The sequence below is a fragment of the Trichogramma pretiosum genome, unplaced genomic scaffold, assembly GCF_000599845.2.
Source record: "Trichogramma pretiosum strain Unisexual culture from Peru unplaced genomic scaffold, Tpre_2.0 scaffold15, whole genome shotgun sequence".
Classification (NCBI taxonomy): Eukaryota; Metazoa; Arthropoda; class Insecta; order Hymenoptera; family Trichogrammatidae; genus Trichogramma; species Trichogramma pretiosum.
In genome coordinates, this window is record NW_019641686.1 from 1,353,214 (window position 1) to 1,471,469 (window position 118,256).

Genomic DNA, 118,256 nt, shown 5'->3' on the forward strand with positions numbered 1-118,256 from the left:
AAGACGCCAAAGATATCAGAGCTGTTGTTCAATCCAGTTGCACCACCCACGACACTTGAACATAATCGAGAGCCCTTGTACTTTTCACTCGGTTATTATAAATGCGATCGCTCAGAGCTACGCTTATGACAATAGTTGGAAGTCTGATGATTCCCAGGCATAGCTCCGTCGTACTCAACTGTAATATCCGATCTGCCTCGAGCTTAGTTGTTGCTCAGCTTATATACTTTCAGTTTCAATCTTATGCGTCAACATCTTTCACCCTTGTTTACTGAAAAGCAGAGGAAAGCGCATGTCGCTATTTTCGTGGATTCGCCGAATTATGATGCACATTTTTGGGTTTAAGATTATTGTTGTTTATTTTCAATGTCGTTTGACGCATGTTTATGCCTTTGAATATTTTTTCTTTGCAGTCATTCATTTACCCGGACTCTTGCACATAATGCTCATATTCATTTCATTACGTACATTATCAATTCAACATACTTGTGCATATACTTATACCAAGCTGCGCTCGCTTATGCGTGCGAGCAGTCATACAGAGTCACCCTTGATAATAGTGTGCCCATTCATGCTGCTTCGTTCTTATATGAGCGTATGAGATGTACAATTCTGTACGCTACCTGCGACGCGTATTTCTTGCTAGGGTGTTTATGATGTATAGATCACAGTATCAATTAAGGTCAGCAGATTTCAACTTGAATTTTGATTTAATTTATTCAAAATAATTAAAATGAAATTTGTCAAAAGTAGATAAATTCTGTTTCCTTTTTACATTTTTGAATTGTCAATGAAGAGACTGTCGACTGATTTGATCCAGGTGAAAAATTTTTCTTACATCTTGGTGTTGAAGAAATGAAGAAATATCAACAACATGACAGAAAATTGCATAATGTTCTCGTCGTGCTAACTTCTGCCTAAAATTATAGGAAAATATATTATTGGTTAGCTGACTTATTTGTTTTAATTTTTTGCTTTACACTACTTGTAAATTTAATGGATCGCAAAAACATACGAATTTATTGAAAAAAAGATTAAATCTGTAAATAATGATGTTTGAATGAATATCGCATTTATTTTTACTATTTATACTATTACAGTCTTTTATTACAAGACTTTCAGTTTGATTTCCATCTACATATGTTTCGATCAATCTCAAGCTGTCATTGTGATAATAATGTGTTGTGGTCATAGCTGACAATTCAAATTCAATTTATTAGATATTAAAGCCAACTAGTGTTGAGTATAATATTTGTTGAATGTTACATAATTTATTAGTAATGATATGAATTTTCGTGCTTATATTCACGTTATATATTGAGTTATATATCAATATCACGTAATAAAAAATATTAAAATAAATATAATAATTATGTTGTTCTATGCTTACCCTCGTCTTTTCTTTTTTTATTCTTATCATCAAAATACCATTCAACTCAATAAGCTCGTGCTCAATTTTTATTACGGGCGATAATGATCATTGCGGTCGCACAGGTTCAACTTACAGAATTTTGTATACCTCATGTAGATTTACAGAATGGGTTTATTCATATAAGTAACTTATTCTACATGTGTAATGTTTTACATTTTTTAAACTCAGCTGTATTTCGCTTTAAATTTGAATCAGTCAGGTACTAAAATGGTAACAATTACCTATTTTATATAAAAATCGTGACAGAGAATTGTTACAATAATCAATGTTAACAGCAGTTTTTATAAATTTTAAATTCTAAGATATAACTCAGATTAATATAAATTTACTATTTACACCTAAACGCTGTACAACGATGTACAAATTTCAACGTACAAAATGCAATTTTTAGAAAATTCCTCGTTACAAACACATGGTGTCCCATTAATTATAGAGTTGGAAAATTTCAGATAATTTGTCAAATAAGAGGACTAAACTAAATCTTCAATTAAGAAAAAATTAATTTAAGAATAATTCGATTTGGCACATTCAGTTATGCGTGACACAACTATGCGCACACCAAAAAATTAAGCGGGAAAATTGTATTTTCCTTAAAACAGATGTTTTAAACCAATCCCCTAGTTTTAAGTATTGTAAAAATAAATTAACAATTAAGAACGACGCGAATTAGCACGGTTGACGCAACGACAAGTGCATGATCTCGCGAGAGAAAGGCGGGACAGCTCGAGATGTACAGTTGTATGTAAACTCGTGTATATGTGCAAAGCGCATTAGGAGAAAGCGTGACACGCGCGCACGAGATGAAACCCGCGGCGGATGACGCAAATTCGGCGAATATGAGGAAGAAACATAGTCGCACACGCGCTCGCAAGTTCCCTTATCACCGGGAGATTGACCTGTGTGTCACTAGGGTCCCAGCCCGACCCGAGCTCCGAAAAGAACTTGCCCAAATACGGGTAAATAGAACGGCACATGCTTGACCCGCGGACGCGGATCAACAAGCGACGAAAAAACAAGTAGTTTATCTATTAAGGAAAAAACCACCAAGATGTGCTCCCGCCGAGAAGATGCATGAATAAATTAGTATAAAACCGGCGTAAAAATCGGGCCTCTGGGCAGATCAGTTACTGTTATTGAGTAGAGCGAAGCTCTGGGCAGATAATTCCATACCGTCGAGTAAGGCGAAGCTCTGTGCGCGAACGATTGAAATATTATAATAGAGACTCCGAGATTCATTGAACATCGAATAAAATATACTTGTATTTTGCGGGAAGTAGTAAAGAATTGTTAACAACGCACTGGCTCAATTGTAACCGTAATTATACGGCGGCGAGTATCGAAGCGACTTATTGTTTAACGCGAACGGTAAAGCTCGTGAGGGTGCATTCGAGCTTGCACCAGCCAAGCCGCCATGACCATCGGCCAAGCAGCAACCTAGCCGCAGCTAAGCAGCAGCCAAGCAGCAGACTCCACCAGCCGTTTGACTCAACAGACCGACAGACACCTCCAGCATCAAGATCGACGATCATCTGCCGACGTAGCTTGTAAGCCTTGTTGAAATAGTATTAAGTTATTATATTTGTAATAAAGTCTTGTGTGTGAACCACATTCGAGCATTATACATTTATTTCATGTTCCTCCCCTCAGACAGCAACGCGAGCATAAAAATTAGGCCTCTGGGCAGATCATTATATACAGTCGAGTAAGGCGAAGCTCTGTGCGCGCGACTAATCGAATCATTGTAATAGCGACTCCGCGATATTTAACAGACTTGTAATAGAACACGCATAACGAGTAACTACGAATTGCATGTATTGTATTTATCGAGAAGCAATAACAAGCTATTAACAGCGACTAGCTTTGTAATTGTAATTATATACGGCGCGAGCGTCGAAGTGCCATGGTCACGTGGGCACACTCGCACCCCCCGAGGAAACTAATGGGGTAGAACAACATCAAGAAAGCAGCGACAGTGAATCAGACTCAGACGAATCTATAGAGGTCCAGGTTGTACAAACACCGAGAAACTATTTTTATTTTGAAAATAATGAATGGATGTCGGTGACAATGAACAATGGGCGAGTGATCGTGACAGCCGATGGTGTATTGAAGGCAAATTACGACCGAAATATAACAATTGAGCAATAATTCGACGAATTACTGATATGCGCTTTCCTCTGCTTTTCAGTAAACAAGGGGGCGAGAGCATATTGAAAACATGTTGACGAAAGTATGAAAAATTGGAGAGTATATAAAGAAGCTACTGAGCTACAATAGGGAGTGTAATGACCCAGTCACAAGGGTCATAGCATCCCTACGGCCACGAGTAGATAAAACACCGGGGCGGCAAATCAGCCCGGTGCAACACCAAGTCCCGAACGGGCATGCTAGTGTACGGCCGCACATGTACACCGCGGCACGTAATTGTGTGAGTGCGCATACAGATAAGAGCCGTGAACGTTAGTGTGCGACTGCACACGTACACCGCAGCGCGCACTGGTGTGAGTGCGCACACGGACAGAGCCGTGAACGTTAGTGTGCGCCTACTCACGTACGCCGCGGTACGCACTGGTGTGAGTGCGCACACGGATAGAGCAGCAAACGTTAGTGTGCGCCCACTCACGTACGCCGCGGTACGCACTGGTGTGAGTGCGCACACGCATGGAGCAGCGCGCGCTTGCAAGCTACAAGTCGAAATTTATGATGCTTCCGTTACCGGGAATGCGATAGGGTAACCGGCTCGGGCAATTCGCAGAAAATCGGATGTTGGCAAAAATCAGGTCACAACTTGCGAGCGAAGAAACTAAGGGAACGGCTCAAGCATTCGCTAAGATTCCCAGAAACGACCGATGGGAAAAAACGCGCAGCCCGCAAGCTCTAGAGGACACATAAAGTTCACGGCGACCCTCGCTCAGACAAAGAGGGTACGGCAGCAACAAACAGTATATAAACCGAGACTCAGAGAGTCTCGGGGCCAGTGTTCATTCTCGATTCGAGGCGTATACATCGACGCTCGTCGGTTCGGTATTCGCGTACATCTTTACTTCTCGAGTCAAAGTTCGCAGTTTACTTGAAAGCCAGCCTGTTGCTCGGCTCCGACCAGATAAAATCAGTGCGAGTTAGTTATTCGAAAAGTACGCGAGCCCGTCCAGCTGCAACCACCGACGCTGCCCAGCACGCTGACGCCGTGCCGGCTTCATCGACACCGAGAACACCCTCATCGACACCGAGGACACCCTCGTCGACGCCGATCTCCTCGACGCCGATCTCGCCGACGCCGCACCAGCCAAGGCCAGACCGTCACGGGCCCGCCCTACAACAGCCACCACACCGACGCCTTCAGTCGCCGCACCGAACGTCGCCGCCGAAGATAAGAACACCGGTACATAGTAAGCAACATTTATGTAACTAGGATTAAGGTTAAATAAACAGTCTTGTGTGTATGAATCCAAGTCCCTGTGTTATTCATTTCTCCACCACGCCCCACCCAAGAGACATAGAGTCGAGTCATTAGCTTTCAGTCAGCTGGCATATTTTATTAATAATAAATAGATGGTCAAACTAGCCATCACAGGAGAATCAGAATCAAACCGAAAAAATTGTAACGGCGAAGCTCTGCAAGAAAGTGGCTTATATATATATATCGAATTAAAAGTTCAAGTGAAGAAGAGTGCAGTGAAAAGAATTTATAGCTGGTGAAGTTAAAAACAACAAATTGAGAAAACACTGCCGAGCAGCAGGCTTTGGGGCCTTCACATCCGTGGCAGCACAGTCTTCAACTCAACAGCAGCCGCTTCCACGAAAGAAAATAACAACACCGTTAAAAATCTAGCGATCTCCATAAGCAGTAAGCAAGAAATATTTGTTAAACCGTTAAATTCATTCGTTGTTCAAATTCGTAAATAAATCAGAGTATGCATTTTAACTTCAATGAATGTAATAATTATTTGTAAACCCTCTCCCTATGCACTACGCTGAACATTAAGAGACAACGGTAGGTTCATTATTTAACAAGGTAATTGGGCCAGAAAAGGGCTCATTACACTATTGAAGCTAGAGTGTCAAAAAAAGTATTACCGGTCAGCAGGCCTTATGGGCCTACCAATTCAGCGAACGACAACCCTCAACTCTGCAACAGCAAGAGCGCCTTCAACTCTACAGTCACAGCCTACATACAACGAGATACCAACGCCGTAAAAAAACTCAGTGTCACTATAAGCAGTAAGCCACGACCTATTGTTAAACAAAGACTTAAACCGTAATAAATTAAAGGGTGCATTTAAGAAGTAATGAATGTTATAATATTATTTGTAAACCCCTCCCTATACACTACGCTGAGATAAGGAGACAACAGCAAGTTCATATAAATATTTAAATTGGGTCAGGAAAAGGGCTCATTACAACACATACACGCACATCGACTCATGTACACGAAACACCACATCTAAGACGACAAAACTTACACGCTCAAAACCTCGATCGACTACGAAAGGAAGATAGAAAAGCAATAAAAACTCAAGAGGCACATCTACGCCAGCCTAGACTCCAAACTAAAAAATCGCAATCTTCAGATTCACTTGAACATTCAAGCGAGCATCATACACAAAAAAACACACAGTTATAAAAAATGGAGAAAAATACAAGTGCCGTGCAGTTGGTGACCAAGGCAGCAGAGAAACGGGAGATCAACCCGTTCGGAGTGCCGGGGGCGGAGCCGCGCCCCAACCTCTACGAGGAGAACGATAAGCCCAGAGAGGAGCCAGAGGAAGACGTAACGCGGAGTGGCGAACGGGAGCTACGTCACCTATATCATGTGATCCTTGAAAAGGATCCCAGAGTAACCATCGAGATGCGGGGCGACGAAGTGAAACTCGTCATCACCGCCGACCGTAACGAGAGGTGCCACGAGGAAAGCTGGGAGCCGGACGCGCCGACTTGTAGCAAGTGCGGAAAGAAGCCGGACACACCCGGCTCACGGATCTACGCTGCCTTTGATTAAAAAAAGGTACCAACGCATAGCAACATTAAAATTCTACAATGTACACACAATACTTTAAACCAAAAATAGACACAATTAATAACGTGCTTGCCTGCAAAAGAAAAGGTACAGCACGTACTGCAAAGGCAATATTATATACGAAGGTCAAAAATGATTGTACGAATGATGATAAAACTAGAAAGACTCGCCTACCATTAAGAGTCATGAAGGCGTGATATATTTTTATCATTATATATTTTATTATTATAAAAATATATCCCCATGAGCGGTAGCTCACGAGTTCTTATAGGCTTGGAGGTGTTATAAACCAATAACTATAGTATTAAGCATAATAAAATTAAAATAATATTTAAGAACGGTGCAATCTAGCAAGGCGAGCGGACACACATGACGCAAAAACAAGCGCATGATATCGCGAGAGAAAAGGCGGTACAGCCAAGATGTACATTATGTTACGCGAGGCTGGTAGGCATACGTTGGCGCAAGTAAGCCCAACTGTCGCTTGAATGTATGTGTGAGTAAGTATGTGCGGCTAACATACGCCGACGCATTAGATCGGACCCGCACATGTATGTCTACTCGCATATGTATGCAAGCCGAATACAGAGAAAGCATGACACACGCGCGGGAGATGAAACCCGTGGCCTATTTCGAAATGGCACGGAGGAAAAAAAACATAGTTGCAGGCGCGCTCGCAAGTTCCCTTATCACCGGGAGATTGACCTGTGCGTCACTAGGGTTACAGCGCGACCCGAGCTCCGAGAAGAACTCGCCCAAATATGGGTAAATAGAACGGCACTTGTTTGACCCGCGGACACGGATCAACAAGCGACGAAAAAACAAGTAGTTTATCTATTGAGGGAAAAAACACCAAGATATGCCCCCGCCGAGAAGATGCATGAATAAATTAGTATATAACCGGCGTAAAAATTAGGCCTCGGGGCAGATCATCAAGTATCGTTGAGTAGAGCAAAGGTTCAGACTGATCGATTTAATTACACGGTAAAGCAAATTTCTGTTGCACTCCGGTTGATTCTTTACGTGAGATATACTTTGTACGAAGAACACTAATTAACATCACCGAGTGCAAGTGCAATTGATATTCCGCGACAAGTCGAGACTGTGCGTGCAACGAATTATTGATATAAAGTCTTGAGTGTGAACCTCACTAGTGCACTATACACTCATTTCATGTTCCTCCTTCTGAGACATCAACAGTAAGGATTAAATTGAAAATAATAAAGTTATTATTACCCATGCAAAAAAGATATATAACACGGGGTAAAAATTAGGCCTTGGGGCAGATCATAAAAAATCGTTGAGTAGAGCGAGACTCAGGCAGATCAATCTGTAACGTTTAGTAGGGCGAAGCTCTGTGTTAAATGATTGAATTACAATAGTAAAAGCTCCGGTCAATCAATATATTAAACATCGATTAAAGCATAGGTCAGTGTCGAGCAGCATCACCGAGTACAAGTGTAATTGTTATTTCACGACAAGTAAATACAATTGTAACAGCGCAATAGTTTGATTGTAATTGTAATTATACAGCCACGAGTGTATAAGCGATTTGTTGTTTGTGTGAACTGTAAAACTCGTGAGGGTGCATCTGTATTTGCACCAGCCAAACAGCCGCCACCACCAGCCGTTCAACTCGGCCGACCAACAGCGAGCCAGCATCAAGATCACCGATATTCTGCCGAAGTAGTTTGTAAGCTTTGTTCGAATAATATTAAGTTTTATGTTTATATAATAAAGTCTTGTGTGTAAACCTCACTACGGCATCATATACTCATTTCAACGCTCCTCCTTTTCAGACAACAGCAGTAAGAATTAAAGTAAAATATCAAAGTTATTAGCTACATAAAAGGCTACATAACAGTGCTACGGAAATAGAGGGTAAATTTTCGTGCCTGAAGCTTATTGTTCACACAGTTTTCAGATGGCGAAGTTTTATTCGTTTGATTCACGTATCAGTTTTATTAAAACTCGGACTCAGACTCGAGAATCATTGTCGTACTAACACGACACTAATTCTTGTGAGTAAGTAAGTAAGTAAGTAAATCTTGACTTGTAAGTCACGATTCAACCAATTTCCGCGCCTCCTCCTAAGCCGGAATTATGAAGGAAGCAAAAGAATCTTAGTACGAAAAATTTATCATGTTTTTGTAAAAAATGCATTGTGTTCTTAAACAATTTTGTATACTGGCATGGATATGAAGATAAATTGCAATTTGCAGACTTGATGCTTATAAAAATTGAAAATTGAAAAATCTAGAAAATTTTTAATTAGTTAACCGTTTTTTCGGTAGATCAAACCAATTGGTTTGTAAAAAAGAGAATTAAGTTATCCTGATAAGTTAAACTAGATATTTCGCTTATAAAATGTATATAAAGTTTTTATTTTTCTTTTCTGACTGATTCTTATTTAATCGAGATGTTCAATAAGCTGAGTTAAAAATCACATGTTTTTATAAGTTACTTACGTTTGGTTCTGCCTTTCTTCAAAGAGGTTTAAAATTATGATATCATTGAACACTGTGAGCGCGCATGACACTACCGAACCAAAGGCAAGCACGAGACTGAACGAGATCGATGCAGCATTGAAGCTAACTGGCTAAAAAATCAGTGATGATGAATTTATATCAACAAGAGGGGAATCATTCAGTACCAAAGCTAATGTGTTGTTTTCGACTCAAATTCGAAATATGAGATTAGTTATTTCTGTAGAACTTGCTACCAAGATATGAATAAAAATGATAAGTACATACATGTAACGAGACTCCGCACCGCAGCTGCTGTATCTCGAGATTTGAGTTTCGAGTATTCGTTCGAGCGGATTTACGAGAGTAGATAAAAACTTCGGCTATCATCTTGGCACTCATATAAAATTCGAAATTATTTAAAAAAACAGTATAAATAATTAGTAAAAGTATAAATATATATAATTAATAATAATGATCAAAATCAGTGTATCAATGTAATTCGGTAGATGATGATTTTGAAATTTCAAGTCATAAAATTGGCTTTGATACTTAGTATTTATGTAGCAATTCAAAAACGTAATAATAAAGATGTGTAGTCAACGAACATTTTTCCATTGCTAAGAGTGGTTCTTCAATTTTAAGGAAGCCCTTTTACTATTTCTACAGAGAGATGCGTTTACATTAGCAGCGCCCTGTATACCTCCTTGCTAATGAAATATCCATGATTCAAACTTTCAACGTAAAGAATGCTTAAAAAAAATTGAAACCTGTCAATTAATTGATATAAATCGAACAATTATAACTTTTTCTTTTCTCAAGTGTATTATTAAGATGCTCCATTTTAGTCAATCAATATAAAATTGCATTTTCAATCTCACTTTTTCCAGAAATTTCTACTTTCGATATTTTTTTGTAATGAAATTTGAGGTATTCACATATTGTTTTGTATAACATTTATAACCATTTACCATTTTTTTAATTTTCTAAAGAGACTCATGAGTCGATATTTTTATCGTTCGGCAGTTTGGACGATATATTTGTATTTATTCGAATTATTTATTTACATATAACCTTTAGATTTTATTATTAATTGTATAAGTAATTGAATTAAAAAAACTATAATTGTATAGATTATGTAGATTTTTCAGTAAATAAATGTTACACATATGTAACTTAATACATTACTTTTATCCCAAAATATTAGAAATTTTATAACAGAAGAAAAATATGATCCGCAAAATTTTATTCAAATAGAACGCATCATAAGTGAAAAGTGAAATGATATGTACCATTCCAAATGTATCATGGGGTCATATATTACAAGATACGCGACACGACGATGCTACATCTGTACCACGCGATACTTCTCGAATAATACCGGCGCGCACTGATAATACGGTTCGGGTTAAAATTAAAACAACGATTTTTTTAGCTAATAGTAACTACAGATGTCTGCATTCAAACTCTCTACATTATGAAAAAAGTGTCGAGAAATAAGTATACATATGAAATGCTTATTAATTTGAGAAACGAATATAAATGGGTTAGATCTAAAATATGATACAATAACAAGAATGAGTCTTAGTGACGCTAAGAAGTTTTTAAAATGAGAAAACAGATATGTACTGTTTGAGCAGTAAGTGAAAAATATGTACTAAAATATTAAGATATTATATATTCATTTTAGCGATTGATACCTTTCAAGTAACAATTAATTCGATTATTTTTGAAATTATTTAATAAATCTTTTATAAGCAAATCAAAAAATATTGTAAGAAATTATCAGTGGACTTACATATTTACTAATCATTTTAGTCATTGTAAATGACCTTTTTTTGATTTTGATTATAGGATTGATATTTATTTCTATGTAAATTAACGTAGTATGATTTGTTACTTTTATTTTCTCTAATATAATATAATATCTCTATTCTTTGTAACATGCAAAGCTTTAAAACTTTATATTTTATTTCTTAAGTGTCTCAATTAATATTCTCAGAAGTTTTTCATGTATTTAAATGAAAAAAACAGTATTTGAATCAGTAGTTCTATCAGAAAAAAGGTAACAAAATATTGAAACATTTATCAGACCACAGAACCAAAACTTTACTTTAAACAGCTATGAAAACTTACAATGTTTGGCTCAAATCTTTGGCAATGCTAATAATTTTAGTAAATTAAACATAATTGAAGTTAGAGAATGCTTATTTGCAAGATATTGCTTATAATTACAAAAAGAAAAGTTTTTGTTTAAACTAGGCTGCACATGCAATTTCAGCAGTAAAAATCATAAAATCATAAAACTTATTATTCATGCATTATTTGGAAAATATTTTATTTTTCTTACGCATGTCGTAATGAAAGTACTCTGATGAAAGTTTTTGTTTATAGTTTTTTTATTAAACTTAACTTAATGAACAGCACTGTGCTTAAGGTAGTCCATAAGAACATCTTTAGCTGGAGTATCTTCACAGAAGTCCTAAAAAAAGTTTTAAACTTAATGAACAGCACTTTGTTTAAGGTAGTCCATAAGAACATCTTTAGCTGGAGTATCTTCACCAAAGTCCTAAAAAAAAGTTCTATTAAATATCAATTCATAATTTCAATAAACACTACATAAAATCAAGACTGTGTCAGAAATGGCTATTTTCAGCAAAAAATTAAAATTTTTTGGGTTCATCTCAGTAGAGGGAGCCCAAATATCATCATAATCAAGTTTTTATGCTTGTTGAAATTCTTAAATAAAAAACCAATTAAATAAAAAAAATTTGATTAAAAAGAATTGTACCTTAATGACTACGCAGGAGCATCCAACAACTTTCCTAGCTTTACCGTCTTTATCAACCTTGCATAAGCCAGCCCATTCGCCAAGCTTTTTGTTATTGTCTACTTTGATAAGAGGTATTTGATGTTCATTGCACAAAGCTGAGATCACTTTTTTGTAGTCAGCTTCTTCACAGTTCTCAGCAAGAATGCAAAGAACAGCCTGTCGCCTATTGATGAAATTATTATAAGTAAAATGAAAATAAAGTATAGAAGAATGATAATATCATAAAATTAATAGATTTTATTGATTGCAGAATTTTTAACGTACTTGTCTAATACTTTTGTGGTCTCATGAAGGCCTCGTACAACTCCATCGTGGATGAGGGCTGTTTTAAGGACTTCTTGGAGTGCTGTGTTCACATCCATAGGGCCACCAACTGCCGAGGGCACATCATCGCTAGAAAATGATATTATAGTTGTCATTCACATAATATAATAATAATACTACAAGCATTTAATTATTGCAATTTTAGGTTATATTTTTTTAGTAAATAACTGATTGCACAATTAATTTGATTATTGGAAATAAATGTAACATGAAATTGTTGTATTTTGTTGACAACAAATTTTTGAATCATCATAGAACTTTCGGCGCATTCTACTGTCTATGAAAAAAAATATAAACACGAGTAGTCAAGATTAGTACTTACGTCTCAACGTCAGACATTTTTAAAATTGTAGTAGTTGTTAACACTGAAAAAAAATTAATATTCAATTAAAGTTGGAAAATTTACAGTTTCACATACAATGTAAGTAACAATTATTGAAAAAAGATAATAACATTTAAATAAAAACTAAACGAATATTGAATGCCATGTGTCTTTTACCTTGTTGTAATCAAAAAAGAAGACGGCAAAAGATGCAGTGAAGCGCCAATTCGGCATCCACATGGGTGTTCAAAATTGTAAACTGTTTAAATCTGGAGACCCTAGAAGAAGTTTCGCGTCAGAAAATTAGAACGACTAGAATATTTTTTGGTATAAAGTTCAAAACTCAATGGTTGATCGATGCAAACTAAAAAAGTTTTTCCTAAAATTATCATTTTTATAATACTAATTAAAGATGTTCTTTTAACATTCACTCCGTTATTTCGTAGTTGGTGCCCGAGCGTTATTTCTATTTTTTTATAACATTAATTAATTAATTAAATTACAATTCAGCCGTGACACGAAAAAAAATTAATTATTTATTTTAACATATAATATAATTATTTTATCAAAGCAACAAATCCATTTCATAAGACTGAGTAAATACTTTAAACTAAGTTACTAAGTTAAAATTTCCTCAAATGTCACTGGTCGCAACTTATCAAGCTGCCCAAGTTGTGCATACTCTTCTGTTGGGGCATATAATGACATGAAGACGTGAAGTGACGAGACTCAACAAATAAAACTACAGGAAAATATATATTAACTAAAACATCTTCAGAGAAATATGGTTTTAGTAGCTAAACAAGAGAAAAGGGTTATTCATGCAATTTAAGTTATGATTAAAAACATATTAATTCGTAATTTTTATTCAATAAAATGATAAAATAATATGTTGACAAAATATTTTTCATGTGTTAAGATATTATTATACAAAGGAATATCTGGCATAAGTTTTGACGATTACTACAGCAATAACATCATAGACCGAATAATTAATTGAACTATATACATACATAATTTTTGATAATTCGACAAACTTGAATTTTGTTGCAGTATTTTACAATATAGGAGCCATCATAAATAATTCATGTAGTAAGCATATACAACGACAAACTGCTTTGTTGTTCGAAGTGGTTAAAAATGTTTTTGACCTAATTCTTTTTCTATTTCATGTTTTTTATTTTGTAAAAAGTACGTGAACGTTTTTATTTTGTTGTTCAGAGTTGAAAAATTTGTGGATGAAACCGTATTCTTACTCAGCCCTTTCGCTCACGCGTCTACTCTCGGTATGCGGCTAACAATAGGTAAAACTGAACAACTGAATAGATTAATAAAAGAAAAGAAAAAAGAAGAAAGCCGTGCAAAAGGAGTCGCTAAACGAGCGTAATCGTGGGATGGAAGCCGTCCTTGTCGGCCTTGTAATCGACTCGGTAGGTCTTGCCGTCGGGCGTCTGGTACTGGAAGCTGCCGGTGACCTCGAGGGCCTCGTCCTCGGTGCCCTGGTTCACGATGACCGCCGTCTCCTCCTTGCGATGGCCGTCGCTCTGCTCGTAGCTGTAGTGGTAGCCGTCCACGCCGATGTTGTTGTTCTCCTCCTGCTTGACTATCGTGATTCCGGCGTAGGGGTTGTTGCCGGCTGCCTGAGGCGCGGCCCTGCACGAATGCTGCAGCAGCAGCAACGTCGCGACGCTCAACAAAAACACCTGCAACGGTTCGTACTGACTTTTGGCATTTAAACAGAGACAAAGATATATATTTGCTTGTATCACGCGGGGTACTTTTGATAGGAGCTATACAGCGTACGTGCCGTAATGATTGCTGGATGAACTTTGGCTTTCTCCTCTCAAAACGTCACGCGCGAATACATTGGGAAGACGCGTTCGGTGCGATTTTACGTAAGCGCGAATACGATTCGACGCGAAAATCGGCTGCTATTTGCAATACATATACAATAGCGATTACGAGTGCTAGTAACGATTTCGCGAACAAGAAGCCACGAGTTTATAGACGCTGCTACATTGCATTGCACTCAAAGACGCGCCGTTACACTTTGTGTGTTACAGTTGTACGCGATGCGCACGCGAGGCCCTATATAATACTCGGCCCTACTTTTCGTACATAAACGCCATATACACCTTACTTTATTTCTGACACTAGGCCGCAGCTATGGCTTTTGATTTCTTTTGGAATTCGTTCCCAAATTATGAGCTTGGTAATTCTATCGTGGCTAGATTACGAGACATGTAATTTAATGACTCGAGTTTAGCGATCGTGCTAGCTTAATTAAGAGCTCAGATGCATCTCGGAGACGCGAGCTGACTATGTCGCAGCTATTCGGGGCCCTTTGCACTCGCGACTTAGAAAATTGTCACGAGTCGTGACAGTCGTTTAATGAACCGTTACAAAGTAACGCAATTTACAAAGCGCTACAAAGCGAATAACGAATAAATATTTTATTCGACAGCATCAACATATTCCATACTGACTTAGCTGCAGAACTACTTTTTGTGGCGATTAGTCAATTGCATTATGAATAACATATTCACAGTTAAAAAAACAAAGAAAGAATTTAGACTCGAACGCGTTGATTTTATTACAAATTCCATGATTGATTGCGTTGCACTTTTCGCAAGAACAAAAATAGATCGGAAGGATCAATTTTGTTTTATAAATCTATTTTTAAATCAAGTTATTCAATAGATCGGCAAACGGATGATTTCATCCTTTCGCCTAATTTCTTTTCTGTTCAGTTTTTTATCAAAGCGGTTCTCGGGACAAACTTCTGAATAATACATAATCTTTCGATATAGAAATCTCTGGAAGGAGATTAATATAGAGGAAAGAAAAGCATGACACATTTGCTCGACTATCAAGCGTTTGGATTGATTTTTTTTTGAGAAAAAAAGATAAAAACAACAAGAGAAAATGAAAAGTTTTGCACGAGTTGAAAAAGCCATTTACATTCGAAATAGAAGCTGGGTAAATAAAACTAAAAATTTCCTAATTTTAAAATTCTTCCGTGTATCAGGACACGTGCGAAACATCGTCCGATTCAAATGTATCCTCATAAAATACCGCAGTAAGATTAGAACAAAAGTAAATGTATATGCTACGCAAAACATAATCAATTATCGAAGATTGATTGAATTATTTTCAACATTGTTCCGTTTAATCCAAAACATGCTGTTACATAAACGATAATTACTTCTGATTTCATCTCGTTATAGAAAGTAATTTAAATTACATCGTTACAGACTTTATTAGCATAATTTCACTTCTCGAGTCGAAATGTAAAAACAACCAGTGCAAACTTTATCGGCAATTAATAATTCAAGTCAGGGTTTGCTTCCCAAAATAAAATAATTCATAAGCTGCTATGAGGGTGCAATAATTGATAAAAGTAGTATCATAGGCACAGCACATGAAAACACAATAGTACATCTAAATGATTGTTAAAGTAGCTACAAGAACAAGCGTAAATGACAACTCGCACTAAAAAGTAGTAACGGCTAAACTCAAAACTCGACACTTTATCTTTCAATTACACTTTCACTGCGCGCATAATAAATGTGGACCTAAAATTTCATTCGAACTATTATTGCGCAATACTAATCACGCAGATAAGTACTTGAAAATTTTTTTTTATTTTCACCCACCGTCGTAATATTCATTTTGGCGTAGATTAAAAAAGTAAGTACAGTAAAATCCTAATCGTGGCACTGCGTATGTATAAATACAATGTCTATGAGCTATAAAAACGACACGCCGATTTGAGCAAGGATGCGCCGATGCACTTGGCTTTATATAGTCTCAAGAAGTGCATGCATAAAATACCCAAAGCCCATAAGTCACCTATGTTAGAAGACGCGTTCGAAGCCCCACCATGATGCCGCCGCTTAGATATTATATGCATGCAGCACATAGACTTTGGAACGACAGCGTAAGAAGCGCAATAGTCTTGCCTGTACACAAGACTCGCCCCTGCAGCGTAAGTACGTATGCTCACGTAGCTCGAGATGTTAGCTAAAGAGAGAGAAAAGACTCGGAGGATCGGTCGAACGACAATCGCGAAGCCGCACGCTTCTATATTCTACACTGCATTATACAGACGAATCATTTTAGCGCTGATTTTACGTGTGTATATGCAGGCCTTGCTCGGGGTCGGCGATGTTTAATTGCACCATTAGGCCGCGCTCGCGTGCCACAGATGATTTGCATGTGGGATACATATTGTTGTTTATACCGGGTGAGCTCTATTGACCTTTTTTCCATCTCTCCCTCTCTCTCTCTCTCTCTTTGCGGTTTGCCTTTGTAATGTCTATGCTAACCAATTTCGTTTAGCCGGTAATACGTAAATTACGGTGTTAAAAATTGAAAAATACGCTTTTTTTGCCTTATTGAGACGGATGATTATTATTCGTTCGTCATTGTGTCCTACTGTGTGAGTGACGAGACGATGATACGAAGATGATTCGACCTATGCGGAATAGATTAATTCGAAAAATATTCTAATTCACCTTGCGGCTTTTTTCTCTTCGGCTTCTTCGTCTTCTTTCGACGTACGGCTGATAAAAGGGATGCAATTAGCGTCGATGCTCGAGTGTTGCGCAAACGCCGACGAAGCTGACTCTCTGATATTAATGATGATTTTCCATTGTAGCATACAGAGTTTTTCGAAGGTGATCATCTTCGCCTCGAAATAATTGCCGATCGTTTGAATTTTGCATTCGTTCGAGCTTCGAGATTATTATTTTTCTTTTTATATAATATTTTCCAATATCTGCGCGAAGCTGATCGTTGTTAAGTATAACAAGCCTATTTGTTCAAACGTGCGCAAGGATGTTTTGAAGCAATTCGCACTATAAAAATGATATTTTTTGCGCTATTACTCACAATCAAGTCAGAAAACAAGTAACTATTCATCAAACAAGAGGAGTTCCGAGAAGTAATTTATAATTATTGAAACAAATTAATAAAACCAAATCAATATTTCATGCAATCTTATTTTGATATAGTAAAATGCCTGATTTTACAAATATCGAATAATCTACGACACGAAAAATGGAATGATAAAGCTACGATTATAGTTGATTTACAGAGTGATAATCTCGCATTTAGGCCTTAAACATTCAATTTTCGAGAAAAAAAAATAATAATCAGATTTTATTTACGCATGCATAAAATTATTCGTAAATCATATAACGTGCATTATTGGCCGATTGGCAAAGTCGTCGTGCATGCACATTAACGCGTAATACACACACATGTATGAGTGTATGCATATATAAAATATATCCCCCCAGGCGGGATGTGTCTCAACGAGCCGCGGAGAATATTTTTCGTCGATGGTCTCGTACACGAATAGTCGGTCTATAGCCTAAAGGACGGCACGCACATACTACGTATGACGCGATAGAGTGACGAACGAGACTCGCGTAATGTTCGATTATGACAAGACTTATTATGTGTATGTTTGGGAGCCAAGTGTACGCTTGAAAATTAATCTAACATTATGTAAAAGCTCAAAGATCGTGATTAAGTGTATGTATAATCGCATACGCATGTAGCATCTAGTTTTGCGCCGAAAGAAAAGTCGCGCGCCAGAATCTTGCCTCTGTACAGTACGTTCGGCTGAATTTGCAGCGCTTGTCAATGCGCCGTAAAGATGTTACGCGAGAAAGATCAAATAATCGAGGATGATACCGTGAGATGTTTGGAGTTTACACAGCACTACCACTTGTATGCGCTATCACTTGTAAGCAAGCTACGTCATGTGTAATGTAGGCTGCGTTGCCGACTACACGTGTGCCCAGGCGCGTCGCAATTTCCTTTCGAATTATTATACATGTATGCAAGTGAAACGTCGATCGGAAAGCTTATACCGTGGCTTTTTCGAATATTTCGTGATTATAATATCCGCTGAATATTTAGCGCTTGTTTAATTTTGAATATTTATTAAAAGATTTGAGCGCGCCCGCGTAGGCGTCTCATCCCATTGTATTCGTAGCCCGTGCCCGGAAGCAGACCCAGTAGCAGCTTTATTATTGCGATCTACTTATAGTGTTGTTCCGTTGCGCGATAATTACTATGTCGCACCGAAAAATTGACATTACTCAATATGTTTTGTTCGTCAAAAAGGCATGAGATCAATTGTAGGTGTGATTTCCGCTCGTTAATGCGAGACGCTCCGTCGCGCCGATTTTTTTTCTTCTCTTGGAATTTCATCTTGGTCAATCGTGCATTTTATCATTACTTTTTCTTAATTTAAATCAAAGCTCGAAAGTAACTCGATTGTCCGTGGCAAATTTAAGTTGTGAAAAATCAATAACACAAGACCCGATGATTTCCCAATCCTAAAGACCCTAAAAGCATCTGCATGTATAAAATGCAAGTTTGCGCGAATGCCAACACGTTTTGAGAGTATATTTCGTTTGCATAATCGAGGAGTACATAAAATCAAATTCTTCTTTTACATAATAGTTTTATGAATTGTTTGATGAATGCAAATACGGTATATTCACGAAAAAAAAGTATAAGAAGATCATTGTTGTCAAAAGTTTGATGAAAAATTTGTTCAAATCAATTTTTAAATCAAAAGTAATGGAATCGATAATCAATGCTACATGAAGTTACGTCTTGTTAATTGGGTATTTGAAAAACTTTGGATACTTCAAGGAAGAATATTTAAAAGATTGAAATCGAAATTTTAACGCGAGAATGAATAACCTAAGCTATTTTTAACACAGGAATGTTTGTAGATCGAGACTTCATATTATACAATCGATGGCATTGGGCGGAAGCATTGCCTATTTAGCGCGCAAAAGGATTTAGAATTTTTTTAGCTAGTGTCACTTTATTTTTCCATAATAAAAAAACTGTCAAACGACGATCTTCGGTAATCCCATGGTTTTTTCTACTCTGGAGTTTTAAAATTTGAAGATTATTTTCGTTAAATTTGCGATAGGTGCTATGTAGGTATGGGTCTTGACTGGTGGCGCGCGCACAGGTGATGCAATCCTTGCGGAATGACCTTGCCATTTAAAGATGCTTCGAGCATGCACGATATGACGTGCCGCCGTGCTGTGAGCCCGCTGCCTCTCACATGTGCGCACGATGAGCGTCGAGTCGCCGACTTTTACGCGGATATGCGTGATATTATTCGCATGCAAAGCTTCCAGAATCATCAATATGAACATTATTTATGGTAACAAAATTGTTCAACACCACGGAATGCTCACTCTGAGAATATTTAGATTATTAGTATTTCTGAATGACACTTTTATTTGTGCATTAGAGTATAGTGCTAGTGGTTTAAAATCGATTCAGCAAACACATCGAAGAAATTTAATCAGATTGAACTAATGTACATAACACCCTTTTTCAATCGATTAAAACAATATCCAGTATGATTAAATGTATACAAATTAAAATTTTAATATTCAAGCCACAGTGATTCAAAAGATGAAAAATTGTCATCCTTTGAACGTTTTTCTACATTACTCAGAATCATTAAAACGAGTCGAATCCTCGAATGACAAGCATACACACGCGTTTGATATTTCGTCATGCAATTTTTCTTTAATAATAATAAAAAAAGCCCGCAGCATAATTCTGACAAATCAAAAATACCCACTGCACGTGTATTGCATCAACTTGTAAATAAATTTAACGCGCGCTGCTGCAGTGCATTCGCGCAATATATGACACTTTGACCGGCCTGCGCGAAGATCGCTTTTACACATTCGTCGAGAGCTTTCTAATGCATTTTCGATACGACGACGAACCTTGCCTTTTTATTTATTCATTCATTTTTATTCCCATTTTGTAACAGCTTGCAGATTATTACAGTGTCCGACTATGTGTTAGACAAATAATGAAATCATCTGCAATTGACTGTATGAAATAGCTGCATCAATGCTCCTGCCCAGTCTTACTTGGATGAATTTCGTTTCGACGATGAATTATAGTAAATTTATCTGAGCAGTCATAATTTTTAATAGCCAAATTCAAAATATTCTGTTTACCTATAGCAATAAAAACATAGATAAAAAAGGCGTCGGTTTTGAAACTTAGCATCTTTAAACAATTCAGAGAGCAAACGATGCCGTTACAAATGTCGTAGCAGCTCGTTCCGATGCTCGCGAAGATCTTAATTACACAGGTGCGCTCCTGTGTGCGAGAACGAGGAGCTTATAAATTGGAATTAGACAATGAGAGCTACAATACATACAATGTGTCTTTTAATTCTTTAGCCATTTAATCCGATCACGATCGGGTCGCAGCTATTGAGAAAAAGTCTTGTTCATAAGTGTGCATACCGCCCAAGGTACTTATAAGCTATGCAGAAAAAAAACAGTCGAGGGCGTACGGTGCATCATGCGATGGCTTTCACCGCGTAGAAAGAGAGAGGATTATCGCATCTACGAACTAGTCTTTGCGCAGCATTCGTACTCGTGCATATAAGTACGTATAACTCACTAGTGTCACGTACGGTCAAGACGTTCCCTCCGGCAAAAAATAAAATAAAAACGTCGTTAGTGTACATTACGGCATTATAAGGAATTATTCAAATATATCAATGATTTTTATTACCAAAAAATTCTCTTTTTTAGATAAAATTTCGACTCGATTAGATTTTTTCCCTACTCTTGAAATTGTATATGAAACGTCTTTTGATTTAAAGGAAGAAAAAAAGTGAATTACTATTCCAAAGTTTGAACGATAAGTTCTTCAATCATCTTAATGCACTTTCCTGTAAGAACTCGAAAAACAAGTTAAAAGACAATGTGCCCATTTCCTCAAATTCTTATAGAAAAATAGATTGAAAACTTAGAGGCATTCGAGTAGTCAACTAAGAAGTCAACCCAACATTTTTAAAAAATGTCATAAAAATTAAATAAAAAGTTGTAAAAGTTAAAAAATTACTTAATTTATTCATTGATTCATTGATTTGCCTGCATTACATTCAGCGGTGTTGAGTACGAGCATCGATCAAAATCTTGTTGCATTTATAAGCAGGAAAATTGCACTCCGGATAATAATCGATCCATCATTTGCCTCTCATTGTGCGGAACTGATTGTGATCCTATAAATTGACAAGTACTTATGCACGTAACATCTATCGATCTTTCACAGAGAATTTTGAACTTTAAATAATGGTCGGGCAGAGTCTACATAAGCACTTGTAATAGGCTAGTATTAGCCTAAACCAACATCATAATACTCGAGTCAAGACTTACTGTGAATGGCGATCGCGAGAGACATGTATACAATTAATCGTCTATCGAGATTATGTACCTATTCGTGTACTTGCAAGCCGAGTACAACATCTGCAGTCAAGCGTCATTCTCACTGTTTCGTCGCCTTATTCGCAGTGTATCGACGTGTACTTCAATTACGAATTTAAAAGTGTAAACGCAACTGCGGTTGACCTTTTCAAAAATCGTGCATCCGTATAGAAGGGCTGATTTCACAGTCTATTTAAAAAGTGATCTAATTTACTGCGGTAATCCAAGATCAATCATTATCTATTAAATTTCGGAGCGCGTAACTTTACAATTTTTCTATATTCAAATAGGCATGGTCTTTGAAATTAATTTGCGACTTCGAGATAGCCATGTATCCAATTACAGTATTTATTTAGGGTTATTTTTTAAACAAAAATACCTTGGAGTATTGATTGATTAGCAAAGTATCGTTATGTGCATTTTATCAAGACGCATCTCGTCCTTAAATACATTTTTAAAGTTAATTTATTTGCATCCATTCGTACCGTGGCGGTGCACTTTAAGCCGCGTAATATCGAATAAAGTCGTTCGTGGTCAAAACTTACACAGGCCGCGCGATGGTAAGAATCAGGTACTCGACAATAACGCCGTGCCACGATCTCTCGACACTTTCAAGGATCCATTTCGAGCGTAGCCAGATAAAAGCAAGCCTTGTTGGTCGTCGCTCGTCGCCACCACCGTCGTCGCTGTCGCGCGTATGCCTCGGGCGGAAATATATTCGTTAATACGTTCCGAGAAGTTTTTTTACTTATTCTTTTTTAGAAAATAATTCGCTCGCGATGCGATGCGTATTTTTTTTCAAGACCAGTATTAATCGTGTACGCTAAAAATAAATTAACTGATGGGCTTGCCGTAAGAATTTATTTACACCGTGCATCGTGCGGTCATTTTTGAAAATGAAAACCTTCGTAAGGAGTGCAATACAAGTTATTTTATTTATACCAACCTAAAAGGCTGAGATTTATGGATTTTGTTTATTTGCTTATTGGTCACTTTACTCATTTACAGCTGATGATTAAAAAATATGCACATCAGCCGCGAACAAGACGCGACAAAAAGTCAATCCAATCGTGCATCCCAAAGATAATTATCTGCCCGTAATGATTTTTTATATTCGAATCAGTCATTGCGAGCGATAAAGAAAATTGTAAAAAATTTCACAAGATGCGCCCAATCCAATAAATCGCTTGCAATTCGCAAGGGTAAAACGAAAAATCAGGGCTCATATACTCGTTGCGAAATAAGCCGCACCGCATGAAGGTGAGATTTTGCCGACGTACATGCTACATCTCTCGTCCCATGCCTCATTACACGTTTATGTATGTTTTATTAAAGTACGTGCCATATGTACATATACAGCGCTGAGGTAAAAGAGAGGCGCGAGCTGCGATGCATCGATCATCTTTCCGCGCGCGCGGGTGACTGTATATACTATGCAGTACTTATTTTATTACGTGTGCGCGTAACCGTTGCAAGATTAAATATACGATCGCGCGCGAGACGTCGAACGCCTCGCTCTGAAACTCGACGAAATGTACCTACGTTTAAAAAATCATTAAGGTATCCTCGTAAATACACAATTTTTTGAGTTTTATTTAAAAAAAAAAACAGCAACGTATTGCATATGTATTATTGATTGTTGTTATTGAGTTTACAAGTTAAAGCTACATTCATCTCCAAGTGACACATAAAGTTCTCCTTTTTTTAATTCCATCTTTTAATCGAAAATTACGCAAGCCTACAAACTTCATTTTATTATCATCGCACGAAAATTCCTTTGCCTTAATTAACCCACGAGACATTTTAAAAATAAACTCAGAAAGAAATTGAAAATAATTAAATACATTTTTCTTCTTTATTACGATGCACACTCGAGCATAGAACTACAACTGAATACCTTGATTTAATTTGTCAAGGTCGTCGGAGGAGAGAAAAGAAATGCTAAAACTTTCAGCCGTTTCATCAGTGCTGAAGTGTATAATTGTATTGTATAGTAGACCGAATTAAATTACAAGGCACATCTTTTAATCCTCGATCGATCTTTCGAACGGATTGTATAATGGGCCTCTCTCTTCGCAACTGGCATCTCGCGCGCGCGCGCGAGCAGCTATAAAAAAAATCGCGCGACACAAAAAAATCCCCATCGTTCAAATCCCATGCCGATATACAGTACACATAAAGTACAGCGATCGTTGATCGATTAATAGAAAAACAAGAGGACGACGACAATGTGAAACAAAGCGAATGATACATTGTAAGCGATCGGCGAACGCGATAGAACATTTTTTGCTTGACGTTTCTTTTTTTTTTCAATGTATTCGCAGATACTTAATATCTTTAACATCGATTGAGATAATCTTCTATAAACTACACATAAATCGATCAATAGGGTATGAAAAAATTGAGTGCAGGTATGATCGCGCTCATTATCTCGAAACTTTTCTTTTGTCTTGCGTTAATGTATCCACTGCGTCTTACTTTAACTTTGGCACGTGTTCGCTGCTATTGGCATTCATTTTTAATTAGCTCGGAAATATATGGGCATCGTATATAAAATAAAATCGTATACAAAATTTGCAGCGCGCAGACAGCTGGGTAACACGTGCCGGTCAAACAACTTTTTTCAATATCGTCTTGTACGACAAAATACTATCAGATGGCTTTGAAAATTATTTGGCATTTCATTTTGTTAGATTGCGAAACTTTTCCGTAATGCTAATTTCTATGTTACTTTCCGTACCGTTTGAAGTTACGATCGTCGCTATATTTGGCGATCCTCTATTTTCAAATTAATTTCTCGGTAACCGATCATCAAGTTTTATATGCCAAAAAATTTGCGCATATTCTATGCGTCTCGTGGTATCGTTTCAGAAAGCAACGACCTTTTAATTAACTTCGATTGTTTAACCGAACGATATAGTATTTCGTAAGCGACATAACTGAATGAACTATTCTTAAGATTGTGAAATTTTTATTCATAATTTCGCACGCTACTCGATGCTGACTTACAAAAACTGTTAAAGTAAATAAAGAATCTACAAATATCGTTCATCCATGGGGTGTCAGCGAATATTTTCGATACAACAATGTGTGCATTCATAAAATAGTCAAGCCGACTCATCGTCGCATTTGTCGCAATAGGGCCCAATCAACTTTTTTGTTGATAATCAAGATTCTTATCGCCCGTATGAGCAGTCATATTATTTTTCGCTAATCATATAATAATGATTTAACGCTTTATGTGCGAGCTCGCCACAGGCATCCATCCATCCGAGCTGCTTCTTCTTCTTCCTACGTACTCATTGTGTATTAGAAATCATTTTTTTGTTCATTGCAAGCGTATCTGTATTGTACCGACTTACGTCAGATAAAATTGGTTTATAAAGACGCGAGCGCAAGGCATCATTCATTACGCAAAGAAACTGCTGCTGCTTTCTTTTCGATTGATTGAGATGCTGCGCGCTCATAATGTATGTGTGTGTGTGTGCCATGGGTCGCGAGCACGTGAATACCTCATTACCACTTGTTGAATAATTTTCGGCTTGTATGCGATAAAAACTTTAACAAGTGCGAGAGTGTTAAAATTTACTTCAAATAAAAATTCGCCTACACGTAGCTGACCGAATGCCCCGCAACAACTCGACCTACAAAAACTCTTGTATTATAATGTTCTCGTTGAAAAATGACAACTTAATTGTCGTTATAGAGATGTCACCTTTTTAGAACGACTAGTGAATTTTGCATCAATCGATGTATACGATTGATTACCGAATCTATGCTCGAGTTAATAATACTCAATTTTGACACTCACTGACTGATTATCAATTATATTAGAAAATTTATTTAGTTGCGATATGTACTGTTTCACAAAGCTTAACTTTACATAATAGTTTCATCGAGTTATCATTAGAATTATATTTTTAATTGATGTATCATATGGATAATTAAATTGAACAGAAGATGATTAAAATTTTAGAATAGGAGATTCGTGAGAAAAAACGTATTCATATAGTATTAAATCGTAAATATTAATTTTTATCGGACAATGGACAGAAATCGTCACAAACTCACTTTTTCTGTTCTATTTTCTCCGTCAGTATAAACAGAACAATAAAATTCAACTATTGATTTTTAAACTTGCTAATAATCAAAAAATTGTATGATTATTTTAACGGTAGGAAAATCTTTAGTACGAATAAATCAACACATTCTTCGGAAAATTCTCAAAAATCATGTTTTTTACTCTGAGTTAATATTAGTGTTTTTTATATGATCAACGAGTGATCACTTGGGTCACTATCAAATACCAAAAAACTACTATCATTTTATGTCTGATTCATGCATTAGAAATTTATAGCGATATCATGTATAAAATTTCAATTCTAATCTTTTAGATTATTTTCAAGATGAATCATTCTCGGGTAATGGATAAATCTTTGGATAAAGATATCACAAGGGCTCAGTGCAATTTTACGAGAAATTTTTTATGGAATCCTTTTACAATTGTCACCGCTTATTGAGTAAAACGAGACCTTGAAATACACTATTAGTCGTAGTATTAATCAATCAACCTCTAATGGCAGGAAAGTGTACTCCCAATAATTATTTAGTGAAAATTGGATCGAAGTCGTTAATTTTATTGAACTATGAATAAATCTTGTAACATTTTTCTTAAAGTCCAAGTTTTTACAGTTTTATAATTGACAAGACAATTTAAATATTTAAGAAAATTTAGTTTTTTCAAATTACTATAAAAAGTGCTTTAAATTGTGTTTTTCTTTTTGCTCTAGTATTCATAGTAAATTTTTCTGATGTGTTAGCGAAAAACTTTTTAGTTTCAGTTAGCCAATTATATTATAAGAGATAATTTTTACACTTCTAAATTCTTTATGAGTTCATATAAGTTGAGTCCTTGAGAAGTAGATTAATTCACTTCATATAGTCGAGCATTCATCGAGTATCATTTTAATATACTAAAATTCTTTTATCTCCAGTCATATACTTTCACTCGTATATTTGCTCTATTTACACATCCTTACAATTCATCCAAAAATGCAATCAGCTGAAAGGGGTAAAGATTTCGTCAACTAAGCTAATTTTTATTTTAAAACAAGTAATTTTTAATTGTTTAGTATCTTTCATTTATGACAATTTATAATACCATAGGCCAAATATTATACATAAAATAGTTTTATGTAATATATGATTAATACTGCTTAGATGGTTTTATTAGGCACCTTTTGGATATTTTATTACTACGGCATATATTTTTTGTTCTCGGGCCATAGTAATGCAGTATGGACATTAAAAAATATAAATTAATTTTTGTTTCTAGTAGAAGTCACTAAAACTAGTTTTCATACCTCATTCACAGTTTTAAATATTAACTTGTATAATATAAAATATATAAATATAAAATATAAAATTAAGTTGAATGTTCGAAAAATTCTTTTTTTCTGAAAAATCTTGAATTTAATCGTAACCTCGCTGAAAAAAACATCGATCGAGATTACGATACCTTCTCTTCAAGGTTTTGGAATAAAATCTTCAAGTCAAAAGTTTAAACGTACGTTGGTCGGAGTATGCCCACTGTCTGTAGAATAAATAAAAATCACACGGTTGATATAAGATTTACTTTTTATAATATATTCAGAAATAAACATCTTCGCTTGGACAACTCGTAGGCATATTTTACGCCCAATCAATAAAGCCAGGTCAACTTAATTTTTGTACCATCAAGTCTTAGGTTGCTACATTTTTATTCAAGATGATCGTATTATTTGCATTTACACACATTGAAAAGTGATATTATGGCCCTAAAAAGTTATCGATCGCCAGACTACAAAAGCTAAGACTACTGATGTTTATATAAATATAAAGAAACAATAATTATTTTTTATTTTCCACTGCATAAGGCACAAGACAAAAATACTTGTCATGATGTGAAATAGAAGCTTTACCGACGAACAAATAATTTTTTGGTGGAACAGAAAAATCTATTGAAAACATCAATTTAATTACCCTTTTATGGTAGTTATAAACATATTTTATGTATCAATTAATAATTATTTGAACCGATTTTGGTGATTTTATATTTTTTTTAATGAAAACAATTTTTTAAATTTATATAAGTTAATCTTAGAATATTACATTTAATTCATTTAAAACTCATTGAACTTATAAAAAATAGAAAAAAAAGTTGTGAAGGGTATTTGCTATAGTGTATAATGTCCTAGGTTCAAGATATTTTATTTCCAAAACTTGTATTGTAACATGAACAACCCGATACATCTTCGTGAATTTCATCATCAAGAACCATATATTCGCTTTATCGGAATTCTGCACGAGCGCTTGAATATGTAAAAGTTAAATTAAAAGACATTGGATTTTAACGTTTTATTTTTTTTATACTTTTTCGACAGATTCTCACGGACACCTATACCTAGTGGGGGGAAGATGAGCAAAAATTTGAGGATATATCGAGATTTTTGCAGTATAAAAGGACCGTGAATTCACCGAGTAAATCAGTAGCAAGCTTGCTTGTGTATCATCTAGTTCTCTTGAGTTACCAAGGAAATCTCCAACAACCTTCTCCACCATGAAATCGGTGCGTAATAACAAAGTGTTTTTTTAAACTATACGATTCAATTTTTTTATTAACTGGTAACCCGCTGATAGTTATATTGTATTCGAGGCACTTTGATTTGTGCGGACTAAAATTAAACTAATTTAATCCAATTTTTAAACAGTGCATTTATTCTATTATTCTTTTTTAAATCTGAATGCTAAAAAATATATTATCATTATATGTCGGACACATTTAATACTATTCTTATTTGTTATAATTTTCGATTTCCTTTAAATTATTTAAAAAATAGAATCTGGAGAGTTTGATCAAATTTCTTAAGAATATCTGAATAAACTCTAGTAGTCACACTTGTTTTATGAATCCATACCTATCATTCATATCAATCTATACCTAAGCAAAGTTTTCGTTGCTACTTTACAATTGGAAGTCTTGTTTTTTATTGAACAAAATAAAAGCGCGTAATTTTTTACTCACCGTCACTACGCAAATTTCATGCAACCTTCGATGCGTATTCCAAATACTCTGGATCATCAAGTAAAAAGTACAAAAAAAAAACGAAGGTGAACAGGTGCATCACGAGCTCGTCGAATGCGCTTGCCAAAAAAATTCGATCATTGCGCAAAACTAAAATAAATATCATATAAAATTCTTTCATAATCGTCGCAAAAGTTCTTCACTCACCAGACAATTGCTTTTTACCAGTTGATTATTAATATCCTAAGTAAATCGTGGAAAAATTCCTTTTAATTTTGTGACGATTTTTTATTTTCTATACGAATATCTCTGAGCTTAAACTTTCAATAATAATACGGAAAACTACAAGGTAGTAAATCTAGACAAGTATCGTGCATAACATCTCAATTACATCCATACAATTCACATAGTTTTTAATGAATTTACGCGCCTCTCATTCATGGGCGAAGTATCTCCTAGACAAACAGCCACGGAATACCTCATTATATTTTGGTCGGATTTTCAAGCATAGCTAAGTCCATAAAATTGCAATAAAATCAGCTTTTGCAATGGATCGCACGGGCATTAAAAGTGAAATAAGCCATAAAGTACAATGATTCACGAGATAGTCAAGAGTTGACGTTTCAGTCGTACGACTATACGTGCCAATCCCCGAAAGCATCATCAATTTTTCATCAATTATCTTAAATTACAACATCACAGCGTTACATAGAGAAATAATAATTTTGTTTTTGTCGTGTCAACAGGTCGCAGTATTCGTCGCCCTCTTCGCCGTGGCTTTGGCCGCACCCCAATTGAACAACCAATACCAATCCAATGTCCACCCAAGCGACAAAGACGCCGTCGTCGTGAAGGAAAACCACCACGAAAACATCGGTGTCGGCAACTACGGATACTCGTTCGAGCTTAGCAACGGACACGGACGCCAAGAACAAGCTGAATTCGTCGCCCCACGCAGCGCCGACGAGGAAGGTTTCTACCGCGTCACCGGCTCCTTCAGCTATGTCGACCCAGCCACCGGCCAGAGCTACACCGTCAACTACGTCGCTGACGAGAACGGTTTCCAGCCCACCGGCGCTCACTTGCCACAATAATTATGAGCAATCTCCCAGCTCTCAGTCCAATTTCATCCAAGTGTTTCGAAAAATTATAGTTTTTAGAAAACTAGATGTACTTTTTTTAAGAAATATATTTTTTATATAGACAATTTGCATAAAAAATAATGACTCGTTATTTCGGCAAAATATACCCTACATTGCTTACACATAATGAGACTTCACTATTCAAACGAGTACTTAAAAAGTCTAATGATTTAACGTGATTATTTAGGTAATACAATTTTTATTGATCAAAAATTGAATGTGAAGTATAATAGCTAAAGCAGCATTTAATAATGACAATAATTCTATTCTTTAACATATTTAACAAAAAAAATACATTTTTGGTACTTTAAACTGATGATGAAATAAATGTTTGATAATTTATTTTATACAATTGAATGTTTACGACAAAAAGGATAGTGAGTGTGATAGTAAGTTATAATGGGCTGATAATCTTAAAGCAGTAAATGAGAAAGATAAAGTGGGAATCTGCGGTAGAAATGGACATAGTAAGTATTTACAGAACGTGTCAACGATCTCTACATGGCTGCGGAACATAATTGAATGATAATAATATGCACACACGTGTACTCTAATTCTATGTAAAATCACGTAAATTCAACCTGATTATGAATTTCATCTCTAAGATTTATCTAAAGGTGCCTAAGATGAAAAAGATAATAGTTTTCATCCATAATAAATATTTTAGTTGTGAAACTCAAATTGCAAATATTATTTAAATTTTCATCATAATTTATAATAGCACACATTCGTACTCATCAATCACATCGTGATACGTTACATCATCAGCCATTCATAATTCTGATACGAAAACATATTTTTTAACTAAATAGTAAAATAGTTTGTTATGTTAGATACAATTAAATATCATCAAATTATTTGTAAAACTAATTTCGCAAAATTTAAAACTCTCCCTCAATACTTCGTCAGCATAAATAACATAAAATAATCAGGGTCTATAACTAGATCGACTGATTATCACGCACGATAATCAACGTAACGCCTTGGACTAGGCCTTGTTATGTAAGGGCAAAAGCTATCCGAGCTTCTTATTGCCATTCTCGAGAGAGTAAAAGTTTTTTTAGAAATCCTATTAATCAATTATGATTATCGATTTTCGCTTAAACGGAGCATAACAGGCTCATTTACGAAATATCAGTTTTATCCAATTGATATTTCAAGGCGTGTAAATTGTGTACCATACAATTTGTACTTACGAAAATAATCTCAATTTTTCACGTATAATATCAGGCACATTTACCCAGCTAATGCATGCAATATTATATCAGAGCACGTGGTTTGCAAAAAAAATTACTCATACAGCCCTTTATTACCCAGAGGTTACCGATTTTTTTGTAATGTCTCACGCTTCGAGCGCGCCATTCTTCACGCGATTAAATATTATGTCAAAGTATCAAAGTAAGTGTCGGAAAAATGCGATTTTATGAGCAATTACGCTCAAGAATCATTTCTTTTTTGTTGATAATTCTGCAATCATAATTTTGCGATAATTTCTTGCGCACGGTCTATCAGCCGAAAACCGGTTATCAAAAAATTATATATATACATTCGATGCGATGAACAGCGGTCACCACGGCTCCTCGAGAGTCTCTGTACATCGTGAGCATTGGCCGCGATGTTAAAAATAATGTTTTATGTAATGTTTATTTCATTGAGAATTTGTGAATTTTAAAACGTATTTATGCTATGTAATACTACTTTTTTCGCTTTCATAACAGAAAAAATTTACGGAAAAAAATTTGCTATTAATTCGTGTGTGAACGCCTAAGATACTTATCGAATTACTTGAATTATTTGATGGTGTGTTACAACTAGATTATGATAGTTCACTAGATATGTTACGTGGACGATTTTTACTCTCGTGTCCACAGCTCATATGCGGTGTAAACTTTTCGAGTGCATTTATAAACTGATACCCATCGGTGAGGCTTTAAAAGCCCGAAGATGAAAAATTGACCTCGAAAGTTCGAGTATCATTGCGGCACATATAATATGCATGTATGTGTGTGTGCAATTTAAACAGGTGATTCCTTCGATTATACAAATGTGAGGAAGGTACAGGTTTTTTAATTCACCGAGCAATTTATTTATGATCATCTCTGCGGGTTATAAAGGATGTATATTGTTTCAACGGATATCATATGTGCATGTGTGTATAATACATACTTTTACTCTCGTATCTCGCTTCGATGCTTTAAGTGAACTACGTTCCGATTTTTTTTACCAAAAAAAACTTTCATGCAATGTTGAATTTGTGAAGGTTGCGCGTTTGGGGTATTTGATATTTTTAAAAATGTCTCGCAGCGTATTTGCAAAGAGACGCATCGAGCGATTTATCAACGTTTGTTACAGTCCAGCGGCAAACAAACATGTATTTATTCTTGTATGATTATTGCGGCCTCAAGTTATACTTTGGAGCGACAGAAAGTGTGTAATTTATTCATTACAATTTTTCTGAGTCTATTATTACTTCTTCTTCTTTTTTTTTTTTTTTTTTTTTTTGAATACATGAGCAAAAAATAACTCGTTTCCAAAAAGTCATCGCGATGTCAATGAACGCGGATGGTAATGTTGACAAGGCCGAAAGGACGATCTATAATAGACTATAGCTATGAAAAAATCTTCCTGCTTAAAATAGTAGTAAATAGCTTCGATTTATATTTTTTTCAAGAAGTGAGACACCTTGCGTATGAAAAGTAGCCTAGACTTCTTTTTATACACCTACCGTGCGGCTATATAACCTTTATGTATTAAATCAAAGTTGATTACAATAAATTCATAAATATATATGGCTTTGATATTTGAATTGACCACAGATACTTTTGGGATTTCCAAATTTTGAGAATGTCCACTTTTCAACCAAACAATAGGGGATCACCTAGGCTCGAGGGTTAAATTACACAGAATGCCATGTTACAATTATTGCACCAAGTAAATTACAAATGCGGACTATTACGGCCAAGATTCTTTGATTGATGGATTTCAAGTTCAGGCGATTAAATATAATTTTTTTGCCGAGAAAAAGTTATTAAAATTCCTCGACCAGAACGAAATCGAATTATTTCAATTCGTTTAAACTTTTTTAATTGACGCAGACTAGCTTAATACCTAGCTGCTATATACCGAGGTCATTCGGGTTTTCACATGGAAAATATCTAAATCCGTACCTAGAGTGTGTGAGAGCGAATTAATCATAAGAATTGTTAAATTTAAAAAAAATGAAAAATCTATCTCGACAAAGGATCCAGAGGCTCGTTTAAATATATATGTGAATAAATAAGTAATTATCACGAAAGAGCATAAAGTCGAGCGCCAGCGTATTATGATACAAATTTTATGTGAAAAATTCGAACACCATCTATTCATAAAGAGAGTAAGAAAGAGAGAGAAAAAAATGATTCGCGCAAAAGCCTGCAAATTATGAGGCATTCCTTAACTTTAACCTCTGCGTAAGAGCATCTCTTTTGAGCGCGTCACATTGAGTAATTTAACATTAAACTTCTGCCGCGCGCGCAAAAGAGAGAGAGAGCGTGTAGTGCTTGCGAAACGAAATGTTATATTATGCTCTCTTGCAACAGAATAAAAAAAGAAGTATAAATTATGATAAAGGTCAAATTGGCGACTTCGCGAGCTTTCGGATCATCCTCGATTATATTTGCGTTTGAAATATGAATTTTCCATATGTTTCATCGTCGATAATGTATGAGGGAAAAGATGTCGAGAAAAGCCATGTGGAGGTCATGACTGTACACTGTAATGACAACTCAATTGGAGCTGCCGAGTTGTGCAGTTGCGCCGTGATATTTCTCTGCCTCTCTAAGTAAGTGCAACTTTCTCAATTAGCTCCGCGTGCGCCGATTAATGTAATTGCGCCGCGCGTGATAAAATCTCTAAATGCAGGGAGGACAGGTATTACAATGAACTTGTGCACGACTGACGCAGCTAGTAGATACCCAAGCTACCAAGTGTTTAGAAAACTAAAATAAAGACAATTAAGGAGCTTTTTAGAAGAAAATTTAGTGGAAATGTCCCAAAATTTGCGATGAAAATTTTCAATTTTACTTTAGTATCTTCTTAATGATGCGCCAATTTTTCGACGAAACATTATATCATAGCAAAGGAGCTCGAAGCGAATATTTTCTATCAGATTATAAAAGGAAATTGGCGCGGAACCGGTCAAACGACCAAAATTTGTTCGCACACTAATTTCTCAAAAAGTCTAATTAAGTATTTACCAAAAGTCTTATTAGAGTCTGGCGCGCGGGAGTCAGCACTGTTCTCCAGAGACAGCGAGAGAGTAACAGGCGTACAATTTGTCCCCAAGGTCAAGGCAAATAATCGCGTCTGGCTGTATAATGTGTATCGCGCGGTAGCTATACATTATGCCGCAGGCGTGAGAGTTATACAGCGTCCGAATGATGAGTGCCTACTCCCGCTTTTTTCCTCATTTTTTTTCCTTTTTTAGCTTAAATGAAGAGTAGGTACGCGCGCGCGAAATGATCTTCTTGCGCTTTTTTGGCAACGCTGAGTAGGGAGGTCGTTTTTGACACCTGCGAATTTTGCGAGAGTATAAAAAGCGCGGCTTCTGCCAGATTCGACACATTCAGCTCATCGGTGCTTTCTCGCAGATATCGAGCCAATTCTCTAGTGTCACCTCTCCGTACACACTCCAAAAATCGCCAAAATGAAAACCGTGAGTATAAAATTGTTTAAATATAAAAAAAAAAGAAATAAAAAACTTGTGTAACTCTACGGCTCTCCTTTCATCGAGCATGACACGAGTGGCTTTTGTCTTTTTTCTTTCTCTCGTTCTCTTTTTCTTCCGCAAACACTGTATCATTTTTTTTTCGGGCACATAGTTGACCGAGCGCCTCTTTGACTTTGAAAGTGCGTATTACTCCTTGTCCTTTTTGTATTGTACACTTTGATTTAAAGATTAAGTAATATCCGGTGCGGTGTATTCTTTGTCATCTCTCGTATAATGTATGCACAAAAGCTCGCGCGCAAATATTTTCATTGTAAAATGCCGTCTATTAAGCCATGATACTTATTTACAGCTCAGAGCACACAGCGTTTAACATTTTTTAAATAATTGAACGTCGCTCCGTACATGAAGTTTCAAGTATACTACAAGTGTACATCTCGCGTGTATACGAGTAATTTTGCTCGTTAACTTGTTCTTTTTTTCTCTCGCTATTCGAAGCTGATTTGCGCACAGGCCATGCGTACAATGTATACACTTGTTTGCTTCCGCCTAGCGCCGTCAAAACGTCGGCAAAACTACTTTGTTTATTCGACTCGTTCGCGCCGATCATTAGCAGTGACTAATTCTCCGATTGATTTCTAATCCGGCAGGTCGCACTTTTCGTCGCCCTCTTCGCCGTGGCCATGGCTGCACCCCAATACCGCCAACAAGACGTGATCGTGACCAAGGAGAACCTCCACAACAACATCGGCGTCGAGGGATACAACTACGGCTACGAGCTGAGCGACGGCCAGACTCGCCAGGAGCAAGCCGAATTCATCGCCCCACGCAGCGCCAACGAGGAAGGCACCATGCGCGTCACCGGATCCTACAGCTGGGTTGACCCAGCCGACGGTCGCACCTACCTCGTCCGTTACGTCGCCGACGAGAACGGTTTCCGCGCCGAAGGAGATCATTTGCCAGTGGCTCCAGTAGCTTAAGCGACTATTATTATCTAGTTGAATTGATGTTGGAGTAGACAAATTGTCTTCTAGATACTTAAGTAGCTAGATTTTTATTTTTTTTAAAAGAATTTTTATAATAAAATGATGAAGCAAAATTTTGCCAAAGAAATCACACGCCTTTGATCATTTCTCTCAATTATGAATGTATGAGATAATCATTCATCCTTCAAGTTCATTAATTATATAAGCAATTTGTCGATTACAAGACACAAACTAATGGGTAAAAACTGATCGTGCAGCTTCTAGCGGATTTTATTGAATTAATCAATTGAGCCCGTTTGGCTTATGTTCAGCAAGCAAGAATAAAATCGACTAAGATTTCATGGGAAGAATCTGTTACCGATTTTTCCAATGTAAATGTCTGGGGCATAGAACTGAAACAAAAACACGTGCATAGCGCGCGCACTTCTCCCGCAGAAAATGACGTAACGCCTGCCACATATTTGTTCTACCAAGTAAACACGTGTGTTTTTGTTCCTGCTAAAAGGACGACCAAAATCACTATGAAAAAATTTCGTATTTACAAGCTGTTTATCGAAAGTCTTTTCTATCAGAAGATGAAATGAAGACGATTTGAACAGTAAAGTCATGCCCATTGTTAGTGGTGGGACTTGATATTTTGATAACTATAGATGATCAAAATGCAGTCGCAAAATCAACTTGTTCGAGTGGGAGACATTGACAACCTGACATGCGTATCATTCTAGTGATTGAATTTGTTTATGATTATTTTTCAGTTTTTTTTCTCATTAATGATAACCATTAATTATTACTCAAACCTCAAAGATATAATTTTTCAATTAGATTCCTCTTACAAATAACATTAATTAATTTTTAAAATTTTTTTTTCAAAATTATTTTCGTTACTGCTTTATTTTATTTTTAATTTATGCCCCTTTATTATACTTCATAAATAGTTTCATCAAGTATTAATGATTCTGCAGCTCTTCTATTTTTTTATCATGGGTATATATACCAGCTTCTTACGTTAACTATCAATTTACTATTAAATAGTGAATGAATCAAAATAAAACTTTTTAAGCCTTTTAAAATATAAAAATGATAATACAAGTAACAAATTTTATTCTTTTTTTCTAATTATTTCTAATAAAATAAATAGTCATGTGATCATTTAATCTAAACTCTTACAATAACAAATATAAAATGCATAATAAACCAAAAGTCTTAAATGAAGTTTGGTGAAATTAAATTTCAATTATAAACGATAAGTTCTTGACTCTTATTGAAGATAAATTGAAGGGTAAATGTAAATTTGCATTATAAGATGAGGCTTAAAATAAATATGAAATATGTTCGCTTCCGTCACCTGTGAAGCGTAAAAATTTGGTCAGTTAAAATAAAAAATTCGTCATCGTTGATAGGCACGAAAGCTACACCTTGCCTATGTATTTTTATGCTTTTCAACCCTTTCATAGCATCTTATGCATATTTCAATGTAGCTTGATTCAGTCACATTTATCAGCGACAATCGAAAGTAAATATTAAAAAAAAAATATCCCGCTAGCGTAAATTATTATCATACGCGCAAAGTTTCAAGTCCTTGCACGAACGGAAGGTTAAGGTGATTGAAATGCCACCCATGCTTAAAGAGTTCAATAATTGTATTGCTAACAGTTTCTCAGTCCTTGTCGTTGTATAAAGACTTTGAAGCTCAGCAAAAGTATCAAAGTACTCTGCATAAGCATCAAACGCTTACCTGTCATACGTTTCGAACGGAACAATTAGCAAATATGTTTCAATGATTACGATGAATTTGAAGAATGACGAGCATGCGTCGTAAAGAAATGCGTTAAAAATCCTTACACTCGTAATCAATTACGTCGAGTGAATGAAGTTTATAATTGAAAAAAGTCATTCTTTGTCCCACGACCCTTATTTTTCACAAAGACAATTTCAATTTATCGTCAGTTAAGACGGATAACTCTTCGGAAAGGATCTTTCATCGCTTACGCGCAAGTCCGTTGCGCAAGTCCTCGATTAGAAGCTGCAAAATCGTACAAAACACTCTTAATTTAAGACGTAATCGGTGGACATTGATTGCACTTATTAAAAAGCTCTCACAATAGCCGATGGTTTGTGCCGACGCATGTGTGCAGAAGAATGGTACCAGCTGCTGTGCGCACCATTAGCCGTTACGCGCCTCGACCTTCACCTATTGCACCATCGCACAGATCGGCGCGCATACTTTTGGCCTACGCTGCGGCGCTAAATACAAAAAATACCGATTCCCCTCCGCGCGTATACACAAAGCCTTACGGGACGAGATGTGTTATCTAATGTCCTCGAAGATCCAATCAGACATCATGTCTTATATTGTACGTCACGCCGGTGTACATCATCGCGCTCATATAATACGTACACGCGTGTGCGGCAGTGAATGGTCACGGTGAACGCATTAAATGCCTCGAGTATAGAAGGATCGTTATTATACGATGGGACCGCCCAACTCTTGCAGCGCTACGCGTGTGTACACATTATAGATCACGCATGTCCATGGGTAGGAGAGAAATTTTGGCCGCTCGTTATTGTACCAGCGATGGGAAGGAGTGCGAGCAAAATCTCGCGACTATATAAGCCGCCGCGTCTAACCAGGTTGGCATACTCGTCTGGCATAGCCGTCGCTGTTCCCATCGGATCCCAAAGACTCGCCTACGCTCACCTTTTCGCAAAATCATGAAGACGGTACGTAGCTCATCATCTTGTCAGAGATGGAAAGAGAAAAACTTTACTCTCGGAAGCATTGAGTAAACCTTCCCAAGCAGTGACTTACCAGTGCCGCGATCGTTATAATTACTTTTTGTTTTCATAATTATTTGCGTCAAGTGTCAAAGTGAAACTACATCGAGTGTTTTTCAGTGCTTTTGACTAGTAAATTTTGTTTGTGCTCTGCTATGACTCGTAGAAATTGTTTTTCTTTTCTTCAAAATTGTCCTTATATTTTACAAAGTGATAGCCATTGCATCGACTGCTCGTGTGTTTTTCAGATCGCAGTTTTCGCCGCCTTGATGGCCTGCGCCCTGGCCGCGCCACAACAGCTCCAATCCCGTGGCTCCGTCAAGTACAACGACGCCGAGACCTACCTGGTCCGCGAGACGCCCAGCGACAACATCGGCGTCGACGGCTACCAGTTCGCCTACGAGCTCAGCGACGGCCAGACCCGCCAGGAGAAGGCCGAGTTCATCGCCCCGCGCAACGCCAACGAGGAGGGCATCCTCCGTGTCACCGGCTCCTACAGCTACTACAACCCCTACGACGGCCAGACCTACACCGTGACCTACGTCGCCGACGAGAATGGATTCAGGCCCACCGGCGCCCATCTGCCAAAATCCGTAGTTTAAATTCTGTAGATGATAATATGAATTTAGTCGCATTTTTTGAATACTAATTTTGATAGAAAATTTAACTAATAATAATTAAGTCATTATTATATATCTAAGATTAAGATTTATAATAAAAAATATTTTTTCATTACATACTCGATCGACTATCAATTATTTCTTATTTCATTCATCAATTTCATAATCCAATTAAAATATGCGTGCAAAAAGTTAAAGCTATCTCTCGTACATATTTCAATTCATACAAGTTTTGAAAGAACTTTTTTGTAATAGCTCGCGGAATAGAAATGATACAGAAAATATAATCATCCTCAATCATGCGGCATCGAATATTTCTTTCAATATTTCGCAAAGTTTAACGGCTTTCGTCTAATGATATAATTCTTCGGAGGAAAAAAAAGCCAAATTAACTTTATTTATAAAATGTATGCATACGACTCATAAAGACTGTCGAATGAGAAATTGTCGATGATTTATGAGCAATCAATGGATCATTACACGCCTGTTACATGCCGTTTTTTCGTCCTCTTCTTCTTTTTCGAAAGGAACAATCGAACGAGAAGCGCATAATGCGCGATTATAACTCGAAAGTGAAGCAATTTTTTTTTAATTGCGAGAACCAAATGCCGACCTTGCTCGCTGCCGAGCGCGCGGGAAATTTAATACATCCTCGCGAGCTCGCGCACACGTCCTTGAACGTATAGAGAAACGTAAGAGATCGTCTTCTCTTATAAAAATTGTCCTTTTTTTGGTGGATACGATGGGCATGTGTATATCCTCGAAATTGCGAATTTATAAATATCGAATCAAGCGAAGTATCATCTCCATCGAAACGAAAGGAAAATCGGTAACGCGAAGGAAGCTCGTTATATAAAAAAAGATACTTCACCGGAACGGCATGTTTATACAAGAGCATATAGAAGATTTCTGGTAATCACACGTTCGCCGACAATGAGGCGGAAAAAGGGTCGCCGCCAGGCGCTCATCGATGTATCGCATTCTGCGAGTGAAACCGTAATCGGCCTACCCGTCATTATCTTTTCGATTTCTTTCGCAATGCACTGCAGACGCGTGTAATGTAGGCAACAGGTTCCCGCGCCAGCCCTCCGCCGTCGCGGCCTGCTATACATGGGATGCGCGTTCGATCGTCGCTGTTATTGTTATTGCAACACGATGTAGATCATCGCGGCGCAGGACCACCGCCTGCAGATTCGACCTCATTTTCCTCCTTCGGCTGCCACTGCAGATTTCTTGTTTTCTCTCTCTCTCTTTCTCTTGATCTTTCTCTCATTGCCGCTAACACGCACACAGGGGGTAGGCCAAGGTCATACGTATGCACTGCAGTCGGTGCGCGCGACGTAACGTAACCATGTTCTCGAGCTCTGCTGCCCGGTTTTTCCCTTTTTTACCCTTGTATAATGTAATCCCATGACTCGCGCGTGAGATTATTCTAAGTGCATCATCGCAAAGTCAAGACGTTTATTTTCGTCGTGAAAAAATCTGTATTATACACACACAAACAAACGATGACGTGTATCGTCGAAACGCGCTTACGTAATCGCGCGGGCGCACGGATTGTAAAATGATGTTTTTTTTGTGTTGTTCTTCTTCTTTTCAGCATTTTTCAGAAGACGTTTTATAATAGCTCGGGATAAAGGAGGAAGCTTCGGGACGAGAAAATTTACGAGCTATAACGACGTGCGTACAGGTATAATTTGATGTTGCAAGTGTACGAGCGACGACGAAGATGGATGATGAAAAGCGAGACACAATGCGCCTATTCGACAAATTTTATACTTATAAAGCATACGAGCTTGATTTTTATTCTGCGTGAACGGCCCGCATATGATATCATCATTTGCTTTTTCAACCCTATTTTACTCAAAAAATGGCTCGCGTATTGTTCGATAACGAAGCTGACAAGTAAAAACATCCTAGTTTTGGAATAATCATCAGGCAGAAGATTTCTTTCATATTTTCTATTGTTACATCTTTAACGAGGAGTACGAGAAAAAAATCCAACCTTCAAATCGCGTGAAAATGTATTTCAGTCATTTTTTCATCAGCCCCCGAGCACACTCGGAAGTTCAAAATGATGACAGATTGGTTTATTCAAATTAAAGTAGATCAAAAAGTTGCGCCAATGAACCGCGCTGCTTATGCGATTCCTTTGACAGACAACACCTCGACCGAATTTTGAGGTAAACATACTGTAAATTCCTCGAACACATCGTCCCCGAGTCGATCTTCAAGTTCAACTGCAAATTCAATAATAAGACAACAAAAAAGCTATTAATACTCATTGACTCTTTAATTGTGTAAACGAAGAAATTATTAAAATGTGATCGGTAAAATTCAAAAGATTATGATATACAGGCCAGACGCATATGTTTTACATTAAATAGACAAGCTGCGATCGCGCGGGATTAATTTCGTTCTTACTAAACAGCCATCAATAAGGCGAGATCTGATTTTTTTACATGAATTTTTCGAAATTCTCATTAAATGTCTGGGCCAGAAATAGTCGGTAGTTCCGCACACGCAAATAAAATTTACGGCACGAAGAGACGATCAGCCCATCCTCGTAACAATCGATAGTGTCCGTACAAATATTGGACAATTGCTTCACTCGCAAACATAATCAATGTGCCAATTCAAACATCGCACCTACGGATTATATATCGATGCATTTAATTTCTCGCAATGTTCTTCGTCTCGGTAACACACGCGATTCAACGAAAGAAGTTAATTTGGATTAGCGCATTCTCGCGAGGGAATTAAAATTTTCCAACTCTCTTTCTCTCTCGGTCGATCTTTTACAGCTGCAACGACTAAGTACACTGGTTACATTCTAGATCTCTAGTTATCCGCTATTGAAATAAAAAAAGAGGATTCCAAGCGCGTACGCAGAAGAAGCTTTCAACTATGTGGGCACGATCCTCTCCGTGTATTATATACGCAACATTGATTAGACAGTTATAAATGTAATGCAAAGTACATAGATAATAATTACGACGAACGCAAAGTGGCGCGTTAAAAATGAATATCCAAGATATTCGAATCGTATAGGCATACTGCGCCTCGAGCGGGAAAAATGATGCTTCCAAAGCGTATGTAATGTTTACATGTATATGTACGGCAGATGGACGTTATATTGGTTTATAATATAATATTAGCCTCCTGGACGTCCTTGCCGATCGGAGGCGATCGCGCGCAGCTCGTTAAATTGGAACTTGTGCGTGCGCAGTGTGTTGCAATGGTATAATATGCCCGCAACGACCTGCTGCACTGCACTGCACACCGAGCGCACGGCTGAGGCCTCTTTTTGCACACAACGTTATCTAATGCGTTTTAAAGTAAAGTCCGCCCACCCATGCATCATGCGAGCAAGTGTATATTATATACGTCTACGTGTGTGTGTGTGCGCGTCCGCGATGAACCAATGCCTTGGCGCGCGTTGACGCGGATGATCCAAAAGTGATGGGATGAGGTGAACGGCGGCAATAATACCTCGAGCGCCGAGGAGGATTGCGCGTGCATAATACTCGGCGTTAAGTATCCTATATACCCGCGCACACGTATACACGTACACAGATGCCGAAAGGCAAAGACACTTTTTTTTTCTCTCTCTTTCATTTCTCGTGCCGGTACTTCTTTCTCGCCGTCGTCGTCGTCTTCTTCTTTTTTGACGCTGAAGGACTACACCATCGCTCCTCGCTCGCGTGTACCCGCCCGTGCCCGGCCAAGAGAGTATATAATAAGCTGGATCCAGACTGGACCTCAATCAGTTTTCGATACTCGCTCCGATCGTTCGGTTCTCGCAGTTCTCTCTCCTCGTGAAACAGACAATCATCAACATGAAGACGGTAAGCTTGGAAACGCGATCGAGCTGCTTCTCCTCGGTATCAGTGCAACCATAACGCGCTCGCTCGTCGCTATTTCGCTAAAAGCTCGTAGCGCTTTTTTCGCACAAAGACGCGCAAGCTCGAGCGTTTATAACTTTCAAAATTGACTTGGATCAATTTTTCTTCTACCACATAAGTGCTCTTTTTGCTATTGATAATTTAACATAAAGGTGCTCGTGTGGCTTTGATATTTTTTTCATTACTCGGGTCTATCAGTTTTCGAGTTAATTTTGGCTTATCCAGCAAGTATGTGTATTCTTAAAAACGAATGTGTCTGTGCTTCATGTACGCGAATACACTTTATGGCAATACTAAATTGAAAGGTGTGACAGTGATGACGTCGTATAAATATTTCACTAATGTTGTCGAATCTCATAATTTTTCACCGCGTCTTTGTAAAACTATGTAAGAGTCTCGTACGTGACAATTTTACCGAACAAATGTATTTTTTCTTTGTTTCTTTTTGAAGAAAAAACAAACAAATATAATAATTTGAATAAAAACTAATCTTGAAGGATTATTGTGTTGTTTCGCTCGCTCAGATCGCAGTTTTCGCCGCCTTGATGGCCTGCGCCCTCGCCGCACCCCAGCTCCAGAGCCGCAGCCAGTTCGGCGGTCAGATCGCCCGGGAGGTGAACCAGCAGGAGGTGCACGTGGTGCGCGAGACGCCCCACAACAACATCGGCGTCGACGGCTACCAATACGCCTACGAACTGAGCGACGGCTCCAGCCGCCAGGAGCAAGCCGAGTTCATCGCCCCGCGTAGCGCCGACGAGGAGGGAATCCTCCGCGTGTCGGGCTCCTACAGCTACTTCAACCCCTACGACGGCCAGACCTACACCGTGACCTACGTCGCCGACGAGAATGGATTCAGGCCCACCGGCGCCCATCTGCCCAAAGCTGCCTTTTAAACAAGAAAAAACATACATCTCGAGCCGTATTTGAATAGTTGTTTGTCTTTTTTAAGGCATGTCGTCGGGGAGGAGAGTTTTTTTTGATGAATTAGTTTTTTAAATAAACCATTTTTTCATAAAACAATTTTGCTTCATTAAATTATCCTATCCATTGATTTTTTTTCTTCGTGTAGTGCAATCAACTTAAGTAGAATGTGATTAAGTAAGCTTACTCTCTTCATGAATTTTCATTCAATACAGAAACTCAAGATAGTTTAATACACGAAGTAAAAGTTGATTTCAATTTTTCAGTTACATTTTCGAGTAACAGTAACTTTCAAAAATAAGTCGTTGAAGATTTAAAGAAATTGAAAATATTTTTTTTAATCCTTATTTGAAATTAATATAAATAAAAAATAGTAAAACTATTATCATAATAATCGTAGGGACAATAACTTATTAAAATTACATTGCGTAACGAGAGTAAAATTCGCTAGACTCGAGCAACCTTGAAATTTGTGCCAAGTAGACAAACTCACACCCCCGTTACGTAATGTATTCAGCAAAAAATCAATAAAAATTTTTCAAGTTTTACCCATAAACTTTATTTATCACTATAAGTGCACACAATTTCAACACCTACTATTAAAAGTTAAAATGAAGAAGATAATATTTTATATATGATTCACCTTCAATAATACTGCATATGACATCCAAAAGATTACCGTGAAAAACGCCTCGAGGAGAGACCGATACTAGTATGCAATCGGTATAAAGCGGCAATATTTATAACTTTTGCGAAATCCACTTACAAATATGTAATTGCATTAAAGTATTTTTCGTAATTTTTTCACTTTTTCAATCTATCTTTTTTCCTATTTTTTAAATTCATTCTATCTATGACTGAAAAATACACTCAGAATTAGGAAACAATACGTAAATAAGTTAGTTCTCAAAACTATTGCCTATGACTAACTTTACCCACCAACTTAATAGATATAATCAGTTTTCTTTTTTGAAAAATTGGAAAAAGTGATTTTATCAGGTGTCGATGAATTTTTTATGTTTTTTCTAATATTAAAAAAATTGGTTCCAACGATAAGTACATACATCGTATGAACCGAATGCCATCATTAGTTTAAGCCTATCAAATTATTTTCAGTGATTAAATAGCATTTTCTTTGGAGTTTTTTAACGAAAACAATATCGGGTTTGCATCTTTTATTTTAAAAATTTATTTAAAACGCCACAAAATTTTGAATACATTATTCTATTACTTCCAAACTAAAACCATTTAAAATTTTCTTTTTTCTAAAGTGATTCAAGAAAAAAATCGAAAAAAAATTTTTTTTTCATTTAATACAATTGTTGACGCTTAAATCTAATTGATCAAAACCAATTCGTACTTTATTTGGTACAATTTCATGTGTTGAAGAATATTTTATCATTGATTCTATCCATACTTCCAGCGCACTGCACGCGTCCTTTTCTGTCTTTTCCGATTCTGCCATTTTTAATACTTAAAATGAAAAAAAATTATAATAAATTTAGAAAATACGCAACGGACCAGCTTTTTCACACTAGCGCCCGCTGTATATAATCAATCAAAACTAGTCTCACAAGCCACACTCGTAAATGCGCACCACCAAACGTCCTACGGCACGCTGTTAAACGCTTCAAGACTGATCGCTTTAAAAACTCACCATTCTAATAAAATAGGATTCGGTTGCCGAAAGAGAGTTCCCCAAAGCAGCAAAGCTATTTAAATTTACCCATGCACCTATTTTGAACTTCGTTTTATAAATTATACACCAGACTCAAATATTATTAACTTTTTTTGACTATGGGCTTATTAACTGAGACATATCTTTGATTATTTTGTCGTACACTAGTTCCTTTACGTGTTTTGACCACAAGAAATCAATGTGATTAAAATACTCGTAAGACACGAGGAATCTTTTTTGCAAGTTTGGTAGAATATTAGATAATCTCTTAACATCCTGCAAAACATAAATATACTTAGCACTTTAAGATTTGTAAAAATACATTTTTTTAATTGCGTCTAAAGATACGTACTGATACGCTAGAAAGCCAATCATTTTTACTGTGGTACAAAAATACTTTGCTCGTAACTTTTTTTAAATTGTACTCGATACCTTTCATCGATTGAAAACCACCTGCAAGAAATTCATAGGTGAATGATTGACCAAACAATTTTTTAAATAACTTAAATGATTTACCTTTACTTATTAGATGAGCATAATGCATAAACTGCTGAATGCTCGCTCCCGCTGGGACTTGGTATAAAATGTGTCGTAGCAGCAGCTAATTTAAAATAGGATCACAATGATGAATATTCAGCATCGAGTATTTCAATTAAAAGAAAAAATTGTACTGTACCGTATCGAATTCAGTCCAATCGATACCGACGATTAGTAAAAAGGAATTGACGCATACAGGTTGTAAGATCGATCCACTTTGACAGAGTTGTGAACCAAACCACTTGAAAAAGTAATTGGTCGGTTTGAATTCACCTCGAAGGCCCATCATGAGGTAAAGCAATGGCTATACAACAGGAATACAAATAGAAACGTAAACTTTATCACAATGTCTATATCATATAAAAAAGAATAATCGAATGCAAATAAAAATGATTACTTTTAAGACTTTCCTCATTTTAGCGAGAAACCGCATAACAGGGCTAAACATTCCCTTGCAATGAGCGACGGGTGCAAGCGCAAACATCGCCTCGACTTTGTCGTTATACTCGGGTCGACTGCTGGTCATGACGAAGTACGACGTGGTACCTTGGCTGAAACCCACGTATATAAGTTTATGGCGGTTGGTTTGCTTCAAAACGTAATCGATCGACGCTGGTAAGTCGTATAATCCCATTTCGTGCCAACTGAATATAAAAATCACAGTTAAAAAATGAAGCATAGTTGATTGAGAAAATTACTCCAAAGTTTCAATTGTGGCCTACTCGAATTCCCAAAACTCTCGTCTATCCGGTGACATGCTCTCGTGATATCGAGAGTAAATATTGCCTCGGCTATTACCCATCCACACATCGTAGCCTGCATCGGAAAGGAGGAATCCTGAAAATCAAATCGAAAGGCATTTAATATACATTGCAGGTTGTGAACCACAAAAGTTTGGCTTACCAAGACCTTTCTTAGGTCCCGCTAAGACCCAATCTATAGACGAGGTTAGTAGGCCATGTTGAAGGAAAACCACCGGCTTATCTTGTCGACTTGAATTAAGTTTTCGGTTGCCACTTATCCTGTGAATCTCGAGAATGTAACCATCCTCCGTTACTACATGGTGAATTTCGGATTTATATCCATAGTACTCGATTAGTTCAGGCTAAAAGTTATTATGCACCAATTAATGAAAGGATATTTTCAGATAGAGAAAGATGAGAGTTCAAGTATTGTTTTTTCAGTCATCTATTTGACTAGAAATAATTTTTTGTCAAAATTATTTTTCAACTAATCTGTACTTACTACCGTCAACTTCTCGTAGCTGCTAAGTGGCGTATCACTCGAAGTGGTGGTCAGATTCAGTCCTGGAGGCAGGACATTATTGATGAAAAGTGGATCCGACTGAATCGTTTTCACATATTCTTCATAGGACGGAAGGAACTCACAAGAACAACATAATATACCGGTGACGAATATTAATAAGTTGAAAATCATTGTGTATTGGTAGAAAATCGAAAACTAAATAAATCGATCGAATACATTGTAATCGATCTTATATACTTGGATATCAATCGATGTAAATGATACAGTCTTTGTTTTGTATAGATTCTTATCGTCAAAGATTGTATATCAATGATAATCGAGAATTAGCAGAATCTGTTATTTTAATCAAAAGAAAAATTGGCGTTTCCACGTTCCTCCATGGTATTCTTTATTGATAGACCGTCAACTGACTACGCTCTAAATCCAAAAGATTAAAGGTAACGCTGTTAAGAGTAATATGCGCACATTATACTTTTTAAATTTGTTACCCGCGCAGATTACACTTTTATAAAATCATCGATTTCAGAAAAGAGAAAAAGAATAATTCACCTCAAAATATAATCGACGCTAATTACTTTTTTGCAATTCCTATTGAATATATAGTCATTAAGTATGGATCAAAATAATACTCTTTTAAATTTTGGTCCACCCATACGTCACCAATTTGGATGAGCTTTTGATATGCTATTAATGCATAGAAAAAAATTCGCCGAAGATTCTAGACCATCCACTTTTGGTTTTAGGAATTCAAAAATAACTATAAAAAAACCTATCAATTTTTCGCTTGTTTTTGCGCATTTCCATGCCCCTTGGGTTCCCAAGAACAATTTTTATGGTCGGTTACACACGTCAAGTGACGAAAATTCTAATCGGTATTTTACCCTCTAAAAATTTGGATTTTTTTATAGAATGCTCACGTTATAAACTTTGAAGTTTGATGAAAAATAGTTTATACTCTTCGAAAGTTACTTTATTAGACTCGAAACGATTGATTATCATAAATACCGTTAGCTCTTTACAATAATTTCAGAAAAAATATGTTTTTTAGGTTGAAAGAAAGAATGTTCCCTTAATTTTCCCCGATATTATTTATCCGTTTAAATCATGAAGTCATAATTTTGCACAATTTACAGGTTTACATGAACAGTGGAATTAGGTGAGAGCCAGTGACTTGAAAAAGTGAGACTTGTTTTACTAAAAAAATTTACCATATAATCTTCATGACTAAACTGGCTAATATATTTTTGGACGACCAAAGATCTCACAGCCAGAACTTTAACAGAAGTCCACGGAACTTCGGTTGTTTGCCGACATTCCAATTATATCTATGTATGATTGATATTTTATCAATTACGGACCCTTTTCTACTTATGTTCATATTCGTATCCAGCTAAATAATTAAAATTAACGATTTATTTTTACAAAAAAAAAAATGAAAAAATGGTTGCATAAACGTAACTATTTTATTTAAATGCTTCTACTAAGTTTTGATCTCTTATAAGAAACTCAATTCAAAGTTAAGTGAAAATAAGGATAGATCCATTACAAATTTTGCAGCACAAATAAACAACAATGTAATTAACAGCTATTAGGGATGCCAAAAGTAAGCAGAAAAAAGATGAATAATGTGTTTCTTTTTTTTATCATATTTTGAGTTTGATTATACAATCACTATCAATAATGCATTGATAAAAAAAACAATTGATATGCCAGAGAAAAGGAGGAAAATAATCAATAATCCGTTTTATATTTTATTCTATTTTGAGATGGATAATACAATCATTATCAATATTGTACTTAAAAAAAATAAAAACAATTGATTTTACATTATAAAAAAGTAATTTTTTACCATTTTTTTCTCATTATTTACTTACCTCGTACCTGACCCTGAATAATTATCTATTTTAACAATTAATACCTTAATCAATTTCAGGTTGGTAAAGTCAGCGCCCAGATTTTAAAAAAATGCGTTTTTACTATTTTTATTAACAAGACTCGCTGGTGCGTGAAAAGTTATTATAAACAGCAAAATTTTACGTTTGCGAGTCAAAAATTTTCCATAGAAAAGTGCCTTTTCAAAATGGGTGCTCGAAATTTCAGCACCTAAAGAAAATTTGTCTTATTTCATATTCGGTTATACTTTTTAACACGATTGAGGCAAGAAATCGATTGTTCGTCGAACGCGCAAACGATTGGTACTTTTTATTTCACCCTACGAAATGTAAATTCTGTTAATTTATATAAAATAGATAAATTGATATCATAATCAAATTCTGGTACCCGTGCTAGAACCCAAAGTATTAATCAAAATAAAAATATTTTCTCTCGATAACAATACTAACCGCCTTATTCGAGCCATGTTTTAATCTTCAAATATGTAACCGAAACAACCCTATACTATCATATTTTTGACAGTAAATAAACAAGTTACCCAAGAAAATCAAGTTTGTTTCTTTTTTCGATTTTAGAATATGAAGTTGTAAATAACCAAATCAACCTGAAACTTAAACATTTTTATAATATAATATCAATTGTTTTTGTTTTTTAATTACAATTTCAAGAATGATTGTATTATATATTTCAAAATGAAATAAAGTATGAAATTAATCATTGATTGTTTCCCTCCTTTTCTCTTGCTAAAATTTGAGTTCTAACTTAACCAACTTTTTAATTTTATTTTCAATGAAATTGTAGCTGAACGGTGGATACATATTTTTAATGGAAAAAATCTATATACAGTAAAACTTCGATAATTCGAACTTCTATAATTCGAATTCAAGCTCTGTTTTTAGCGTTTTCGATGTAAATTCAATGTTAATTTACCTCGATAATTCGAACAATATCATAATTCGAAATTTTGATAATTCGAAATGAAATTTTGCATTTAGAGTCAAGATACCATATGAATTTACGTCGATAATTCGAAATGTTTGATGTTGAGTTCAATCCATTACGCGGAGAAAGTGGTAGTGTGAACTATGAATCGGCCGCGGCTTGAATGACATCGCTCGATCCGATTGGCAAAACAGTTAATCCCTAGTGTTTTCGAACTGTCAAAGCAAAGCCTATAGAATACACCTCGAACAAAATAACTTGAAACATTTTTACAAAAAAGAAATTGTCTCTAGAATATTAGCAGGAATGGATGATTCAACGGCTAACATCAAAATAGATTTTTTAGTCGAAAGTAGAATGTTGCTGATATTTTAAACAAGAAACGGAAATTTAATGAGGAATCATCTGATGATGTTGACGAAGGAGAAAAAAGTACCAGGAAAATCATTCCTACATCGAGTGAAGCAATCAAAAAGTTTGAAGGAGTGGGAGATTTCATCGAGTTGTAATAAAGAAGTTTCTGATTATTTATTTTTTGCAATGCAAAAAGTTGAATCCTTTCTTATAAAAAAAAAAAACAAAAACAAAAGCTGTTGGTTCTATCTAATAGTTATTTATGTAACAAGTGCCCAAAAGGCGTTTTTGGGCACGAGTGTGCGCAAAAAGCTGGGCACGTGTTGCATACAAAATTTTATGCAATAGGAGACGAAAAATACTTTCATTTAAGTGAGGCGTTTTACCGCACACCCGTGTCCAAAATGAGGCATTTTACCGCACAAAACGCTTTTTGCGCACTAAAAAATGTGCGAAAAAAGACATTTTTCGTCATACTATTGCATAAAATGACTTTTTATTTTAATTATAATTGTGTTTAAATATTTAATTATTTAATTTCTCCTCTCTTTTACTTTGTTAATTCGAACTTCGTTAATTCGAAATTCTCGATAATTCGAAATTACAGCCTGTATTTAGGATTTCGAATTATCGAAGTTTTACTGTATATTGGATTTCGCTATTATCGATTAAAAAAATTAGTTCTTTAGATTTTCGAGAGGTAACAGCAGCACAAAAAGAAAGGCATTACACGAATCGAAGAAGATTTTGATTCAGTCAGGAGGATGTTGATTGGGGTACTATTTCTATAGCCCAATGCTGTTCGCAGTACACTTTTTTATGACGCATTTTACGTCAATTTTCCCAAGGCCGCCCCAGGTGTTATTATTTCGGCAAATCTCTCAATTTCTAACTACGGAAGATCGAGCACTGGCCAAAAAAATATCAATATTTCTACGTGAAGTTGCGTCAGCTTTACGATGATGGTGTTAGATCCTCTGAAATTTTCGATTTTTCACGGGAAAGTTTTCAATAGTTTTTACTTTTCAAGAGCAAATCTTCAAAGTTGATTATCTCCAAAACATCATTTTTTACATTTTTTTCCAGCAATCTAATTTGAAAAACAAATTTCTTTCCATCGTTACAGAAATTTTTTAAGGAGTTCTTTCTTCTTATTTTACCAATACATAGCAAGAGAAAAAAAATTAGTTTTCGTGGAATCTGCATATAATAGAGGCGGGCAGGCGGACGAGAAAGTTATGTAACAGCATGAATTCTACTTATTACACGTTGATCCACGTTGCATATCGAAGTATATTTGAAGAATCTTGAAATGATAATATTCGATTGAATCGTTTCATCATTTTCGATAAAATACTAGTGTTGGAATAAATAAGTTTTGTTGAGAAATGAAACAAACACTTTTATGGGGAAAAACCTTGTAAAGCATAAAAAATCCTTATATTTAACATTATGTTACAACATGACAAAACGTTGAAATTACACAGTATTAATTCACTAAATAGTTCAAAAAGAAACGATGAAAATTTACAAGATAAACTATTTTGAAAAAAAAGTAACGAAAAAATGATTTTCAGCCTTCCGCTGTGCTGGAGAGCTAACGCTGAACTAACTGATTCGTTTTTGAAGTTTATTAAATTTTTTTAAATTTTCTATTTTACGTTTGCCGTGCTCCGACTTTATGAGGCATCGATCTATATGGTTTCTCTTCTAGCACGGCGTCATTATTTTTCAACATGATTTTTCACTACCACTGGCGCTAAACCGTTGTGATTCTTTATAATAGATGTGTCTTTATGAATAAATTTATAGCAATTAATTATTTTTCGTCATGTAAAACTTCCACTGGCGTTAATCCTTCGTCATTCTTTATATTAATATTAGCTCCCATTTTTAATAACTTTTGGAAAATATCTCGATCCTTAGTTAGATGCAAAGGTGTATTGCCAAACTTATTCGCAATATTGACATTGGCTCCGTTTTTTATTAAATAATTTGCAATGTCGTAGCGTTTAAACATTAATGCCAAATGTAGTGGCGTGCTTCCTATAAGAAAAATTAAAAAAAAATTAATGTAAATTCAATTAAAATAAACGTGAAAAAAATACATTCATATGTGTATCACACCTTCATAATAATTGTACTTTGATTCAGTTGGACTAACCAACTCATCAATATTTGGCCGTTCAGATAAATAAAACTTCTCAAAAAAGTCCAAATCCGTACCAACAGCTAAATGAATTGTTTTCATTCCATACTTGTCAATAAAATTTGGATGATTGAGTAATAAGGATGGGTCCATGAGTTTTGGAATTAAGCGCAGACGTGATCCAAATTTTTTTTTGTAGTCTTGGTCATTTTCATATCCCGTATAAAAATCCTTTAATCGTAGAGTTAACGCATCTTCATTTTGTTTATTCTAAAATGTAAAAAAATGTAAGGATTAATAACGCTAATATTTTATGAAAAGACTTCTACACATTATTTTAAAAAATTTTGTTTGAATTTTCATTCAATTAAAAGACTTACTTTTATGTAAGGATCAGCACCATGTTTCAATAAAAATAAAACGATATCGTCGTAGTGAAAATACGCTGCCACATGTAAAGGTGTAAGACCACCATAAAATAGCACATCCTCGTTAACTTTAGCATTCATTAAATGACGACATTTTTCAATCACCAATTTAATATCTGGAAGCAGAGCTTGGCACACTAAGAAATGAAGTTCGCTGAATCCTTTGTCTTTAAATTCTTCATCACTTTTGGCTGAATTCCGGATGAGTTCAATTATTTTATAGATATCTCTTAGTTCTGATCTATTGATAATCTTATCATCAATATTGAACTTTTCTATGTACTTTTTGTATTTAGACTTGGTACTGTACTGTTTAATCGTGTCAGGGTCCATAATAAGTTGATTGAGCCTCACACTTTCCCATAGAAGCAATTCATATGGGGTATGTCCAAACGCATTTTTCGCGTTTGAGTGTGCTCCATATCTCAAAAGAACTCGCACGTGTTTTATGTTTCTCTGTAAACAGGCTATGTGAAGGGCTGTGAAACCCGGTAAAAAATTGGATGTATCACTAATAGCAGCATTGATGTCTGGAACCAAATCTTCTTTCAAAAACCTTGCCAAAACATCGGTAAATGGTGAGATAGCTACCACATGAAAGTGTGATAATCCTCTCATATCAATAGCGTTTTTTAGATTCAATTTATTTACACTAATAATCTTTTCAATTGATTTTATATCACTAATTTCACAAGCAGTATGCAGCAATGAGCGCCCACTTTCATCTGCACGGATAAACTCTTCAGGACGATTGACTATGTCCTCATCTTTGAAACGATTTCCATGAAGTATAATTCCATTTTGCGATCTCATTTTAGAATTGTTGAAAATGTAAAAATGGAACTTTATGCGACGGTGAAGTGTACTTACACACTTAAACGTTGGTTCCTGGACTTTTTCTTCAATTTGATTTTGTTCTTGTCTCTATGGCCAATGCGTCCTTCTCTCGAAGCAACTCTTGATCAAATGAACCGCTTTGGCCACTGCATCAAACAGACTCGAATATCATCTAAATTTCGGTCACTAATGAAGAGATCTTATATCTTTTGAATGAATTTGAAAGTGAAAGTAAAAAATGAATCATGTATATGGTGGCATTGACTTTCTCATCGAAGTAGACGATTCCAATATGTACTTTTGGCGCATTTATATCAAATGCATTTTAGAAAAATTTGTAAGACTTGCACCGCAATAAAGTAAGTAACGCAAATTTTATTTCTCGGGACTAGCACAGTTTCCGTAAAGATACGGTATTTTTCATCATTTCTAGGCGTCTTTTGATGCACTGAATCGATTTTTCAAAAACAAAACAAAAGTTGTTCGTTTAAAAATAATAAGCAAATTCATATTTTATAAGGTCATATCTTTTAAACTATATTAAAAATAGATAAAGATTTTAAATAATTTTATTCTTCTTTAAAAAATAAATAGATTGACGTATTGAAATTGAAAATCGATCCATTTAAACAAAATATATGGACATTTTTGTGTTTATTTAAAAGTAGCAAAAAACTCTTTTCTGAGTTTTCAACGACCGTGAATTCGTCAAAAATGGATCAGTCAATAAAACGACAAGAGTAACTTCTAGCTAACTCTAGTTAACTTTTAGTAAATGAAAATAATAACACCAGCGTCTGGACTATAGTTTTTGCTTACAAAATTCACTAATTTCCTCAAGTTCATCTTGGTATCTGGTCTTTTAAACCAAATATGAAATCGTCATTACATCTGGGTAATTATCGTAACACATTAGGAATCATTTCATATGATTGATTGATGTTCAGAAATAGTTTATCTATACATTACCTGAGTGCTTTACTCAAACTAGAGCTATCTGAATATTATGGAAAAGTGAACAAAAACATGACTTGCCAGAAAATACAGAAGAAGAAATATTAAACACGCAAAGTATACGATAAAGGCCCCACTGAAACGACTGTAATTAAATATAGCATTTAGCTTAAAAAGTTGAAATTTAAAAAAGGCAATCGAAAGAACAGAAAATACTTTCCCAAAATTTAATAAAAATGTTTTCAATTTTAAGAATCTTTTGAGCATAACAAAAATAAATTTTACCATGTAATTGCTGTTTGTATACTTCATATTGTGTACTTTGCATTATCCTATTCAAATTTTGAAACACAGCTGGAAAGTCTTTTGTGAAGCTACCAGATGTCGTGCCAGTACTTTGGTTCAATCGACTGGCTAGCGCGCGAATGTAATCCGTAAAGTTTTTGCCCGAGCAGACAACAATATTGAAAATGGGCCTCCGACACTGGTGACTCGAAAACAAAGTTTACAATATGTTTTCCAATCTGCTTTTTGACGCGGACAATTAAGTGACAAATGTATCGTGAAAACTTTAAAAATGTATCTTAACGTTACTCCATGAACTTTTAATAATCGTCGATTACCCTATTATTATTAATTTAACAAGCTTCGAGGTCGAGAGGTTATTCAATTTTTCAGAAAAATTTGTAAATTTGACATACATTTTTTTGTGGCAAGTGTTAGCTTCATGTATATAAAAGTTACAAACGAAGTAGACGGTAAAAATGCCTCGCTTATCGATGTTACCTCGCACCTCGCGAATCGTCGCCTTGTGCTCTGCAGCAAATTTCATCAATGCTGCAGATCGGGTCATAATGCCGATTGCCATTGTTCCTATGACTGATGAATATAAATGGAATTTGCATTGGCAAGGATGGATTCACTCTGCCTTTGCTTTTGGTTATTTTTCAAGTCAAGTAGGTCTCTCTTGCTATTTCAATACTTTTGAAGTATCAAATTAATTCATTTTTTCATGCTTGGCTTACTTAAACATGCTTATTGGTTTTGTAGATTATTGGAGCTAATACGGCCAATCGTTTTGGGTGCAAAACTGTCTTGATGGCAGCTGTGTTGTTGTGGTCCATAAGCACTGTTGTAACGCCACTTATTGCACATTCAATTAATTTACTTGTAATGACAAGGGTTATTCTTGGACTTGGAGAAGGTCTAGGTAAGATTAACAGTTTTAAAGGCTCTACTTGATTATATGAATCTCATTCAAATTTTGTGAATGTATTTATATCGAAAGTAATCATACCTAATAATATTTCATTATAAAGGTTAAAATATTTATCTTTCTTTCAGGTTTACCTGTGATATTTCATCTGTTTGCTCACAGTGTGCCTGTAGAAGAACGATCTAGGGCTTTTGGCTACCTTGTCGCAGCTGGATCAGTTGGTCAAGTGGTAGCATCAATTGTAAGAAAAAATGTTTTTGACTCTGACTTGAACAAAGTTATTGTAATTTTATAACTGTTTCATGAACATATGTTTAGATTTGTCCACATTTACCTTGGCGAACAGGTTTTTATTTATTTGGCATAATAGGCATCATCTGGACTGTCTTGTGGACGATTTTATATAAAGAAACAAATTCAATTGAAGAAATACCAATATTTTTACCTAAAGTATGATTTTTAACATTAACATTAATATTTACTTTTTCCAATTTTTACTCATTCTTATTTTATAATAAATAAAAATAGGGACCACAAAATAGAAATTTGAAATGGGTGGAATTCATTTCACACTGGCCATTGTGGGCCTTGTATATAGCTCACTTTTCTATGAACTGGAGTAATTATATAATTATGCAATGGTTACCAACTTACCTTTCAAGAAATTTATCTGCAAACAAAGAAAGCATAAGTTTAACAGCCATTCCATATATTGTCAATTCACTTGTCGGAATCAGTAAGCATAACAAAAATAATTATGATAAGAATTTTTTTTACCATGTATAAATTAATAAAAGAATATTTTTCTTAGTGGCCGGTCACAGTGCTGATAATCTAATTCAAAAACGGTGGTCTATTTTGTCTGTGAGAAGATTGATGACCAATATAGGATTGATTGGACCTGGAGCTTTCTTATTAGCTTTTTGCGCTGTTGACAATTTATTATTAGCTGTCATGTAAGAGTCATATTTTCATTTTAGTTGCTTTTAGTTGTTTTGAAAAAATAATTGTTTCTGTTATTTATTACTTTTTCAGATTTGTATCTATATCAATGGGATTGTGCGCATGCAACTCATCAGGGCATCTCAGTAATCATGCTGATGTTGCACCAAACCATGCAGGAATAACATTTGCAGTATCTAACACTATTGTATGTATAACTAGTTTACTAATAAAAGAAAGTATCAAATAATTAATTTAAAAATCCATTGTTATTAGGCCACAATACCAGGAATTTTAAGTGGACCAATTACTGCGGAATTAGTGACAACATCAGGTGGACGATGGTTACCAGTATTTGTTCTTGCGGCTGCGATAAATTTCACTGGTGCCATTATTTATCAAACTCACAGTTCTGCCCAACCGGTACTGTGACAGTTCCAGCCACGACCAGATGAATCAGTTGATAGTTTTGCTCCACTTAAAGAGCACAGTGTATATTAAAACTCTTCAGTGTCTTAATAGTGAATAATGAATAGTTGGTATGATTGACAATCTGTAAAAAGTGTAGGGTGAATTGTTATTGTTGACCATATCAAACAAACCCAAGGTGATAAAAAAACTATATTTTCATATGTTATTGAATGATACTTCAATTCAGGGTCAAAATAGTGCACAAAAAATCAAATAAATAATTCCATGAATTAATTTTTTGTGGGTTTCAATAATTTTATCATACAAAACTTTAATTCTTAAATACTAATGTAGTTTAAGAAATTCATGTGTTAAAAATGATGATTCTTGATTTATTAGTCGTCAAGCGATATTGTACTATTCTACACGTGAATTTTTTTTATGAACCAAAAATTAAACATTTTTCGTGCACAAATTTCCCTTTGATTTGACACTTTGGTATCTATAAAAAGTTATTATCTATTCAATAATATAAAATTATGTACCATTGACTAATTTTAAATATTAATTAAAATTTTTACCGATAATTTTATATTATTTTATGCAACTGATATTGATGAACTTAAGCCTAAAATTTTATTTTATAAAATGAGAAAAATTCAAAGTAATTTTAAATTTTATTATCTAGAAAATTGATCCACGGCAATGTGATTTGTACATAATAATACGATAAATCGTATATTTGTTTACTTATAATGTAATTTTATGTCTTTGAGTAGAATCAAAGTTCCTAAACTAAAATATATGTACTTGTAAAATAACGATGAAAGTATGAAGTAAAATAATTTTTCTTTTCTCAAAGAACAAACAATTTTATTGAATTTTATTTGTCGTTATAAATGAACAAAATCAAATAAAATCTACTGCTTTAAAAAGCAAGTTTTCCGTAAATATTCCGATTTGAAAACATTTGGGACATCGGCGTTGAAACTCGAGCACGTATACTTGGAATCGGAGCTTTTGACAAGGCTCGTTTTTTCTGGTAACGTTTGCGACTCGGACGTTATTCTGTTGCTAGCCTCAACCTTTTCCGGATCATCTTTCTCCAGTGAAGACTCTACTTGCTGGAGCCTTGGCGAATCTTTATTCCCTCGAGCGTCCGAGGAAATTTGTAGCTTCTGCAGCAGATCAGCCGCCCGCAGATCCGGATCATCGAAGAATGCCTCGGACCTTCTGCGCTCGTCGCATTCACTCCTCACATTCGCGAGATACCTCCTCAGATTGTCGAGGGTTCGCTCGTGATTCATCGGCTCGTTGTTGATGATCTGGCCTATGCTCATCTGCAGACTCTTGTTCTCGGGCTCCTTCTTGATGGAGTCGCCGCTAGCGAACATCGACTCCAACTTTTTATCCCCGCTGTCCCCGGCTACCGGAGCAACTTCCGATGTTTCGCCATTATTTTCCTCGGATTGCGAGAGCGCGTCCCGCGTCTTTTGCTCGTCGAAATCGGTCTCACAGCCCGTCTCCACGGCTCTTCTTTTGGCCCTATCCGAGGCGCAGATCGAGCGATGAAAGTTCTCTGCCTCCTCGGTAGTTTTGGCCAGTGTCTCGTAAAGTCGGTCGATCTTGGAAAAATTGAAGCTTCTCGAGCTGGTGCTGTGCATGGACAGCTTCTCCGTGATCTCCTGCCAACTGGATTTGGCGTCCTTGAGCTCGCTATGGATGATCCGATTCATGCGGCTCTTCTGCAGCTGCATGTCTTTCAGCTGCTTCTCCATGTCCGTGAGGGGCGCGCAACTTTTCGAGCGCGAGTAAAGAGACGACTGACTCTTCAAGTAATCGGCCTTCTTGGCTACTTTACTCTCGGGCGTCAGGGATCTCTTCGATCCTAAACATTTTCAATTGTACATAATAGTTCCTCTGTATTTTTGCATCTATAAACATCACTAATCTGACCTGTATCTTTTTTGGTATCGTCATCTTTTCGGGCCAACGTGAAATCTCCCAGTTCGCCAAAAGTGTAGACGAATCTCGCTGCCGCTGGTACCCTTTTCACGATCTTCTTGTACTTTTGGGCCTTTCTCTCGCTCGTTAATTTTGCGCGCAACTAGAAAAATCGACAAAACAACTCGACATCAGTGGATAATTTTGAAAATTTCCTATCGTTTCCGTCTCTCAAGTGATCACTTTTTACCAACTTGATGATCTTTCGAGCACATCTTTTCAGCCTGCATTTTGATGCTCGTCGCTAAATCACAATTATTGTCCTCGTCGGGCTTGTGCTTCGGGTGCTCCTTCGACGTTGGCCTGAAAAAGTTGTGCAGCGTTTGAAAATTTTCTGATTGTTACTTATCGATTTTTACGAGGTAAATTTTTTCATTATTACTGTCCATAAGAGCTATAAGTTTTTGTGTATTTTTCTCGCGTAAGAAATGAAAATTCAATTTTCTCTCTGTGGATGGCTGTTTTCTCGACGTCACTGTAAATCACAATACAAAACAATACTTGTATTTTGTTGTTATATCTCCGCAATGTGTGGAGCAGCGCAAAAAAAAGTAATTAACTGTTTTATCTTCTTCCGTTGGGCTTTAACCTCGGCATCGTAGAGCTTCTTTGGATCGTCGCTGCTCACGAAAACGGATAGAGCATTGATGCGCTTGTAAGCCTCCGTCGAGCCATACAATTTGGCGATTGGCTCTGAAACGGCTTTCGATTTCAGCGTTGATTTGCGCGAATTGAAATTTTTGTCCGTGTCGTACGCCAGTTTGGATATCGTGATTCTATCACTTCATAAACATGCGGGTTTTTTTTACGGAAATTGATGCGGATGGATAAAAGCGTCGTGGATGCTTGATGACTTTCCCCGTACACCTGAAGTTGCACGCAAGACGATTTTTTCATCGATTCTCGATGATTATATTGAATCGGAAGGAAACAATTCGAATAAACGAATTTTCAAGAATTATTCAGTCTTTATTTATACGATAAACTTTTTTTGTGGTACATCGAAATGTATTATTACATACGTAAATTTATATCAATGTGTGACATACATATATCAATACGTATAAGCGTATATATACATGCCCACACATAGACGTGATTTTATATTATAGCTCATTTATATACTTATGTAAACGAATTTTTAATAGCAAATAATTTATGATTTTTATTATTCTCAATTTTTTCTGGTACTTACATTAACATAACAAATATTTTGGTAACATAGCTGAGTTTCTAACATACTCGTCGAGACCAGCTCGATCATCCTGTATTTTCCTACATCTAAACATTTCTTTTATTATAGCTAGAATTTTTAAATTTTGTCAGATATACTATTCATCGTAATTAGTCAACTGTAATGTACTTTTTTTATTCTATTGTTTTTTTACACCATGAACTCTTCGATGATTGTATTTTATTTTGTTAATTAAATATTTGGGATTTGCATGAAATTTTTTACCATCAGATTATTTATTTATATTGTTTTTAACGTGAAATAGGATAGGGTTTGTTTTAGTAAACGATGTACAAAAATATTCTTTTCCCCAGAAAATGATTGATGAGTTTATACAGATAATTTCCATTCATTAATAAAGTTCATATTAAAATATCAATCAATATACCCATAGAAAGGATCTTCCAGCAATAGTTGAATCGATAATTCGCTTTCCAATTATTTCCGATGATAATTTAAACTTGTATAAATATATATTTATTTTTATCAATCGGTAATATTATTAAAAAAAATACATCAGTAATCAGTATAAAGAAATGTCCTCAGAGCTTGTGGAATAAATATAAAAAAATTCAAAATATCATATCAATTTGTTAGTGCGGCTTATAAGAATTTTTTATGCGCATCGACTTCTCCTTTTTCTAACAATCGAATTTTCATTCAATCGGAATCAGACATGGAAACAAATAAAAAATTCCACTTTCAGCTTCCATTGCGTTTTTCTCGAAACGCAAAAAATACTACAATGGAAGACTCATACATATATTATATTTAACTTAACATTCCAAAATTACAAAAAGCGACGATTGTTGACACCTTTCTTTTCGATTCAATGGATTACAATATATACATAATATATTTGACTTTTATACACAATCATTGATATCGAAAAATTTTTAGGCTAACTCATCAATAAGGATCCGAAGTAAATTCGTGTATCGATTTGTACTGGAAAGAAATAAACGCGATGTACACGGGGATTATGTCGTGTTTGTTTATTCTTTTTTTTATCATTTTTTTGTCATTTTGAAAGACCGATGTATTTCTTAAGCGCTAGAACGTTACACGTATATTTTTCACCTTATTTTCATTTTATTTTTTATCGATAGTTACAATGGAATTGTACGTTATTCGTTAAATATCTTATATACTTTGAAGATTTGAACATTTGACGCAGATACAATACCTTATAGTTGTAAAGTACAATGAAGTTTCGTTGGTGAACATGGAGGAGTTTAAAATGAAGATTCATATGTTTAGGAGACGTACGTGTATATCATGATAAATCGCTTGATTCGTATAGAAAGTGCACATTATAGAGAAGAAAGGTTAGCGGAGATATTTTTCTGGATCACTGACATGCGATTATTAAGACGAGTATACTTTTATGCATAGCGTCGCGTCAATTTATGCTTTTAATCTAACGCGCTCAAGTACGTGTTGATTTTTACATACTCTGCTTCCCGATAGATTTCATTTATTTTTCATCGTCATTAATTTTTCAGGGTAATTTTAAGGTACGCAATTTCCATGCGCATCATTCAACGCGAGCTAACTTCGCTGGGTAGTACTATGCGTTTCGTGAGGCAGTGCATCAACGATTTGGCCACGCTGGAGCCAGACTCGTTAACGTCTTGGCTGTCCTCCTCCTCGTCCTCTTCGTCCTCGTCGTCGTCCTCGCGTCGACTTTGGTCCTCGTTCTCGGCCGAATCTTTCCTCTTCTTGACGCCGCTGTTGCTGCTGTCACTGCTGGCACCGGCGGCCGTGGTTTTTTTCTTGTTGCCGGGATGACAGCAGGGCCCCATGACCGCCGTTGCCAGACACTCGTTGATGAAATTGCAGACCGAGCTGATGTAGACGTCGCGATACGTGGCGAAGTGCTTGACGTGCGGCGAGTCCGTGAACAGGACCAGCTGGGTGCGAACGCCGCGCTCGGCTCGTCTCGTCGCGAAGCGCTCCACGTCCTACGTGCAAAAAAATTCCCTGGCGTTTTGCTCAAAACCGACTTACTTCTCGGTCGAGTTCGTCTTTCATAGTAATACCAAATTATTATACTCACGCTCGCTCGAATCAGCGTATCGGTATTGGAGTAGAGGAAGATCTGTGGCCAAGAGTACGTCTCCTCGGCGAGATCCGACGGGTCGGTTTTCACGGTGCCGCGTTTACTGATGGCGTGGGCAATTATCTGTCACGGTAATACGGCAAATTAGCACAATTGACACTCGATCGAAAAAATGCGTTTATATATAGAGGACATACCTCGAAGAGCCAAATGAAAGAGAGGAAAAATGTGATGACGAGCGAGATCGGCAGATTGGTCACAGGGTGGCCACCCACGATGGCACTGATGGCCCTGTACAAGCTCGTTATGCGCCGTTCGCCCGGAGAACTGTCGAAAATCACTCCTTTGACCTGCAGCGATACACACACGCATTTTAGAAATGTTATTGTGTGCACACATCATGACGAAATCAAACAATAGTATAATTTTTTGTGTCACGTGGCTGTTTGCACAGGCTTTTCTCTGTCGCGCGATTAACTTATGCCGTCTTTTTGTTCTGGACTTTGTGTTACCTTGAGCGGTGAGCCGGCCTGCTGCATGGCATAGCTGATGTGCTGGTAAAATATCGCACCGCCGTTGCTGAACACATGAAAAAAGACGGGATGATCGGTGGTGCACTTGTCGGCGATCACCTGGATCAGCTGGCGGCTTATGTGCGGCAGACGATCGCGACGCCAGAACAGATACTCCACAGGGGCTGTGCAGCGTAACGTGATGCAGCTGCGTAATCGACATGTGAAAGCAAAACGACCAATGTATTATGTATGTCAAAAACGTATTGGTAATTATTGGTCGTTGTAATGTGCGTTTACGCGCGCTGCTAATGGACTTTTCTTTGCCACTCGGGCTTTTTTTTTATGCCTTACGACACGTGGCCTGTGTGCATATTATTCGTAGTGCCTGTCATTTAAAAATATATCGCGATCGATGCACGCGAGCTTTTAAAAGGCGACTCTATAATCCGTAATTTTGCTTGCTGTATATCATTGAGCGAGCGATGCTATGAAATAATGAACGCTTCCACGAATTGCTATCGACGACAGACTGTAAAACCAATTCTGCAACCGATTCTCTTTCAAAAAGACACTCGATTAATTTAATTTAGCTATTTGGAAAATATACTTGACACGAGAAATTATCGACACGCTGACATATTTTCGAGACGACAACTGCTCTTGGCACAATCGATTCGATTATCCGAGTGCCGATAATTGAAAATGTCTTGGCCACACACGCACTCGAAGCTCGCTCTCGGAATTTCTGAGGCCAGCTGACGGACCGGCGCGGTGTGGTGGCCCTGTGTGCATCGTAAAATGTCCATAACGATTCAACGTCATGCGCAATCGGTGGATTCTCACTAATGGCAAATAGTAAATGGCTTCTATGGAAAACGGGCAGCGGCACTCGAAGCGAGATCCGTTTGTCAACGAGTAAATAATAATGAGAGGCATGCATGCATAGAGAGGTATTGGTGTGAGTGTGTGTGTGCGTGTGCACGAGCATTTGTCGCGCTGGCGCCCCTCGATTTACAAGTGTGGTTTGCGAATTGCCGTTCTGCACGAAGGTTGCGACACAAGCACACGCATATACATACACGTAACGTTAGCCATCGCTAGCTTTATTGACACTAATACACAAGCATACGCTTATAAACGAGCATATTGCCATCTAAAAGTTTTCACGCTGCATTGAGATGTAGGCAAAGATTATGTGTGCTTAATTCGTGTGTTGCGTAAAAAAAAGTGCGCGCATTGGCTGGATTGTCAAGGTGAGATTTGCAAAATCTCGACACAATGAATGATGGATACGAGCGCGTATATTTGTGCGAGAAATAAACGTTGATTTTTTAACGAAATGTTTAAAAATTAATCTTGCCTGAGCTTTTGTATTAATGGCGCGCTCTATAACTCAATTAAAATTGCATCCAGAATCGCGGAGAATAAAACATAAAACATTCAACTTGGTTCTACAATATAAATGAAAGAACGAAGGAGAAAGGGGGGAGAAGGAAGCTTGAATTATACAGAGAGCGTTCATTCAAAGCGAAATATAATAAGTGAAAGAAAGACAGGGGAAAAAAGTTTCATAAATTTGAAACGAACTCGGTTGTGGTGAATTTTCAACCGGTTTTATAGCAGTCATTCAACCGAGCTTGCACATAAAAGCTCGGACTTGATGATTCGCGTGTATACGCGCGTTTGCGTGTGTGTATGTGTGTGCGTGTGTGTGTGTGTGTGTGTTTATGTGTGTGTGTGCGTCAACTGATAAAGTGAGAGAAGAGCGAGAGACAGAAGAGTCGCGCAGGAGGAAGTGTCGATCGATGCTACACATATAATACACGGAATATGTAATACATATATTTCATATTGTATCGCACGCAGCTCACTCGGGGCTCTAGAGCAGACACGCAATTCGTCTATAAATTTTTCTCGCCGTAGGCTCGACGGCTCTATCGGTATTTTACCCATGTAATATTCGCGAAAGAAAAAATTAAACATTCCAGACGCGACAACGACAAAATTTTTCCCAAATACAAATGTGTTGCGCTTTGTGTATCGAGCTTTTTTCGAGATGATCGATTAGGAGCGCGCGGGCGAAAGCTCTCTATCCAGCGCGATCATCTGCGATGTATGCGATTGTACTCACCTGCGCTCCTCGTATATAGCGCTGTACTTGGCTAGATACTTGTCCTGGCAGCCAGCCCAACCGAGCAGCACGACGAGCGGTCGCTTTTGCTCCTCGTAAACAAAGACAAAATCGTCGGCGTTGACAATCTTACTGGTCTGTTGCTGTTGCTGTGCTTGCGCTCCTTGTGTCTGTTGTTCTTGCTGATTTTGTTGCTGCTGCTGTTCATTGACGATGCTCGTCGTCGTCGTCGTCGTCTTTGTGGTTCCGGAACTGGACTTGGTCTTGTCAGGCGTTGCCGAGCCCGGAAAAGTGATGTGGTACTCGAGCTCGTCGCTCAATCGTCTCTCGCTCATTTTTATCTGGATTTTTGCGTAGGATATTTACGTTGGAACGAGCGAGCTTGCGACTGCGTGCAGCCCCCGACAGCGACAAGACGACGACGATGATGATAACGCAGCGATGATACGTGCGATGGCAGTTGCAGCAAGCGAGAGGTGCGATATCCCTTCGCCTTGAATGATTACACTATATAAATATACACATGTAGAAGAATATATAGTTAATAGTCGGTGTGCAGCATGTCGCGCGACCACTACTCGTCTGATGCTGCTGCTGCTACTACTACTACTCCTAATGCTGCTACTGCGCTCCGACGCGATCAGCTATCGCATGGACTCTGATTTGCGCTCGGCGCGGCCGATGGGCTCGTCTCGCGAGGCGCCCGACGTCGACGCCTGTGCCTTGGTGTGTATCGTCGTGTGCTCGTGGATGATTATAACTGTGCATAACACACGCTCTCGCTCACACACGCACACCTGCGCACATGCAGGATCGATATTCTCTCCCTCCGTGTTGTTGGCCAAGTGTTGCTGCTGCCTGCCTGCCTGCCCACCCACCTATAGATATATACGATACTGCATTCGCCCGTCGATCCGTATCCTATATAGGTATACGGAATCGCGCACTGGCTGTGCTATATTACGAGGCGCCGAGAGCTCCGTCGCTCACTGTGGCACTGGGTTCTGGTCTCGCAGCCCGAGGAGGATGCACAGCTGCGATCGCGTCCGCAGCTACGTGTTGCGCCGAAGCGCAACTTGCCTCGCGCAGCTGCTGGCCCGATGAAACGAGCTGCACCCCTCGTCGCGGTCCTCTCGTCGCATTCGGAGACCATCGGCGCGGCTACGCGAGAGGCATATCGAAACTTTGTCTCTGCTCGTATCTGCGTGAGTACGCCTGTATGGGTAACCTCTGCACGGATGGATGATTTCTGCGGACGGTGTCACACACACAAGCACACACCCAGCACATATGAGCGCAAGCAAGAATGCACATTCGTAAGCGGCGAGGAAGGCTGCGAATCGCTATAGTACTGCAGCTATCTGGGAAATAAATACGGGCTGCACGGACAGACACAGATGCACACGTTGCGTGTACTGTACAATTACACGGTCAAGGACGTTACCTACTTTTGTACACGCGCCTCGCCTTTTCAGATACACACGCTACGTGCATATCAAAAGCTCGAGAGCTTTTCGAGAACGAGAGGGATCGTGCCTCGATGGGCTTTCCTCCGCTATGTGCTCCGATAAACAGATCATAGATAACGATGTCGTACTTGCAAAGCGTAGCAAAATTCTTCCCGGATTGGTTATATTAACACATGACGGAGTATGAAGTCTCAATATTTAGAGCTCCTTCTGAACTGAATTTAATTTATCTATACTGTTTCACCACGAGTTTTGATGAAATCTACGCGTGCAGTATTATTGAAAAAAGGTGTACCTATTCGCTCTACATCTAAAGTACACTTATCGCGATTTAAAAAAAAAGCTCAGAATGGCATTACCGTATACCGACTATGTTCACTGTAGTGTATTCGCGCCGAGCGGATGTAGGCTGAATATCGCCATCGGTAAAGATAATTACTGTCTGCGAAACCGATGACGCGCTTAAAAAATTCATAGGATACTGGCGGTAACTTTTTTACCAATGACTAGCCAATATCGATAATGCGCGACAGCAGAGATCGTTTACGGCTGATTTCACGGGGCTTCGTCTGCTCGCTTCAAATTACCTACTCTTTTAGGCAAAGTTTTCATCGACCCATATTATTTCTCATTCATTTTTCGAAAAGCTTCATAACTTTTTACCGAACTTTTTGTTCGTAACTTTTTAGGTAAATATTTTTTCAAAAATAAATTTTACCTTTAATCGTACTAATAATTTAGAAAGTAATTTAGTTGAACGTGGACATTTCTTTTTTAATATTTGATGAAAATACAATATTCTTACTCAAAAATTAAATTTTATTCTTGTTAATTTTCGATCTGACCACTGAAACGCCCAAAATTACACCGCAGACTTGTATTATCTTGCAACACATATCATGATTCAGATTTAAAAGTTACTCATATACACGACGTGTCGCTACATCCCATCGTTATCGAATGTTTATTTAATGTCAAAACCACACGCACGCCTCGCACAGCTGAGTCGATGCAGACCTGCACGAATCTATTCCCTGTTCGGTCGCTTAATAAAAAAAATGAAGAAAAAAAATTCATTCGTGCGTTAAATTAATGTAATCGACATGATTTTTTCGAGTCACGATTGGCAAAGAAGTTATACAAATACCAGTGTAACAGCACAAATTTGTAAAATTATTACAGCTCGAACAAGATTTTTTCGACTGTTGCATGCTGACACGCTCACAAATCATTAAATAAATGCGTGTTATCAAGCGCGTACATTAGCTGCTTTAGAATAATCATGTCGCGTGAATTTGACCAGACACGCGTGTCAATAATTCAAGTACGCGATGTATAAATCAATCGGCCTATATCTTTAAGATTGACATAAACGGCACATTAATATTTTTGCCGCGAATTCGGCTATGCGCATACACTTTCATGCATTACAAAAATATATTTAGCTATTGAAAAAAAACTTCCGCAGAATGAGCAAATTTTATCAGTTATCTGCATCGCGCGGTTTGTTATAAAATCGTTAATTGAAGAGAATGACGTCAGGTGAATGACAGAATGCAATTTACAAAAGCGTCGGTGATCTCTTACATACATATTTTAGAGTTGACTTGAATTCACTCGATACATTTCGCCTACACTTGCCCAGACACTAGATGAAAGATCGTGTTATAATATAATAAAAAGAGATTATGGGCACAAAATGGCATGTATGAATAAAAATGCATCGTCCTGCGAATAGTAGATAGACTTACTAGGTATATAATACGAACAGATTTATAAGTATACAGTTCGCTAGAGTCATTGGACGGGAAAAAGCGGAAGTCACATTCGTCACGCGTATATATAAATATACGTCCAGAATGATGCACCAATTTCTTCGTTATATATCTATATATCAATGGCGCCGAGTCACGTGCGTAATGCTATCTGGAAACGCGATGTAACGTGATGCAATGAGAATCACGAGGTGTATACTCCGTATGTGTATATTCGCGACGCACCTTGAAAATTCAATTAAACAATTATCAATGTTGCACGGCTACATACACATTAAACAACATTACAAAAACTATATAGATCGTGCGCAGTGTACAATCTATCGTATAGTTATAGAAAAAGATGTTAATAATTAGCTCCGAGCAAGAGAGAGAGAGAGAAAGAGACGGCGATTAAAGAAGCAACGACTCTGATTCATTTGGCATTGAATTTTTTCCTTTCGGGGTCTATTCCGAACTTTGTAGACAACGTTTTTGAGAATTCAATGAGTAAGAAAGAAAAATCTTCCTGTATCGGCATGCGGTAGTGCTATATCGATCGAATTGCCTTCGCGCAGGTAGTACTCGAGTAGCGGCAACCGAGTATTCCAAATCGGAATTTCCGACGTCGGCGCTGATTAATCAGTGAGAATCTCGTTTGAAGCATGAATTTAGAACATGTTTTTAACAATAAAAGAGCTCAAACAATCAGCAGCATTATTTTCTTCCAAGCGCATAATGACTAAAGTGCGATCATTGCGATAATATCGACTACAATTATTCTTTCGAATCGATTTCCAATGTTTGTAAAACATGTAAAGTAGACACGTAAAATCGCGATCGGTATAAGTTTTTTGCTTTGTAAGTAAAAATATCCAGAACGTTAGAGTATTGGAGACTATCCATAGACGGTAAGAACATGCTGTTGGTTTATTGGCAACTGGCCGCAATAAACTCTCTCAAAGTAGCATCTCAGCTCAAGACCCAAATTTTCTACCTGCGCTAAAAACTGAAGATAAATTACGAAATACTTAGCTAGAGTTTATTTCCATGAATCGTAGAGGCATACACGCAGGCAATATCGCCAACTCAATCGAGTAGATTACAGTGGTGGCTATTGTTGCACCATAAAAGCTGTTGTAGCTATGAAAATGATAATTCGGAGCAAAAGAAGACACGAGAATCGTCGATTTTGTCTCGAACATCTGCGAGCTACGGGGCGTATAGTAGTGTCATATACACTCTACACACACACACACACTACGATCGAGCATGCAGATACAGCGTAAGAAGCTCGCGATTGCCGCGCAAACTCCGATTTGTCGTGCGTGCCGTGGCCCGTGTGTGTTGCTAATATGTTCCGTCTTCGTTCGTTGCTCTACAAAATCGGAGCGAATGTGTACGAGCCACGAGTATAGATGACGAGCGGTCTATAATACACACACATACGAGCTGGTACTCTCCGCGCTGGCCCCTCACCGCCATCGTCCACGCATACACACACACATTCGCACACATAGACAGTCGTTCTCAACCTCGGCTCGGCGCCCTCGCAGCCGCACATAGTGTGTACACACACAGCGAGCTCGCGATTTGCCGCTACTTTACACTGGCCGAGTGCCGACTCTCCTCAGTCGCAAACGTGCAACGAAGTAACTCGCTACACGCTCGCTCGTTTTACCTATCTCTTGTCTCGTTGGCAGATTACACAAGCAAACTCCCTCAAAATGGTTCACGAAGTTCAAACTCAAGTAAGTGTCTTTGAGAGCGGCACACTTTGCTGCACTTTCCTTAAGAATAAGTATATCGATCATCGTGGTTGCGGCAGGTGCAGAATCGTGTCCGGTGCTCGCATGCCTTGTTTGTGCGGCCAAAGTTCGTTGTATTATTACATGCACAGTTTCCTCGACGTTCTCGAGTGTCGTGCGAGCATTTCATCGCGTTAAGCAACTTGTAACTGCTCGAACGACTACACCGCGCGCCGAGAAATAGCACGAAGATTTATAACCTTTTTGTTTCGAACGCACAAGTTAGGGCGCGCGCGACATGGGTGTGCGAATTGATCTTTTTGAACTTTTCGCCGAGACAGCGATACACGATGTTGCTGGTGCACTGGCGATAAAAAAAGCAATAGCGATTAGCGTTGGTCGTGGTCCGTGCGAGGGTGTGTTGTCGCAGCCTAGCCGCAGACTTCGTGGCACCTATTTCTTCGGCCGGAACGCGCGATATCGATTCGCACTCACACCGACCAGAGTCTCGTGTGCATATTGTTATTAATGACTCGCAACGAAGCACCGAGCGATACTCGCGTTTCGGCACAGATGGCCTCGAGATTTTCTATAGGTAATCTCTCGGCCTCTACTGTACGCGCGTAATATATTTCTTACCTCGAGTTACACGATATAGTGACTCCGCGCGCTCTTACGAGTCCGCTCGATAATCACACTTGCATTAGCACCTTTTCTCTCTTCTATTATTGATAAACATTTTATAACGCGGGGGGTCTTGTGACATATTACACGCGGCTCGACAAATAATACAGAAGACGGAAGTTGCCGGTATTATCTTTTATTATTCGTCAACATTTTTGCGCGCGATTTCCGGTGCGTTTCGACTCGTTATTTGTACGAGAAAAAGAAGCAAACGATAGCACTCAGCTCGAGAGACCGACTGCGGAACCAATTATTATAATATTAATAGGATGACGCGCAGTAGCACCTTGGGCACCATCGCTATTCGCGCACGTAACGACGATGACGATGATTCATTAATGAGATGGGTCTCTTTTCCTCGTGCATACCTCATCATAATCATCAGACGCGCCAAATACGTGGCCGCCGTACGTGTAAGATTCCACGCGACGACGAGATAGCGGCACTCGCCGCCGAGTCGCGTGTATTACACATTACAAAGTTACGAAATTCATTCTAGTATTAAGTGATATACTCGCGCACAAATGCCTTGGACGTATTTTATGGATTTATATCTCGATGGTTAATTAAGCTTGGAACGATGAGAGCTTGAGGATGCGTTTCTTTGAAAAATTATTATGTCATTGATTATTTTTAAGCCACTTACACCGCGACTCGAGAATTTCTATGCTACATAGAAGTATCGCTGGTATACGCCTACGAATGTTACAGCACACTCTCTACAAGTAGCACAGCGCATTGCAGGACTCGATGACTATATAGATGTATGATAATAATATAGATCGATCACGATCCCGAGAATTGACCAACGCCTCGCTGCTACTATAACCGTGATTTTCACTAGATGCGTGCACAATGATATTTATAGAAAGTGCACACACTTTGTATTATGACCGCATCGCACGTGAGAAAATCTTCGTCATCCTCGTCGACGCGAGTCTCATTTAATTAGATTTTAATCGGTGCATGTGCAGATTTGCTGCTTTCAAACGAAAATACTACATCTACTTTATATTTATATTATAAATTATGACGCGCACTCTTAAGCGCCGTTAAATAAAATTTATTGCTTATGTTCATATGATGCGACAACTGGGTCCATTTATTTTACATACGAACAATAAAAAAAAAAAAACAACGACGAAAAAAACAACGAATTATGATCTGAATTTTGCCACTGATAAAAAATTCTTCGAAGGGATCTGTAATTTTCTTTCAAAACAAAAAAAACTTCCTTCGTCGGGTCCGTCTCGCTCGTATGAACTAATCAACTTGAAATTTTTCTAAATTACGGACATGTCTTTGCTATCGACGACTGTAAGAATTTTAAACTATTCGCAATTGAAACATTTTCATTTGCATACGTTTAACCATACGATTGTTGACTTGTGCAAATTATGTAACCTACAGCCAAAGCAGTTGAATTAAAAATTGGTCTTTTTATTCTCTTCCATTTCCATTCTTTAAATTCATACTTAATAAATAGTTAATTGTAAAATTTTTAATAATGCAAAATATGCTAAGATACATACATTTTTCCAAATTTATTAATGGAATTTTCAAGAGAAAATTTAATGTGTCCGTACAACCTTTATATTTGGTGATTTATTGATCAAAATATCATACCAACCTAAAATTTCTGTAAGCTGTGCAAGTGCATAATATAATTTGAATATTGTTTTGCTAATTATAGGAAGAGCTTAAGACGAAGCTGACAGAAGCTGGAGACAAACTTGTTGTCATTGATTTCTATGCCACCTGGTGCGGACCATGCAAGATGATTGCTCCTAAATTGGAAGAGCTCTCCAAGGTAAAATTCATCTACATTTTTTTAATCTTAAAAATAGCTCGAATTTGCATATCTTAACAATTCATTCAAAGAGCTTAACAAATATAGTTAATTATTTTATAACCGTCAGAGCATTTAATTAAATATATTCATTTGTTTACAGGAAACCACTGATGTTGTCTTTTTGAAAGTCAATGTTGACAATTTGGAAGCAGTAGCCGAAGAGTATGATATCCACAGTATGCCCACTTTTGTATTTATCAAGAACAGTCAACTTGTTGAAAAATTCAGTGGAGCTAACATCCAAAAGCTCATTGAAACAGTGAACAAACTGAAAGCCTAAACATTCCTAATAAGTTATTTTAAATACTGTAAAAAGATTACAACTTTTCTTGAAGTTTTGCTTCTAGTAATTTTACCACTGTTTGAATGTGGCTTAATGTTTACATAAAATGCACATAATCACAAGTTTTCATTTTTTATACAATTATTATTACCCACGAAAAATCAACGAAATATATACTCTGTACATCACAAAAAATGAACTCAAATTATAAACTTTTATCAATTTAAATTGTATACTCTTAATAGATCATTGTTTTATTTTTATACAAAATAAAATTTAACTCAAAAAAATTGTTTCTGATTGCTCAATTATAGTTGAATAATAATAATCATTAAATTCGATAAATAATGACACTCCAAAATATTATAATTACAACAAATTCATGTTATTATTTATTAATTTCAATAAATTCAACAATATAAAAAATTTAACTAATGAAAATATCATTACAAATATTTCTAATATTTACAAAATTAATTTAAAAACATAGTCATAAATAGTTACACTACACAGTCTATTTACTACAAATTGACCTCAGAGAAAAGAAGCCTGTTCCTATTTTAGAAGGTTGGCCCACCATCAGACGACTAGAAGGCGTCATCAAATTATCTTGTTTTCCTAAATTATATTAAAAAACAAAAAAAAAAACAATCAGTAAAATTAGTTAATTATTCGATTATCTTGTTCTGATATAAAAACATTTTACCTTCAACTGTAGCTTGCCTCAAGAACTGCAAAGAAGATTCAAAGCTCATTTGTTGCAGAGGCGAAGCAGAAGTTTCCATTCCTTTACGACTCATCGGTTGGAAAGAACCATCAAATGTCATGTAGTCTGCCACTAAAGACAAATGCCTCGGATCAACAGTAATGCTATACATATTGAAAACGTTTTTCACTTCCTTGAGAATTACTTTGTTAGCTGCCTCAATACCATACGTTTGGGATACTTGATAAATGTCATTGGTGTACAATTTATTCAGCTCCAAGTAATCATGATACCTGAACATTTGCTCAATATTGATTCCGTCGGTTTTTAGAATCAATCCGCCATTTGAATCTGGGTCAACGTAAGCTTTTTTGATATTAGGAACCTCCCAGATTACTAAATCCTTAGCAACACCTCGCAGAATCTTCGGTATGTCCAAACTTGTCACGTTGACCTCCACCTTTAAAACGACAAAAATAACAATTAGTTACGAAATTTCGTGAATTTCAAAAAATACTCGTATTCGTTTGACTTACCGATAACTCGTATTTTACCCATGAGTGATGTTTAACGTCGAAATCGTAGCCGATGATCTCGGGACATATTTTCTTAACCTCATCCTTTCTGTTCTGGATAGAACGCGCCGACCCTTCCAAAGACCCTGTACATTCGTCGTTGTTGTTGTTATTGTTGTTATTCAACGAGTTTAGTGACTGTTTCACGTCCTCGTCCTTCTCTTTATCGTCGTCTGCGTCTGCCTTCTCCTCTTCCATATCTTCATCTTCGGGGTCGTCGTATTCTTGGTTCTCTTGGTGCTTTGCGACCGATCTGGCCAGAGTCGCGTCCGCGTCCTCTGCCATCTCTTCCTCGTCCGATGACTCGTGCAACTCACCGAGATCCATTTCGCGAGGCTTAGTTTTCATCTTATCGTCATCGTCATCCTCACATTCATCATCGAGCATGGCGTTTTCAGCTTTACTGCTGACTTTCTTGTCCTTGAAGCGTATGTTCGCACCAATTTTCTTAGCCATAGGACTCAGTATTGCTAGGAATCCTTTTATGAAAGACACTTCGAATTTGGCAATGGCATCCTTAGGATGAATGACGAACTCATTTTTGTAGCATTTGTAGGGCAGCAATTCCAAAGTGATTTCATATTTCATTCGATGACCGTTCACGTTCTCAAGCTGGCGTTCTATTTTAATATTTTTCAGAATATCGGCTAGATAGCACCTGTTCAACCTCTTTTTTATCTAAAATGACACAAAATAATTAAATTGAAAATTTCTTCATACTTATTTGATATTATTAAATCAGTCTCATACCCTGTTGGCAATTTTTTCTAAATTAGGTAAATCTTTTTTGAAAGGTATATCCATTGTGGGTGTTTTAATGTTTTTTGAAGCCGTCATGAGGATTTCTCTCAATCTGGGAATACCAAGGGTGACGTTCATTTCACCACGACCCGCGAAGTGGAACGTATTCAAGGTCATTTGTGTAGATGGCTCTCCAATAGATTGAGCAGCTGTTTCAAAAATAATTTGTTATTTTTTTATGCTATGACAATAATATTTACGATAACAAATAAAAAACTGGGCTAAATTTACCTAACAAGCCAACTGGTTCGCCAGGTGGAGCAAATGTTTTCATGATTTTGGCGCAAAGAATGTCTCTAACGTCATCTCTATCGATAGATTTGCTCTTCTTTTGCATATAATTGTCGATTAACTTTTCTTGACTCTCATTCAGTACACCGAAGTGAAGATCCTGTCTGTACTTGCCAATAAGAGGTTGGGGACTCTTATAAACTTGCGCCTTGTACGTATTTTTCGTCGCATCGTCGGAGTTTAACCATTTGTCCAGAAGCAAACTCGCACCTCTACTTCTTCCCGGAATTTCGCTCTTCTTTAAGCTTTTGAGTTTATATTTTTCTTTGGGTTCTTGGGTTTTCGAAAAGAGGAGAAACGGACTGATGCGATTCCTTTGAAGAAGATCGCCGTGATTCTTTTGGAATTTACGTATTTTACGCGCTTGTTTGCTGAACTTGTCCACATCGGACGTAGATTTCAATCGCTCGAGCAGCTCGTCTTCGACGACGGCACGACGATTCTTCACCAAGAAGTCCATTTGGCCGTCATCAAGGAAGCGCGATTTGAGTATGTCCAGGCCGTCCTCGCCGTAAGCCACCTGCACGAGGGTACCGTCCGAATCTCGCACTGTACCGTCATAATGAATCGTCAATCCTTCCATATGCTTGATCAAGCACCTCTGCAGGTAACCGGATCTACTGGTTTTTACAGCTGTGTCGATGAGACCTTCGCGACCGGCCATGCAATGGAAGAAGAATTCTTGAGGCTGGATGCCGGTCATGAAACGACCGTCGATGAAACCACCGGCGCGCGGCGCTGGATCGTAGGCCAGAAAACTCGGCAAACTCTTGCCGCTGATCATGAGAGGTGGACGCTTGCCCTCCAGCTCGATCTGCCCCAACAGACAGGAGATCTGCATAGTATTGACGGTGGAACCTTTGGCACCGGACTGCACCATCAGTTGGAGATTATTTTCAGGGAACTTTTGTATGAGGCCCTGCGGGAGGCAGGTTTTGTTGATTTTATTGGTGAATTCATCCAGACTGGTTTTGTACTTGCGATCGACGGTGTTGCGGAATTTTGGATTTGTCGAGTAAGATTCTTCCATCTTGGCGGCGACTTGCTCGTCAGGCGTGTCTTCGGGCAGCTGCAAGATCGATCTGTGAATGCTCTTGCCGATTCTTCGGCATTTCTCGATGATCTTGGCACGTTTCGCGTCGGCGCGACTCGTGACGATAATATCGCGCGGGCCCAGGGTAAAGCCTATGATTCGTAAATAGGCCATGAACACCTTACCGAAGGCGCTGAGTAATTTGCCGGACGTAGTGCCGCCGTAGAGCTCGTAGGCGCAGTGCACGAGACCGTATTCCGTCGCACCGTAGTGCTTCTTGTCGAGCACGCCGCAGAGCAACTCGCCGTCACGGAAGATGACCTCGGCCTCGGACATGGTGTTGGCATTGTCGAACTTTGTGCCGCACTTCCATTCGCGCGGTTTAGCCGCTTGCCACTCATTGGCGCCGATCTTGGACGTGGCGTCGAGATTTATCTTGGCCTGGCCCCGCGGTATCAGATTGATGATGATGGTGGAGATGACTTGCTTACCCGACCACATCTGCACGGGCTTGATGATGCTTGGTGGCAGCAGGCTCAGCTTGCCCGGGACGTCCGACAGCGCTGAGAAGACGAGCTGCATGTAGTCGCCCTTGGTGAAGAAGTTGCCGCGCAAAGTGAGCTTCACGCCCGAGATAACGTGATCCTGGATGAGACCGCTGAGCGGTTTACCGTCCTTGGGTACGAGGTACTGATTGCTGACGTTGGCGATGTTGTAGGCCTCTGCGCGCGCCAGCTCGTTTTGCGGGAAGTGGGCATTCATCTCGTCGCCGTCGAAATCGGCGTTGTAGGCCTTGCAGTTGGCGTAATGGAGACGCAGGGTTTTCTCACCTCGCAGAATTCGAGCCTTGTGGCCCATTATACTGGGCTTATGCAGGGTGGGCTGACGATTCAGCAGCAGTATGTCCCCGTTCTGCAGATGACGATGGACGATCTTCGGTGTGCTGAATGTATTGTTGGGTTTGTCGTCCGCGGTGAGCAGTCGCTTGGCCAGGGCTTGGCGCTGTGCCGCGTCCGTGGAGCTCAGCCGCTTCACGAAGCCATCTTCTTCGATCATCGTAGCACCCGGGTGAACATTCGGACCGTTTAGGATCATTTGGCGCAGCTCGGCAGCGTTGAAGGGCGTCACCGGCACCGGATACGTCAATTTTGTGGCGAACGCTTCGGGGATGCCGATCTCGTCGACGTTGAGATTGGGGTCCGGTGTGATGACCGAGCGCGCTGCAAAGTTCACACGCTTGCCCATCATGTGCATGCGAAGCACGCCAGCTTTCTTTTCTATCACTTGCTTCAAACCTTGGCAATTTGCTGATTCGGTGGTCGAGCTCATGTCTCTATCGACCGTATGGTCAACATTGGATTGCAACTCTGTCCAGACATTGTGCAGTTTTTCCATATCTGTCTCCCCTCTGGTCTCTTTCAATGCCTTTTTTCCATACTCCGGAAGCTGATCGGTATTTCCATCTTTAATGGCTTGAATTATGTTGCGCAGAGTTAAACAGTTAACAATGATTGATCTATAGATCTGAGTTTGAGGGTGCTCGATCAAACTACCGTTCATATAGTTAACAGGTCGAGCATTTAATGGTAATACTGGTACTATGCTGAAGAAAAATATATCTGTTGGATATTCAATGGTTATATTGTTTAGGCAAGGAAACATGAGTCTCATTATTTCTTTTTCATTTACCCATAAATTTCTAAGAACTTTTTTTGACTCATCTGGCATAACTGGTAAACATTGATCAGAGTTTATATATTTTTTTCTAATTTTATTTCTTGTAACTTTAATTTCCCATAACTTCTCTTTACAGTTTTTGCATTTCTTGTCATCTTTTGTGCCTTTATCTGTTGCCTTTGACTTTTCCTTACTCATAGATTTATTTATGCAATCATACCACAGAGAGTACATATTTTTGTTACTTAGACAATCAGGTTCTTCAGTGATTATATTTGAGTTATTAGATTTGGCATTGTCATCGATACTTTGAATGTATTCTTGAAAGAGATTTTCAACAAGTTCAATGTCTTTCTTCCAATCTTTGTCTAATGGGACTCCTGCAAAAATCGCTGCATCTGATTCAAATTGCTCTACTTTCGTAATATAACCTTTTCTAAGAAGTTTCAGTTTAGAAGCAAGTAATACTTTTTGATAAGGCTCCATTTGAAAAGTATAACAGCTCAAGCATGAAATTTTCAATGCTAATTGTAAAGCCTTATGAAACATTGGATTGACAACAGGCATTGGTAATTCAATATGACCATAATGACCAGTACATTTAAATACATTAGAATTACAGATTTTACATGGTTCTGATGTTTCAGACAGTGGACCTAAAATTATAAATCATTAAGTTTTTAGTCCAGTAACATTAATAGTAATGGTCAGGTAAAAATTCAAAAGCAAAAATTAAGTCAACTTACCTAAATGTGGGTCGTGTAAGCCTCCATGTAAAGGATGTCCCAAGCTGTTGAATGAATCAGGGGTGGTAACTTTTTTACAACTTAAATGTTTAATATCTTCTTCAGTCAAAACAGAAAACTTAAGATTTGTTAGCTCGATATGTTTCGCCGTAATACGGCCGTTTTGTCTTGGATTTTTATTCATTTTATTAACATTTCTTGTACGAATGAACAAATGAGAAAAACTTTCAGAAATGAGAAATCACTCCTTATAAAACTAGCCTTTTAACGATTAAATTATACTTCAGAAGCAGCTACCGGGTACACGTGACTTTGTAAGGTTATAATCACTGCCAGCGTTCGACTCTGAAGTCTGAGGTCAAACTCAATTCAACGATGAAGCGGCTATGTCTTGCTGCGTGCAGCCTGCACACTGCTCGTGTTCTAAAGCATATCGAAAAATACTGGTGGCGCTTCTACGTCTCAATTTCGAAAATTACGTCTGACATTCTGAACACTCGTTCAAAGAGCTCGAAATTTTTTCACCGACTTACAATGTAATTTTTTCCATGTTATCAGTTCAGTGTTATCTCTACTAAAATAATTGATGATTATTAAAAAAAACTCGGAAAATTGAATTTCCCAAAATTATCATAAAAAATCGATATATTATTTGAAAAAAAAGGGGACTAAATATTGATTTATAAAAAAAAAAAACAACTACGATTTTCTCATATGACTATCAGATTTATTGGTCAAATTTCTTACAACTTTAATACAAGTTTTTACTAATACACTAAGAAATTGTTGTTTTACCATAGACAAACGAATAGCATATTAATTATAGCATGGGAAAAGCTTTTAATTGTCAATATATGTATTAATACATATATGCATAAACTATGTATGTGTAATAATATATCATTCAATTAGAGTTCATACAGTAATATACATAAATCAACATATATTAATTATTTTAATCATGTCATTGTAAATAAAGTAAATTAGTTCTATGTACAATTTTTTAATAGTAGAATATACATTCAGTTTTAACCAATATCCTCAATTCGTAAAAAATACCAAAACTACCTTTAAACAGGTGAATACAATTTTCCATTTTTCTCAAAGTTAACAATGCTTCTAATTTTTTATTCTAAATAATTATTTTACCAGCGCATTAACCGAATATTTATCGATTGTAAAATTAAAGATTCTTAATTGTGATGAACGACAATTTTTTTTACTACAAATGACGTTTTTTTGTCAAAAGCGCGTATCTTTTAAACTTGCCGAAAGTAAGTCTTATGTAGCTTTGAAGTATATATGTTTTAAGCTAAATCCTATTAAAATTATTAAATAGTATAGTCGTGAAATAATCTACAATTATGTATTTATTTTTGCATCAATTATCTTTGCAGCATCATCAAAAATAATGTATAAACGATACCTACATTTTTCATTTTGTCTAGGATATATAAATTAATATTTTTCTTATAGTAAATAAAAAAAAATGGAGCAAATCGATCATCTTATATTACTTCTTTACGTCGAATTGCCTCCCCAAGTTCGAATTAGATGCAAAGTTTTATTCAACTTAGCACACCATTCTAATCGATCTTCTTTTGTGTCAGCTGCTAACAGGTGTCTGAAAGCGAACGATAAATATAATGAGTTTTAATTTTAAAAAAATTGTATTGTTGAGATCGAATGAATACCTTATAGTTGTTGTTGATCCATTCAATACCATTATGAGACTGTTTGCATCTTCTGGTTCAGATGGCCTCGTTGTTTCCAACATAAATGTGTGAGGTCTTGCACAAATTTCTCGTGATACCAAATTCACGTTAGTAGTTGTTACAGCTGTAATTTTTCCATTTTTATTATAAAAATACTCCAAATTCAAAAATTCTGTGAAAAATGTGTAAAAAAAGACTTACTTTGTAAATCTAAACTGCCAATAGGAGTTTTCTTGCGTTCGTCATCGGGATATTTCCAATAAGAAATTGTCCCTTCTTTAAGTAAACACCATCGACGATGCCAAGCTCCAAAACCCGATACATCTTCAAACATGGTTAAAAATCCTCGGTGATCAACAGATACTTGCAGTTCGCACGAAGTATGCATCTGTAAGCGACCCTCTAATGGGGAAGAAAATGGAACCTGAAAAAAATAATAGTAATTAGTAGTGAAACATTTAATTACCTTGGATTTTTTTCATCAATGCCAACCTTGTTTAAGGTAAATTGGTGTCTTTGAACCTCTGTTAAACTGAAAATCATATAACCAGATAAAGAGAATGAAGTTGTCCTTGTTGCTGAGGCACCAGCTGGGCTGTGAAGATTAGGCATTACTAACTTGTTCTCGTGCTTAGTTTTTTTAGGAGTTTTCCCAGACTGAAAAATCATCAATTATTTGTGTTTTTTCAACTACCATACTATAAATTAGTCTATAACATCGATCATTTTTATTTACCTTTTTATTACCACTGGAGTGAATATGATATTTAATATCATGAGGGAGGATTTCAGCCCGAGTTTGTAATGAATAAACTTCAATTGTTACTTTGAAGTCACTGTATAAATCTTGTAACTTCAACGTTGACGGGAAACGTACACAAGAGTCTCCTGGATGAGCCTGAACAACTGGAGTGGCTAGTACTGTTTCTAAATGACGCACAAGACATACAAAATGTAAACACGTATCTGAAATGTTTAAAAAAAAACATGTTAAATTGTACGTGTTTTAATGGATTGTATTACTTTGTTAAGTTTAATAAAATTCAAACTATATTACCTTCCTCTTGATTACGGTAAAAATCTTTTTTCAAGGGTAGAGTAATTGCTGAAATAGTTACAGAACCACTCTCTTGAATTTCAGGAGTACCAGGAACAGCGGGCCTCAACGATCCTTCAACTTTCAAACGTTGCACTTCGTTCAACGCAGCTTGCCTCCGTTGAGCTGTAAAATAAAAATTTGAAGTTAAAAGGATAGTTTTCATTTCGTCAATGATAATTTACAAAACCTTACATGCAACTAAGAGTAATCTCTCCCCTTCAACTTGCTCTTGAGAGTTTGTGAATTCTATTGTCGAAATACACAAATTCAAAGCTTGAGATGCTTGACCAATTATAGTATTCTGCTTTTGAACGTCATCCAGCAATCTTCTCACTTTTTCTTGAACCAAAACAGCTTCTTGTACTTCATCGACTGCAGAATCCGAAGTAGTACCATCAACTTCCGGAACTCGAGTTATTACTCGAACAGGTGATTTAACATTTTGATTTTTCATTTTTCTGTACATGCTGACACTATGTACAAGAGGAGAATTATAGGCATTCCCGGGATTATATGACGTTTGAGGTGATTTTGTAGGAGTGGGAACTTTTGGAGATTTGTACCCATGCGAATAGTTGAAGCTATTAGAAATAGCAGAAGGACTCTTAGTACTTTTGTTGAGTTTAGGTGGTGTTGGTCCATCTTCGTCGAAACCTTGAAGAGCAAGACATTCATCGAGATACTCATCCATTTCATCCAGCACTGAAATATCAGACGTTGTGCTGTCTGGATCAGGTTCTATTGATCTCTGCAATTTAATGATTTCTCACATTAAAAAAAAATTATATTACAAATAAAAATTGGTAAAAACCGGTAAACTTGTTTCAATGAATAAATAATTTACCTTCTTATGAAGTGTTGTCTGCTGGCTTACAGCTCTTAAAATACTGCGGCCGAGACTTGTATTTCCAATATCATCATCGCTCTCATACTCATCATTCTAGCATAACATAATATAAGCTAATGTTTATTTAATTCGTAAAAACTTCTTAACCAGATTGTCACACTTACTGGATAAAATTCAGCTTCTGTGCAGATGTCTGTATCAGTCGGATTGTCTAACGCTGCAGTTTCGGGCTCAGTACTCTCAGTGGTGTACTCTGTGTCCGTTTCCGTCGAACCTGAATTAGGTTCTAAAATGGCAGGTTTTTTGAAAGGTGATGTCTTTGTAGGGCTATTTTGTCTAATAGTTGGTAGAGGAGGTGGAGGCGGAGGAGCAGAATTCTCCTGTAAAATACATAAATTACCGGTGTTGTTATAAAAAAAACCATATATTAAATAAAAAATAAGAATTACAGGGGCTGGTGTCGGCTTTACTGGACAAACTAGAGAATTTTTAGGTGAACCCTTTCCTTCGCTGCTCTCGCTCGTTCTCAATCCAGCATTATGGGTAGCTGAAGTTGTTTCCGGACGACGATGGAATCGATTCCTTAGCATTTCAAGTTCTCGCATACGCTCAGCTTGAACGTTGTGTAAAATATCATTTTCCAATTCTTGGGTGCGTTTACCTTGTTCGAAAATATTACGCTGAGCTTCTACCGCGCGTCCGGTATCGACTTTTGGTCGCCAACTCGTCTGATTATCTACGTAAAAAAAAAATAAATTGAATAACTATCTACAATTTCTTTTCGAACTTATTTCAATGATAAATATAAATCGAAAGATTTGTATGCTACTTATTAGAAGACTAGTGTTTTACAGCGTTAAATAAAATGAATCTTGAAACCAGAATAGTTAATTTTATAATCTTCTTAATCCCCAAAAATTTCTGTTAAAATTAGTGCTGAAAAAAAACTTATTAAAAAAGCAGATATTTTGTAAGTAAAAAGCCTTAGGTACTAGAAGAAAATTTTATACATGTAAATATTATAAAAAATTTAATCAACAGTTTACAATTACCGTTGTGCTGAGAGGACGGTTTCCCTTTTTCAAAAAGCTTATTTGTAGGAACAGACATCGTGAGTGGCGCTTTGGGAATTAGAGCTTCTCCTTTATTCCTTTCAAATAGGGCCTTCCTCTCGGACAACGTCATCTCGGTAGGGTCCTTTGTCTTCGGAGTTGAACCTTTGGTCTCAAACATCGACGCTTTACTCAACACCGAACCTGGCGACTGTACGAGGGAACTTTTAGGTGAACCGTTATAACCGAATCGCGAATTTAAGCGCGTGTTACTAACAGCTGGAGAACTCGATCCACTAGTCTGCGGTTTCGTTAATTGTTTCTCTGGCGTTTTACTTTTCACGGGACTCGTAGACGCGCGTTTGCTATTAACGGCGGGTTTTTCGTCGATTCTCGAATAGCTGCTGGTCGATGGTTGATTCCTCAAAAACTGAGACTTCACTGGCGACTTTACTGGAGACCTCACTGGTGATCGCTGTTGGCTCGACGAATTTTTTGATTCCTGGGAACAACTCTTATTGTAATCATACACAATCCGGGAATTATGCGGGGATCGGGTAAATCCCTGTGTTTCCTGTAAAACATTGTTTACACACTACTGCATTAATCAAAATCAAATCCAATCAATTGTTATCTGATTTTTTGTCTAATCAAAAGGAAGATACAGGAATTCCCGACACCACATTTTATTGGCAATAAAAATTTGAATAGTTTATCAAAAATTTAAGTTATCTTTACCAAATTTTCAAAAACCGATTTATCCAGTTTATGTCTTAGAGGGCTGTTACTTTTATTAGAACCATTCAGTCCGCTTGTACTAGGTTGTGGTTCAAATCCACCTTTTACTTGCTCATTCATTCGAGCTTGAACTCTTTCAGCTTTAGATACTGTTTTTTTCTCCTAAATTATCAACAAATTAAATTATAATATTGTAGTCAAAATAGCAATATAATTATATTGATAGGTTATTGTCAAAAATAATAAAATTTATAATTACAATTGTAGGATGAGATAAATCATCTTCCCAACTGTTGATGTCAGTAGCAAGGGCAGCTAATCTTTGCAATCTAGCAGGTTTATATTTGTTACCAGGTTTCACTTCTTCCACAGCGAATTTTTCTTCATTTTTATGTATTGGCGAACTTAATTCTGAGGCTTTGTCTTCTACAAAAAGTTTGAATAGATCAATTTTTAACATATATAATTTCATACATTAGCTAAATTTGACAACACAATAAAATTACCAGAGTACAATTTTCCTAATCGTTGTAATTTTGATTTGGTAACATTTTCTTTTGTAGTATCTTCTTCTTTTTTTAATGGCGAAGATCTTCTAGCAAGTTTAGCGGGAGATCCTTTTGGAGAAACAGATACTTCTGTTTGTTTTTGAGGCGATTTTTTAAAAATAGTTTCTGTAATAACTTGAAAGAAAAATTGTTCAAATTTTGATTGTGCGGTGAAGTAAATAAATAATTAATTGATATTTTGAAACCAATTTGGAAATTTTGGCTAGACGAACAATATTTAAGCAAGAGATAATTTGAATTGAGTTTTTTTTTAATTACCTGGAGCCTGAGATAAAATATTAGCTTCTCTGAGAGGTCTTTTTGACACATCATGACCAGTGTTAGCTAGTTGAGTATTCAGCTTTTCTCTCCTGGCTTTAGCACGCTCTATGATACGCTAAAAAAACAATAAAAAATGTTTATAAATTATTTTCCAATTCTAACTCAATTTACTTTGAGTTCGCTTATTAACCTACTAATATTATGACGCGGATGATTTTCCCGCCATAACATATACTTTTGTAAAAATTTACATGCTGTACGAATGCACGAAATTTTTTCATAGAATCTTAATATTGAATCTCTTTGCTATGCTCACATTTATCGAGCAGAGTTTATACACGAATATGCTCAATCTGATAAGTGATAATCAACTCAATGAATCATAATATTATGAATGAATTAATGATGTCGGGAAATAAAATTGAGATGCTAAGTTTTTCATTGCTATAGAATTCATGCGTTTATTATATCAAGTAATACAACATCTCATCAGCATAAAAATATTTTGTTCAATGAGTAGGATAATTGTGAATACGTCGCCTAATGGTAAAGACGAATATAAAAATAGATTGTACACAGAAAGTACGACGCAGCGCGGTATATATAATGCACATATGCAATATGAGAAGAAAAATAAGCAAAACTCCAAAATTGTTTAGTTATAAACTGTTTTATGACGGAACAATATTTAGCAATGTTTTCAAGACACTTCGAAAACTCGGACGTATGTAGGATAAAATCGAGTTTTTAGCGTTGTATTTGTATAAAAGAAAAAAATCGTGATTCATGCATGCACAAGTTTCGGTTATCCTCTTACTCTCCATTAACATCATAAGTCGATTAAAAGCGATGACAAAATTGATTTACTTAATTAATTGATTAAACTTAATCGATTTACACATGCAAAAATTGTTCATATAAACAATTACTCACAGTAGTGAATGGATCCATTTTTCTCGTTTATTGGGCGAACTCTCAAAGGGGGGTATATGGCCGCGGAGCCTTGCGTATTATTGTTTTAGCGTGCCTTTTAACCACTCAACGCACGCTCGAGACTTCTCCGTCTATCACTGCCTCTTTCCACGGAAATTTCGCTATTCACCTAGTACTTTCACAATTTATCGTCCTAAACAATAAACAAGAGTTTCGCTGCAGTTTGGTGTGCTACTGAACTTCAGTACAGCAAACTAGCGTACACAAAAATGCGTACTGGGCCTGGTGTGTGTATTGTCAGGCGAATGCACTAACTGCGTTTGATTTCGCTTAACGGTTTTCGTTCCGTCGTTCGCTTTTGCTCTCTCTCTCTCTCTCTTATGTGCTTTTGTATTTTAAATTCGAGCGTGCACGAGTAGTAGTGGCTGCCGCCTCGTAGTACTCGACCAACCAAACATCTGTCAGAGAGAAGACGGGAAAGGGAATCCTGTATACAAGCGCTGTATGTAATATGTGTATGATGTTACAATACATACACGTATATAGAAAATGCCGCGACTACAGCACTTACATATCTCACCGGCCGGGTGTATAACCGGCGCATTCCGAGTGTCGGTATATGTATTAATAGTACAACGTTGCCATGAGCCACGCTTATAAAAGCATCCTGCGAGCTCGGCTTAAAATCAAAGAGCGATTTCTTTTTTCGAATTTTCACCGATTACATCTCACATCTGTATCTGTCTGTATATTTATGTCGTTGTAGAGATCGCGTCGACGAGTTGCAAAGATTTTTTTCCGTAAAATCGAGTTTGAAAAAGAATTCACGCCTTTCTCGTAAGGGCGTGCGATGCTGTTCTTATGATCGCGAAGGACGATCGTCGAAATTTGACAACGTTGTATACAATTGTGGGGCTTCTTGCCGCATCCGTGTAGGTTGCATAAACACATTTAAAATTCTGTTCTCCGATTGGCCGTCGTAGAAGAATTTCAAATTCACGGTAGGCCAATCGCAATGCAGTGGATGTCCGAAGTGTACAGAAGATACTAATGAAGGATAATAAAGAAAACAAAAATACAGCACTGCGCTTCATTCATATTTAAGTTACACGCGAAGTTCGATAGCAAGACACGTTAAAACTTTATGTACTTTAAAATAAGTCGTATTCGCTTACAAAATGATATATAAGACTTAAATACTTGAAACAACAATGCTAATGAAATTCATTAATATAATTTCTTCTTAACATACATTTTATCTATTTAAATGCTTAGCTAGTCAAAATTTCACAATACCATTGATGATCACTATTATATTCAGTTATATACTTGATTAGCAAACTATTTGAACATGGAATCTAAATTCACTTTGACAGTGCATGTAAACATATTGTATTATTATATTATTTACACATAGGATGGGAAAGAAAGGTAAATAAAAAATTAAAAGATATAATTCCAACTTAAAGAAGAATCATTTTATTTAGTATCTCTTATCCAAGAGGCCGTCTTTCTTTGCCAATCTGACAATGCAGTCATCAGACTCACCCTGAAACACAAAAAAATGGCTGTTGAAATTGTTTGTTCAATTATGATTTTGTTTACTAAAATATATTGATGAGCTTTTACAAAAAATTGTTGTATAAAGAAATTGAAAATCTGGAGTACAAAAAAGTTTGTCATCGTAAAATGATAATTTTTTCTTTTTAGATTTCTTTACAAGTTTGAGTAGAAAATATATGCTTTACACAATATTGTTAAGTTTTTCTAATGATGTATTTACTTATAGAATTATTTAATAATAAAGAAAGTTAAACTAATTAATTAACTTGAACAACTTTCAATCAATATTCTTAGCATATACCTAATATTTAGATCACGAGTAATCAATTGTTTTAAATGGAAGAAACTCAACTGCTTATTTTCAGACAAATAATCAAAAATATAAATATCATCATTCACAAATAAGTTGAACTTGGATAAAATGTTTAAATTTAAATGGTAAAATTCACTCCAACTGAATGATATAGAATAGTTCTGAAGTACTTGTAACTCACCATGCGTCTGATAGATCCACTGATAGCATACATTTTAATTGTATCAGTCATGCGGCCAGTGACTGGATCAAGATCGACTAAAGCCAATTGAATAGAGGCATGATCCTTAGCGTGGATAATGCGGTTGCTGGCTGAGCTAAATAAAATAATACAACATGAATCAATGCACAAGGAATACCAAAGGATAGTAGATAAACGATATATTTGAGCGTAGTGATTAAGCATGAAAGTGAATAGTTCTTTTGACATAACCTAAATAATATTTTAAATGAGCACGTGGCCCGCTAAATTTGCAATTAAAATTCATTTTCATTTCATATCACAAACAATTTAAAAAAAGGAGTCGAAACTAAATAACTTTGGTGTCTATGAAAATTTATAATATACTATTTAACACGTGGGATTCTTACCACTTTCTGGGGCAGTAGAGGTCTACAAATTCTCCGGCGTCGTTTTCCATTATGGATACCTGAAAACACAAATTCATCAATAAATAAATATCACAGTTAGTAGCTGAATGAATAAATGCAATAGAACGGTGAAAAAAACTTCAATTTAATTTGTATTTTTTCATTTTTTAACTTTTTTTCCGTACCTGCGTTTCTCTATGGTGGAGTAATAAACTAGAAAGGAAGATCTCATGAGAGCGAGAAACACTGCTAACTAGTATAGAGTAGATTGGTATAGCGCTTTGAGTTCGACTAGCGGTTGCTGTAGGAAGCTTAAGTATATGCAGAACTCTGTGAAACAAGAGGCGGGAATTATGAAATGAAAACAAAAAAGATATGTTGTTAGTTTCAAGGGTCTAGAATGCCCGCCCACTTAGTCAGTATTTTGTATTAATTATTTTGTTCTAATTTCTCTCAATGAATAATGAGTCAATGAACCAATTACCTTAAAATATCGATATAACGTTCAGCAGAGAGATACCATTATTCTTGTGGTCTTGTTTTCACGGAATCGTCTTATAAGCTTACTTTAATTAACTTTTAACTTTTACAGAATAGCTTATTTTGACGCTGTTAAGGAAGAGTAGAACGTTTCTATACATTTTTAAATGTAAACGTGCTAGTCTTCCTTAACAGCATCGATTTATAGAATTTATGAAAATCAAAATAAAACAATCAATTTAATTTACTCGAAAATCTGGACAATTACGGTGAAACAAGTCTACAAACATAATTATGTCGATCTTCTGATGATAATTACAAAGTTTCAAGATAATTTCATTAATCAGTGAAAAAAATGAGGACAAAATAATTCGGTACTAAATACCTACTGATTGGGTATGTCTGGTTCTTTAGGGAGAAGTTTTTTTATGTTTAATATGGTTCGAAATAAATTTTAAATGGACATAGAGTATTTTTTGCAGGACAAAAAAATGTGGTTGAGATCCCGTGTAACAGTCACTTGTAATCACATGTGTCATATACGTGCTTATGTGTGAGTGTGTTTGCTTTGACTTCTCAGCAGGCGAGAATTGAAGTTAGGCGAGAGTCGTGTTTGATCGACTCATTGTTACAACAAGTAAATGAATTCGCTTTTAAAAATTGAAATGTCGAATTAAATTTTCTTATTATATTTAAAAGTGTTCATTGGAATTTTTTTCAATTACCGTGTATGACCGTTAACTTGGTTTAATTAATTAAAATATATAATCAAATTTTTTACAAAACAAATAAAAAGGCAATGATTCTAGGGATTTTAACTTTCAGACGTAGCTGCAGAGTGAGACTCGTCGACCATTTAATATGTTCACGGATGTAATTGGAACTAGAACATAGTTTCGTTTCATTTCTGCTCTCACGCTGGCAGTGTGTTGAAACTTGTGATCTGTGAACATTTGATATATTTTTCTGAAGGTTGAACAAGAAATTTGTGAAAATGGCTGCTGCTGTTTTGCTTCGTCGTGCTATCACCCAAAAAATCATGTCCAGAAATTATTCCGCTCACATGGATCCGAAGCAAGCCAGTAAGTTTATATTGCTATTCGACGCTGTTGCAGTATTGATTTATGCCGAGCGACATTATGAGGTTGGCTCATCGCGTCAACTATCGTCTACATTTTTGTCTTTTAGCACCCTCTTGAATTTTTGCTCCCATACATCGATGTTTCAATAATATTCAATGAAAATAGTCGATAGCTATTAAATAAGAAATATCATTTGGCAAGTTTCTTGTCAATATTTTAAGTTGAGATATAATTACAGAGTTACATAACAAAACTTAAGAAATAGTAAATAGTTGTTGAACACTAGTTTATATTTAAAATATTGCTGCGATAGTTTAATGTAATGATAACTGCTTCTTTTATGTCCAAACAGCTTGGAAATAGAAAGTTCCAGAATTAACATTAATTTAATAACAATTAATGTGCAGTTGTTACATTTCGTTCATAATTTTCAGTGGCTGCTTATAAAATGTGGAAAAATTTAACTTACTATGTTGTACCTGTTGTACTTGGACTTGCTGGAGCTAGTGTATATATCAATACTGAAGAACCTGAACGTCCAGAGTTCATTCCGTATGAACACTTGAGAATTCGTTCTAAGGTAGGAATATTTAGAACTAAAATAATTATTTTTATAAAATTTTTAAAAATGTAATTTAATTTTCAGAGATTTCCCTGGGGTGATGGAAATAGAACTTTCTTCCATAATCCACATGTTAACGCCTTACCCAATGGATATGAAGATCATTAAGTAATACTGTTTATGAATTAATACAGCAATGTCATATTATATGTTACTATGAATTGATGCAAATTGCTAAGCTTTGTTAATAGGAAAAATATAAATATTGAAATTGAAATTAACTTCTAAGATTTATACACATTATTTGAAAATCATGCATAACCAATTTATTTTTGATCATAACATTTGTACATTTCCATTTTCATTTCAAAATAAAAATTTCTATACAAGGATTTTCTATAGAAGAAAAAAGTCAAAATCGGTCTTTGATGAAAAAAATATATTTCAAAATAAAAAAATACTTCACTCGATATATAACATATCTTCAATACATAAAATTATAAAACTATTTTACAGTATTTAACTAAGTATTCAAAATTAAATTAATTGTTCTCTTAAATTAAACATAATTTTTGAATACCTTTATTGTACGCAATGATGTTTTCAACAATCATTTGAAAATAGATTATTTACAGTTATTAATCTGAGAGAGTATACAAATATTTTTTGTAATCAACAAAATAATCACTTAAGAATCATGACTAATTTTTTATATGTGACATTTTTTTATTAGTAATGTACTTAATTTTTTAAATTAAGAGATTTTTAAGCATTGTCAATTATTGAAAATATTTTATTTCTAACTTCTTATTATTAAATACAAGACATCTTTTGATATCTCATTTTGGAGACTAGAACTTTTAAAAGTAAAAGATAACTAACGTTAAACATATGTAATACATCCAAAGTAATGAATTACCCACTTTGAATAAATTGCTAAAAATTACTCGTCAATAGCACAAGCTCATATGATACATTAATCATATTTTAAGATCCCTGAGCTTGCGTTTTAGGTAAGCATTTACTTTTTTTTTTACGTTTTTCAACCAATTCATTGTTTTTTTTTACAATTTCTTCATATTGGAGTACTTGCTTAACAATTATATCGACTATAGTTTTTTTATCCGGTGTATGTACAGGTTGGTCTGCATCATAGCGTATAATATGTTGTTTAACTAATTTGTTATACAGCTCAATAACACAATTAAATGTAGGGGGACTTGACTCATTATTTAAAATTTTATCAACAGTACATACTGTACTCTTGAAATCGATTCTTAAAATATCTTGCATGTAGAGTAGATACCTATTTATTATAATAAGATATTTTAGAAATTGAAAGGAATTTGGACCTAGTTCTTGATATGATTCAAATTTAGAGCTTTCACTATCCCAATTCTTTTGTACATAAATAATAAGTCCCTGTAAAGTCACCATTAATTTTGTAAAAGTTGAATTTGCATTCTCAGGTAGGTTTTCTATTAAATTGGACATAATTTCCCTACCTGACTGATTACTTGTTATTGTTTCTAATTCTTTAGAAAAATTTTGATTTCTAAACTGTTTACTTTCAGAGATTGATTTTCCTTTATTCATTTTACAGATGTCAGAAGCTCTGATTATAATGGATTCTACACCAGGTTCTAAAATCAAAAATAAAATTTTTGATTATATTCAGTATGGGGCTGTATATAATTTGAAAAATGTACCAATTATTTGAATACCTGTTGAAACTTGAAGTAAATTTTGTTTATACATGGGGGAGGTTGATGGATGTTCATTTAATAACGTTGATAGAACTGTTGATGATGTGCTTGCAGAAGTAGTTAATGTGGTTGATTTTCTTAATACATTGTTTGACATAGGTGACACTCTTGGTAGAATTCTTGACTCGTTTGTCATTGTCGATGTTGTTGATAGGGCTGGTGACGAATTTGTTGATGAATTTGTCACTGGTCCATTTGATACTGACTGATTTGATGAAATGTAGTATAACAGTGGTGGTTGATATGCAAATCTTGTTGATAAAGATGGTGTTAATGAAACAACGGAAATTGGATTTGATTGAACAATGAAATTACGAGGGGCCATGAGAGAGTCAAGCATGAAATGATATGTATAATATTCTTCATTGTACATCATGGATTCATTTGAAGGCGGTAATGTTTCCAAAACCAAGTTATAACGACTTAAAACGTTCAGATCACAGTAATCTTTTTTTAGACTATCTGAATGTACTATATTTTCAATGATTCCATGATTACTTTCTCTAATAATTTGTTCACTTTTTTGATGATCACTTCTTGTGAAAGTACGAATATTTGAACCATCTGAGAATGCCATTGAGTTAGATTTAATGGTATTTTCTAAAATTTTTTCGGAATTTGACACTTGAATATTTTTCTGTATGGACGTCTGTGTTGAAGAACTTGAAAAAATGTCCCTTGCTTCTTCAGAAAGATTATCATTAACAGTTGTTTCACTACTCACAAGATTAGTTTTGTTGGAAGCATGATTAATGGCACTATTCAGAAATGCATTTGTATTAGGTACAATGCTTTTTTCAAAAAATGTTTCAGCATTTCTGTCTTTATCAATAGAAATCTTCACGCCTGTATTTTTGCTGTTAAACTTTATGATTTCTTCTTGCATAATTATGGACCTTGTTAATTGATTTTCTTGGCCATTAACTGAATTTTTTTTTGGTGGCACATCCTTCATCTTGAAACTGTTATTCAAACTGTTATCATTCAATTTTTCGATTTTCTTGTTTACAGAACTCAAAATTGCTGAGCCATTTGATGTGTCTTTACATAAGTTTTTCTCCAGAAGATTATTTCGATTGACAAAATTCTCGTTATCATGATTAACTGTTTCAACAGAGATCAAGTTTGATTGATCACTTAAATTATCACTAGTTTCTTCATCCGACATACAGTAATCATCACTTAAATTTTTGTCAGAAAATTCTTTATTCTGAACTATTTGAGAATAATTAAAATCAAAATCACCCCCTTCCAATTCTTCTAATGGAGTCTCACTTTCAGACACATAATTAGTTTTTTCATTTGGTACCATACCTTCCATATTAATATGCTCTGTTACACTTTGAATACTTTTGGATTGATCTAAATTAATGTCAGGCTGATCCAATTTCAAATTTTTGCAAGGTGGTTCAACTACTTCATCATCATTGTTTGTTTTTATTTTTTTTCTTTTTTGCCGAATAGCTTTTTTATTATTTATTTTTATTAGTTTTGATTTTTTTCTCTCTTCATAAAAAGATGTACCATGATAGAACTTATTGTATTCTGAGATAAGTTTTTGACGAGTTTCTATACCATAACTATGATATTCAGGTAGACATTCAAAAATTCCATCCCCAAAATAATCTAGATCAAAAAATACTGATTTTTTATTAAAATTCTCATTTTCATTTTGATTCATAATTCTAGTTTCCACTTCAATTGTTTGATCATTTCTATTAATCATTTTTTTGCCAGTTTTGTCTACTGTCAAGTGTGCATCATTATCCAAAGAATCTTCTTGCTTATTTATTTGATTTCTTGTTTCTGAATTAGTACCTATTTTTGAAGATTCCTTTAAATAACCTAATGATGTACAACTCTGGTTGTTTTTGTTATAATGTGAAGGTGCAGAATTTGCCACATCATTCTCAATGTCATTTTTTTTATTTATAAAACTATTATTCTCTGATACAGGGCCATCATCATCATTATGATGCTTAATACATGCAGAATCATTTTCAAAATTATCCATATCTATTGTAAGTCGATTTTCATCATCCGAATCATCGGCAGGATGTGATTCGACTACATTAAAATTGTAACTATCTACTTTTGCTGTATCTTCTATTGGTTTATCAGGAACCATAATAGGTGGTGCTACATCACTAAAACATTTTTTTTGGATTTCAGAGTATACTGGATTTTGAATTTGAATATTTAATGTGGCTTTATGAGCATCTGAATTTTTAATCATTTCATTTTTAGCTACTAGTTTGAAATTTGAGTATTCTTTTGACTCTAGTTGAATAAGTGTAGTGTTTTTTGGTTCATTATCTGGTTCCTCTTGTTTATTTATATTATGATCTGAACTGAACTTTTCTTCTTGTTTATTTATACTTTGATCTCTACTCAAGTATTCATTTTCTTTATTGTTATTTGATTTTTCAGTGAAATCCTTTAAAATGTGTTCTTTCTGACATTTAGAAGATTGATGAAACTTTTTAGAATTTTTTTCTGCTTGTATGTTATCATTTCTTTGATTATCAGATTTTAAACTAAAATTTGTGTGAGAGGATAAATTGAGAGTGATGTTATAACTATTTCTTTCAATTGGTGGTGCATATGAATTTGAGTCCAGTTCAGGAATAATTTTTTGAGTAATTTTGATATTTGTTTGCAACACTTTTTCTTGTGGTTTTGAAAAATTTTCATTTTTATTTAATATTATGTCATGATTGACATAATTTCCCTTTGGTAAAGCTATCCAATTTCCATGATTAAATCCATCTCTTTTAAGAGTTAATTTCATTTCACTATGAGTCTGTCGATTTCTTTTTTTTTTTACAATATTTTCTGATGGTTCTTTGTTGATAGGTTTGCATGGAATATGAGAGATTGGAATTTTAGGTATAACTTTCGACACACTTGGACATTCATTGGCAGAATATTCTGTATCAGAATATTCAGAATCGCGTGGTTCATCATCTCCAATAGAAGAAACAGACCTATTATCATCTGATTTATATTTTCTTTTACCATTTTCGAATATATGAAATGGTTGGTTGTGGTATGATTTACAAAAAGAATTCTGGTTCTCATCTGGCAGATTCATGATCATCATTTTTTGTGAAATGATTTTCTTTCCATTATTCTCGTTGTCATATCTGAAAAACATGAAGATAATCTATTAGAATTTTTGCATGTATGAGATTTGTAATAAAATTGTTCTATATTAATATATCTTATAATAGCACAAAAACTTTACTTATAATAAAAAATACTTGAATAAATTTAAAAAATTTGCAAAAGCAAATGAAGTAATGTACTACACTTGATTGGGTTTAAAATTTTAACTCCATAAATTTAGAGTGAAATGCATTTCAGTCAAGTACCTTAATGCCTTGTCAAGTACAATTTTTTTCAACTGTCCATTTATTTCAAGAGAGCCCTTGTGAATTTGTAATAAATTGTAGTTGTAAAAATTTCGAGCAAATTGATAAAACTGATTGAATTGCCTCATCAGCTTAACGAGATTCATGTCTAAAAAAAATTGAGCCCGCAAATTTATCGTTGAACGCTTATTACTTTTCTTGAGCAAAAGAAAAAGTTCAACAATTTTGGATTTTGGATTTCCGTTGGCATGTCTACGAGTTATTACTGTATTGGATTTAATGTGTGACGAGACGTTTTTTCGTTCATCGTGTCGATTCTTACGACACATGTATCTTGTCCGTTCATTGTGGACGGATAATTTTTTCCTATCGATCTTTTGCTCAGCGACGATGAATGTCGTCGCGTCTCTTCGCAAAATCTCAGGCGGCCTCTTCACAGCTTGCTCGAACTTGGTGCAGTAACCACTGACATTAAGATCACATCGAATTTTGCACGACTCATTGTTTCTTACTAATATGTCATCGCTGACTTGACTGGCTGTTCTTGTATGCACCGTTGAAGAGTCGATGTTTGCATTGCCTGCCAAAGTCAAGTCATTAGATTCATGCATGTTTTCATCGTCTCTGACGCTGCGTTGATGCTGTTCGTCAATTTCAGTAACGACGAGATGTTGTGTAGAAGCTACAGAAAACGACGACGAATTAGCTGCGTCGTGCGCTATGGTCGATACATCGTTTTTACTTGATTGATTTATAAAAATTTGTTCACCTGTATCCCAAGGTTCGCCATTGGAGGACCAATGGGGATCGGTGTCGCCGCTGACGATCATCGATGTTTCTACGATTTTTTCAAAAAATTCATTACTAGTATTATCGACTGTATTGTCAGTATAAGACCGATCTAGCCAATCGTCTAAAACTAAATACTCTTTACCTTCGATATAGATGCGTTTGGGCGCCTTAAACGATCCACGACTATTACAAAGGCTGCTCTCGTCATTATTCGAGAGAATAATTTCGTCATTTGAATTTTCAACGGGGTTTTTGTTACTATCGTTGCTTTGAAGGCTCATTTGATCTTTGCGAGCGTCTATTTTGTTCTCTGACTCTTCGTTATCGTCTGACTTAAGGTCACACGCGAGCTCGTTGAAATGCGTAAAGTTCGTATCGCTATCGATATAATCGTCATCTCCAACACCTACGAAAACACTTTTACGTATATCTTCTCTCTTTATTTCTTTTTTTCGATAATTTTGCTGATTTTTGTTGTCGCCGCACACCATCGTTACCTCCGTGGTCATCTCGCTGTCCGTGGGAGACGGCGGATTGCCACTGTCGAAATTTTTTGAAGAGTTTGTGGAAATTGTTCGCCGATGTTCATTGGTATCCGCACTTTTCAATAGCAACATGTTACAAGCAGAGGCCAACAATTCTATTCTTCTTTGCTTGGTATCCGGCGAGGGTAGTGACATTGCCTCAGGATCATCGACAATAATGCGCTGTTTGTTGCGATCCTGCGATTGATGCACTTCTGGGAAGGTGTTGTATTGCATCTTTGCAATAGGAATATCTCCCGCTGTCTCGAAATCTTCCTTGCTCAAACTCGTGACCTCGCTTATTACCAAAGAGCAGAAGAGCGAATCTTCGATCGGGTCTTGGCTTTTATTTGTCATGTTTTGGCTTATGACAGTCTCAAGAGTTCGTTGGGATCTATTGTCATTATAATCCTGTAACGACATCTCCTCGTCGCTCGATATTTCGACCACGTCCTGTGGCATTTCCACAAATTGCACTTCGTCGTCGTCGTCATCTTCGTCGCTGATCTCAATGACTTCTTGCGTTTGACAGGGCCTTCTATGCTGGGTCGGTTTGTTCGACACAGTATCGCTTATCAGCTTGCTGCCGTGCAAAGACTCGACCGGCTCGATGATCATCAACGGCGACAACGGCGATTGTTGTCTCTCATTCATTTTTCCATGGAACGAGAAGCACCGCTAATCTTAGATTTCGACGAATTACGTTTCAGCTACTAATTATTCGCGCGCGGACACTTGTTGCTTTTAATGTACAATGACGCGTCGATCGCTTGGCGCAAAAATACAAGTTCGCGTAATTTCGCTACGTATTTTAAAATATAAAACGGAGCGTATCGTTGGCAGACGATGTTACTTGCGCAGCGGTTCATCGCCGACTGACTCATGTTGCTATAGAATCAAGCGAGGAGGGTCTCTTTTTCTCTCGCATATTACCCACACAACTCGGAGCGACGCGCAGACGCTTTCTCTGCATGTGCGTATTAGTATTATCCCGCGTCTCTTCTCCTCTTTCTTCTCTCATATACCTATACATGAAACGTCGACTGCTACTTTTATATATTATAATATAATCTATAAAATCTCAGTATTTTTTCGGGACAGGGAGGGGGGCAGCACGTTTTCTTCGCAGTAAGTCATCGAGAGCCACAACTCTTGTGTTTGCGTGTTCGTGAGTGTTTTTTTCAATGGTTTTACGATCATTTTTACTATTAACGACCTTACGCAGAAGCATAAATCCAGCAGCGAGGAACCTAAATATCAGTTATTCGAACTTGCAAGCGACGAAGGCAGCAGTTCATAGTAATAAAAGCGTTTAAATACCGTAAGAGCTTGCGGTTACTGTGAATACATTCTGCGAAGTTTATGCAGCGATGGTCCTTCCACTACATCAAATCAATTATTGCCGTGATAAAAACTGAATATATTCTAATCGAATGCATTACCATTTGTGCTCGACGCACTGACATACAACATACTTGTATTATTTTGAACTTTCATAGGCTCAGATTCTGTTCAGAGTAAAGGTAATTGTATGATGATACATATGATAGGTCGATGGGCGGAGCTAATAGCAACTACCACCCACCTAAGAGTATCATTCGACTGTAGAGATGGAAAACAGTAAAAGAAAGGGAAAAATAATTGACAGTTCGTATCAATTTTACACCAATGAATATATATTAATCTATTAAAAATATTTTTGAAAAATGTGACTTCGTTTCATTTCAACTCCATTCATTCATTTCATTTCATTCCATTGGGGAATGATAAATTTCTATATAGATCTAAGATCTCGATTATCTCATTGAATTTCTGTCTTGTCAGGCACGGATAATATGATAGCGATATTTTAATATTGAAAATGATAAAGATGCTGTTTACTTTGGAATGTAGTTCAGTTTTTAAACTTACATAAATAAAACAATCGCTTTTAAGATGACTTTCACAACACTGACACGTGATACCGCCAGCCTCATGCACGCGTGCTATGCTACATAATGTGCAGAAAAACATAACGTAGCTCTGCATAAAATGACATTTAATATCAATGTTTTTCAGCTTATAACAAATGCAATGCTACTCATGTTACTAAAAATAAATAAAATATACTAAAATTAAACAATAATAATTGAAACTAACTAAAATAATACTTTATCCAACAGGTGTGAAGAATTCAACAAAAGCGACAAAATTTTAATTTTTTGCAAACTTTGCCGCTAGCGTTTGGTTTTTGTGCTGAAAATTTTGTATCCTACTTGTTGTACATGATTTTTCAACAAAATTCAGGACTGCACTATAATAGGGTATTTGCATGAAAAAAAAATCATTGAAATAATTACGTTATAGTAAAATATACGTATCAAGGAATGTGGGAGTAAACAAATAAACAATTTTGAACAGTCAGGTAATTTTTAATACGAGAATAAAAATCAAAAAAATTCTAAAATTTTTGAACTCAATAAACAATTTTGATTGGTCCGCATAACTGTGACGTCATACTTATAACCTAAGTCGGCTGCTGTATGTAATTTGTATACCTCTATATATGCGTCTACTGATTAGTATGACGTCACGGTCCGCTCGCACAGCTTCGAGCGCGTTCGGTGCGTTTTCGGCCGTTTGAAAAGTTGCATTTTTTGAAACGATAAATTTTTAAGTAAAAACGCAATGAAAAATTAAAAAAAAATATTCATTGATAATTCATATATATTGATTTCAAAATTATTATTACTTTTTTTTATGCAAATACCCTATTCTTATTTTTGTAGAAATGCATATCCGCATCCGTTTTCTGAAGTACTACATGCGCGAATTATGAAAAATTTCAATTAATAAATTAACAGTTACTAACTTGATAGTAATTGCTAAAAAAATTGCATAATTACTTTGGGGTGTTATCTGGGTACTCCAATTCCGCTACATTTTTTAAACGAGAAATAATGTTACTTCTGTGGTATCATTCTAATGTATAAAATTATTTCCGAAGAACTTTTAGGTATTTTTGAATTTTGAAAACAAATTCTAAGAGACTCGAAAAAATGCCAAAATCTAATCAGGGATTTAAACGAAACCCCTGCTTTTAAAAACGTAAATTGAACAAATGTAATAACAGAAGTTGATTGGAGTTTTTCTAAATTTATAATTTCGATGAGACAAAGAGTTAATTTCTCGGACCATGAAGAAAAATGAAAGTAGCATAATTATTACCATAAAAATGTGAATGAATGTGTAGAATATCTGTTCTGTCAAAAATTTTCATTACTCGACAAAGAAAATTGTTTGCACCCTGCATAGTTAGTTGCGCAATATGATTTTTTCATTGTATTTATGATAATATGATATGGTAGAAGGTGGTATCAATAAAAGAAAAAAAAAACAAATCCTGATGTGGGTCAATGCATCAATATGCAAAGCTTTGATTTTCAATTGAAAGTTAATTAAGTTCCTCTTAAATTATGCCTTCCAAAAACATCAATTGTTCAAGCTTAATATCAATGGTAATCGGTGGAAAAAGAAATACTCACATAAATTTTCCGATATTTACTTCGGGTTGACCCATTACTTGTTCCATTGCTTGTTGTAATAATGGTTTGCTTAATCCCAACATCTCCAAGCTATATTTTATCTGCAATATATAACGTTACAGTTCACTAATAATTTCAACTGTCACTCATCGAAAAATTATATAAGTCGATCAAAAAATTTATATTATGAGATGCGTACTGAGATGATTGCGGTTGGTTTCAATTAATTAATTTTAATTTTTTAATTTTTTCGCTGTGAGCAATATTTTTGCAGTAAAGTCATGTTTTTATTAGCACTGCTCATGCAACGCTCTACCGAAATGAAATGAGTTTGATTTTCAAGAGCGATATGTGGATCTGCGGAAAGTCTCTCAACGACTGGACGCGAGGATCGAGAGTCGAGACTCACCACGCTGACTTCTATGAACTTGCTTCGTGGGAGCAGCATATGATGTCTCGAGGACGCAGGCGCTGCGAGTATATTGTGGGCGTTTATTTTTAGAGGCTTTTGTCGATGGGATATACGATTACAATACATGTCGCGCTTTATCAAAGACATATGCAAATTTATCATTTGGCTGATTGGTAAAAAATTTTCGATTGATTGGATCCAATGGCTTATTATATACTCTAAGACACAAACACACACATTTGACAATTTTGTTACCATAAATAAAGAAAAAAACTAATGTTAACAATTGAGGTGGAAATAAAAAACGAATGTATTGAATGTCATGCAGCCTTGATCTAATGAAAAAGCTTAAGAGTACTCAATCTTGTAAAGAATAAAACAAAAATCCGTACCTTTTTGAAAAGTCGTAGTTTCAACCCTTCGTCTTTTTTTCTAATGCTCCCTCGCTTCTTCGCTTGGAGCAGGCAATTCGCGCATATTCTGCTGCAGCCCTTCAAAAACGGATAGTATTTAACGTTAGTGTACTCTCCTTCGATGAAGTGCAACAGCTTCACGTATTTCCTCTTGTGTATCCCAAAAGGATTCTCGCAATAATCAACGTTAGCTCCACAGTACAGGCCCCGGCACTTGTCGCATGCATCGGGAAACGTTTCGATAAATATTTCATTTTCGAAGGATCTGGTGACAATAGGCATGTCGCTCTGAGATAACATAGCTCGGCCCATCATGTATCTACAGCAATATACCACCTCCGACGTATCAAGTACCTCGCCACTACGCCGCCTCATCGTCGAAGCGTTTTTGATTCTCTTTTGTTTCGTATCGATTGCTGCAGCTGTATCGATTTCTTGAGCTCTGTAGATATAGATGATGACAAAATGACGAATTGTTAGATGTGCGTTACAAATATCGATGGTTTTTATCATGCGTGCAATTGAACGTAGCGATGCGCAATCATTCTCGCAGGTCTCGGACGAACAACAAGAGAAGCTCTTCGATGAGATGTGCGAACGCACTGCAGGCTGCTACCGCTCTAAGGTCACGCACGGCACTAAGCATTTTGCTATTTTTTCAATGGCCTGTATCATCGATGTATTATACACGCATCTCATTTGTTTTTCGTTGTTTCACACGCACAAATCTCTAGGTCAACTCAATGTCACACGCAGCTATGGATACACGCGTGTACACGATTATAGACGTTCACTTTTTCAAAACAAAACTCACCTCGTTTATTCGTTACAAAAACGTGTTGATAACACTCGAACGTCGTTTAAACTGCAGTGCGCGGCCGGCTAGCAGACAGATTGGCAGCCTCAATCTGCGAGTATAGCTACGGCAGGTCGATCACTTTCTCACGCGCGTCTTATATGTTTGTTAGATCACCAATGCCCGCGTGAAGCTAGTACGCTTCATGCCGGGGCTGCGCTGTAAACATTATCTCCTTGTGTCATCCTGTTTCATACGGCAATTGATAACGGACGAGCCAATAGTCCCAGTGCCTGTCGTGTGTTCGCCGTACAAAGTCGTGGTATTGTTGCTAGTGCGTCGTTGCTCGTTTCATCTATTTCCTTGAAGGGTTTTGCTAAAACTGAGTAAAAGGAACATTTGTTTTGAGTGAAAAGAATATCTATACCTCTTGATTTTTTGTTTTTTTTCGCGTTGATAACATTCGTGCGAGTTATAACTTGCGCGTAAACAGATACGTAGAATATTGTGCGTGGTTGGTGTATTTCGATACGTTCGCGCCATGGTATAAAGCTTTATTCTTTTTCTTGGAAACTTCTCGATACACGAATGCGCCCGCGTTCGACGCGTTCGTCGTTAGTAGACATAACAACTTTGTAAGAGACGTACAGAATTTTTTTATTTAGTGCTCGGCTCGCAAAATCGAAAAAACTGGTTCTGTATCTCGTGAAAAAATCGCAAAATGGGATAGGGAAGAAAAGAGCGCGCGCAGTGCGCTGAAAGTCGGGCTAATATCAACTAAAGTTGATATGCAAGTAAGCAAAAATTGTATACCTATTGCTTATATTTTTCGGTAAGTAAGATTTATTTTGTAGAACACATTCGAGTAGTTGGTTAATTCTCTAGGATTTTGCTTTTATAAAAATTAAAATTTACGTTATTAGTATATATTATTATATACCAATAACCTAGTATAAGGTATTGTAAAATTAGACCGGCAAACGAACAAGCATGACACTTGATCTCGCGAGCGAATTGGCGCTACAGCCAAGATGTACACTATGTTACGCGAGGCTGGTAGGCATACGGCAGCGCACACAGGCCCAACTGTCGCCTGAATGTATGTGTGAGTGTAAGCAGCTAACGCACACCGACGCATTAAATCGAGCCCGCGCATGCATTTATCTCGCGCATGTGTGTAAGCCGAACACAGAAAAAGGCGAACGCGGTCGCTCGAATGTGTGTGGCTGTGCGCGGCCAACATGCGCAGACGCGTTAGATCAGGCCCGCACGGCGCACATGCATGTATCTCGCGTATATGTACTCGCGTGTGTGCGAGCCAAATACAGAGAAGGCACGACACACGCACAGGGGGTGAAACCCGTGGCCTTCTTCAAAATGATACAAAGAAAGAAACATAGTCGCACGCGCGCTCGCAAGTTCCCTTATCACCGGGAGCTTGACCTACGGGTCACTGGAATCACAGCGTGACCCGAGCTCCGAGAAGATTTGCCCAAATACGGGTAAATAGAACGGCACATGCTTGACCCGCGGACACGGATCAACAAGCGACGAAAAAACAAGTAGTTTATCTATTGAGGGAAAAAACACCAAGATATGCCCCCGCCGAGAAGATGCATGAATAAATTAGTATATAACCGGCGTAAAAATCGGGCCTCTGGGCAGATCAGTTACTGTTATTGAGTAGAGCGAAGCTTTGTGCAGATCATTCCATACCGTCCCCGGCTTAAAGTAATGATATCATTTCGGATATCATTCAGATATCATAATGATATCATATTGGATATCTGAATGATATCTGAATGATATCCGAAATGATATCCGAAATGATATTATTCAGGATAAAATGTGGTACTCCATAAAAAAAATTTATACATATAATATTTTAATTTTTATTTCAGCCTTTAACGCCCGAAATGTCCATTTTTGGACAACATTTATAGCGATGAATTACACCGACTAAAAATTGTTTAAAAAACTTTTCAGATATCATTTCTTTCGTAAAATGTAATGTACTTTTCGAATCTGGGGTCAGAATTTTCAAAAATTTATTTAATAAAAAGTTATAACTAATTTTGTAAAAAATAACATGAAATTTCGAAAAAAAACCTCGTTTAACTCAAATTTCAACGCAGAAAGAAGGTACGCTCGTGCGTCTCACCGCACGCATATAAATTTGGTCAATGGCATGTATACTTTATTGTAAAATAGTTATAATTACGAAATTCAAGATGGCGATCATAAATTTGACTCCCGAAGACCTGTATGTCATAAAATGATTTCTAGAATTTTTAACTCGATAACCATCATGTTAAAGGCTGAAATAAAAATTAAAATATTATATGTATAAATTTTTTTTATGGAGTACTACATTTTATCCTGAATAATATTATTTCGGATATCATTCGGATATCCAATATGATATCATTATGATATCTGAATGATATCTGAAATGATATCATTCAGATATCCAATATGATATCTGAATGATATCCGAAATGATATCATTACTTTAAGCCGGGTCAACTAAGGCGAAGCTCTGTTCGCGAACGATCGAAATATTATAATAGAGACTCCGAGATTCATTGAACGTCGAATAAAATAATACTTATATTTTGCGGGAAGTAGTAAAGAATTGTTAACAACGCACTGGCTCAATTGTAACCGTAATTATACGGCCGCGAGTATCGAAGCGGCTTATTGTTTAACGCGAACGGTAAAGCTCGTGAGGGTGCATTCGAGCTTGCACCAGCCAAGCCAACGTGACCATCGGCCAACCAGCAACCTAGCTGCAGCCAAGCAGCAGCCAAGCAGCAGACTCCACCAGCCGTTTGACTCAACAGACCGACAGCCACCTTCAGCAAAGAGATCGACGATCATCTGCCAACGTAGCTTGTAAGCCTTGTTGAAATAGTATTAAGTTATTATATTTGTAATAAAGTCTTGTATGTGAACGTCACTCCAACATTATACACTTATTTCATGTTCCTCCCCTCAGACAGCAACAATAACAATTTAAGTCAAAAATAATAAAGTTATTACCAATACTCAAAGGTATATAACAGTATTAAAAAGTTAATTTTTTACTCGGAATTTAAAGGAATACAAATAGCACCGTCACCAATTAGGCGTCTCTATGGTAACAAATATTTCGGCAGAAAATTTTTATTAGTTCTTGTGGGAAATAGCCGTTTAAATCCAAGCTTGCATGTCACCAAACCCGAAAAGTTGTTGAACAAATTTTTAGACAAAATTTCAACTTTTCGATCTGGAACAAATTTTTCGAAGATTTTTTCCCTGTCACTTTCAACAAAAAAACTTCACTTGAATTAACAATTTTTTTACCTCTTTTCGGCCTGGTGACATGCAATCGGGTGGGTTTCCCAGCATATTTTGTTTATTAGTTTGTGAGATTAAAAGTACCTTTAAGTTTCTTGAAATATTTTTACTGGGTATTTACTACAAAAAGTTCAAAAAAAGTTGGTTTTTAACCGACATTATTGTTTTATAATACTTTATTTGAAAGCGCTGGCATGTCTTGCGATGTAACTTTCGTTTTACACGTTTTGTTAAATTCATCTTATTGTATAGCAGTAGAATTAAGGAGGTTTGGGGGACGAAGCGGGACGCGAGGGGCTCCTATGTTCACCGTGTTAAAAAATCAGAACTGCCAACTTCGAAATAACAAGAAATTATAGGTTTATTCAATGAGCTAGCACACAATTATAGCTATTATTAATAATTAAATCATTTTGATGAGTTCTTTTCGACATTTAAGGCGTAAATTTTTACACATAACAATTTATTTGCAGTCAAATTATTCCTTATTAAATTTCCTATATGTACGTATTTTTTTCTATTTAGTTTTTGTTTTTTTTACATTATGTTTATGCTCATTGAAAGTTGAAAATTCATGATTTCTCGCGAGAAACCATGTTAAAAGGTCAAAAATTTTTTTTTATTATTTTAACAAAATTTCACGGTGAAAAGTTGTATTTTGATATCAACATCAATAATATAAAGTTTCAAAGCAAATGAAAGTTTTTTAAAAACTTGGCTGCATTTTGAATGAGACCCCCGAACCTCCTTAAATAAATAAGCAATGATGGGCGGGTATTCGTACAACAATGGCTTTTAGTTCAACTGGCACTCGCACTATACTGTAGAATTCTTATAACGTTAATTTTTTTTTTGAAAAATTTGTCATTTTGTTATAAATACTTATAAAGGTTTCATACCAAGTTTACATCTTTGGATACTAAATTTAAGAATGTTGCCTGAAAATTTCATCGAAAAAATTTTGATTGTCTACGGAGATTATGCGAGTTGAAGTTAAAATTCGTCAAAATTCGTTTCATGAAAAAAGAACGTTTTTTCAATGTTCCACCCATCTAATTTTGTCTAAATTTTTACTGTAAGTGCTCCCAGATGTAAACTATCAGAAAAAACATGTAGAAATCGGTTAACAAAAATGCATCCATCGGGTGGTTAAAACTATCATTTCATTCTTATCCACTTCTTAAAAAGCTTAAAGACTCTGTAACATTATTAGCCACTAAACTCGCGTTACGCGCACTCTCAAATCTAATCTTTACTTTTGTGACTCGCTCACCCCTCGTATGTGAAACTGAATCTAAATACGCTACATACAGTCAATAAACATACACACTTAGGACATTCCACAGTGACACTAATCTCTTTTCTAAGAGAGGATAATAAGAGAGCATTCAATCTTATAGTTTAAATACCATAGAACCTTAGCCTTTTTAAGTAGAGGGATAGTACTTTTCAAAAACACTTTTGATTGTTTTTTATTGTTTTCTTCAATTTTCTACGCTTTTGAGAGTATTTTGTTAAAATTCTACGTAAATCCAAATAAAGTAGGGTAGTTGGACCAGTGAATGACCATTGTGGAAAAAAATTTGAAAATATATTTGTACGAACGTTATATAATTCTTCAACATACGATGCATCTTGTTTTTCATTTCCTTTCACTATATCACAAGAAAAAATTATGATTATTGTATATTAAATAATAGTCATTTAATGATCAAAAGCGGTCAATCTCTACTTAAAGTACCCTAATAAATTTATGTCACCATTGCTTAAGAAAAACGTTGAATAATCATAAAAGACAAATAGAAATATCGTAACAGCCCGTTCGGTCACATGAAACTTGCAATGGAAGGGTAAGTATAATTGCGCGTATGTACAAGTTTCTTATGTATGAAAGCGCACATGTACAGGTGGCATCTTGTTAATGTGAATGCATCACACATACGAGCGGGAGTGCGCGTGTTTAATACACTTCACGGATGCCCATGGTACTGTATTGAAAGGTATGAGTACGTAAATGTGTTCACATATGCTTTATGTACCCCAGCGGAAATTTTTTTTCAAATAAAGTGCATAATAATGTTGTGAACTGTAATAAAATGTAAAAAAGTGTAAAAAAATGTAAGATTACTAACGATTTATTTTAGCCTTTATATTTTAGAATTTATACCGATTGACCGCGTGTAAAAAAAAACAACTGCTTTCGATCTTTTTTATAACAATTGATATAGATAAAAAAGAAAGAAATAATAATTAGCAAGAATTCAGTGTTTTAGAAACACAATGATTATTTTGGAAACGTAAATCTGTATCATTTATGAATGTTTTGCTTATAATATTCTGTAACTTTGCAAGAGTTCAAATGCGTTAACTGACGAATTACTTGGTGTTCGTGTGAATTCTTATTTAATTGTAAGTGGTCACTCACGTTTGCTTTATCATAGAGGAAGCTATGTGATAGGCTTGAAAATAAGATTTTGAACAAGACGTCAGAGAAAAATTTTGTTTACACATATCGAAACTACATTCAATTACCAACAAATTTTTTTATATAAGTAGGCCTTATCGGCCCTTTGGCTAAGGTAGTGACGTATGAGCAGTGTGTAGTGTGAGCATATAATCAGAAGGCAATGTATTTTCAGTACAATCTCTTTTTACTTCATTAAATTGAAGATTGTAACGCGGAATTATAATTTATGCATTAAGTCGCAAGCGCGAATTTGAACTTAGCGGAAAGTAACTTGTGCGGCTCGTCGTACCTCAAGTATAATAGTTAAAATTAAAATTGAGGGACCTACGATTGATCGTCGCAGCGTGCAAACCCTCACTTCGTGTCCGAGAATCAAAGTGTGTTTGTGAACCTTGCGTGCGAGCGAACCAGCGCTGATCCACGTCGAACGACGACCCTGTGCGACCGGATCCTGCAGACGACTATGTCATCGATGAGTAAGCAACCGAATGTCACTTGTAATTATTGCGAGCGTGCGTGCGGCCCAGTATTAGTTAAATTATTGTTGATCTATTTTCACGCGAATAAACCATCTTATTTTATTTTATTAATTCGCGACCTATCGTTTATTTCGTGTTGCTTATTTCGACCCTTTTCAGCAACGCAACTACTCGACGAGCAAATTATAAGTCCGCGTTACAAGATTTATAATTAATTTATCAATGATAAAGGTTTGGTTAGTTTATATTAGTGGTCATGTATAAAAATACTCTTTCATCCGAAACTCTTTTCCAATGAATTGGTAGCGGTTTTTAAACGCGAGTCAAAAATTATGCTTCTAGCGAAATGCTCCCTTGCCTTTTTTGTCAACTTTGCTCAATGGAAATTTCTAAGAGGCATTATAATAAATAAAGAAAAAAATCACGATTTTGAATTTTTAAATATATAATTTTGTACACCAGTAACTTGTAAGTAGCAGTTTCAGGCTGCTGCACCAAATGGACAAAAATATTAGATAAGAATAGAGACTATTATTAGATAAGAATAGAGAAGAATAGAGACTCTCTCAGACTAAAAAAAGGACAGCAGAGAAAGTCCATGTGTGCATTAGCTGAAGCTTCGTCTTCGTTTTGTTACCTACGCATCAATTTACAATAAACAGAATAAATAAAGATAAAACTGCAACATGAATTAAACACGTAATACTGTAAGTGTGATAGTACATGTAAGATACTTTCTTCAAATAAAGTTCAATCACAATATTAGGCGATATTAATTTAGTATGAGTAGATATCGACAGGTACTTTCTGTTGCATCCAAAAAATCGAGTCTCGTCACGCTGTTTCTCGACCACGAGTTTTTCGATATAACGTTTCTGTAGACATAGTCATATAACAATGCACGTGTGACAAAAGGGGTAATAAAAAGCATGATGTCATTTACGGGTTATCATATCACGCGCTAGTCACGGGATAGCTTACGTGAATTCGGGTATTCTTCCAATATCGCCCCACTGTAATTCGGGATTCAAAAATTATTATATATAGCGCGCATCTTTGTAATCTCTTGCTCTCTCTTTGATAGACGCACTAACATCTTGGGATCTAACAGCTTATCCTACTTTTTGTAACTGAGCTATCTTTGAGCTAATCGCTTGGTACATTATAACTAAAATTGTAACGAAAAATGTAATATCCATTTTATATGTGCAAACTCTATAATAAAAAGTATTTTATTAAACCTTAGACGTTTATCTGCGATTAACGTGCAGTAAGGTAAGTGCGCGGGTATTATTTAACAAATAGTCCCGACGTAACATTTCTGTCAACTATTGTGCGAATTCAGAGGTATTTTAGGAGGATCCACGGAGACCTCTGTGCAATTCGTCTATTATTTTATCCGGTGTGCAGAGCTCCGTAGGTCATAAGAAACAGAGAAATCCTACAACACGTGTAAATGGTGGCCAAGTTGAAGCTGAAATAGTACATTACGTCACTCGTGCGAGAAGCGCCCACTTCGCGCACGAGTGACGTATACTATTTTTTGTGCTACCCCAACCTAAAGTAACATTTTACTCCCACTGAGCAAAACCAAAAAGTTACTATTTTTCCGACACTGCGCAAAGCGTAAATAGTTTATTTTGCACCTAGGGAGTGAACAACTGGAAAGTCTCAGAGCACGTGTAATTTATCATCCGAGGCGAAGCCGAGGTCCAGTTTTTCACTCCTTAGGTGCAAACATACTATTTACGCTTTGCGCAGTGACGGAAAAATAGTAACTTTTTGCCACTTTTTGCCACTAGTATGAAAATAATATTTTTGATGCTAGCATTATTTATTAATCTTTAAACATCCATCTACCAAGCCCCACAATTATTTTCTAAGGATTCTACTGATTAACTAATTTTATCACGCAATTAATTTTGAAGCATTGCTCAGCGTATAGAATGGTCATGTCTCGGGATCTGCAGACGACGTACCTATATCAAAGTGATTGTGCGGTAACATTCGTTTACCAGTCGACGTTCCCCATGAAGGGTAGCATGTTTGTGTGTTAATTTGAATACAAACGTGCTGCCCTTCGAGGGGAGCATCGCTGTAAGATCCTTCGAAAATAATTATGGGACTTGGTAGATGGATGTTTCAAGACTAATGAAAAAAGCTGGCAATATGAAAAAAGGGTTTTTATGTTATTATAAGCATAATCTATTTTTTCTTTTAGATATTCCAAACTATACAGGCAAAATAGTTTCAAGCAACAATTGTAAAATTTTTCCTATTCGATAAAAAAACTATTCAAAGAATTACCTACTGCTTTTCCTCCTGTCAAACAAAATTTTCACAATAAGTGATACTATTTAAAGAAAACTCTAAAAAAAATGTTCCTACTTAATTTTTTTAAGTGTGCGTTATAATATAGCTTTGACTATCTTTTTTAACATGGTACCAGACCGACTAAATAAAATCAATACTGTAAAACTTTTTGTGATGTCGTTTTCATCCAACAAACTGTCCCTTTAAAAATACAGATAATCGCTACAATTTTATATTCATTTCTGACATTGAGATGTAATACAATAATTCTAGCGTTGATTATGGTTTCGTTTGCAAATAAAAGCTAATGAATACTTTAATTTGTTTATCGGTTGTGATTTGTATCACTTGCATAGGCACTCATTTTTTTCGTGTATTAGCAGCCTAACTAAACTAATTTAATAACGATAACTAATTTAACGACGATGTGATGAAAAGTTTTCAATTCATCAAATTCAAAATTTTAAACGCGTTACTGATTACATTTTTATATACACTTGTATATCCTTTTTTTAAATATATAGAAAAATAACTATATTAGCAGGATTTTACTACAGCGTAATAGTAAACAAAACTTTTGAATGGATAACTTTTTCGCGGTACTATGCATATTTACGCACTTTTTGGCCCGGTTCATATATGTTACGAGAAATAGCGTCCCACTTTGTAGTGATTAAATAAAATGTAAGAATAGTACTTTATGATACAAGTGTCATAAGTAACACTTTGTGGCACGGCCTAGTAAGCGCCCGAGGGTGCTTCTGCCGTGCTCATAATGTGCTTCTTATGACACGTGTACAATATAGTGTTTTATGGCCCTGAGCTAAGTTCACATTTATGTCCCTTTTTCCGAGTTATAAGTCGCACATTCTGGTAGCGCTGAGTGCGGTTAGCGCACGAGCGCATCAAGTGTGACAGAATGTGCGACTTATAACACCGAAAAGCGTGCCTTGAATGTGAACTTAAGACATGCAATGCTATAAAATGTATAAATATTACCTAGTAGTATATGTCATTAAATAAAAATAATTTATTTTCAAATACGAATGCTTAGCTTCGTGCAATGAAGGCAGGCGCTAGTAGTATATTATAGTAATTTTGGTTTTAGCTCATAGTCCAATCTAATCGGAACTTGTGTGAAGGGTGTCACGCATTGATAGAGAGATAGAGAGATACGATTAGATTTTAAAAAATTAACAAAAGTTTACAGTAAGTATATAAATAAAAAAAGTAGTTAACAAGACGCAAACGTAACCGAGAGTAGACAAAAATTATAATATTTATCAAAAATGAGAGACAGAGATGATTATAATTAAATCGACAAGTTGAAGTGTTTGTATTTGTAGAATTACCATATTTATTAAATGGATCTTACGTTGTCAAAGTCACGTTTCTCGTGTATATTTATGTCTATGCAATGAGCTCAAACCGTGGCGAGCGCGAGAAAATTGAACGCCTGGGTTGTATCAAATATTATTGGACTTTTTCTCCGATGATAATTTCATTCAGACCTCAGTTCGAAACGCACGATTGATATTGCCTCACGTCTGTGATTTTCCATCATCGTATTATCTTCTTTGCGCGTAACTTTTCGCCTTTCTCGCTCTCTTCGAGTGTCCTCGATCACACGGCATTAACGTTGCTTTCTCTGTGCGGGGTTGGTAGACACATTCATATACACACACGTATTCTTGACTATCTCACCAGCAAACGATTGCTTATTGTGACTTATACTTGCTGTAGTAGCTACTGTTGTTGAATCTTAGAAAAGGGGGACACGTTGACACGTACTGCGAGGAAGGATACGGGAGGGGGCGAACAATGTTACGACCAGTTGTTTAGGTGTAAACTAATTTGGAAAGGACTCACCCGCGCATTGGACTAGAAATTTCTCCTTCGGTTTATATTCAAAGACTAACAATCGCAACTTTGGGAAAAAATATCGATGCATGAGTATACGTATTGCAAGCTTGCGTCGTGAGCACAACACTGCAATGCAGCATAACGCGGACCGAACGAGACAGTTCCCAGCTGCCCAAATAACAAATATCACGAGCTTTAGGAAAACTGGTGCGTGTGCTTGCTCAAGTTCTGTTGCGTTGCAACGATTTTACAGCTTCCGCGCACCCTCGAGCACGTGTCACACTTCTCCTACACACTGTTTATAATTCAAGAGGAGGAGATGAGCAATTGTACGCTACGGGCTTTTCTGAACCGGTAAAACTTTGATGACAATACAGGAAGCCAGTTGAAGTAATAGCAGTTGACAAAGGGAGATAGACTAAGATAGTATATCAAAATCGTACGACATAATATGCGTACGCTTGTATAATGCAATTTTAACTATGAGATTTCATCGCACACACAGCACCGACGTAACATATAAAACCTACGATGACAGGGGTTTAGTAAGAATTTCGAGCCCCATTGTGTTTCTCAATGTTATTAGACGTATGTTGGTGCGATTTCTCAAGGGTATTTTCCTTGAGAAAAGTTGTTCGTATGAAAATTTACGAAATCATTTGTTTATGCTATAGCTATATATAGCTATATCTCGTGAACAATTAAAAATATATTAAATTTAAAAAATATTATTCGTAGATTGAAAAATAACAAAAATTGCCAATAAATAATTTTAACGTGAAAACAATTTTTTGTTTATTTTTTCAATAAATTTGTTTTTCTTAAATAAAAAATATTCCTAGATTTCTTAGCGAGTTTAAAAAAAATCACTCTTGTCACTTTTTTAAGCAATATATATTTATCGAATTAAAAGTCGTTAAAAACTCGAAATTTTAATTCAGTGCATCAAAATACATCTACAAATGTTGAAAAATACAATGAACTGAAAATTTCAACGAAGCCTCTGACAACGTCCAAAAGCGCAATAATCTAGTTCGCACGTGCGGACGCATAAAAAACATACATTACACTCATCTGTAACTTTAATCAATAGAGAGCTTGCACACTATTGATTGGAAATTCGTGATGTGCGAGCAGTTTTTGAGTAATATAAACAATACCTAGCGCGTAAATTGTGTGTATATTTTCCAGCATTTAGGCCAGGATGAAAATCATCTTGCAAAATACAAAATAATTACGATATTTTTATTGATACTGTTTCGTAATTTTTCATACTGCAGATGATTCAATTAAGGGAGATAATTCGCGAGATGATATCACATTCTATATTTATTTACTTTCAAGTCATTATTATGAAAATTTATGAATTTTTCCATTTTCTGCCTTGAGGCTTCCTCAAGGCTGAGAAGAAATTCTCTTCGTTCGACTTGCTGTTTATGATCGGGTACATGCGTTTAGATGAAGTGGGTAATTTGCACCGTGCTTTTTAATTTTACCCTCAGTTTATGTTGCAGATCGAAGCCTGCCTTTTGTTGCCCTTTTTTATAGCTACTACCTTTTATATCTCGATTACGAAAATTGCTTATCTCTGCAAACTGCTTTGATCTGTCTACGTCGCTCTCTGAGCTCTTTTGATGTAAATTAAGTTCTAATTACGGGTGAAAAATCTTAATTAATAATTCTCATCTTCTTTTCGCATCTTTAAGGAGAGGCTCTCATGAGACACGATCAAAAAATCGATTTTTTTTTGCTTACTTAGTTAGCAAATGTCCTGTAGAATAAACCCCTGAAACCATTTTTACCAAAATCAATTTAATTAAAAAGTTATATGCAAATAACCGAAGCTGCCTTTTTACGAGGGAACGATGTAGGTATGTATGTACATTCACTTTCTAAAACTTTAAACGCGTTTTTCTCGAAACCATGTTTTCTGAATCGGACAGCAAGATATCTCCAAAAGTACTGCACTTAAGTTTATACCTATAAATGAAAAACATGAAAATTAAGGATTACAATTAAAATTTTTTGTTTCTGATGTAAAAATATGTTTTTATAGGTCCTTTTACAACAAAAAATATGTCTCTTGTTCCTCTTATCATTGAAAATCATCCATTATCCGGATCCTTGCTGTCTCAAAAGTTTTGTAATAAAATTCTTTTACACTTAAGTGTAACAGAATTTAAATAAAAAGTTTGGAAAATTTTTTTCATTCTAAAGTACAAAAAAAGACAAAAATAGCTATTTTAATAACGCTTACTGCTATATTTGGAGATTTGTAGATTAAAAAAATAACTGAATAAAAAATCGGCTACACTTAAAGTAGTACCCTCAGACCTGACCGACAAATTTGGGCATATGTCTAGAAAAAATCTGAAAAAATTCATACGCTTTCCTTAACAAATTCTAAGACTTTTTTGTTCTTTTACAATTTTTCGTAGAGTTCATACTTATTGAGATAAAAAATCGCAAAGATTCATTGCTTGAAATTGTTTAAATTTGAATCGTTTATAGCTCGTGAACAATAGATTTTAGAGAAAATTTGCAAGAAAACTTTTTTGTTTAAAATGACCCTAAAACCCTTAGAAAGTGGGTTTCAGGTCAAAAAGTTTAAATTTTTATTTTTGCAATGTTTTTACATTAACTTTTCTCAAAAACTGTTTGGTCAAGTTTTTCCAGTTTTTGAGATATGTTTTAGTACATACTGAAAAATCATCTCCTAGTTTTTGAAAAGATTTTATCGATGCGTTCTTTTATAGCTAGCATAGGGATCCCATGTTAAAGTACCGAACTCTGATTAATTATATTTCGGAAATGGTTTGGTTAAAGTTCCTGAAATTTCTCACACATATGAATAGTATTGTCAATAATATGTGGTTAAAATTTCAAGACCCTTTATTGATAGTCATTTTTTTGAGGGAACTACCTTAAGTGGAAAAGAATTTTATTACAAAACTTTTGAGACAGCAAGGATCCGGATTGGTGAAAAATTGCATTCAAAATCATGCGGTCAATGACTTAGAAATCACAAGTCAATATACATGCTTGATGGATGATTTTTAATAATAAGAGGAACTACAGACATATTTTTTGTTGTAAAAGGACCTATAAAAACATATTTTTACATCAGAAACAAAAAATTTTAATAGTAATCCTTAATTTTCATGTTTTTCATTTATAGGCATAAACACAGGTGTATCACCTTAAAGGTACACTTTTTTTTTATTTTAAAGCTAATTAAATTGTCTGGAGGTTGAACCTATAAAGTTTTAAATGTTTTCATTATTATTACTTTTTACAGCCTTTAAAAGAGCCAAAAAGGGCAAAAAAAAATTTTTTTTTCTGAAGTCCGCCATTTTATCAATTTTTAATTTTTTTGCAATTATTTAGGTTCAACCTCCAGCAAATGTCATCTAGTTTAAGAGGAACTTCGCATTTTTAGTTTCAGGCAAAAACTGAAGGCGCTAGCTTGCCGCCCGTTGAGGTACCTTTTTTTAACACGACCTCCCTCAAACACTGCTAGGCGATAAATAATTCGATATTTTGGTCTGAAAAAATTTGTAAATATAGTTAAATACATACTTTATAGGTACCAATAAACTTTACTGTATTATTCACTTCCTTCCACGAAAAAAAAAATCACGAAAAACACGTCATTTTTGAGGCGCTAGATGAGAGCCTCCCCTTAAATCTGTCTAACTTTTTTTAATTATTTCATGTGAGTTAAAGTATCGAGTAAATCGTAATCCGTAATCCCAAGGCGATTATGGCTTCCTGCTTGAACTTTTTGGCTTGCACGTGCCATCGTCCCAGTACAGAAAGATATACGTTTCAAACTCAGAAACAGAAACGTTGCTAAGTCCTACGTTATTTTTGTCTTTGCGGTTCAAGACAATCAAGGCACATTTTGTTATTTAATAAAATTTTGCTTACTATTGTCTTTCACAACCATAATAAACTAATTGAGATGTAATCAATCTGTAACGCAAGATACTGCAGTATTCCATTGTATCCCATGGGAAAACAATTATAATAACCGATATCTATAAATCAAACTGACGCTAAAATTCAGTAAAAAAAATGATTAAATAGATTTAGAAATATTATCAATGTCAAAGTCATAAAAGTTCATTTCATTTGCATCTCTGAGATTTTGTAGATTGATATTCACGTCTCCAGTCTAGGGCTACCTTTAAAGGAATTTAGTATCAGTGACTCGAGAAATATTTGTCATGACCGAATCATAACAAACCGTGATCGTCCAAACGGTTAGGTACCAACAGGTATAGTCATATTTGCATAACCAATTAACGCTCACGCTCATCGGTGCTCGCTCACGCACTACAAGACAGGCCGTGTGCAACACACATACGAGGCAGCTGTGCGAGTACGTGTAGAGGCACTTACTAAAGGGCGCTGGCGCACACACGGGGGCCGCACTACGTATGTGTGCGATGACACCCGTATACAGCCAAGCGTTAACAGCTAAGCGTGCGAAAGTGAGAAGACCACGACGATGCGCAAACAGCACTTTGATGAAGGCAAAATTCGATACACATGTGCTCTCATACAACAGCTTGAGTACGAGCGTTCGAGATAAGTTACGACTAACTTAACTTGAATAAGCTCGAAATAACGAGGAACGTGCCGATCGGCTGCCAACAAAGATCGTAAATCCTCGTGAGCCAAGTACGATCTCAAACACGAACAGAGCAAGCCCGTGTACCAGTATACCTCAAATGGTTCGCGGGCTTTCTCGACATATGGAATCGGAAGAGTTAACTCAAGTCAACTTAAACAAAAAACGCAAGACCCAACGCGCCTCTCAAGAATAAGAACCTAGGCGACGAGTGAGATGTCCGCTGATAAACACATGCAACGAGTTTTTTATCCTAAGTATATTAAGTATATTGTCCCGTGTTTTATGTCATATAGGTAAAATATTGTCTTCAATTGGAATAAACAACTGACTTGTGCTCTTTTATTCCAATAATTGAAGACAATATTTTACCTACATGAGTTCTTTACCTATCTCTTGTACAGAAGACGCGAAAAATCCGCCGTAAAATCTAATATACAGGCAAAACTACTAGGAATACTAGGAATACACTAGACAAAAAAGCAGCCTCGGGGCAAATCATCCAGGACAGTCGTGTAAGGCGAAACTCTGTCAGATCAGTGAGTAAAACTTATAAAAGAGATTTAGTTAAATTCCTAGAGAGAAAGAAAATCGAACTTCACTGCATTCATAAGCTTGTCGAACGTGGCTCATCACTCTCGATATGAAAAGCCGATACGGACAGTAGGGCGCGCATCTATTGGCCCGCAAATAAGTGCACACGAGAGAGCTCTGAATTCACTTTTTCGAGTCAGTGATATTCTTTACGTGTCTCGTGTTCAAAGTCATTAACGGTAAACGCTAA

The 118,256-nt window shown here is 36.2% G+C and overlaps 16 protein-coding genes across 20 annotated transcripts; 7 read left to right on the plus strand and 9 right to left on the minus strand.

The window, feature by feature from the left end:
- Positions 1 to 11,295: 11,295 nt before the first annotated feature.
- Positions 11,296 to 12,436, minus strand: LOC106650043 (40S ribosomal protein S12-like). The gene is made up of 4 exons (XM_014367823.2): positions 12,394 to 12,436; positions 12,012 to 12,140; positions 11,706 to 11,910; positions 11,296 to 11,483 (listed from the first exon to the last, which is right to left on the minus strand). The coding sequence occupies exons 1-4, from the start codon at positions 12,408 to 12,410 to the stop codon at positions 11,415 to 11,417; spliced, it is 420 nt and encodes a 139-aa protein (XP_014223309.1). The 5' UTR covers positions 12,411 to 12,436; the 3' UTR covers positions 11,296 to 11,414.
- Positions 12,437 to 13,283: 847 nt separating this feature from the next.
- LOC106650059 (endocuticle structural protein SgAbd-6-like) lies at positions 13,284 to 16,154 on the minus strand. The gene is made up of 2 exons (XM_014367840.2): positions 16,050 to 16,154; positions 13,284 to 14,096 (listed from the first exon to the last, which is right to left on the minus strand). Exons 1-2 carry the CDS (start codon positions 16,062 to 16,064, stop codon positions 13,767 to 13,769), a joined length of 345 nt encoding a protein of 114 aa, XP_014223326.1. The 5' UTR covers positions 16,065 to 16,154; the 3' UTR covers positions 13,284 to 13,766.
- A 1,904-nt stretch (positions 16,155 to 18,058) lies between these two features.
- Positions 18,059 to 29,837, plus strand: LOC106649918 (endocuticle structural glycoprotein SgAbd-5-like). Its single transcript, XM_014367647.1, has 2 exons — positions 18,059 to 18,097; positions 29,490 to 29,837. Exons 1-2 carry the CDS (start codon positions 18,059 to 18,061, stop codon positions 29,835 to 29,837), a joined length of 387 nt encoding a protein of 128 aa, XP_014223133.1.
- A 4,669-nt stretch (positions 29,838 to 34,506) lies between these two features.
- LOC106649917 (larval cuticle protein 8-like) lies at positions 34,507 to 35,570 on the plus strand. The gene is made up of 2 exons (XM_014367646.1): positions 34,507 to 34,578; positions 35,241 to 35,570. Exons 1-2 carry the CDS (start codon positions 34,570 to 34,572, stop codon positions 35,568 to 35,570), a joined length of 339 nt encoding a protein of 112 aa, XP_014223132.1. The 5' UTR covers positions 34,507 to 34,569.
- A 2,642-nt stretch (positions 35,571 to 38,212) lies between these two features.
- LOC106649916 (endocuticle structural glycoprotein ABD-5-like) lies at positions 38,213 to 38,953 on the plus strand. Its single transcript, XM_014367645.1, has 2 exons — positions 38,213 to 38,297; positions 38,600 to 38,953. The coding sequence occupies exons 1-2, from the start codon at positions 38,289 to 38,291 to the stop codon at positions 38,951 to 38,953; spliced, it is 363 nt and encodes a 120-aa protein (XP_014223131.1). The 5' UTR covers positions 38,213 to 38,288.
- Positions 38,954 to 42,737: 3,784 nt separating this feature from the next.
- LOC106649915 (endocuticle structural glycoprotein ABD-5-like) lies at positions 42,738 to 43,792 on the plus strand. Its single transcript, XM_014367644.2, has 2 exons — positions 42,738 to 42,819; positions 43,401 to 43,792. The coding sequence occupies exons 1-2, from the start codon at positions 42,811 to 42,813 to the stop codon at positions 43,767 to 43,769; spliced, it is 378 nt and encodes a 125-aa protein (XP_014223130.1). The 5' UTR covers positions 42,738 to 42,810; the 3' UTR covers positions 43,770 to 43,792.
- A 1,800-nt stretch (positions 43,793 to 45,592) lies between these two features.
- Positions 45,593 to 47,449, minus strand: LOC106649914 (lipase 3-like). Its single transcript, XM_023461277.1, has 8 exons — positions 47,258 to 47,449; positions 46,916 to 47,117; positions 46,735 to 46,849; positions 46,419 to 46,656; positions 46,152 to 46,316; positions 45,992 to 46,076; positions 45,828 to 45,928; positions 45,593 to 45,751 (listed from the first exon to the last, which is right to left on the minus strand). The coding sequence occupies exons 1-8, from the start codon at positions 47,447 to 47,449 to the stop codon at positions 45,593 to 45,595; spliced, it is 1,257 nt and encodes a 418-aa protein (XP_023317045.1).
- A 4,837-nt stretch (positions 47,450 to 52,286) lies between these two features.
- Positions 52,287 to 53,857, minus strand: LOC106649913 (ankyrin-3-like). The gene is made up of 3 exons (XM_014367642.1): positions 52,997 to 53,857; positions 52,595 to 52,886; positions 52,287 to 52,513 (listed from the first exon to the last, which is right to left on the minus strand). The coding sequence occupies exons 1-3, from the start codon at positions 53,855 to 53,857 to the stop codon at positions 52,287 to 52,289; spliced, it is 1,380 nt and encodes a 459-aa protein (XP_014223128.1).
- Positions 53,858 to 55,282: 1,425 nt separating this feature from the next.
- On the plus strand, positions 55,283 to 58,272 carry LOC106650039 (sodium-dependent phosphate transport protein 1, chloroplastic-like). The gene is made up of 8 exons (XM_014367819.2): positions 55,283 to 55,791; positions 55,886 to 56,045; positions 56,180 to 56,292; positions 56,370 to 56,501; positions 56,580 to 56,787; positions 56,863 to 57,007; positions 57,087 to 57,201; positions 57,270 to 58,272. Exons 1-8 carry the CDS (start codon positions 55,600 to 55,602, stop codon positions 57,423 to 57,425), a joined length of 1,221 nt encoding a protein of 406 aa, XP_014223305.1. The 5' UTR covers positions 55,283 to 55,599; the 3' UTR covers positions 57,426 to 58,272.
- Positions 58,273 to 60,549: 2,277 nt separating this feature from the next.
- LOC106650174 (transmembrane protein 53) lies at positions 60,550 to 66,805 on the minus strand. The gene is made up of 5 exons (XM_014368056.2): positions 65,351 to 66,805; positions 63,217 to 63,424; positions 62,902 to 63,054; positions 62,702 to 62,827; positions 60,550 to 62,606 (listed from the first exon to the last, which is right to left on the minus strand). Exons 1-5 carry the CDS (start codon positions 65,683 to 65,685, stop codon positions 62,184 to 62,186), a joined length of 1,245 nt encoding a protein of 414 aa, XP_014223542.1. The 5' UTR covers positions 65,686 to 66,805; the 3' UTR covers positions 60,550 to 62,183.
- Positions 66,806 to 70,152: 3,347 nt separating this feature from the next.
- LOC106650175 (thioredoxin-2-like) lies at positions 70,153 to 73,382 on the plus strand. The gene is made up of 3 exons (XM_014368057.2): positions 70,153 to 70,324; positions 72,699 to 72,815; positions 72,958 to 73,382. The coding sequence occupies exons 1-3, from the start codon at positions 70,301 to 70,303 to the stop codon at positions 73,135 to 73,137; spliced, it is 321 nt and encodes a 106-aa protein (XP_014223543.1). The 5' UTR covers positions 70,153 to 70,300; the 3' UTR covers positions 73,138 to 73,382.
- A 182-nt stretch (positions 73,383 to 73,564) lies between these two features.
- Positions 73,565 to 79,385, minus strand: LOC106650215 (DNA-directed RNA polymerase I subunit RPA1). Its single transcript, XM_014368131.2, has 6 exons — positions 78,970 to 79,385; positions 75,454 to 78,879; positions 75,172 to 75,371; positions 74,383 to 75,099; positions 73,847 to 74,306; positions 73,565 to 73,758 (listed from the first exon to the last, which is right to left on the minus strand). The coding sequence occupies exons 1-6, from the start codon at positions 79,151 to 79,153 to the stop codon at positions 73,655 to 73,657; spliced, it is 5,091 nt and encodes a 1,696-aa protein (XP_014223617.1). The 5' UTR covers positions 79,154 to 79,385; the 3' UTR covers positions 73,565 to 73,654.
- Positions 79,386 to 79,674: 289 nt separating this feature from the next.
- On the minus strand, positions 79,675 to 86,661 carry LOC106649975 (anillin-like). Of its 2 annotated transcripts, none has more exons than XM_014367719.2 (17): positions 86,184 to 86,661; positions 85,248 to 85,365; positions 84,927 to 85,103; positions 84,680 to 84,846; positions 84,421 to 84,582; positions 83,960 to 84,256; positions 83,683 to 83,893; positions 83,080 to 83,366; positions 82,795 to 83,010; positions 82,628 to 82,723; positions 81,976 to 82,531; positions 81,742 to 81,906; positions 81,421 to 81,650; positions 81,177 to 81,341; positions 80,886 to 81,108; positions 80,664 to 80,808; positions 79,675 to 80,593 (listed from the first exon to the last, which is right to left on the minus strand). In XM_014367719.2, the coding sequence occupies exons 1-17, from the start codon at positions 86,199 to 86,201 to the stop codon at positions 80,491 to 80,493; spliced, it is 3,336 nt and encodes a 1,111-aa protein (XP_014223205.1). In that variant the 5' UTR covers positions 86,202 to 86,661; the 3' UTR covers positions 79,675 to 80,490. The 2 variants fall into 2 exon arrangements, with proteins under 2 accessions (XP_014223205.1, XP_014223207.1); XM_014367721.2 differs by having other exon boundaries at positions 83,960 to 84,184; positions 86,184 to 86,660.
- Positions 86,662 to 87,639: 978 nt separating this feature from the next.
- Positions 87,640 to 88,949, minus strand: LOC106650166 (40S ribosomal protein S21). The gene is made up of 4 exons (XM_023461213.1): positions 88,836 to 88,949; positions 88,651 to 88,709; positions 88,241 to 88,376; positions 87,640 to 87,732 (listed from the first exon to the last, which is right to left on the minus strand). The coding sequence occupies exons 2-4, from the start codon at positions 88,698 to 88,700 to the stop codon at positions 87,667 to 87,669; spliced, it is 252 nt and encodes an 83-aa protein (XP_023316981.1). The 5' UTR covers positions 88,701 to 88,709; positions 88,836 to 88,949; the 3' UTR covers positions 87,640 to 87,666.
- A 1,077-nt stretch (positions 88,950 to 90,026) lies between these two features.
- LOC106650165 (cytochrome c oxidase subunit 6A1, mitochondrial-like) lies at positions 90,027 to 91,055 on the plus strand. The gene is made up of 3 exons (XM_014368036.2): positions 90,027 to 90,212; positions 90,647 to 90,792; positions 90,859 to 91,055. Exons 1-3 carry the CDS (start codon positions 90,125 to 90,127, stop codon positions 90,940 to 90,942), a joined length of 318 nt encoding a protein of 105 aa, XP_014223522.1. The 5' UTR covers positions 90,027 to 90,124; the 3' UTR covers positions 90,943 to 91,055.
- A 137-nt stretch (positions 91,056 to 91,192) lies between these two features.
- LOC106650163 lies at positions 91,193 to 98,093 on the minus strand. Of its 4 annotated transcripts, XM_014368035.2 has the most exons (6): positions 96,849 to 98,093; positions 96,684 to 96,752; positions 95,915 to 96,596; positions 92,499 to 95,686; positions 92,280 to 92,417; positions 91,193 to 92,196 (listed from the first exon to the last, which is right to left on the minus strand). In XM_014368035.2, exons 1-6 carry the CDS (start codon positions 97,882 to 97,884, stop codon positions 92,162 to 92,164), a joined length of 5,148 nt encoding a protein of 1,715 aa, XP_014223521.1. In that variant the 5' UTR covers positions 97,885 to 98,093; the 3' UTR covers positions 91,193 to 92,161. The 4 variants fall into 4 exon arrangements, with proteins under 4 accessions (XP_014223521.1, XP_014223520.1, XP_014223519.1 ...); XM_014368034.2 differs by having other exon boundaries at positions 95,915 to 96,752; XM_014368033.2 differs by having other exon boundaries at positions 96,684 to 98,093.
- Between the last annotated feature and the right edge of the window lie 20,163 nt (positions 98,094 to 118,256).

What these genes read in the sequence shown, in the direction of transcription:
- LOC106650043 (XM_014367823.2), bottom strand. An exon ending in ACCACAAAAGTATTAGACAA is followed by an intron (nt 11,911 to 12,011) that starts GTACGTTAAAAA and finishes TTTCATCAATAG; the next exon opens with GCGACAGGCTGTTCTTTGCA. An exon ending in GCTCCTGCGTAGTCATTAAG is followed by an intron (nt 11,484 to 11,705) that starts GTACAATTCTTT and finishes ACTTTTTTTTAG; the next exon opens with GACTTTGGTGAAGATACTCC.
- LOC106649918 (XM_014367647.1), top strand. Translation starts at nt 18,059, where the DNA reads ATGTTACGCGAGAAAGATCAAATAATCGAGGATGATACC. An exon ending in AAATAATCGAGGATGATACC is followed by an intron (nt 18,098 to 29,489) that starts GTGAGATGTTTG and finishes TCGTGTCAACAG; the next exon opens with GTCGCAGTATTCGTCGCCCT.
- LOC106649914 (XM_023461277.1), bottom strand. Translation starts at nt 47,449, where the DNA reads ATGATTTTCAACTTATTAATATTCGTCACCGGTATATTATGTTGTTCT. An exon ending in GCTACGAGAAGTTGACGGTA is followed by an intron (nt 47,118 to 47,257) that starts GTAAGTACAGAT and finishes AATAACTTTTAG; the next exon opens with CCTGAACTAATCGAGTACTA. An exon ending in CGAGAGTTTTGGGAATTCGA is followed by an intron (nt 46,657 to 46,734) that starts GTAGGCCACAAT and finishes TTTTATATTCAG; the next exon opens with TTGGCACGAAATGGGATTAT.
- LOC106649913 (XM_014367642.1), bottom strand. Translation starts at nt 53,857, where the DNA reads ATGAGATCGCAAAATGGAATTATACTTCATGGAAATCGTTTCAAAGAT. An exon ending in GTGCTGATCCTTACATAAAA is followed by an intron (nt 52,887 to 52,996) that starts GTAAGTCTTTTA and finishes TTTACATTTTAG; the next exon opens with AATAAACAAAATGAAGATGC. An exon ending in AAAGTACAATTATTATGAAG is followed by an intron (nt 52,514 to 52,594) that starts GTGTGATACACA and finishes TTTTTCTTATAG; the next exon opens with GAAGCACGCCACTACATTTG.
- LOC106650039 (XM_014367819.2), top strand. Translation starts at nt 55,600, where the DNA reads ATGCCTCGCTTATCGATGTTACCTCGCACCTCGCGAATCGTCGCCTTG. An exon ending in TGGACTTGGAGAAGGTCTAG is followed by an intron (nt 56,046 to 56,179) that starts GTAAGATTAACA and finishes TCTTTCTTTCAG; the next exon opens with GTTTACCTGTGATATTTCAT. An exon ending in AATTTATTATTAGCTGTCAT is followed by an intron (nt 57,008 to 57,086) that starts GTAAGAGTCATA and finishes TTACTTTTTCAG; the next exon opens with ATTTGTATCTATATCAATGG.
- LOC106650174 (XM_014368056.2), bottom strand. Translation starts at nt 65,685, where the DNA reads ATGAGCGAGAGACGATTGAGCGACGAGCTCGAGTACCACATCACTTTT. An exon ending in GCTATATACGAGGAGCGCAG is followed by an intron (nt 63,425 to 65,350) that starts GTGAGTACAATC and finishes TCGATTACGCAG; the next exon opens with CTGCATCACGTTACGCTGCA. An exon ending in CTTTCATTTGGCTCTTCGAG is followed by an intron (nt 62,828 to 62,901) that starts GTATGTCCTCTA and finishes TTACCGTGACAG; the next exon opens with ATAATTGCCCACGCCATCAG.
- LOC106650175 (XM_014368057.2), top strand. Translation starts at nt 70,301, where the DNA reads ATGGTTCACGAAGTTCAAACTCAA. An exon ending in TTCACGAAGTTCAAACTCAA is followed by an intron (nt 70,325 to 72,698) that starts GTAAGTGTCTTT and finishes TGCTAATTATAG; the next exon opens with GAAGAGCTTAAGACGAAGCT. An exon ending in AATTGGAAGAGCTCTCCAAG is followed by an intron (nt 72,816 to 72,957) that starts GTAAAATTCATC and finishes ATTTGTTTACAG; the next exon opens with GAAACCACTGATGTTGTCTT.
- LOC106650215 (XM_014368131.2), bottom strand. Translation starts at nt 79,153, where the DNA reads ATGAATAAAAATCCAAGACAAAACGGCCGTATTACGGCGAAACATATC. An exon ending in CTTACACGACCCACATTTAG is followed by an intron (nt 78,880 to 78,969) that starts GTAAGTTGACTT and finishes TTATAATTTTAG; the next exon opens with GTCCACTGTCTGAAACATCA. An exon ending in TAGAAAAAATTGCCAACAGG is followed by an intron (nt 75,100 to 75,171) that starts GTATGAGACTGA and finishes GTGTCATTTTAG; the next exon opens with ATAAAAAAGAGGTTGAACAG.
- LOC106649975 (XM_014367719.2), bottom strand. An exon ending in ACCGTCCTCTCAGCACAACG is followed by an intron (nt 83,367 to 83,682) that starts GTAATTGTAAAC and finishes TTTTTTACGTAG; the next exon opens with ATAATCAGACGAGTTGGCGA. An exon ending in GGATCAACAACAACTATAAG is followed by an intron (nt 80,594 to 80,663) that starts GTATTCATTCGA and finishes GTTCGCTTTCAG; the next exon opens with ACACCTGTTAGCAGCTGACA.
- LOC106650166 (XM_023461213.1), bottom strand. Translation starts at nt 88,700, where the DNA reads ATGGAAAACGACGCCGGAGAATTTGTAGACCTCTACTGCCCCAGAAAG. An exon ending in CTCTACTGCCCCAGAAAGTG is followed by an intron (nt 88,377 to 88,650) that starts GTAAGAATCCCA and finishes TATTTTATTTAG; the next exon opens with CTCAGCCAGCAACCGCATTA. An exon ending in GTGGATCTATCAGACGCATG is followed by an intron (nt 87,733 to 88,240) that starts GTGAGTTACAAG and finishes TTTGTGTTTCAG; the next exon opens with GGTGAGTCTGATGACTGCAT.
- LOC106650165 (XM_014368036.2), top strand. Translation starts at nt 90,125, where the DNA reads ATGGCTGCTGCTGTTTTGCTTCGTCGTGCTATCACCCAAAAAATCATG. An exon ending in CATGGATCCGAAGCAAGCCA is followed by an intron (nt 90,213 to 90,646) that starts GTAAGTTTATAT and finishes CATAATTTTCAG; the next exon opens with TGGCTGCTTATAAAATGTGG. An exon ending in ACTTGAGAATTCGTTCTAAG is followed by an intron (nt 90,793 to 90,858) that starts GTAGGAATATTT and finishes TTTAATTTTCAG; the next exon opens with AGATTTCCCTGGGGTGATGG.
- LOC106650163 (XM_014368032.2), bottom strand. Translation starts at nt 97,884, where the DNA reads ATGAATGAGAGACAACAATCGCCGTTGTCGCCGTTGATGATCATCGAG. An exon ending in TTTACTTCAAGTTTCAACAG is followed by an intron (nt 92,418 to 92,498) that starts GTATTCAAATAA and finishes TTTTGATTTTAG; the next exon opens with AACCTGGTGTAGAATCCATT. An exon ending in AATAACAAGTAATCAGTCAG is followed by an intron (nt 92,197 to 92,279) that starts GTAGGGAAATTA and finishes GTGACTTTACAG; the next exon opens with GGACTTATTATTTATGTACA.